Source organism: Macaca fascicularis, chromosome 11 (assembly GCF_037993035.2).
Source record: "Macaca fascicularis isolate 582-1 chromosome 11, T2T-MFA8v1.1".
In the NCBI taxonomy this organism is placed as follows: Eukaryota; Metazoa; Chordata; class Mammalia; order Primates; family Cercopithecidae; genus Macaca; species Macaca fascicularis.
Window position 1 is genome coordinate 76,586,598 of NC_088385.1, and position 121,896 is coordinate 76,708,493.

The 121,896-nt window shown below is 39.2% G+C and overlaps 1 protein-coding gene across 1 annotated transcript; it reads left to right on the forward strand.

Moving 5' to 3' along the window:
* The first annotated feature begins 8,176 nt into the window (after nt 1-8,176).
* On the forward strand, nt 8,177-118,735 carry MYRFL (myelin regulatory factor like). Its single transcript, XM_074007699.1, has 25 exons — nt 8,177-8,291; nt 26,109-26,199; nt 45,423-45,490; nt 45,592-45,850; nt 46,600-46,691; nt 53,515-53,665; nt 57,684-57,879; nt 60,490-60,566; nt 62,106-62,216; nt 63,885-63,975; nt 70,353-70,553; nt 76,708-76,816; nt 77,549-77,658; nt 92,977-93,140; nt 94,077-94,140; nt 98,877-98,962; nt 102,445-102,519; nt 102,627-102,667; nt 102,785-102,964; nt 112,117-112,179; nt 112,803-112,890; nt 115,394-115,468; nt 117,862-117,982; nt 118,260-118,334; nt 118,454-118,735. Exons 1-25 carry the CDS (start codon nt 8,177-8,179, stop codon nt 118,538-118,540), a joined length of 2,790 nt encoding a protein of 929 aa, XP_073863800.1. The 3' UTR covers nt 118,541-118,735.
* The last annotated feature ends 3,161 nt before the right edge of the window (nt 118,736-121,896 follow it).

Genomic DNA, 121,896 nt, shown 5'->3' on the forward strand with positions numbered 1-121,896 from the left:
TAAAATGCTTAAACTTTGGTTATTGCCCCAGCCAACACATTCAGCCACAGAGATCTCTCTAAGTTAAATGGGATTGTATCATGCCTCACACCCACCCAGATAGAAACTGGCAATAAATACACTTAGAATGAATATGCATGGAATCAAATTACATTCAGAATCTACCACTATAGGTGATGAATACAACGGAGGATAGCAGAGGCTGGGAAGGGTAATGGGGGTTGCGGGATGGGAGGATAAAGAGGGGTTGGATAATGGGTGCAAAAATATATAGAAGGAATATGGTCCAGGGTTTGGTAGCACAACACAGTAAATACAGTTAACAATAATTTATTATATATTTCACAATAAAGGAGTGGGTTTGGAATCTTCCCAACACAAATGATAAATGTTTGAGGTGATGGGTACCCCAATTACCCTGATTTGATCATTACACATTGTATGTTTGTATCAAAATATATGTACCCCATAAATATGTACAACTATTATGTATCCATAAAAATTAGAAATAAACTACCACCATTCTTCTTCAGCCTGTTTTCCAATCTCCTCTCGCACCATACTAGGCATACAATCTCTGTACCTGTGCTCTCTGTCTTCCCAGCCATTGCTCATGTTTTAAGAAACATACCTATTGTTTTATATATCCTGTACCACTGTAGGATGACTGTAGTTAACAATAATGTGTAGTTTCAAATAGCTGGAAGGAGGATGTTGAATGCTTCCAACATAAAGAAATGATAAATGTTTGAGATGATGGATATGCTAATTACCCTGATCTGATCACTACATGTTATATGTATGGAAGTATCATTGTGTACCCCATGAATATGGGCAATTATTATTTGTTAATTAAAAAAAATAAAATTAAAAAAAAACCTACCCACTATTTAAGTGTATTCACATCCTAGCTCTTTGTGGCACCTTTCCAGATCCTCCCAGATTCAATTACTCTCCTTTCTCTGTTCTCTTGAGACATCTTCCCAGCTATCAGTCTGCCCTGAGTTACAGTCACTTGTGTTTTTCTCATGCCCTAGATTTCAGTTTATGGAGGGCAGGAACTATTATTTATTCATCTTTTTATTTCCTGCACCCAGCAGACAGCTTCATACAATTGTTGAAAATTCATTTCTTTAAACAACTTGATGATTTTACTTACAGATCTGAGGGCCAGTGTGACCGTCAAAAGAAGCTCCTAAACCTTTTCTTTTCTAAGCTAAACTTAGTTTGCTCATTTTTCAAGTAACAGTATATGTGTGTAAAATTTTAAAATATATATTTGGAATTATGTCATTTACTAATTCTAATAATGAAACAATAGACAAATTTGGAAAATGGCTTATTCTACAAGGCAATGAGCCTGGACTATAGAAAAAAGTCAAAATCATGAAGAGCACAAATCAAAATGACAAGGGGACTGTTCTATATTTTAAAAGACATAACCAAAGGCAGTGCATGGACATCCACTGGATCCTTAATCAGAAATCAAACACCATAAAAAATATTTTGGAGACTGGAAGAAATTATATATGAGATGATAATATTACATTTCTTTGGTATAATAATGATATTGTGATTGTGTGGGAAAATGTCCTTATTGTTGGGACACATATACTGAGTTATTTAAGGGTACATAAATATGTACAACTATTATGTATGTATAAAAATTAGAAATAAACTACCACCATTCTTCTTCAGCCTGTTTTCGAATCTCCTCTTGCACCATACTAGGCATACAAAAATTATATATGAGATGATAATATTACATTTCTTTGGTATAATAATGATATTGTGATTGTGTGGGAAAATGTCCTTATTGTTGGGACACATACTGGGTTATTTAAGGGTGACATGTCAAGATGTCACCAACTTATTTTCAAGTGGTTCAGCCAAGGGAAGGATATGGAGATATATATCTCTCTCTCCATATCAATATCAAATCTGGTCTACCTTCTATTTTTTGAAATATATATATAATTATATATATATAAAATAGATATTTATATATAAAAAATATAATTATATATAAATATGTTTTTTATTAAAATAAATATATAATTACATATATATTTATATATAATTACATATATATTTATAGATATATAATTATAAATATATAATTATATATTTATTTATTTATATATATATCACACATCCATATCCACACACATATCCATATCCACTGCTACCACTCTGTCTCATATATATATATACACATATATGAGAAAGAGAGAGTCAGTAATTGGTAAGTGTAGGTGAAGAGTATATAGATATTTTATGGTACTATTCTATTTTTTTTCCAAATAGAAAGTTGGGAAAAAGAGAAAAGGAAGGGGCTGAAAGGATAATTTAATTTCCTAATTGTATTTTCTTAGGCTATTATTAAATGAATCAAAGCTAAGCAGTGAAAACAAAACATTTATTTGAGTATGGTTTTATATTTAGGAGTGAATCCAGCTACTAGTGACTCAGCTATAAGAATTATTAAATTGGTAATGCAATTTTTGTTGCTTGTTAGAGAGACTTCTCATACTTTATGGTTTATACTTTGGAAGCAAATAAGCTCTAGAGGAAATGGAGCAGGTATGTATTAAGGAATTTAAGTTTTTGCTGTAAGTTTGGAAATACTTAAGAAATTCTAACTTTCTTAGCACAAGACTTTTAAAATTACCTATAGGTATCGAAAGTAATTATATTGATTTATCCCTTTTTTCTAGGTTAAAAAAATAAGTGTCTTTTATTGGTGGTAGCTAAATGGATCTAGTTGATGAAGGTGGAGATATAAATATATTGGTGTAAAAGGACAAATAAGAGATAAGACTATGTATTTATTGCCCATTTATGTAATTACATGTGTCACTAAGGACAAAGGTCCTTAAAGACGAAAAGCAGAGTAGAAACAGTTGCCTATATTAAGAGAGATGAATTTGCTACCTCTTCCCTCTTCATGAATTTTTTTAAAAAATGCATGGTTGCATATCCTTCCAGTTTTATAATCACATTTGAAAACTCAACCGTCTTTCTGGGCACAATTTGATGGCCGAAGATATGCTTCGCTCCAATAAAAAGAAAATGATTTTTCAAGAGCATTCGTAGGCTTCGAATCAAAAGGACAGTACTTACTTCCTGAGGTCTGATAACCATTGTTTTACGAGGAACTACTAGGACCACAGCACCATGGATGTGGTAGGCGAAAATGAGGCCCTGCAGCAGTTCTTTGAAGGTAAGAGGCCAATTTCCAGCATGAATTTGCTGCTTCTGAGAAATGCTCACTATCCCTGTTTCACCTTTTCCGTATTCCCTTAAACTTTGTTTTGAAAGAAATGCTATCATACTTAGATAACTCTCCTAATTATCGAAAGTGGGGGTTTATGTGCTGCATTGGAAGCAAAAAATCGATGGTATGGATAGAGATTTTAAGCAAAACAGGATTTCCATTTTATAGTTTGGTTGTTAGAATCAAGGAGTCAGCATATTTATATTATTATTACTTGTCCCTGTCCTGTGCTAGATTTTATTTTTTCCCATACCCTATGTTTAAAAAAAAAACGACATAGCCATGCTCAGATTCTATGTGAAGGGAAACGTGACTATCCTTTTTACATAGTAAGGTATTTTGCATGAGGGAGAATGAGAAGAAGTGAGGGAAGACCTGTTCATTTACAGAATCTAGGGATCAGTCAGCAGCACAAGTGCTTTTGGTATTTCTTGTGCTTTGTAAAGTGCCTGACAAATAATATATATTTAAAAGTTGAATGGAATGGACTGAATAGTAAACAGTGCTGAACACTAAAGAGTGACGAGGCATACCAAAGAAATAGTGAGATTCTGTGTCACTATTGGGAGGAATCAACACCATGGGGTAGTTTCTGTGACTTGGATTTTTCCAGAAATGGCAAGAAGGAATATAACACCAAGAGAATTATCACGTTATCTCAGTCCTACCATCCATCCCATTGAGTGTTCTGTCTCTGACAGTGGCCAAGTTGGTATTGTCTACCTGAGTCATGGTTGGCACATGGTAGGCACACTAATGTTGCCAGATTGTTATTGCCTGATTTTACATCATATGTACTTTTCATTTGAGCAGTAAGTAGCAAGCTTCAATCTACCATTGCATCTATTTTAGAGAAACCAGCAATTTATTGTATACATGCAAAAATCTACTCCATTTCCTTCTAGAGCTAGGGAAGACCTGAATATCAAATCTGGTCTACCTTCTGTTTTTTGAAAGAGGTTTTATTTCTATAGGATCGCTATACTGTCCTTGTTTGTACTATTTTTGGAGGTTTCTATGGATATAGTTTCTACAAGTCCCCTCTGCAGCTTGTTGCAATTATCTGATCATTATTATAAAATTATTTTTCTTAGTCCAAACCAAACTCTGTGGCTCCAAGTGAAGCCTTTTTGATGGGGAAAGTCCATTCTCTATCGAAAGAGAATAAAATGGTCAGTGTTTTTCTTACATTATGTTTGAATAGTTGGAAAAGGTGGTAGACGTCACAAATTAAAATGAAGGCACTAGCTTAAGTGATTCCCATCCCCCTGAAAATCACACAGCTAATTGTCAGTTTTTTCTTATCTCTACTATTCAGCAAATACTGAGCACCTACTCTGAGTCAAGTTCAACAACCACTTCCTTTAAATAGTAGCTTGTAGGGCTTTGGATACCTTCTCTTACATTTTAATAATTTCCTTTCTCTTGACCCTTTTCAAATCTTTAAAATGAAGACAGCTGAACTGAAGCTGATATTCTTGATCTGCAGTCTAGTGCTCTCCCTCTGAGCTATACCCTCTCCTTGAATCTGATATTCTCATGAGAAGAGCCAGTTGTTTCATGTCATGCTACTAATGATATGTTACTGTTTCTAATCAAATAAAATTCAAGGTTTGAAAATCAAGAAAAAAATTTGACAATTTGTTACCCACCTGAAAGCTATTTTCTCCATTTCCTCAGGCTCTTCATTCTAAGAAACTAAGCCCTAAATAATGTACTTTTTCCCTTATAGACATGTTTGTATTAGAACTTATCTCGGATTAAATGGCCTTGACTGTCAAAGCTCATGATGATCTTAGTTTTTATTTTAAACTTCCAAACGTGACTAAATCTTCATGGTGTCTCAGGAAAGTGACAAGGGTGGTGGTTCTGGGTAGCTGAGAATTCCGGTTCTAATTCAAATCCCCGTCTGCCACTGATGCAATAGGTAGGCTTGTGAGCTAAAGCAGAAGAGGCGCCATCAGGCACTCTAGAGATTGCAACATCCTCTGGAAACTCGGACATTGAGTTTCATTGTAATTCTCTTTTACATGTAATTACATGTAATTCACTGTGTTTGTGAGATGTTTGGCTTTTTCAGCAAAACAGTACCACTTCAAGAAAAAGGTTGTCAGAAGACAGGTGCATTGTTTTATTTATAATAACTAAAAATTGGTTACAACCTAAATTTCTAATAGTGGTGGATTTATTAATTATGGTTCTAACATATAATGGAATATTTTGTAGCTATTAAAAATGATGATGTTTATGATCTTAAGGAAAAAAGTGAATTACAATGTGGAATATGTAAACCCAATTAGATATATATAGATAACTTTCTATAACAAAGTTTATTAAAACTGGGTTGCAAACAGTTAATATATTTCCATTCATGCACACACAAATACATAGAAAAAACCGGATGAATATACTTTAAGCATTAACAGTAACTACCTCAGAGTGATAGGATTATGAAGATTTTTATTTTCTTTATACTTTATTATCTAAGTGCTTTATAATTTGAATATATAATGTTATAATCAGGGAAGAGTGTATCTTAAAGAAGAATAGGTTTAATTCAGTAAAACGCTTCTGTTTAAGATCCATGTGTCAAGAAAAATTGTAAAAGATTTTGACATGGATTAAAAGGATTACTGGGTGTCTTCCATAGAAAACTATGCCTAAATCACATCATTCTGGGCTATGGGATTCTATGGTATTTGTGCCTTTCGGTGTAGTAGAGCTATTTTAAAACTCTGTAAATTGCAGGAAACTGATATCGATGCAAATGATTTTTATGTATGGATATGCAAATGAAATATGTTCTTAGGGGGATCAATAGTTTCAGTAAAAGCCATTTTTGCGTTTATTTATAAATTCATTCTATACAGTGTATGTGTGTATCTGATGTTTGAATTCTCCTTTGAAACAGTTGTAACATCTTCTTGGTCCCTTCATTAAGTAAGTAGTTAAATACAATCTCTAACATGCATTCATATTATATTTCTATGAGAGTCGTGGTTATATCTTTAGAAATCTATATGCTTTAACATTTGCAAAGTTTCAAGTTAACTTGAAACTTTAACGTTTGCCAAGTTTTAAGCTAACTTGAAAACATTGTCAATTTCACTTCAAATTTGAACCAGATTAATAACATCTGTTGAGCATTTACCACGTGCCAACCATTGTGCTATTTACTTTACATCATATCATTTTATTCTTACAACAATCTTCTGGATAAAAAGGAATTAAAAAATAAAGTACAGTAAATCCCATTCCTCACTTTACTTCACTTATCTTTGATAGCTCTAATCTCAGACTCCTAATTTGTACTATCTTAATATCAGAGGACTCATTATTTGTTTCCAAGCTCTTAAAAATAGTTTATTAAAAGTGATTTGAAAACAGTATTGTTGATTATATTTAATCTCTAAAGAACACATTTTTGAGAAGCTATTTATCCTCTTCATCCTGAAGTAGGTGCTCAAATGCTTTGCTAGCTTAGCATTGAAAGCAAAGAGGAGATTCTGGCCCAGATTGAGCAGAGTGGGAAAAAGTATGCTGTGGGAAAAACTACATACTAAGAGTTGATGACAAGTAAAAGCTCACGAAGGAAACTGGCAGAAACTCCAGCTCACTTGTTGAGGTTTGTGGGAGTAGCTGCTAGAACCTGTGGAAGGACAGTAACCATCAGGCAGTTCTTGAGATCTACGAGGAAGAATAGTCTGTTCAGGAAGCTGCCATCAAAAAAGCTTTGAACATTTTCTGCCCATCTCTCTGCTTAAGATTTAAATTCTCCAGGTAGCTATTATCAAAAGAGGGCAGTGGGGATGCAGGGAAGGCAGAAACATCTGCTGTCCATAGGCTGTATGGGAATACCATGGAAGTGCCCCATGTTCAGGAAAATGGGGGAAATGCTGAAGGCTTTGGAGCAGACAAGCAGTGACTGAAGTGCTCAACCCAGATGGGATTAATCTAGAAGGGCTTCAGGGAGGTTAAGCAGAATTGCCGTGTAGAGGAGAGCCGTTGCTTGGAAAAAGTGCCTATATGATACTGGCATTTAGTAGGCACTGATATTTATGGAGTGAATGAATGAAAGAACAGTGTAAAACACTAGTCCATTCAACAAGCAGATACTGAATTCTGACTAGAGCTGGGGCACCTAGCAAGTTCAACTGTATGAAGAGGGAAAACTTGCCCAGTAGCAGAATGGTCCAGTGAATAGAACAAACAGAGGGAGTTGAGACAAAGTGTTGCCAGTTGATAGAATGCCTCAGATTCCATTATTAGCAGAGATAAAATGATCAATGTCTTAAGTGGTTTCTGTATATTATTTCTCCAAAATGTGAAAACAACTTTGATTGGCTGGTTTCTGAATTTCTGACAGAAGAATCAGAAGCTCTGAAAGCCGAATGCAGTGTAGAGGACAGAGGCTGCCCAGTGCTGGCACTGGGCAAGTCTGTCTTATGGGTAAAGAGTATCTCCGGCCTTAGGCCAGTCTCTCAATTCTCTGTCTTTGGGGCCACCACTTTCCCACTCTCTTAGACAACAAGTTTCCTATGTCCTATTCCTTCTGTCCTAATAAAACCTAAGCTTGCACAGAGGAGCAAATGGCAAATGATCTAACACCACCTTACACCTCTGTAGAGTCTTGTATTCAAAGTGCTTTCATAAAACATTGAAGCTGTCTTGATCAAAAGCAGCAGAAAGATTACTTCCTCCAGGGGCAGGTCTGGTTAATCTCTAACGGTGGAATTTTAGGTATTATGTTGTACCCAGCATCTCTGAAATTATCCCACATAGTTATATATACATACCTATATAGATAATATCTCTATATAGATATATATAGATAAAATATATAGAGATATATCTATACGGATATATATGGATATCTATATATATGAGATAATTTCAGAGATGCGGGAGTTCATTCTTTACCTGTGCAGGCAGCCTCTGATTCTGTGTGGAAACGGCATGGGCTTCCCAGGAGACTGGGAACAAGAATATGCCAAGGACAGGAAGAACCAGCCAGGTCATGCAAGGAATTTAGGATTATCTGAACATTTCTATGAAATTATCTGAACATTCCTAAGAAATACCTTTCTTCTTTCATGTGGGGATCTCCAAAATGAAGGTGATTTAATTAGAATTTGAAGTGTGCTGTAAGGAGATTAGAGCTGACCTTTTATCACCTGCCCATGCTACCTTTGAGACCTCAGATTTATCACCATCTTTGGGGAGTCCTGGAACAAAATCACCCAAACAAACCCTTCTGAGTGGAGGATCCCCCACCTTTTTTGGTGTTACTGATATTGTCATCTTTCAACTTTGAAGTTAGAACCTGGTTTCTGGAAGACTCCACAATGTCTTGGAAGCTAAACATTCAATACATGGACAATTGTGGATAATATAGGTAACCCAAAAGAAGAAGATAATTATTAGTAGTAATTTTACTATTTAGTGCTAACTATGTTCAGTTTTGTGTCTATCTTGTGTGCTTTTTAAAACAAAAATGGGATTATATAATTTGTGCTTTTTAGTAAACATGCAGTAAGCATCTCTTAATGTTAGTTATTCATCATCAACAGAGGTCAGTAAATTATGGACCACAGGCCAAATCTGGCCTGCCGCCTGTTTTTGCAAATAAGGTTTTACTGGAACATGCTCTTTTACATATTGCCTGTGGCCTGCTTTGATGCTGTGATGGACAAGGTGAATGGTTGCAACAGAGATCAAAACACTATCTGGCTCTTTACAGAAAAAGTTGACCAACCCCTGATCTACAACCTAATTAATCATAATAACTGTTTTCAAGCACTTACTATGTGCTGAGTGCAGAATCATCCTTAGGAATATAGGTTCTGAGTTAGTTGTCCTGGTTGTGAATCCTAGCTCTACCATTGACTACTTCTGGGACTAGGGATAGGTTCATAAGGCTCTGCAGGCCTTAGTTTCCTTGCTTGTAAAATGGGGATAACCCTATCATCTCAAAACCTGGTTGTGAAGCACTATGCCTGGCACAGAGAGACAATAATTTTTAGTTACTATTATTCTCATTGTTTCTTAATTATTATTTTCTCCATTTAGCGTCAAGGCAGCCCTAGGGGATTTCTATCCTTGTATGAGAAACATGAGGCTGACAGAGGTTAGGTAACTTGCTTGAGGGTTATCCAGATAGTAAGTGGCTGCAAGGTCATTTATTCCTTACCTTGTTTATTCAGTCATTGTCAAAGTCAAAATAAAAATGTAGAGATGAATCTCTAAATTTAATGTTTTATTTGGGAAGAAATAATCGCAATTTGGAGCATACAGGCAGACTAGGTGGTCTTTGGTATGCCTGAAGAACAAAGAGGAGACTGGAGGTTTTATAGAAAGGAGAAATGTTATGTATTGTTCTTTGAGAGAATTAATTTGCACTATGAAAGTTTAGGGAGCTGGCAAGTTTTGGTTGGTAAGTGACAGCGGTGGATAAAACTAGTTTTAAGAGTTGTAGCAGGTTGTTTCAGCAATGATTATATATAAAACTGGTCTAAGGTTATATAGCAAGCAGTTTCAGCATCCAGGCTTGTAGAGAATTACATTTTTTGAGCAGTGTTATATGCCCTGAGTGCTTTTTCCCCCTGGCCTCATGACTTTGTTTTAGTTGGCTGTGACAAGAATGACCTAATTTGTATGATCAACTTTCACACAATCAAAAAATACTTGACTGTCTCTCATGAGCCTGCTGCTCTCCTAAGAACCAGGGACTGTGATGAATAAGCAGAGTCCTTGCCTTATAGTGGCTTCTTCTCTAGACAAAGGGAGAAGACAATAGGAGATAAATAAAACAATGATTTCAAAATGTCATTAATTATGAAGAAAATAAAACCAGATGGTGGTGCAGAGAGTCTGATGAAGACAGAGTTACTTGAGCTAAGACAATCAGGAATGGTTTCTGAGGGGTGACATTCAAGCTGAGACCTGAAGAACGACCAGAAGCAAGTCATGCATCTGTTTGGGAGAAGAATGTTTTAGGTAAAAAGAGCAACTGTGCAGTCACTGAGCTTGAGGTGGTTGGGAGAGGGGTAGGAAAGGAACAGTGAGGTGGAAGCACTTGAAGTATGAGTGACAATGGGGAGGGTGGTAGAAAATGACATGAGAGTTTGGTTTTTATTCTCAGTGTGGAGAGTTTTAAGCAGGAGAACAGGCAGGGGCAGATGGATGGGATGTGGCGGTGAGGAAGACAGAGGAATCTGTTTAGGATGATGCCTAAGTGTTGGTGTCAACAATTCGTGGATGGTAGTACAATGTTCTTAGATGTGGAAGACTGAAGAACAGGCATGTGTGTGTGTGTGTGTGTGTGTGTGTAATTAAGAATTCATTTGAGACATTTTACATTTGAGATCTCTTTTAGACAACCAAGTGGAAGCGATGAGGCAGTTGGATTATTGAATTTGAAACCCAAGGAAAGATTAGAGCTGCTGATGTCAATTAGAGAGTAATCAGCTTATAAGTAGTATTTAAAGCCCCTGAGACTAAGTGAGATCACCAAGAAGAGTACAGATAGAGAAAAGGGTCCCAGATCACATTTTGGGATCCAAGTGAGAGTAGCAAAGGAATGTTTGTGAGGTAGGAGGGAAACCAGGACAGTGTGGTTGTTAAACTAGGAAATAAAGTGTTTCAAGAAGAATATGGTCAAACATTTCAAATGTTTCTGAAATACAAGACAATTGCCTATAGAATCTGGGAAAAAGAGGGTTGTGTGTAACCTTGAAAAGAGGTTTCCATGCAGTGGAGAAGGATGTCCAGTTGGTGGGTTGAAGAGAGCAGCCTGTGATAAATAAGAAAACCACTATCATTTAATGAAGGAAAACCACTGCCATTGAATGAATGCTTTACTTTATGTTAGACATTGTACTAAGATTTTAGCTATATTAATTCTTAATTTGCACAACACAATGAATGATAATGTTGTCAGTATTTTAGAGATGAGGAAACAGATTCAGAGAAGTTCTGTACCTTGTCCAAGGTAACACAGCTCTTATGTATGTGAAGTGCTTAGATTTGGACAGAAGTCTGTCTGCTCTGAAGGCTTGTGTCCCTATCCACTGTGCACATTGTCTTCTAAACAGGTCACAGGGAACATCTATAGAGATAGTTGTAGAACTCATGTCTCCTGTTAAGATAACCAGGGCTGGCTGGCTTGCTTTCTCTCTCTCTCTCTTTCTTTCTTTCTTTTCTTTCTTTCTTTCTTTCTTTCTTTCTTTCTTTCTTTCTTTCTTTCTTTCTTTCTTTCTTTCTTTCTTTCTTTCTCTCTCTTTCTTTCTTTCTTTCTGTCTCTCTCTCTCTTTCTTTCTTTCTTTCCTTCTTTCTTTCCTTCTTTCTTTCTATAATTTGCATGTAAAATTATTCTGGACTGCTAGCAGTTGGCACTTTACTGCCATCTGCCATTATTCCTTTGAAAATCCCAGCTCTAGCACAAATAAGATGAGGTGTTAGTGGTAAAAAGGTAATGGCTTATGTTCATTGAGCAGGCAGCTCCAGAAACTCACAATGTAAGTCCACTAATAAGAGTACAAAGATATCAGAACACCATCACTGTTCTTTAGTACTGCTCTGTGCATAACAAAAATATACAGAGGGAAGTTAGGCAGAAGGCTATGCCCAGAAGGGCAGTATAAATATTAACTCTTAATCTTGTAATTTTAGGTAACCTGACTCAGGCAAAAAGTCCAGCAAGATGGGACCCCAATGGTTGATACCCTGGTGTTAACAATGTAAGAAACAAATGTCATATATGGCAATAAGAAATAATGTGTTCTGAAGAGAGCATCATGTGACTTGATGCTGAGAATTAGTGTCATTCTCATAGGGTTAAAGCTACCAATAGCTCAACTATTAAGAGCTGAGAAATATGCTTCCTAGGAATCTCTGTGGTATGCAGGCGAATGGCGTATGCCTTGTTTCAGGCAGACTTGGCTTTGAATCCTGGTTTATTTGCATCTTAGTTGTGTGACCTTTTAAAGTTTCAATGTTCTCCATCTGTCAAATGGGGATAATCACACCTACCCTCTTATGGTTGTGAATATGAATGATAAAATGTTAAAATGATAGAATAAATGGTAGTGGTTTTATTATAATATTTGCAAATATGAAGGAACCAAATTGCTTGCTTTATTTATTGTGAAACAAGAATGAGTACAGCTACATACGTAGATCCAGACATTTCTTTTTCAAAGAAACACTCCTGTCTCCAGGGAATTATTACAAGTTTTACATGTTCACATTAATTCCAGTGAATTTATAATCATAAAATCCATTTATAGCCCTTAGTTGCCAAGCAACAAAGGACAAAGTACTGAGTATTTCCTTTTATTGCAAAAGGTTCAGCTTTTTCATGTTGGTCTTGAAATCAACATTTTTCAGAAAACACATAACAGTGAAACTTAATGTATTTCCAAGGTTTAGTTGGCATTCTTTGGGGATAGACTCAAAGCTGAAAGAAATACATTGTTATTATTGTCCTGTTCTTAGATCGTCTAAAGCATTTGTTCTAATTTTATAGTAAACTGTAAGAAGTTCTAAAGTTGAGAGACTGCAAATTCATTTTAAGGAGATAACTTTTTTCAGTTTACCTATGTTCTGTGATGCTCTCACTTTAAAAGAACCGGTTCTTTTATCTGTCAACTGTCTTTCAGGAAAGGCTGGGGCGGTACAAAATTCATACAGAAAAATGTTATCTGCTGACCTTGTTAATCACTGATCTCAAGTAGGTCATTTAGCCATGCCTTGGCAAGGTTTGGGGAAGCTGGCTCAGAACTGAACTAAATTCTCTACTTCCTTAAAAGGGATAGAAGTTTTTAACTACTTCTGCTGTTTTTGTTCATGAAAAATAGAATTAAAGGTTTGAAAGTCCATATAATCCAGAAGGATATATTACTATTTAACATCCTGTAAAGAACTCCAGTACAACTCATGTATTTAACCGCTCATAAAAGCATACATGGGAAACAGTTTTTAAATTTGCATAGCTATTTTTTTTAATTCATCTGTATTAAAACAGTGCAAAAGCAGATTAGACTTCTTTGGAATTTTACTGCCTTTGTTCCTATATGTGTTCTGTATATGTAGTGGATTCCATAGATGGAAAGAGTAGAGACAATGATCCCCTTTTTTTCTTCCATTGTTGGATTAGGGAAGCTTGTTGCTTTGAAACAAATCTATCGATAAGTCTCATGAAAGTTCCTGAAATGGAAAAGGTTCCCTTGTCCCCCTCACAGGGCATGTGACGGGGCAGTGGCTCGCTTTTTCAGTGCACCGCTACTCAAACCTCTAGGGGAGCATACAGACTGGCAGGCTGTGGGGCTCCAACACCACGGCAGTGTCTAGAGGTGAATGCTTACAGCTCCTAAAGCCCCAGTGGATGTGTGTTACCGTGTGCTCTTTTAGTTTTGCCATCTGTAGGCTTGTGTTAACCAGCTCAACTAGACCCTCTGCCTTGTCACAAGGACCGAGGGCTTTCTGTATCCCAGGTTCTTGCCTTGGTGTACCGAAAGAATCGGATCATTACGTGGGCTTGGAGAATGAGTGCAAGGTTTTATTGAGTGGAAGTAGCTCTCAGCAGATGGGGGAACCAGAAGGGAGACGGTTTTCCCACTCAGTGGCCCGGACTGCCCTGGCCAAATTCCATGTGCCCCTGCCGGTCAGTGGCTAGCCGGCATGCCAGTGTGGGTCCATTCCTCTTGACATCCAGCCGCCTGTGTGTTCCTCCACCAATGTGCTTCTCTTGCCCTCCAGCTGCTTCTGTGTCTGGGTCTCGGGTTTTTATAGGCACAGGATGGGGGACGTGGCAGGCCAGGCTGGTCTTGGGAAATGCAACAGAAATGCCTGTCCTCACCTAGGTCCATGGAGGTGGAGCCCTAACTAGGGAACACGCCCTGCTCTACCCAGCACTCCTGCATCAGTCCTATGTGCAGGAAGAGGCAGAAAGGACACAGATGATTATAATTCCACAAGATAACGCTAGTCAAAGCTCTTCTGCTAAGAGTAAATATTCCTTGGAACAATTTTTCTGTGTGAATATAAGAGTAAGATCTAGCTGTTAGCATGAGCAGGCTAATTCCAGTCAATCAGAAGAAGGACACTTTAAAATCTATTATCCATCCATCTCAAGTGTTGTTCCTTCAGAAGCATTTGAAGAACTGCCATTAGCTCCTTTTATCTGCATAAGGATAAGACAAACAAAAATTTGCTTCCTTCCCCTGAGAGAGGCAGGTTTCTGTGTGAGAATCTGAAGTAACCTTTACTGGTGGTAAGGAGGTGAGGTCTGTGAAACAGTGCTCAGGACCTGTCCTCCCCTTTGCTGGCTTTTTGTGAAAACGTTAGAAAAAACAAAAATCTATAGATAGCCACCAATATTAACATGTGTTTATTTTGCCAGTTCATTCTTAACCCAACTTCAAAGTTTCTTTCTCACTCTGCCATTTGTGTTATGCTTGCTTATAGAGTTTGAGATTTTACAAACTCTTGGATTTCCATCAACTTGTTTGTCCTTCACACATTTAAAAAAAAAAAATTGAGCCTTAACAAATTGACAGATGTGTCTAAAATCAGACTGATAAATTTCAGGCAAGACCCTGTCTTTTCATTCCAAGTTCAGCGCTCTTTTTATCTGCACACTACTCCGCCTACCTAGAGGGAAAGAGCAGGGAAAGACATGTATTGGCCCATTAGCTTCCGTATTCTAGAGCGAGATGCCAATAAATATAATCAGTATTTGGGAAAATCGCCTCCCTTCTATCCTCCCCTCACTTACCGCTAGCCATTGTATAATTGCTCACAAACTGGCCGCTGGCTACCCAACCCCACTACCTCTTCAGGACAGAGTCAAAGTTTCTATCTTTTCGGACTTTTCCTAACCTTCTGCTAGGATGTAACTGATGTGTCATGAGTTCAACAATCGGTTCATTGTTCTGAGCCCTGTCTCCGGGGGAGTGGAGGCAGAGAGCAGGGGAGGAATTAGAAAGGGATGCACATTTACTGTGTGCCATGCACCAGTAGTAGATTCATATATGTTATCACGTTTCATCTGCAAGCAACTCTCTAAGGGTGGTAAAACCCATCTCCTTTATCCAGATGAGGAAGTAGGCCCAGAGAAGTTAAGTAAAAGTAGAATTTAACCCAGGTCTGCCTGACTTGCAGTTTTCCAAGTCTCATGCTCGTCTTACCTCTGGGTCACATGGGGCTCCCTCTTTCTGGAGCACACTTCCCTGCCTTGTTTACTTGGTTAACTTGGTTCACTCCAGGTTCTGACTTTGGCATCATTCCCCCAGGGGCTCCCAGTGTGTTTCCACAGTACTTTGCACTTCACCTTTCAAAGTATGTAATGAATGCCTTTTTTCTGTGTCTCTCTCCTATGGACACCTGGAAGGAGGGAACTATGCCTCCTTCATTCCTGTTTCCTCAGCACCTAGGGACTGGTACATAGCAGTCACTCAAATGTATGTGTTGAGTCAATAAATAAAAAACTCAAATCCTTTTTCCAGGATTCCAAGTCTTCTGGATTTCCTTCTTTATCCTGCAACTGGCTGAAGACTAGGCCCTCAGACAGTGCTCTATTGGACTGTCCTTTCCCTTTCTGCCTGACTTGGGAGGACAGAAAGGCATTGCTGGGGCAGGACAGGCACCCCTGAAAGCCATAGGTGAGCAGTTTTCTTGTCACATCTTGCTGAACTTGTGCCATGCAGTGTCAGCCCAGGGGACATTGATTTAATATTTAACACTGTACATTCCAGGTGAGCCAACTCACCTGCAGAGCCTGTGGGTGGTGTCTCCTCTTTAGCTGTCCTTCCTTTTGAAAGGCTTTGTCCCTTGCTCCCCTGCCTCCTCCTCTTCTCCCCTCTGTTTTCCTTCTTCATCTGCCTCCTCCTTTTTTGGCCTTGGGCAAAATTAGACTTTCTAATAGGCCAAACCAGAACAATAATTCTTCCAAACCTTGGTTATAAACTCAATGAGATTACTCATTTCTATGAGACAGGTTCCTGTCATTTAAAAGAAATTGTCAGCTTCTCTTTCCCAAATTTATCTTCTATGGCTAAAGTTAATATTGCTTAACATGTAGTCAATTGTGTTTTATTTCTTTTTGGTAGTTTTATTTATTCTTCTGTATATTAACATTAATGTGTATTGTTGAAGAAAAAATGGATGTAACATAAAAGTTTAATCCTCACATTGTAGGACTGGGAAAAGGCTTAGCTGTATGGTTTCTCAAACTGCTGAAAAAATTGATTCCCAGACTTCCAGAAAGGCCAGAGGATCATGCTTAATTTATATTTCAAATCACTAATTTAAAAGGAGAAGTGTGAACAGGATAATGTACTAGTAAAGACCCTGAAATACTTTTACCATGATAGAGGTTACATGATGCAATGAGCTAGTCACTTTCCCTTCTTAGTTTGAATCCCATTACAATTTTCAGATTATTCACGAGAAGCTGTGCAAAGCCACAAGGGCAGCTCTCTAAAGACATTGAGCCAACCAGCAATCATTTATTCTTTACCCTGAGTGATTCCTAAGTTTGTGAAAAAGCAGTGAAGGATGGATTCATGTGGCATTTCAGTAACTGTAATGTTAAAGGAACGTAGATCCATAGCATGTTAAAGTTACATATGGCTGAGTTACATATACTAAAGTTACATATACTGTGCCTACATCAGCAGGCACACCCACCTTCTTTCCTGCAAACAGAAGCCAAATCTTTTCAGATAGAGGAGGAGAGTCCTTGAACCTAGAAAGAGCAGGTTCTGACCCAGCTCTGTCAGATGGATTGTAACTGATTTAAACTAGTTATCATCATCTCAGTTTCCCCCTCTCTTTCCCTTTGGTCTTCATAATTCAGCACTGCAACTCTTCTTTGCAACCCCTTCTAATATTTCTAAATAAAGGTTAAATGCCAATATTTACTGAAGTACTTAGCAATATTAATAATAATTTAGCATGTCTTAAATTTTTATTAGATATGTCATTGTTTTTATTAACTTTTAGTGTTTTTATTCAACTCTACATTCTTCTACTATTTTTTGCAGTTCTACAGAAAGCAAGGTTGTTCAGGAACACGTACATTATGTTATGGTAGAAAACACCTGAGCCCCTGCAGTGACACTTGTGTTATTGCAACTTGAGCAATAGTTAAGCTCACTAAGACAGCTTCTCTGAAAAATAGGGATAATCATAGTACCTATCTCATAGAATAAAACTGTTTTGAGGATTAAATGAGAAAGTAAATGTAAAATTCTTAGCATAGTATTGGTACATAATAAGTGTTCACTAAACTTACCAAGTATTATCAATCTTCTCCATTGATTGTCTCTCAAATAGCTTAGCTTGTGATTCTTTTGCTCCTTGCTGGATCTCCTCTGGATCCTCTACTATTTGTTAGCATTCCTTTTAAAACCTGGGTCCCACATCCTCAAGATCCGACCTGTGCATAGAGAAGCAGGAATTGCACTATCCTAGTTCTGTACTCAATATTTTATTATAATTCTACATTAGTTTCCTTGTCTTTTCAAAACCTATGACAAAACTAAAAGACTCGTGTCTTTGTCATCTATTCATTCATAAACCAAATTTGCCCATATTATATTTACATAACTAGAAAAACCAATGCAAACCTGTATGCTTAAGCTACTAAATCTCATCCTGCCAAAGTCAGTCATGAATGCAATCAGTCAAGATTAGAGTCTGACGTTTTCTACTATATTGTTCCTTGCCCACTTCCTTCAGGCTGTCTGAATGTGTGTCCAGTTTGCCTTCTCTATATTTTTCTGAATTACAAGTAACATTGTTGAGAAGGATGAGAGCAAATAATTTTATGCTGAATTTTAGGATTTTCTTCAGTTTAACTCTCTGGGGGGACAGTTATTCTCCCAGGTACAAATTCACCTGATTCTAGCATAATTTCCTCTACATTTCTCCATCTTAGCTACAAATGCAACCATTTTTGACTTCTCCTCTCTACTCCCGAGTTGTATCAAAAGCTCCTTCTAAATGTCTGCTTGGGTCTGACATCCCACTGCAGTGTTCCTGCCTGTTGACTTCCCTGTGCTCCCCTCTCCTGCCTTAGTGCTGCTCACTGTTGTATCCTTGACGCCTTGCACACTGCTCTTCATTACATATGCAATGAATTTTGGATGAGTAAGTTCATTTAGTGTCTAGTTGAAATAAAGATATACATTTCCTTTGAGAGTCTCCTAATCTGCCAGTCAGGCAGCTGAACAGGAAAGGCAATGAAGTCCTTTTGCACGGCTAGTTCTTGGTAGACACATGTAGGTTCCTGGATGTTTTCTGCTGTTCTTAGAGTCCAGCAGCCAAGTTTTTGACAATCTTTGCCAGATTTTTGCATCTGTAACAGTTTTAGAAAACCCATGTGGGGGTTGCCATCCTGTTACACAATGTGCTTGAACTATTTATTTACTCAAGTTGAATAAAGGTTAATTTTGATTTTATCTCTCAATTATCAGGCACATAATAAATTCCAGGTGATTCATGTCATGTTAAAGTCCAGCCAGAGATAGTCTTCTAATTCAGTTATTATTTCCAACAATGGGTCATGTTACTTCTGTTTGAAATAACTGATTAGATTCTTCTCGGGTCAATGTAAGACTATCTGTACTAGGAGACTGGGAGATTCCCAGGATTCCAGGTTGTTAGGTGGAGTTTTTCTTGGGGGCAGTGCCCTGCTGCTCACTTCTGTCTCCAAGAGTACAAAAGAGTACATGGCCCCATGCAGATAAACTCATGCTCCTTCCCCGGCTCCTCATCCAATTCTCTCATATTTCCTATTTCAGGTCACCAGCATGACCATCAAGACAGGGACTGGGAGTCACCTAGATTTCTTACAGTCAATCACAAAATTCAATGGCTTATCCTCCCAAATACTAGTCACATACAGTGATGTGGTAAATGTGTAATAACCAACTCCCTAGGTTTGGGGAAAGGGAAAGTCGGGAAGCAGCCCTGATTTGTAGCGTTTGCTCATTTCCATGGTGTAAATGATCTCACTATGGCCGATTTCAAGCTACTCACATCACGTTAAATATGAAGTTGGAAGAGATGTGCACAAGCTTGTACAACCTGGCTCCAGCACATCGCTGCACATTCTTCCACTTTCCTGACCACACCGCACCAGGTCAGACTTTCACAGCATTCAAGGCCCTAAGACCTATTTCTGTTGATAGTTGTAGCCTTGTTCACCCCTGCTCTTAGAAGCTTTTCCTGGCACCTTTTTGCTCCTGTTGAGTCATTAAAGTGCCCCACAAGGCCCTGTGTGCATCTCTGTTGTCACATTATCTTGCTATGATATGTTTTTATGTCAGTTTTTCTTACTGGTCTATAAACTCCTTGAGCACAGAAACTAATGGTAATGACCAGGGGTAGCATTTATTGAGCTGGGACCTATGCTAAGCACTTTGCATGTATTATCTCATTTAATTCCCACAACAACTCTATGAGGTAGATGCTTGTAGTGTATTAACCTCATTTTGAAAATGAGGAAAGTAAATAAAGAAAGACACTGAGAGGCTAGTTAACTTGTCCTGGGTTACACAGCTAAGTCTCAGCAAGGATGTAAGCCCTAGCCTGACTATAGAACCAGAGTCCTTAACTACTATTGCTCCTTTGTGTTTGGTCCCTAACCCTTAGCACTGTGCCTGGCCCATATCACATGTCCACTGTGTTAAGAAATGCAATATGGGAAGTTTAATGTTGGCAATGTCCTTGACTAGTCTCTTTAAACTAGTCTTGCCCAGCTTCAGTCCAGTCTCCCAACTGCAGGCTAAATGATCTTTCAGAATTATAAACCTAATCACATCACTCTCCTGCTTAAAGTTTTTCAATGACTCTATCATTTTCAAGATAAAGTTCTTATCATAATACACTTTCCACCATTCATAATTACATCTACTCATTCAAAGCTTTATTTACTCACCTAACAAGGTCAACAGTTATTGAATAGCTATAATGTTTTAAGTCCTGTTCTAGATGCTTAGGATCTGTACAATAAAAAAAAGTTTTTGCCCTAGAAAGGCTTAGAATTGAGCAGAGAGAAAGAGATGCACGATACATAATTGCTATAGTGGTTGAAATGAAAGCACATACAGCTGGCAGTGGGGTCCAGGAATGGTGTGGCTCTCAGTCTCTACCATCTTCTTCACCTGCCTCCTGGCTGTGGTCAGACTATGGGCACGTTTCCACAGAGTCCTGCTGTTGATTATTTGAATTTATTTGCCCGTGCCTTTTGTGTTCCTAGGATGTTTATCATCTTTCACCTAGTGAATCCGTACTTAACCTTAAAAAGCCCTCTCAGGTGTCACTGATAGGAAGTCCTTGGCTCACCCAAGGCCAGCCTAATTAAAAGACTCCCATAGTATCCAAGCACACGTTTATCATTACTTAACACCTTGCATTGCTATAGCTGATTTTCTTGTCCCTCACTGGACCGTGAGCTTATTTCTTATTTTATTTCAGGACACAGAGTGAACACTAAGTAAATGTGTAAGTAAAAGAATAAAGCAATTAGTCAATTAATGATTGGTAATATCTCTAAGAAAATGTCATCCTTACTTCTCTAACTCTGGACTGGTTGTGTCTCTACACACCAACATTAGATTTTAGATCCAGTACTACATTTAATGGATTTTTCAAGGCCAAAGTATTCTAAGCAAATGAGAGAAGGGGAGTATTTTATTTCTCTTCATCTCCTCCATCTTCTTTTCTTCCTCTCCTCTTTCTTCTTCTTTGAAATATCTATTAACATTTCCACTCCAGTTTTTCATGAACACTGGCATGTCAGAGGGAAACTATCTTTATGTTTAAATCCAGAAAGCAACTGTTTGGGAGACCCTCATTATTATTTTTAAAATCATTTAAACAGCTAGAGTTGTTGGAACAAATTTTGTCATCTTGCCAGTTGTCTGAATACTCTGGGCGTCACTGTGTGGCACCAAGTGTGAAAGAATAAATCAAGAAGAGGGCCTTATCAGTGTTGGGGAAAGCGATGAAGAAAGCTGTTGGATGGAAATAAAAGATATTTATATAGGACTGGCAGGTGGTGAATGGAGAAGGCAGGGAGTCCTGAAAGCAAGGTCTTTGCTGTGTCTTCCCTGCTCACGCCCTTGGAGAAGCCCCATAGGCATATGTAGATTTTTTAGTAGGTCCTGTGGATGCAACTTGAGTGTGTTTGTAGTACTCCCTGATGGACTCATCTTCATAACCAAGTGCATTTTTATTGTCTGCCAAAGGCCAAGAGCAGCAGGACATCTTACTGTCTTACAGCTCTTGCTGCCCCTGGAAAGGGATGCAGAGAATTAGGGTAAGGAAGGGCTTTGCTTTACAAAAGCAGTACGGGGACAGTTTCTCTGACACACCCAGGAGGCCTAGGCAGCTTTTCCCTTTGTAAGCAAAACTGTGGCAGCCCCTCCTAGCTACAGAAGTAAAGAGTGGAACCTGATTTCAAACTGAGCCTCCCTGATGGGGGATAGGATGCTTACGGGTGCCCTCTTGGCAGGCTTGGGTGTTATAAACAAGTGTTAAAAACATTTAGAGCAAAACGTTTATTTTTAAAAGCATGAGATTTATTTTAGGAGCCATTTGAGAGTTGTTCTCTGTGTGTAAAACCTCCTGAAAACAATTTTATGTGACACTGTGGATTTATCTTTTTGAGTAATTTCCTTTGGATTTGGAAAACACAGATAGGATTTTGGAGTCCAAGAGGAAGCCAGCTACTGCAGGGATCATCTCTCCTGATTCGTTAAGGTGCTTGGGCAAAAGCCACATCAGCCAGGTCCTAGAGCTGTGGCCCATCTCCTATTTCTACCTGAGGGAGTGGGTGGGGGCCGGTGGGTGATATCAAGCAAGTGACACAGAAGTCAGATCTTAGAATCTATGGGCCACCTCCTATTTCTACCTGAGGAATTGTGTGGGGTGTGTGGAGGGGAGAGTGAAGGGTGCTATATAAAGCAGATGGGACACCAGCAGGGGCTTCAGGGGAAAACTAAACAGATTCCTCCCTCCATCTGCTTCTGTTAGCAGTCGGTTTGCCCAAAGCCCAGTGAAGCAGTAGAAGCAAGTCAGTCCTTCCTCAGTTGGCGGGCATTGCTGGGGAGGCGGCGGAGCACGAGGTGGTGGAGCATAAGGCAGTGGTGAGAGCAGGCTCAGTAGCCTGGGTTGGCTTCCCTGTGTGCCACTTACATGCTGTGTGATTTGGACAAGCTGGGTAACCTGTGTAATCACTTGGCCTTTTCTGTAAACTGGGAGTAGTATTGATGGCCACCTTCTAGGGCTGTTAGGAAGATTAAATAAGATCACATAAGCAAAGTGCTTATTGTTTTGCTTGGCCCAGAGTGAGAAATTCCAACTCCGAGTGTCCCTGGATAACTGCAGAAGTATTCAAATTGATCTCCCTTCTCTTCTTGTACCCTTATAATCTTCCCACAAGCCACCAGAATGACCTTCGAAAACATAAAGTATATGATGTCACTCTCCAAAAGCTTCCTATTGCTCTGCCCTCCTGTCCTGTGCCCATGCTCCCATGCTCTAACCCATTGGATGATTTGTTTCTTGCCACTGCCATTTTTCTCCACCTGGCACGCTCTGCCCTTGGTCTCTGCATGGCTCCCTCCTGAGAGAGGAGTCCGCATAGAAAAGCGCTTGCTCCATCACAGTCTATTATACCAGCCTGTTTTGTTTTCCTCATTCTCTGAAAATACCTTGTATTTGTTATTTTTTATATGTCATGTGTGTCCTACCCTACCCCCAATGTCGCCTCCTTTCCCTCCCTTAGAATGCAAGCCCTCTAAGGGGTTCTTGTCTTCTTTTCCACAGCTGTGTCCCCAGAACCTTGTGCAATGCTTGGCACATGGTAGGTCCTTAGTAAATTGTGGTTGAATCAATGAAAGGATGAAGATGTCTTGTCCATCCCAGCCTTTCTTCAAAGTCCAGCTCAAGACTTAACTCCACTATGAGGTCATTTCTGACCATCTAAATCTCCAGGAATCTCTCCTGTGAATCCAGGAGGCATGTAGGATGTATGCCACTCATTTTCGTCTTAGCTCATGTCAACAAATTGAGTTGATGTCTCCTCCACAATTTTCACAATTCTAGAATGTGGAGAAAGAAGAAAAGCCTGCAAATTCTTATGAAGCCAGCATAAAACTTGAGGGGCATTGGGGTGGGGGATAGAAAGCAGAACTATTATGTATTTAAACTGTACCTGGAAAAAACCCACAAAATTTATTAAGACCTCATTCAATTTCATCATTCAATATCATCTATTTCAGATTTTAATAAGATGAAAGAAAAACTTTATCACTTTCCACTGTTGGGAAAGGCGAAAAAAAAATTTCAGGTTCTACAGATGTGAGTACTATAATCCTCTAGCAAAGCAAAGCACGGAACAAAGTGTACCTCACAGAATGGCGATTGGGAATTGCCAAAGATAATACCTGCATCATGCGGTGCTCTTGACACTCTTCTAAATGATGGGATTGAGTGCATTTGTTTATCCGTGGCAGCTTAGAGAGCAGTTGACTCCAGCAAAACTGGCTCTCCTCTGCATTCAGCACAAATAAACTCCTCGCCTTAGCTTAACCCTTGGATGCTGGCTTTTAGATATTGTCTATTGACTATCAACTAGTGGCAGTCAGGAGCTACAATTCTTTGGTGATTCTCTGGTGGGGTGGGAGGTTCTTGTGCCACTCAAACTGCTGCGGTAAGACAAAGGCTTAGTCAGAGGACTCTGAAGGAAACTCACATTTCAAGGCCCTTTTGTTGTTGGGTGCTAATGTATTCTTCTGCTCAGAAACTGCAGAAAGGATGGGGGAAGGAGAGCATACAGAACAGAGAGTGTATGCCCCAGTTATGTCACCTCTTTACTAAGGATCATCAATCCAGTCCCTGCTAGTGAAGATATTCATTCATTCATTCAGCAACTATTGTTTTTTTCAAAGAAAAAGATCATTTTATTCTTACTCTGAGATGAATTTCTTATATAACTTGATGATTACAAAAGTAATACATTTAAAGAATAAAACAGATGTATAAAGAAAACAAAACAAAGCACTATCACTGAAGATAATCACCATTAACATTTTGGATTCCATCTCTGTGGCTTTTCTATCCATTTGTTATCCAGACACATATACTTCCTCATTAGCTGACTCGAGTTCTAGAAAATATTTACCTCATTCTTCCAATGACTTCTCTCCCTTTCTCTTTAAAAAAAGAAAAGAAAAAAGCTTTAGTATTATGAGGTTACAGTGACGAATAAGACAACTATGATTTTTGCCCTCATGAACCTTTTCTAGTGAGTAAGATACAGGCAATCATTAAGAAGCTTTGATTTGGGAATTATTAGTTCAAAACCTTAGAAGCAGCATTTGCTTTCAACCTTGCTTTTCATGTATTCTGAAAAATTCAATTTTTATGTAGTCAAATTTATAGACCTTTTTTTCTGTATATTTTTTGGTATTCCTATCATGGTTTAGGAGTCGTCTTCTCCTTCCAAAATATACACAAATATGTACCTGTTTTCTTCTAGTAATATTATGGTTTATCTAAATCTTCCGTACATTTAGGAATTCATTTTGGTGTAGAAGTGAGATTCTAGTATAGAACGTAGCTTTTTTTCATAGACATAAAATGATACATTTATCACAAACTAAATTCTCATAAATATCTTTGGGTTTATTTCTGGACTTCATTATGCTCAAAATATTGGTCTGTTTATTGTTGCAACAAAATATTTATGTTACTTTTGTACATCTTGTTGGTAAATATCCCTTTTTTACTCACATGTTTTTTATTCACTGGGTACAAGATTTTGCAACCCACTTTCTTCTCTTGAGACTTTGTAAAATTTATTAAATGGCTGCATAATATTTCATTGAATGGACCTTACTTAAGTAATATTCTTGTCAAACATATACAATTTGAATTTAACCGTAAGATAATAGGCAAACTAAAACTGAGGGACATTTTATAAACAACTAGCCTGTACTCTTTGATATGACATGATAACCCAATGCATTATGCTATTCTGGATTAGATTCAGGACTGGAAAAAAATGACTATAAATGCTTACTACCTGGATGATGGGATCCATACTTTCAATCTCAGCATCATGCAATATACCTATGGAATAAACTTGCACATGAACCCTTTATTTCTAAAATCAAAGTTGAAAAAAAATTTTTTTGCTGAATACCGAGGCTTAAACCAAAACAGAAAATATTTCACTTTGTTTTTCATTTTTTTGTATTAAAATACTTATGGTCATCAAAAGACGCTAAAACTATTGGGTAAAAATTTGATGAGAAACAGTATGTATGTAGAATCTCAAAGTATCTCCCCACAAATTACAAAAGGAAAGCTTTTACAGTGAGGAGAGCTGGCAGACAGTACTTTAACCAAGGAATCAACATTAACATCAGTCATAACAGGACATTATTATCCTCCTGATGTAAGGCACTGAGAAGTCAGTAAGAAACTAGTACATTTATTTTCATTTTGTAAACCAAGGAAAAGGACAGAACTATTTTGTTACCTGTTGGCAGGTCTAAAAAAATGTGAAACAAGATATTGAACTTCTTGTTGAACTTAACTGGAAATAATTTGGCCAACCAACAAAACTGCCATCCATCCTTCCATCCATCCACCCGTTGAATAAATGTTTACTTTGGACCTCTTCCATTCTATTGATCCTTGTGTATACAGTAAGAAAGACACAGTCCCTGACCTTAGAGATTTGTCAATGTTTTTAACTATTGGCCATACTGAAATCTTCATGGTTCTCAAGATTTTCAATTTGCCTTTGCAGCTCAGGGAGCCAATGGTACTCTGGAGAACCTAGCCCTGGACACAAGTCTGTTGGAGGAATTCTTGGGCAATGACTTTGATTTGGGGGCCTTGTAAGTAATGGGAGCACTGCTCTCTAGTTGATGTTTAAAATATTATGAAATGATTAAATGAGCTAAGAAGTGTTCCCTCCTCTTCTGTTTTCCAAAAGAACTTGGGTAGAGTTGATGTTATTATGTCTATGGATCTTTGACAAATATCACCAGTGCAGAATTTTCTTTATGAGAAATTCCACTCATTCCTCACCTCCACCTGCAAATTCAGTATATTTAATAGATGTGGAACTATTCGGGTTATCTATTGATAGTAATCAGCTTAGGCAGTTTGTGTCTTTCAATGAATTTGTCCATTTCAACTAAGTTGTCAAATTCATCAGCATAAAATTCTTCATATTCCCTCATACTTTTAATGTCTGTAGGATCTATAGTGATGATTCATTTGTTGTTCTTGATGCCAGCAACTTGTGTCTTTTTTTTTCTTGGTTAATCTGGCATGACGTTTATCAGTTTTCTTAATCTCTCAAAGTACTAGCTTTTGGTTAAAGTTAAATTCTTATTTTTTTGTTTTCTATTTCATTGATTTCTGCTCTTATTTTCTGGTGTTAACATAGGCACTCTAGCCTTTCTTATTTTTAATTTACATCTACTAAAGTTCAAATTTTTGTATAAATTTCTGAGTTTTGATAGGTTCATAGTAATATAACCACTTTATCATAACACACAACACTGAAAAATTTCCCTATGCTGTCCATTTGTGGTCAGACTCACCATCTACCCTGATCCCTGGTAACCACTGGTCTGTTTTTTGTTCCTATGGTTTTGATTTATTTCAGAATGTGACATAAAGGAAATCATACAGTATATAACACTTTGAGTCTGCCTTCTTTCATTTAGCATAATGTCTTTGATCAATATTTTATTCCTTTTTTTTATTACAGAGAAAGATATCTTTAAGTGGTTACAACAGTTTGTTTAGCCATTTATCTGTTCAAGGACATTTTAATTATTTCCAGTTTTGGCAATTATAAATCATGCTTCTATAAATATTTATGTATGTGTTTTTGTGTGCTCAGTCGTTTAAATTTCTCTATGATAAGTACTTAGGATAAGAACTGCTATATCATGTTGTAAGTGTAAGCTTAACTGTAGAAATATCCACATTTTGTAGAATGGTGGTACCACTTTGTGTAGCAATGCATGAGATATCCAATTGCTTCTCTTTATTGCCAGTTCTTGGGTATTATGAGTTTAAAATTGTTTTTATTGTAGCATTCTAATTGGTTTGTAGTGATGTATCGTGTATTGATGTGCATTTTTCTAATAACTAATGATGTTGAACATCATTTCATGTACTGGTTCACCATTTATACATTTTATTTGGTGAAGCGTTAATTCACATCTTTTGTTCATTTTTAAAAATTGGGGTTGTTTTCTTTAAGTTTAGAAAAATTTTTAGATATTCTGGATATAAAAACTTTGTTAGGTGTGTTATTCATGAATATTTTCTCCAAGTTTGTCACTTATGTTTTTATAATCTTAACAGTGTTTTTCTCAGAGCAAAAGTTTTAATTTTGATGATGTCCAATTTATTGAATTTTTCTTATATGACTTATGGTTTATAGCTAAGAAATATAGACTTTACCTAATCCAAATTCCCAAAGATTTTCTTTTAAAAGTTTTAGAGTTTTGCATTTAGGTCTGTGATCCATTTTGAATTTTTTTTTTTTTTTTTTGTATAAGGCTTGAGATATAGATTGATATTAGTTTCTTTGTGTATGGATGTCCAATTATCCCAGAATATTTGTTGAATAACTTTCTTTCGTTAAATTGCCTTTGCACAGTTGTAAAAAAATCAATTGACAAAAAATATGTGGGTCTATTTCTAGACTCTTTATTCCTTTACATGATCTATGTGCCTATCATTTTGCCAACACAACATTATCTTGATTACTATATATGATCTTTATTACTGTACACAGGCAATTTATCATAAGCCTTAAAATCATATAGTGTAAGTCCTCTGAATTTTTCTTCTGTTTCAATATTGTCTTGGCTATTCTAGTTTCTTTGACTTCCCACATAAATACTAGAATTAGCTTGTCAATATTTAAACAATTCGTCTGTGATTTTGATTAAATTTTTATCAAACCTAGTGATCTATCCAAGAAGACTTGACATTCTAATAAAATTGAGCCTTCCAATCTATGAACATGGTATATCTCTCTATTTATTGAGGGCTTCTTTGATTTCTTTCATCAGTGTTGTATAGTTTTCAACATAAAAATACTGCACATATTTTCCTAAATATTTCATGTTCTTCTTTGAACATCATGTTTTTTTCAATTTTTAGTTCCAATTATTCATCATTAGTATATAGAAATATTGATTTTCATATATTGGGCTTACAGTCTTAAGTCATGTATTAGTTCTAATAACTTTTTAAAATATATATTTCTTGGGATTTTCTGTGTTGACAGTCATGTTATCTGCAAATTGAGACAGTTGTATGTCTTTCTTTTCAAACTGTATATCTTTTGACACTTTCTTGCCTTACTGAACTAGGTAAGACCCAGCTATAGTATTGAATAAAGAAGTAGTGAGACTAGACATATTTGCCTTGTCCCTGACCTTGGAGAGGAAGCATTTAGGTTTTATCATTAAGTGTAATGTTAGTGATACATTTTTTTAACCATGTCCTTTATTTGCTTAAGGAGCTTCTCTTCCACTGTTAGTTTGCTGATAATTTTTATTATAAATGGATGTTTAATTTTGTCAATTTTTTGTGTATTTATTAATTATATGTTTTTTTCTTCCCATCTGTTAATATAATGGATTACTTCACTTAGTTTTTGACTAATGAACTGCCCTGTATTCCTGAAATAAACCTCATTTAATTGTGGTATGTTATCTTTTGATATAATGCTGGATTCAATTTGGTAAAATTTTGTTGAGCATTTTGCATCTATGTTTATAAGAATATTGATCTGCAGTTTTGTTTTTTTATATATTATTTTTTCTGGGTTTAGTATCACAGCAACTATACCCTTTTAAAATTCCTTTGGAAATGTTTCCCTCACTTAAATTCTCTGGATGAGGTAGTATAGAATTGGCTTTATTTCTTGCTTAAATGTTTGGTGGAATTAATCAGCAAAATAATCTGTTCCTTTGCTTTGTTGGAGGGTCTTAAATATAAATTTAATTTATTTAGTAGATTCAGGGCTATTTATGGTATCTCATTCTACTTAAGTGAGTTAGTTTGTTTTACTTTTTTCTCAAGGAATTGATCAATGTTATCTGAGTTGTTAAATTTATGGCCATAGAGTTATTTATAGTATTTTTTATTAACCTTTTAATCTCTGAAGAGTCTGTAGTGATATTCCCTCTTTTGTTCTTCATATTGGTAGTTTGTTTCTTTTTTCTTTTATCCTTAATCAATCTGGACATTTATCAGTTTTGTTGATTCATTCAAATAAGTAGCTTTTGATGTCATTGATTTTCTCTATTGTGTTAGTTTTCAATTTCACTGACTTCTACTCTTATCTTTATTATTTTGTTCCTTACGCTTAATTTGGGTTTAGTTTGCTCTTATTTTTCTAGGTCTTTAGCGTGGAAATGGAGTTTGTGATTTGAGGTTATTCTTTGTTTTCTGATTTAAGCATTCAATGCTATACATTTCCCTCTCTATGTGGCTTTAGCTGCCTCACTCAGTTTTTGATATACTATATATATATATATTTTTCCAGTTCAAAATACTTTCAAAATTTCTTTTGAGAAATTTTATTTGACTTTCTTTGACTCATGGGTTGCTGGAACTACATTTCCAAATGTTTGGAAATTTTCCATATGTTTTTCTGTGACTGGTTTCTAGTTTAATACCATTATGAACAGAGAACATCCTTTGTATGATTTCAAATTTTGTTAAGGTTTGCTTTATGATCAAGAATATGATCTATCTTGGTGAATGTTACATATACACTTGAAAGAATACTCACTGTGCTGTTGTTGGATAGTATTCTATAAATATCAGTTAGGTCAAGTTGGTTGACATTCTTGTTCAGGTCCTCTATATCCTTGCTGATTGCTTTCTACTTACTTTATCTATGACAATGACAGAAATGTTGACGTCTTCAAGTGTGATTGTGGATGTTTCTACTTCTCCTTCAGTTCTATTGGATTTTGTGAAAGCAAAATTGTATTGAATTGAAAAGTTATGTGATTAAATGTGAACACATTTAGTATTGTTTTGTCTTTCTGGTAAACGTAATCTTTTAGCAGAGTGATGTTCCTTTTTATCTCCTTTTTCTTATTCTGAAGTCTATTTGGTCTGATATTAATCCAGCCACTCCAGTTCTCTTTTTTTTTCTTTTATTCAACTTTTATTTTAAGTTCAGGGGTACATACGTAGGATGAGCAGGCTTGTTACATAGGCAAACGTGGGCCTAGGTGGTTTGCTGCAAGGATCATCCCATCACCTAGGTATTCAGCCCAGCATCCATTAGCTATTCTTCCCGATGATCTCCATCTGCCCCCCACACCTGGGGCCCCCAACAGGCTCCAGTGTATGTTGTTCCCCCTTGTGTTCATGTCTTCTCATAATTCAGCTCCCACTTATAAGTGAGAACATGTGGTGTTTGGTTTTCCATTTCTGCATTAGTTGGCTGTGGATAATGACTTCCAACTCCATCTGTGTCCCTGCAAAGGACATGATCTCATTCCTTTTATGGCTGTATAGTATTCCATGGTGTATCTTACCACACTTTCTTTATCCATTCTATCATTGATGGACATTTAGGTTAATTCCATGTTTTTGCTATTGTGAATAGTTTCGGCTCTCTTTTGGTTAGTATTTGTGTTATATATTTTTGCCATCCTTTAATTTTAACCTATATATAGCATAAAATTTAAATTAGTTTTGTTTTATTCAGCATATCATTGGGTATTTTTCCCTATCTAATTGGACAATTTCTGTTTCAACTTAGACAATTTATATTTAAATTAATTATTGATATGTTTGGATTTGAGTCTCTCTTTTTCTTTTTAAAAATGTCCATCCCCTCTGCTTTGTGTACTTCTTTTCCCCCTTTTCTGCCCTCTTTTAAATTGTGTGAAGATTTTTAGTATTCTGTCTTAATATATTAATTGCCTTTTAGACTCTTTATATGGATTTATTTTCAGAGGTAACTCGAGGGAAAACAATCTACATACCTAACCTCTTGCAGTCAGTTTAAAGATATTTTACCACTTCATATGAAAACTAGAATGCTTATAGCCATAAAAGTCCCCTTTCTCTTTTATATTGTAGCTATCATGTGTATTGCATCTATATATATTCAAAACTCTATGAGACAATGCTATAATCTTTGGTTTCAACGTTCATATATATGTTGAGGAACTTAAGAAGAGAAAAAATAGGCTATTATATTGACACAAGCATTTACCATTTCTGTTGGTCTCCTTCATTTGGAAAGTTCCACAATTCTTTCTGGTATCGTTCTTCTTCAACCTTAGGAAATCCCTTTAGAATTTCATTTAGAGCAGATTTGTTGGTGATAGATTTTCTTAGTTTTCCTCCACTGAATTTCAACTTCCTTTTTAAAAGACATTTTTTTGCTGAATATAAAATACTTGGTCATTAGGGTTTTTTCCTTCCACAGCATTTAAAAAATGTTGACCCACTGCCTTCTAGCCTCCATGGTTTCTGATGAAAAATAAAAAGCTATTTGAATCATTGTTCCCTTGTATGTAATATATCATTCTTCTCCATCTGCAAGATATTTTCTTTATCTTTGATATTCAGCAGTTTGATTATATGTTTCTAGGTATGAGCATTTTTTTGTATTATACTGTTTGGGATTTGATCAAATTTGAATCTGTAAGTGTATAGTTTTTACCACATCTGCGAAATTTGTAGCCTTTTTTTTTTTTTTTTTTTTTTTGAGGCAGAGTCTCGCTCTGTCACCCAGGCTGGAGTGCAGTGGCACGCTCTCAGCTCACTGCAAGCTCCGCCTCCCAGGTTCACACCATTCTCCTGCCTCAGTTTCCTGAGTAGCTGGGACTAGAGGCACCCGCCACCATGCCTGGCTAATTTTTTGTATTTTTAGTAGAGATGGGGTTTCACCATGTTAGCCAGGATGGTTTCAATCTCCTGACCTGGTGATCCGCCTGCCTCGGCCTCCCAAAGTGCTGGGATTGCAGGCATGAGCCACCTCACCCAACCTGCCATTTTTTTTTTAACATTTATTTTTCTTTACCAATGTCTTTCTTTTTCCCTTTTAGAACTCCAAAAATGCAAATGTTAGCCCTTTGATAGTTTGCACAGGTCACTGAGGCTCAGTTCATTTTTTTTCAATATTTTTTCTCTCTGTTGCTTATATTGGATAAGTTCTATTGATTTGACTCCAAGTTCACTGGCCCTCCACTGTCACTGTCATCTCCATTCTGTTATTGAGCCCACGTCAGCATACCTGCAAATGCCCCTGCCCTCCTAAGACAGAGAGTGAAACCAGGCCTGAATCTTCAATAGTAATGGAGAAACCTGTATGCGTATACTTCTGGTACCTGGCTCTTATTATTCTCTGCCAACAGAAACTTCCTTGGCAACAAATTGTGGGAAGAAGTTGAATTCAACATTTTTGAAGGAAGTGACACACACACACACACACACACACACACACACACACACAGCTAGTAGGTTGCGAAATGTCTGAGCCCACACTCTGAGCTGGCTGTTCTGTTCTAGGCACTGCATGGGCTGAACTCAGATACTAATTGCCCCTGTGCCTGCCCTCACATTCCTTTCACTACATCGCAGTAACTTGTATGAATTGTGGACCATGGATATATCCTTTTCTCTGACCTGGAAGCAACCTGCCAAAAGTTGTATAGTCTCTCTCCTCTAAGTATCTTCTCCTTAAGTGAAGGTTCCACTGATTCTACCTGGGTTCTGTGTAATCATCTAGACTACTTTTTATAACTAATAGAAAGACCTTTAGCTGTTTAGAGGGAAAAGTGAACAAAGGTCTTCATCGAAGAGCTGTCTTTTATAGGGATGGAAATGTATGATACCATTCCTTGTCCACCATAATGGTCACAACCAATGCTCCTATAACAAAAGACAGGCTAACAAGAGAAAAGCATAAAAAATTTACTTAATTAAAGTTGTATGAGATGCAGGAGTGTTCAGAAATGAAATGCAGAGACTCAGGGAAAACTATTTTTATTTTTATGCTTGGGTTCAATGAGGAATGAACAGCTGTGTAGAAATGTAAGTGGACAAAAGGGTGTGATCTAATGGTAACAGACTGAGGGAGGAAACCCAGCAGGGTCTGTTCAGATTTTTCTTGGCTTCTCTGTGTAGCATTGCTTCTTCCAAGCTGTGGGGTAGGGTCTCTTTGGAATGAGAGTCCCTTTGGAATGAGATAGAAGGGAGACAGTGACTTTTCTGGGTTTTATGGCTCGCTTTACGGGGAGGAGTTCTAGTATCTATGAACCATCTTGGGGAAGAATAATTATGGTTTCTGTGATTTGCTTTGAGGGAGAAAAGGGCATGAGAGGCAGGAGGACAGGGGAAGGTCAGAGATACCTTGCTTCTGAGGTCCTTCCAGTCTCCTTCATTTCAAAGTACTTAGCATGCCAAGGCACCGTACTTTGGGGTATTGTGTTCTGAGCTACCTGGGAGGTCCAAAATCTGCCTTATATTTTAGTCTCCTTGAAAATGATGGTCTTTCCTACCAGACCAGAAATATTTGCCTATAGGCTTCCCCCTTGCTATTGAGATTCAGGACTGGTTTGCCCAGGAGGCTTCACTCTCTACCTTTGAGGCAGGTGACAGGGCTTGCAGATGAGGTAGAAGAGGAAGTTACTATTGTTGAGCATTTACTAAGTGTTGGGCATTCTTTGCCCTTCATATATTCACTTATTTAATTATATATTTGATGTAATACATCTCGTTCTCTAAGCTCTTCCAAATAGGTATATTATCTATGTTTTACAGATGAAGAGGATAAGGTGCAGAGAGGTTGAGTAACTCTCCATAGGTCAAGACACTGCAAAGCTGAGATAAAAATCTGCCTGGCTCTAGAAACACGCCTTTTCTTCCACATGAAGCTTTTAGATTAATTGATATTTTAAAGGAATGTGAATCTCAGGGAAATACATGAAATGTGTCTAAAATTATCTACCAAATGGTGTGACTCAGAGTAGATCTGAGCCATAGTTCATAAAGATTGTCAGAGTTCATGTTCATTAAAGGAGAGCCCTATGATCAGATAACCTGTCATTACTTGATTAAAAAAATGCTCAGATGCATGCAGTTAAGTGAACTGCAATAAAATCTGAGTGAGAACAAGCAGAAACACGGCTATTCCATGACCACAGGGACATTGGGCTAGTTCAATGATCATTAGAACTGTACAACCTGTTCAAATACTCCAAGTTTTAAGTATTTCTAAATACCAGGGTCTTTATGCAGGTTAGTTTCATTTCATAGTTTCATATCACAACAGCACTGGTATGTAGGGTTTTTTGTTTTTTTATTTTTGCCTGGATACTAGAGGTGGGATTCAGACCTGGGTTTACTACCAATCATGTTACTTCCCCTCTACCATGTTGCCTACAGTGTGTGTCTTCTAAAGATATCAGTGGCAACCCTTTATCTCAAAAATCTAAGAGACCATTGGGCTGCAAATTTCTGAGAGCTAGTTTAAATCTCATAGGCAGATTTTCAGATCTTAAATATATTAAAACATTGAATTATTGGCCTTGTGAAAAAGGAACAAATGCTCTATGAAAATCTTGTCCTATTAGATGCTGTGAGGGAAAAAAGTTCCATGGTCAATAAATTAGCTTGTGACTCACTGGCTTAAACTAAATTACATAAGTGTTTTTACTGCAGGACTTCTCAGTGCCTTCGATGTGCTAATGTGCAACTAGGGAAGAGCAATGGAATGAAGGGTTCCTCAAACTTATTTGGCCATGGGCCCCATTTGGGATGTATTATTCATGTATGAGCATGTATAAGGCATGTATGCAGAGCTGAGGCCAGTCCTGTCAACATGTGAAGGTTTCTGTAAATTGCCCTTAACTCTTTATTTCCTTACGGTAGAGTCTGGGATAGCTGTCTGCTTAGGAGGAGCAGGCTAAGGTCCTCTCTGATTTCCTGGGTTAGCCAGCCAGTTACCCACTTGGTACACAGTTGAGCTACGGTGGTGAGACATACTAGGAAATGTCCAGGTATGCAATGCTGCTTTGAGAGAGGGAGATTGGAGAGACTTAGGGGAAGCATAAAACCCTGAAATTGCAATGAAAAAGGAAAACAAGCATTATATGTATATGTGTGTAGAGAAGGCAAGGCTCTAGAAAAGAGACTAGTAAATCTTCAAGACAGACTAAATTAATGCAGTTTGGTTTGAGTCAGTGTGCTTAGTAGGGGTAGATATAATGAACTTTAGGCTTTGAGATCTGGTATAGGGGTAGGAGGGAACTAGCTGAGGACACCGGTGTTTGAATAGGGGACGTTACAGGAGGGGAAACAGACGTGTTAGATCTGTGAAGGAATCAACTGCAGGTTTCATTTTGTTTCATTCTAATGTTAGAGCTTAAGCATCTAATATTATGGGTTTAACTTAGGACTTGGCTTATTGGGTTTGGATGGCAAATGAATTAGGAGTCAGTTACCAGCTGCATGTCTTGGTTCTACCATCACTCTCGTGGGGCTGATAGGCTGTACTGTGATGCTGCGAAAGGGAGTGAGAGAGTACGTGCAGTTCTGTGAGAAGAGCTTGTTAAAAACTGTTTGAGTTCGGTGACTGGTTTGACTTCTGAGTTCAAACTGATAGAATAAGAGAAAGCCTGAAGAAGAAGACTGGGCTAAAACGTTATCTGATACTCCTTGATTCTAAGGATATCTGTGCAAGATGAAATGACTCATAATAATAAGTAATTTGATTAGAATGGTCTGTATTTAAAATACCCTGTTATTTAGAGGATAACCTCTGGTGGTAGACCATCTGACTCCAGCTTGACTAACTGTCAGATGAATAATCACGAGTGAATTATTTAACCTCATCAAGCCTCGGTTTCTTTTTTCTTTTTTTTTTTTTTTTGAGACGGAGTCTCGCTCTGTCGCCCAGTCTGGAGTGCAGTGGCACAATCTCGGCTCACTGCAACCTCCACCTGCCAGGTTCAAGCAATTCTCCTGCCTCAGCCTCTCAAGTAGCTGGGATTACAGGTGTGTGTCACCATGTCCGGCTAAATTTTTGTATTTTTTTTAGGAGAGACGGGGTTTCACCATGCCGGCCAGGCTGATCTCAAACTCCTGACCTTGTGATCCACCTGCCTCGGCCTCCCAAAGTGCTGGGATTACAGGCGTGAGCCACCGTGCCCGGCCAAGCCTCGGTTTTATTGCCTGAGGATTAAGGACAATGATGGTGCGTTTTCATATGAGAGTCGTGGAGGTTAAATGAGACACACATGCAAAGGGTTAGCATGGTGCCTGGCTCAGGGTAGGTTCTCAAAAAAGTATCTCTATATCTAAAGCAACAGAGGAGGGGTGTGAAAGGGTCAGATCATTGCAGTCTGCCAGCACAGAGCTGGAGGGGAGGAGTGGCATCTTATTTGCCTTGTTTTTGACTGCCCTATCATGAAATGATTTTCTTGGGCAACTATACTCATTGACAACATTTCTTCCAAAACTCTTTCCTGTATCAACTTCTAGATGGTGGCTACAAACCCTAACTGACCTTGATCAAGTATTTATTGAGTGCCTGTCACAATCTCCCCACTGGAGCACTATGGAGTGCACATGCACACACACATGCACAGGATGCACACATGTGCACACACATGCACTCACACACTTGCACAGTACACAGTACACATGCAAATATGTGCACTCACGCACGTGCACACACATGCACTCACACACACACACAGTTGCATAGTGCACACACATGCACACATGTGCACTCACACACGTGCACACACATGCACTCACACATGTACTCACACGTGCACACACACGTGTACTCACATGTACACACAGATATGCACTCACACATGCCCACACATGCACTCACACATGCACACACACACAGAGTAGGAAGACATATTATTAATGTGAAAGTTCATATGAAAAGATAAATCATATACATGAAAAATTGGAGGAAATACTTTAAATTAAACAGCCATTTTTATAGTTGGAGCATGGGGTAAAACAGTGAATAAAACAGATGTAATCCCTGCCAGACCAAGGGCACTGTGGGGGGAACAGTCTGCCCTGGCAGGGCACCCAGGCATTTTTCTTAGAATTGGTGATGCATGGTGATAATAAAAAGCAGACTGACTTTTTGTAGGCTTAGTACTATTTTCAAATTGTCTACAGACAATGCATTTCCTTATTGCCTGCACCTGGGGTGAGCAATTCCCATTCCCTCATCCGTGGCACACCATTGTTGTCATGCCACTCCGGTGGGAAGAAAAAGACAATGGCTGGTCGTCTAAAGTCACTCAGTAAGATGAAGACAAATAAGAATAAGGCAAGGAGGAGAGGCTACCATTTTAGATTGGGTGGTCAGGAAGGCTCTCTCGATATATGGATTTATATATACAGCATATTCATGGTCATATGTAGTTTAACACAATCTCTCGTATTTGTTAAGCACCAACTCTGTATTGGGCACTGTGCTGAGCTGAGCTCAGTGTGAGGTGCAATAGAGTGTTAGAGAAGGGGCGATTGGTGTTGTGTGACGGCACCGAGGAATTCATTGGAGAAAACTAGGATTGGATGACTCAATTGTGAGTATCCCACCTAGATAGTCACATGAAGACACACCATGTATGTGTCTTGCCTAGTGCCTGGTAGAGTCATGAGCACAGTAGGCACTCAGTAAAGACTTGAGCAAGCCTGGTTGCAATATGAAAGAAATACTGGCTTTACTGAGGGCAGCATGTTTGCCATGGATGTACGTATCACCTCAACTAACTGGAGGGCAAAGTCTATTTTGTACACCCTCTTTTGGTTCATGTAGATTCAACCCCTGGGAGACTGTTTCTCCATTCATCCTCCAAAAGACAAAAACAAGTTGTATGTCTGAGAGGAAGGGGTTTAGAAGGCAAATTATTCTATTTTTTATTAGCTGCTAAGAATCTCTTGATTTTCCTTTTTTTTTTTTTTGGTGACAGACTCTTGCTCTGTCGCCCAGGCTGGAGGGCATTGTCGAGATCTTGGCTCACTGCAACCTCTGCCTCCTGGGTTCAAGGAGCACATCTGGCTAATTTTTTTTTTTTTTTTAATCTTTAGTAGAGACAGGGTTTTGCCATGTTGACCAGGCTGGTCTCAAACTCCTGACCTCAGGTGATCCACCCGCCTTGGCCTCCTGAATCTCTTGATTTTTACAACTCTTTCCTGCTGAAGCTAGAGACAGAGTTGGCCACTCAAGGTGTGACCCATAGTGTCTGTTGCTCTCTGGTGTTTCTCTGCTTTATGGAAATCCTTTTAGTATAATAGACAAGTTTGGAGCACAAAGACTGAAACACAGTCTGATGTGCATTTCTGGGATTCTTGACATGATGACTGTGAGTAGGAGGGGCTAAGAAGTGAAGAAAAAATTACCAAACAAGTGTTTTACTAGGAGCTAATCATTGCTCTTGTTTGAACAATTTGGTCAGTTTGAAGGTAGCTATCATTAATTCTCCCTTCAAATTCTCTGAAAAGAAGTGCAAAATTTCTCTAACTGTATTAAAATGCATTGAGCATGGAAGCATGTAAAATACAATGAGATAAATGAGTAGCTATGGTGAATTTTGGAAGGGGAAGGCACTGTAAAGACAGCATTTAATATTTTTAAATCTTCATCTTAAAACCACCAACACATATTACTGTCACTCAACACAGGGACTTTTGGTTTTCCTTAAGGGACTGCTGGATGGAGACTGCATTCCTGTTTATAATATGCCAAGCCGTATTTTTTTGAGTAGATTGATCATTTACTTGTGATTTTCAGTTTTTATTTATGTTATTGAATTCAGTGATGCCTGTAGTGTAAGGGTAACTAAACAAAGGCCTAGAGCCTTAAATGTGGAATTATGAGATCACAGAGTCAGTTACAAAATTTAATTTATAGACTTAGAGTGATACATGTTAAGAATTTAAGAAGTCAAATGATACTGTATATAGCATATAATGGGAGATTACCAGCAATCCCCCTGCTCTACCCCTGTCTTTAAATTCGCTCCCCCAGAGGCAGCCATTTTCCAACTTTTTGGATATTTCTATTGCCCTATATCTAAATAATGTTTTTTATATTGCTTTCTTGCTGTATACACTTGAAGAACATAATATAATCTTCTGGGAAGATTTAATTTTCTTATATCACATCCTACATTCACTTCTACACTCAACTTCCCAATATCATAAAGTTGTCTAAAATTTTAAGTTATCTCAATATCCAGGGCTTACATTACCATAATGTGTCACATATAATTTTCTTTCTTTTTTTTTTTTTTTTTGCTTTGTTTGAATCATTGCCTTCTTTTTACAATTTGTTTGGCTTTGATTCCCTCAAGTTCTCTAAAAACAGCTGAAAATTTTTCTCAATGTTAAAAATAATCAGTTATTTTCCTCTTAAATAAATTCCTCAATCTATGTATGTCTTTAGTGACTTTTTGGTTCTAACAACTTGTTCTCCCCATTTTGTTCTATCATCAATGAAAGAGGAATGTTAAAATGTTTAGCTATGTGATTGTACAATTGTCTACATCTTTTAGTTTCACTAATTTTTGCTTTGTATATTTTGAAGCTCTGTTATTAAGTACATAAACAATCGTGATTCCTATGCCTTCCTAAAGAATGACTCTTTTATTATTGTGAAATGAGTCTCTTTGTCTGTGGTGGTACTCTTTATTTTGAAGTCAGTTTTAGCTATTATTCTTGAAACTGCTTCACCCTTCTTGTACACATTTTTCTCTTGCTTAACTTTTGACTTATCTGTGCCTTTATATTTAAAGTGATTTTGCAGGCAACAGAGAGTTGCTTTTTAAAAATCTGTTCTGATAATTTCTGCCCTTTTTCCCCCTTAGGGACAGGGTCTCACTTTGTCACCTAGGCTGAAGTGCAGTGGCATGATCACAGCTCATCGTAACCTCAAACTTCTGGGCTCAAGTGATCCTCCTGTCTCACCCTCCTGAATAGCTGGGACCATAGGTGTGCACCACCACACCTGGCTAATTTTTAAATTTTTTTTTTTTTTTTTTTTGAGATGGAGTCTCGCTCTGTTGCTTAGGCTGAAGTGCAATGGCACAATCTTGGCTCACTGCAACCTTCACCTGCTGAGGTCACACGATTCTCCTGCCTCAGCCTCCTGAGTAGCTGAGATTACAGGTGTGTACCACCATGCCGAGCTAATTTTTGTATTTTTAGTAGAGATGGGTTTCACCATGTTGGCCTGGCTGATCTCAAACTCTTGATCTTGTGATCTACCCTCCTCCGCCTCCCAAAGTGCTGGGATTACAGGCGTGAGCCACTGTGCCTGGCCTTTACATTTTTTTCAGAGACAGGGTCTCACTATGTTGCTGAAGCTGGTCTTGAATTCCTAACCTCAAGCAATCCTCCTGCCTCAGCTTCCCAAATTATTGGGAATTATAGTGGAATTCCCAAATTCCCACTGGAATTATAGGTGTGAGCTACCGTGCCTGGCCTAATTTCTGCCTTTTAATTGGAGTGTTTAATCTTTTAACATCTAATATAATTATTAGTATTGTACAATAGACCCCCTTATTCATGGAGGATAAGTTGCAATACCTCTACTGGATGCCTGAAACTGAGGATAGTACCGAACCCTATATATGCTATGCACAAATTTCTTTTTCTTTCTTTACAATTTCATGAATAGAAGATTAATTCTTACAGTAGATCAGGGGTGTCCAATCTTTTGGCTTCCCTGGGCCACTTTGGAAGAAGAAGAATTGTCTTTGGCCACATGTAAAATACACTAAGATTAATGATAGATGATGACTAAACAAACAAACAAATCACTAAAAAACTCATAACGTTTTTTAAAAGTTTACAAATTTGTGTTGGGCTGCATCCATCCTGGGTTACATGTGGCCCATGGGTGGCGGATTAGACAAGCTTGCAGTAGATTCTAGCGATAAATTTTCAAATGTTCACTTAAAGGAAGCACTTTGTGGCTTCTCTTGGGCATATCCAAATTGCCAACTTTACATGTCTTGTGTTTGGAACTATTATTAAAGTAAAATAAAGGTTACTTGAACACAAGCAATGAGATATCGTGGCAGGCAATCTGTCTGTCTTAGGCTACTAAGACAATGGGTGGGTAGCGGATACAGTGTGGATATACTGGAAAGAGGGATGATTCATGGTGTGTGGTTTCATCATATTACTCAGAATGGTGTCCAATTTAAAACTTATACATTATTTTTTTCTGAAATTTTCCACTTAATATTTTTGGACCAAGGTTGATTGTGGGTAACTGAAACCTTAGAAAGTGAAACCACGAATAAGGGATGACTATATCTGTAGTTAAGTCTGACATTTAATTATTTGTCTCTCTTTTTTTTTTTTTGTCCTCTTCTGTTTCTTATTCTTCTGTAACTCCCTTCTTGGTTTATTTTGTATTATTTGAATAATTTTAGAATTTCGTTTTTTCTGTTGACTTTAGTTCTACTTCTTTGCGTTATTTAACTTTTTACAGTTTACTTAGATTTAATGAGTTAATACTGTACCACTTTACATAAAATGTAGAACCATCAACAACATAGTTCCATTCATCTCCAACTCCCATCCCCTATGCTATAGTTGTCCTAAGTATTATACCTATGTGCATTATAAACTTCACAAAATTTGCTTAAATGCTCAAATGTATTTTATTTGGTTATTTTATTTTATTAATATTTTTGAACTAGGGTCTCAGCCTGTTGCTCAGGCTGGGGAGCAGTGGCAACTCATGGCTCACTCAAGCCTTAAACTCCTGGGCTCAAGTGATCCTTCACTCTCAGCCTCCTGAGTAGCTGGGAACACAGGTGCATGCCACCACGCCCGACTAATTTTAGTATTTTTTGTAGAAACAGGGTCTTGCCATGTTGTCCAGGCTAGTCTTAAACTCCTGGTCTTAAGCAGTTCTCCTCCTTCAACCTCCCAAAGTGCTGGGATTATAGGCATGAGCCACTGTGTCCACCTTCAGATGTATTTTTAAAAATTAAGATAAAAAATAATTTACATTCAAACATATATCATTTTTATTCTCTTCATCCCTTTTCATAGTTTCAAATTTCCATCTAGAACCATTTAGAACCATCTAGAACCATTTCCCTTTAGCCAGAATAAGTGTCTTTAACATTTCTCATTGTACATGTCTATTCTCGAATTCACTTAGTTTTCTTTTATCTCAAAGTATCTTTATTTTGCTTTCATTCTTGAAGACTATTTTCATTGGATGTCAAATTTGGGCTTACCAGTTTTGTTTTTCTGTAGCACTTTAAAGATGTTTTTGTATTGTCTTCTGGCCTCTGGAGATTTTGATAAGTCAGTGATTATTTGAATCACTATGACCTTGCACATAATGTACTGTTTTTCTTTGGCTACTTTTAAGACTTTCTCTTTATTTTGGTTTACAGTTACTTTACTCTGATGTGGTAGATGTATTTACTTTGCCGAGCTTCTTAAAGATATAAATGTATATATATAAAGTAAATACATGTACATAATGTATATATCTTTATATACATTTATATCTTTTCCTAAATTTGGAAGATTTTGGCTGTTACATCTTAATTTTTTTTCTATTTCATCCTCTCTGCAGGTTCATAAATCTCTTTTTCTCTCTCTTTTTTAAAGTTTTAAAAAAGACATTTTTTTCCTCTCGTTTAGATGGGCTGATGTCTATTGATGTATCTTTGAGTTCTGTTTTAAGCCCATCTAATAATTTTTTAAGACTTTCATTTCTGGAATTTTTCTAAGCTTAGAATTTCGATTTAGTTTTTTTATTTGTAGTTTTGATTTCTTTGCTGAGATTTTATTTATTTCACAAGCATGTGCTTGTCTGTTCCATTTAACTTCTTATAGTAGCTGCTTTGAAGATCCTTGTCTGGTAATCCAGTACCTGGATCATTTCTGGGTTAGTGTTCACTGATTGTTCTATCCCTCCAAGCTAGGCCGCATTTTTCTGATTCTTTGTGGAGCAGTTTTTCCAACCCCTGGCGGCGGACTGCTACGGGTCCATGGCCTGTTAGAAACCGGGATGCACGCGCATTCCCGCCTGGGCTTAGCCTCCTGTCAGATCAGCAGCGGCATTAGATTCCCTTAGGAGCGGGAACCCTGTTGTGAACTGCATGTGCGAGGGGGATCTAGATTGCATGCGCCTTATGAAAATCTAACTAACGCCTGATGATCTGAGGTGGAGCAGTTTCATCCCGAAACCATCCCCCGCCCCCACTACCTCCATGTCTTCCAAGAAATCAGTTTCTAGTGCCAAAAAGGTTGGGGATTGCTGTTGTAGAGGTAGCTTTACAGAGTGGGGAAGCTGATGTAAGGGTCCAGTTGTTTTTGTTCAAATGTTCAAGCAATCCTTTTGTTTTCAGCTCCACCCTTAGCCCTGAATGTAGAAACTCATGATGACTTCTGCGTCCTGGGCTTTTTGAGTTCTGTTTGATTGGAAAACTTCTTGGCTCCCTCTGTTACCTCCACCATTTCCAGGCAGTCTTGGTTGCGTTTTTTCCATTCTACTAGTTCAGTTACCATCTGGTCTATTTCTGTCTGCTGCCATGTTATTAAAATTTGGTCTGCTGGGGTCTCTGCTCATATTCTCTATATGCTTTGGTATATATGTCTCTTTATTCCTTTACGTTTATTTGAGTGGGATTTTTGGAAGTGGGTAGATGTGTGTTCTCTCTTCCCTTATTAATAGGAAGTGAATAAATTATAAAGAACTAATTTGAGGAGAAAACAACTTTTCTGGTAAACGATAAAAGCAAGCTTTTCATCATATTATGTTGGACTTTTAAACAACATACTAAACTTGAAGCTTCCTCTCCAAGCAAGAGAATCAAGTAGAGGTTGGGGGTGCTTATGTATGATGCAGCATCACAGAGATGCTGAGCTATAAGCAACTCGTAGGTCTTTTGGAACAGAGATTTTCACACTTTTTTAAAAAATAAAATTTTACTGGCTGGGTGCCGTGGCTCACGCCTGTAATCCCTACACTTTGGGAGGCTGAGATGGGCAGATCACCTAAGGTCAGGAGTTCAAGACCAGCCTGGCCAACATGGTGAAACCCTGTCTCTACTAACAATACAAAAATTAACCAGGTGTAGTGGCAAGCGCCTGTAATGCCAGCTGCTTGGGAGGCTGAGTCAGGAGAACCGCTTAAACCTGGGAGGCGGAGATTGCAGTGAGCCAAGATCATGCCACTGCACTCCAGCCTGGGTAACAGAGCAAGACTCCATCTCAAAAAAAAAAAAAAAAAAAAAAAAAAAAAAAAAAAAAAAAATTTGCTTGCACTTCAATATATAAAACAGAAAAAAGTTATTTTCTCCCCAGCAATTTAAAATGTTCTTGTTATAAACCCCTTGAGCTCCTTTCAAGAGCTTTGGGATTCCCTGGAGCCCAGATAGAAAATCATTGCTGTGGGGACAGCAATTTACATTTCCTTGGCCCAAACAGTATGTACAACCATTTTTTTTTTCTGGTATAGAAGTATTAAGAAGTAATTATTTAAAAAATTTTATTGATACATAATAGATGTGTATATATATATTTAGGGGTAAATGTGATAATTTAATACATTCATGTAATTTGTAAAGATTCAATGAGTGCCATTGGGATATCTGTCAGTTTAAATATTTGTCCTTTACAAGAAGCAATAATATTAAACTTTATTGGGCACTCACTATGTTTGGGACATTATGTTATGGGCTTTTTGTACATGATCTCATTTAATTCTCACAACAATGCTGTGAGGTAGATGTAATGATTATTTCCATTACCTAGATGAGGAAATGGAGGCCTGGACAGGTTACATAGTTGTTCATGGATACACAGCTAGGAAGTGGAAGACCTGGGACCCAAAGTCCACTCACTTAACCAGGAAACAACCCTGGGCATGGTCTGCTGGGCCCTCACTTCCCAACCCCCTCACCCCCCATGCCCAGCACCAGGAACCATCACTGTGAGGCCTGTATACTGAGGGTAGTCTCCTATTTCTGACAAAAAATACAATGGATTAGAGTGAAACAAAAATGCAATGCATGTCTCTAATCTTCAGGCAATGCCAGCTCCCAGACACCCCGCCCTATTCTGCATCCGACTCATGCTGTCCTCCGCAGGTCAAAGGTGAGTGCAGTCCGCCTTCAGCACATAACATCTTGCACTGTTGCCCTTCTTCGACTCTGGGCGGTGAGAAAGGGGCACTTCTTGCTTGTGTCTCTCCTCAGGTGCGTGCTACCGAACCCTAAGGCCCACAGCTGGGAGAACTCCAGCTCCTTTTCTCCACCCCACAGCTGCTCCTACGATGCCGCCCATGCACCCGCTGCAGAGCACCTCTGGAATGAGCGACTCCAGCCAAGTCCACGGAGACTTTCACAGCTGCCACTCAAACGCCAGTCATCTTGCCACCCCCCTAGACCAATCCGTGTCCTCCCATCTGGGGATAGGTTGTTCTTACCACCAGCAGCCTCTGTGCCACAACCCTGGGTAAAGAAAAAGATATTTAGTTATCAAAGACCTCTGCAGAAAGCCTCGGTGCTGCCTGCCTCTGGCAAGGACCTAGAGAGAATGCACAGTGGAGTCCTGTCCAGGAGATGGCAGTGTTGAGACACATATAGGACGTCGCGAGGTCCCAGTGTTCTTGGCTTAGACAATCTTTTAATTAAAAACCCTCTAAATCCAAGGTCCTTCTTCAACCAAAAGTTAAAATGTCAGGAATATACAGTGAGGTTCTGGATGATGGAGGAAACATTGTTAGCTTATGCAGCCTCAGCTCGACTACCCAAGGGGATTGTGAATGAGCTCTCCGAGAAATATCTGCTAATTAAGCCTTAACTAATGTTCTTTTCTTCTGTCTTCTCCCCTTTTCTTTCTTTTATTTCCTCTTCTGGATCTAGAGGGTGACAAAAAGAGTAAAGGCCATCAAAAATTGCGGTAAAACTCCAGCTGAAAAAAATGGTCGGGTGTAAAATGTAAACCTATATTTTATGTCTGTATCTTCCCTGTCTCCGTGAGTCCTCTGCCATTATAAACATTGTCAGCTTATCTTTCAGGTTGGTGAATCTCAGATCCACTTGATCAAGGGAAACTGAGTTTCAGCCTAGTAGGGCTCAAGGAACCTTAACTAATTGGAATTAGACTTAGGAAAGCAGAGAGCCTGGGAGATTTAATTTTATTTGATATAACATGGAGCAGAAGGAAGAATCCTAACCTTCATTTTGGTGTCTTGATTTTAGAGCCTCATTGCCTCCAACCAAGAAGAGAAAGTGCACGCAGGCACTCGAGGACTCCAGGGACTGCCAAGTGTGGGCCTGCCACTGCAGACCAAGTGAGCAAACCGGGGCGGGGACAAGGACAATGCCATCAAAGCCTTGGGCATTAAATCAAGGCTTTTTACCAACCTTTGAGCAGCCCTACAGAAGTTTCCCTCTCACAGAAGAGCAATGAGAGGCTCTGGTAGTTTGGTTCTTCCCTCTGGCGTACCTTTCATTCAGGCGGGGTCACACAGGTCCTCCCAGGAAGAGATGCTGTGCTCTCTCTCAGGTGCAGGTGAAATGCCAGTCTTTCAATTTCAGGGACAATGTGTCTTAGAGGATCCAGATTCCAGGCCTGTGGAAGCTGTGCAATATGGCAGTGCCTTCAAGAGCCTGCTGGTGTGCCCATTGCATTGCTGCAATCCTTCTCAACCTTACTGTGCAAGAAATAGCGTGAGGATCTTGGTAAAATGCAGACTCTGATTCAGTCTCTAGGGTCTGAGGTCTGCATTTCTAACAAGCGTCCAGGTGATGGTGATGCTGCTGGCTCATGGAAGGCACTCTGAGAAGCAAAACTTGCCGGGTTTTTCCACTAGAACAGGGAGGTAAAAAGCCGAACTTTTCTTCAAACTCACTTCAAACTGGCAAGTTCCCAGTGGATGTTAGAAATTTTGTAAAATCATTTTGGAAGTCTTTCATCCGAGTCATCTAATGTCCAAGCGGTCAGTCTTCCGGTTTTTTTTTTTTCCTTGTTTTATATAACGTGTAACGCATCATGTTTTGAGCCAAGAGACCTGATTAACAAAGTAGCTTTTTGAAGTCTAAAGACTTGAACTTCAAAATTTTCAGAGTAAATGCTATGGCACATACTAGCAGAAAAGGATAACATTCTAGGCCAGTTTCTGTTTGTTTGTTTGCTTATTTGTTTTTGTAAAGATGGGTTTCACTAAGTTGCCCAGGCTGGTCTCGAATTCCTGGCTTCAGGTGATTCCCCCACCTCAGCCTCCCAAAGTCTTTGGATTGCAGGCATGAGCCACCATATCTGGCCTCAACCCAGTTCTATTAGCAACTGTGAACACTCAAATGTGGCCAGTGTGAACAAATTCAGTGTACCAAGTCCCATTTCTTCTATCCCGGTTGGTCAGCTCGGCAAGAGGTTGAAGATTTCCTTCTTGGGTCCCCCCGTCCCACCACTGTCCCCCAATTCTAGAGGTTTACACTGTCCAGAAAAGAGATGTGCGTGGCTTCACCTGAGTGGGAAAAAAACACAGTCTTTCTTGCTGGGGCTGCTGCCTTTGCCTTTGACAGCCCCATGGTAAGAGCTGATTCTCTAAGGGACCTCTGGCGTCAGCTCCAGCGTGGGCTGTGGAGGCCTTCTGTGGATGATGACTTCACCCTGTCAGTCAAGTCCCACCCATCTCCTGGGAGTGCGGTCTCAGAATTGCACTGGGCATCCATCCCTCATATCAACTAAACCTCAAACTGCCTGCTTTCTTTTTATATGCATCCAACATGGTCAGCAGTTGCTCACCATTTTTTTTCCAACCTTAGAAACACAAAATGCTACTTAAAGCCCCATTTGTGGATAAGTTGGAGCTCTCCATCCACCTTCCTATGCAATGCTACCCTAATTTCTTCAGGGATCCCCACATCTAGCCTGTAGCTTTTTTTTAAATGATTCTCAGACATAAAAGGCTGAGTAAATTCGTAGCCAGACGGGGGAACCATCTGTTCATTCTCCTGCAGATGCACTAGCTCACTGAGGGATACAGGACAAGTCACTCAAGCCTTCCAAGAATTTCTTCATCAAACCAGATTGCTGCTCAAATTGTCCTGGCCATCCCAGAGTTAGGCTCCATCCTGTCATGGTTTTCTGCTGCCTGTCCCAGAAAGGTCATTGATTCTTCACCATCTTCAGAGAACAACCATGGAAGAGTGATGGAAATGGCTAGGATTTCCAGCAGATAGGAAATCCTATATCCCTTGTTTAAATCCCATTCACAGGTCACTGAAAAGCAGACTAAAGATAACTGAATCCAGACAACAGTTTCAGAATGAAAATGAGCAGGTTCCAAAGGCCAAAAAAAGAAAAAAGAAAAAAAAAGATACAAAACAAAGCATTTAGTTAATCTGAATGCCACATTCTTATTACAGTTTGTATTTTTAGCAAAAGTTTTCTAGTCAATAATTCCTATTTGATGTTGCAGGGGCCAAGGTTTCTACAAAGGTCCTGGGGAAACAGCACATTGCTAGAGGAAGGAGGCTGTTATGCCATTCTTACAGGCAGAAGGATCACCAATTTTTGATCAGAGATGTCCTGAACCAATCAATAAAGCTTTTCTAGTGACCTCCTCCCAAGTAGTACACTTTGGCTAAGGGTTCCAAGATCCTCATTTATAGGGCTGAAAATGTAGAATTACTGGGTTGGTGTGGGCAAATGTAAAAGTTTGCTTAGAGAGGAAGTTCTGGTAGGCAGGCTCCTACCAGCTGGTTCCTGGCCCTACTTGGTCTGAACCCCAAATAAAAAAAGGGTTCATGGCCTCCCTGAGAGACTTCAACCCTCTGTTATTTTGAACCTCAAATACAAAAGGGTTTTCCAGCCCTAGAGTCATGGCCGGTGGCCCACAGTCAGAGGTGCACTGGCTGAATTTACACTGTAGCGTCAGAAAATGTACTTATCTTGTCTCTCCAGGAATCTGGGATTCCCAGAGCCTTATTTTTCTTGATTATGAAATGGGAATAATAATTTTGACTTTACCCATCTCTAAGACTTTTTAAAATAAGTTAAACAAACATATTTTGAAAGGCATTCAAATGCAAGCTATCAGTTTTCTCCAAAAGGTCTGGACTTAGGCAGTTTGCTGCTTTTACATTCTCACTTCTGTTAGATTTTTCTCAAGAGAACCTTAATCTAGCATGAAGTGAAGAGGAAGATTTGAATCTCACCTCTTCCACTTAACAGCTGTGACACTGGGCAAGTTATTTCAGGTCTTTGAAAGTCAGTTTCCACATTTGTTAAATGAGATTAAGAATCCTTACCTCATAACCACTTTAGAAATACTTTTGGCAGTATCTACTAAAGCATGTCCTACAACCCGGTGATTCCATCCCTAGAAGTATAACTAGCAGGAATGTGTACATATGCCCACCAAAAGACATGCAAAAGAATGTCTAGAGCAGCATTACTTATAACAACCACAAACCAAAAAGATACCAAATGGCCATCAATGGCAAGATAAATTGTGGTATATTTATACAACGGAGTACAATATGGCAATGAGAATGAGCAAAGGACTGCCATTTGCAACACTAATGAATGAATCCCATAAATATACTGTTGGGCAAAAGAGGCCAGTGAGGCCAGGCATGGTGGCTTATGCCTGTAATCTCAGCGCTTTGGGAGGCTGAGGTGGGTGGATTGCTTGAGCCCAGAAGTTTGAGAACAGCCTGGGAAACAAAGTAAGATCCTGTCTCTACAGAAAAAAAAAAAAAAAAAAAAAAGCCAATGTGGTGGCACGCACCTGTGGTCCCAACTCAGGAGGCTGAGGTGGGAGGATAGCTTCAGCCCAGGAAGTTGAAGCTACAGTGAGCTATGATTGTGCCATTGCACTCCAGCCTGGGTGACAGAGCAAGACCCTTAAAAAAAAAAAAAAAAAAAGGCCAGCTCCGCATACAAGAGTATATATTACATCATAGTATTCCATTCCTATAAACTCTGCTATGGTGTTAGATTTTAGGATAGTGGTCAGTCTTGGCAAGGAGAGACTAATTATTGATGGGGGCATGTAGGTATCTCCTGGAGGGCTCAAAATGTCCTATACCGCTAGATCATTTTGTAAAGTATAAAATTGTGTACTCGTGATCTGTATACTCTTCTTGATGTACAGGGTCCTTCAAAAAAGAAAGTTTATGAAACAAAAGGATTCTTACCTGGGAGATAGTTTAAGGAGCTGATGGAATACTATGTAAAGTGTCTGGGATGGCACCTGTGGTGCAGAAAGCACTCAAAGTAGGAGACCATCACTAGTAGTATTAATATGAATAAGTTCTAGCACTAGGCTCAGGTGTGTGCCTTGGGTTTCAGTGTGGGCCTGTAATCCCAGCTTCTGGTCCCTAGGCTTTTCCCATCTGATAGCCATCTCCCAGGGAAGCCACAACTGTGTCACCCCTATTGGAGCGGCTGCTCTGATACCCCTACTGTTTAGATGACAAAGGGCAGGAAATGCTGTTGTCTTTGACAATCCTCCCTGCCCCTGTCCACTCTCCCCATCAGTGTCTGCAGGAGTCGAGCTGGCTTTTGGATGCATGCCTGGGAACACTGACCTCGCTGCCACGCTTGAGTGGGAAAGGGCATGATTTAGCCGGTATTCAGTCAGGCACATGGGTTAGTCGTTTCACATTAGATAGAGCTACCATGGAGGCCAACAACAGAAGTATTTCCCAAGGCTTCTTAGGAAATTCTGAGCCACCTAAGTTGAAACAAGTACAGCGATAATGACAGCGCCACTAGTGAAGGCACCATTGTTTAAACTCTTACCAGTGGCAGACACTGTGCTCTGCGTTTTGCAGTCATGGCCTCATTGAACCCCTTCAACAACTCGGGAGGTAACATACTTACTCCCATTTTGCAGATGGAAAAACTGAAGCTCAGAGAGCTTAAATCATTTTTGTAAGATTGTTCAGCCCTTAAGTGTAGAATTGTGATTCAAACCCAGATCTGCCTTGATTCGAAACTCCAAGCTCTCAACCCTTTCTTCATTGTAGGGGAGAGGAAGACAAAAAAGAAAGAATTACGTTCGCTCTTTCTCTCAATTTGGTGTAAGCAGGATAACCATAGAAGGGTTTCTTTCTTTTTTTTGAAAATAGACCAGGTGGCTTTTGGAGGAGTGAGAGCCTGAAGAGCTCCTTGCATTGTCCACTTCCTGTGTTTGTAGCTGGGAAAAAAGTTTTTCAGGGTTTTGAGAAATCTTTCTAAAATAGGTGTTTTATAAAAACAAAAAATGCATATTTTGCTTAAGTGACATTTAATAGCAATACCCCAAGAGAAATACTTTTTTTGTTTGTTTGTTTGTTTTTTACATTTGGGATGAAAAGCAACTTGAAGCAGCTCTATTTATTTATTTTAGGAAGTCCTCAATGGAAGTATAAAGAAAGGAAAAGTTTGAAGATTAAAAAACAACCCAGCTCCTTTCTCTTGCATTCTCCAAGCTGTGGGCTTGGAGAATTCTCCAAGGTGGACGCATTCAATAGGAGCTAATGTCCTATTTGTACATTGTTACTGAGAGCCTGAACCTGGTCTCACAAACACCCACTATTTCCCATTCCCTCCTGATGTTGGGCATGAATGATGGTAAAAGAGTTAAAAGAAAAGGGGACAGCAGGCCAGGTGCAGTGGCTCACACCTGTAATCCCAGCACTTTGGGAGGCCAAGGCAGGCGGATCACCAGGTCAGGAGATTGAGACCACCCTGGCTAACACGGTGAAACCACATCTCTACTAAAAATATAAAAAACAAGCTGGGCGTGGTGGCTGGCGCCTGTGGTCCCAGCTACTCGGGAGGCTGAGGCAGGAGAATGGCGTGAACCAGGGAGGCGGAGCTGGCAGTGAGCTGAGATCGCACCACTGCACTCCAGCCTGGGCGACAGAGTGAGACTCCATCTCAAAAAAAAAAAGAAAAGAAAGAAAAGGGAACAGCAACCATACCAATACCATTTTACATAAAAATTATCTGAGGTTGAATCCATGTGGTTTAGGAGGCATACTCAAATTAAGACAAGTTGCAAGGATTATGCAAAATAGGCGGTTGCACATATGAAATTGCTGTTATTTGACCATTTTTGACATAGAAAAGTGGCAGTTTTCTACAGTTGATATTGCACACTAACAAGATTTTCTCTGTTACTTTATCTTGGTTCTAGCTTCTGAAAGTGCTTTCACTTCCATTATGTCATTCTCTCTGCTTGTGTAATGCTGTGATGTGTAAAGATGGCAGGATACATGTTTTTAATTTCTGTTTTGCAGTTGAGGGAAGTAAGACTCCAAGTGAATAAATAACTGGTCTAAGTTCAAAAAACTAGTTGGACCACAGAATCTTGGAGCCACAAAAGACCTGCCAAAATTAAAATATATTGGTTGCAGTGAACAAAAACAAACCAAAATTGAAAAAAAAGACAGCAAACCCTCAAACTGTCTTGTGCAAAAAAAGCAAAATAAAACAACAACAACAAAACCAAGCAAAAAACAGAATCAGGGGAACCATTGGCTCCTGTAACCCGAGGTTTAGAATTGGGTCCCAGAACTCATATGACACTGTGAGGACTGGGTGCCCTTCATTTTTAACTCTGCCTTCTGCTGTGCTGGCATCATTCCCACATGGGCTTTTTCCTCATGTCCCAAAATGGTGCCAGCAGCTGCTGGCGATGTATCTTGCAGGTTCAAACTTCATGGAGAAAAGTGAGCATCCCTGAAGTGCTGAGATCTACTCTGCTTGAATTGGGATAGGCCACATGTCCACCGCTGATGCAATTACTGATGCAAGGACTGAATGCTGTACTTTGATTGATTGAGCTGGGTCACCTACCCTCCTGGCTCTGGGAGTGGACTTCACTGCAACCACACAGACTGAAAGTGAGGAGAAGCTATGCAGGATGTAGGGTAGATAGATATTAGGAACAAAGTTTCCAACAAGTCCCCCCACCCGTTGACATTGCTGACTCCAGGCTGCTTCTTTTACAGATGAGAAAATGAGGTCAGCAGCACACCCCCTACCCCCAGCACATGACACTTCCCTGGTCACTTTGCCTTACACATGGCCCACTCATCAGCTTCATGCTGCTAGCTGTGAGTCTAGGAAAAACAGCCTGGAAGGAAGGCTCTGACCCACCTGTTTCTTTGCAGTGACAAGTAGGAGTCACAGCTGTGAAGTCCAGGACCCTGACAGTGAGGGACAGCACGGAATGCCTCCAGACCAGTGCTCCCCTGCTCTGAAGTGGCAGCCATACCATAGTGTTCCTTGGCACAGCTTACTAAACAGTCATTATGAAAAACTGTAAGTGGCCTTGGGTGGGCTGGAGAGTGAGGGGAGAAAGGCAGTGCCAAATCTCAGTAGTGAGTTCAAGCACTGGAGCTTTGAGGTCACCTCTGGTCAAGTGGGGCAAGTCAATGAGAAAGTGTCTGTCTTACTCCTCATTTTTTGCATCCTAACAAAGAAATAGTTGGGACATGGGTTTCTGGCCTTCAGAAAGCCAGACTTATAGTTCTATCTGATTATAATTTAACCACTAAATGATGGAGAAAGAAGGAATCTTTCTGGGATCACAGGCCCAGTTTAAACTAAAAACTGGAATATAGACATTCCCCAACTCACTAACATTTAATCCTGCAGTTAATTTATAATGCCATAAAATAATTTTCTGGGGGCCACATTAAATTGTGAGCCAATGACCACCCCCAGCATATATGCTGTGAATGAATATTACCAAGTTCATTGACAATATATCCTGCAGCAATCATGGTAGGTGGTTTCTTTATGGTAAGGAGTCTGAAGCCAAATAATACAAAACATCCTAAAAAAGTGGAAAACCTTCACCCAATTTTTATGACATAATATAGTTTCAAGAAATAAATGTGGACTCCTATATTGTTATTCTTAAACATCCTTTAAACTTCTTTATTTCTTAGCATGTAATTTACCTACCTAAATTTTCTAGAATTTTCACTGGGCTATAACTTGAGTGCCTTTTAACATTTTCCAAATTCAAATACAGTAAAACTATCACTAGAGCTTTTATGGTGGATGTACTAGAGGGAAGAAATATTTTCCTTAAAACAAAATCTAGGGAGTTGAACAGACTTTGGGAGTTGGTATGTTTAATAAGCTAAAGGAAGCTCATTGCTCATTGTATCATTGAAATGTCATGACTTTTTGTCTTTTCTACCGTGTGCAATTAGAAAAAGAAATGAGGGGTCCATGGGTTTTGGCTTTGAGGCTTGGCCTTCATTAGATTATCTCTTGGGGAATACTCCATGTTCTATATGAAATATGAGCACCGAGGTATGAAACTGTCACATGCAGGCTCAATGTTTTAATTAAAACTTAACTGCTTCCAAGGCTCTATGCATCAAGTTGATCAAGTTTTCAAGGTAAGTGTTATCTCTCTTCTTATTTGAAAACATTTTAAAGTTTTTTTGAACAGCCTATCTTGGCTCCAATAATCTAGAAGAAAATGAAGAACACAGAGGATATGGAAAGAAAGGAGAACACAGATAGTATCAACTCAAAAGTATTGAGGCAGATTTATGTTGAGTATTTAGTCATAATTCACTTTTCCTAAGCAAAAAAGGAAGGCAATATTTACCCAGATTAGAATTCAGGCCCTCCTAATTTCACTACTTATATCAATGAGACAGAAAAACACCCATCTTTTCTTATATGGTTAGGTCTAATTTGTTACAAAAATATCATTTTCTTAAGTTACCTAAAAACAGTACAGTTAGGGTATTAAAATTTTATCAATTTTTTTTCAGAATAATGTTTCAATGCTATCAAAGAACTTTTAAAAAACCAGTTTAATTGACTTTATGCTTAACTTTTGATATCAAAAGCAGAATTGCCATTCTTAGGTAAGCAGATTTCTATAATCAGAGGTTGGTGTTTAAGGTTCAGAATAATCGTCAACAGTATAATTCTTGTTGATTGATTCCATTTCTGATTACTGCTGCCCTAAATTTCAGCCTAATGCTCATATTTTAGCTGTACTTTTTTTCAGAGTTTTTGACAGTGAAGCATAAAACATCACCAAAAATCTCCTTTTATTCTCAACCAAGACAGTTCTTACTACCCTCGGTAGTAAAATCTATATTGTTCTATCCATCTAGCCTTTAGATGAACAAATTAGCAGAAACCTGAGTCAATAAGAAGTTTCCAGATGGCATAAGACGTGTAGTCTTTATGAAATTCTTCATTCAATGGATTTTCTTTTTGCTGCTGGCAGGCACTGTGATTGTGAAGCCTTTGACTGATTGGCTTCTTCAGGGTAATCAATGACTCAATAACTTGATCAATTGGGGAGGTGCAAAGAACATGAACACTCTTCTCCCAAGAGACCCATTAATTTTTTCTGTTTCTGGAATTAGAGGAAAATTTAGAAACTCTGTGTTATTCATCATAATAGCAGCCATCCAAACTGAGATCCCAGGATGCATAGAGCTGTACAGTAGTACAGCAGTGAGTACTGCCCTCCTCTGCTTGTGGAGAGCTTCTTTCTTGAGAAGAAACCCGCATTTAGGAAGCTTGATGAATTAAAAATCCTGCTGCATATTTTCATCATGCATGGGAAAAATTCACCAAAGAAGTTTTCAACTTTTATATTCTCTATTTGATAATGTTATGCATTTAATATGTTTTCTTTTTATGAACATTTTAGAATTATTTTATTAAACCTATTACAGTTTGAGTATTCCTTATCTGAAATGTTGGAGATCAGAAGTATTTCTGATTTGGGAACTCTTTTGGATTTTGGAAGATTGTGTTATACTTACCCTAATCCAAAAATCTGAAATCTGAAATGCTCCAGTGAGCATTTCTTTTGAGCATCATATTGGTGTTCAAAAAGTTTTGGATCGGCTGGGCGCAGTGGCTCACGCCTGTAATCCCAGCACTCTGGGAGGCCGAGGCGGGCAGATCACCTGAGGTCAGGAGTTCAAGACCAGTCTGGCCAACATGGCGAAACCCCATCTCTACTAAAAAAATACAAAAATTGGTCGGGCATGGTGGCTGGAGCCTGTGATCCCAGCTACTCAGGAGACTGAGGCAGGGAGAATTGTTGAACCCAGGAGGCGGAGGTTGCAGTGAGCTGAGATCATGCCACTGCACTCCAGCCCGGGAGACAGAGCAAGACTCTGTCTCAAAAAAAAAAAAAAAAAAAAAAAAAAAAAGTTAGGATCTTGGAGCACTTCAGATTTGGGATTTTCAGATTTGGAATGCTCAATTTATATACACAAAGCATTGCTATTGGAAATAGCAATGTTAAAACCAATAAAGCAAAAATTTGATTAGCCACCCTGCCACTATCCCATTTCTTTCTGCAGAAGTAACCACCATGGTAGGTTTTCGGTGCTTTTACCAAGTTGGGAGAATAAAAAGGAAATGACCATACTCTAGTGAAAACAGGTTTCCAATCGATTGTGTAACTGGCTCTGGTTGATTTGATTTCAGAGCTATTCCTAGTCTAAGCTATTCCTAAGCTAAGTCTGCTTTTTCATATGATCATCAATAGGCTGAATATTCTTTCATCCAAGTGACTTTTTAGATATTGTGTTACTGGTGAAATTTTGAGACTTTTTTTTTTTTCCCTAAAGGAGAAAAGAGATTAATTCTACCCCAGATATTTCACAAGTCTAAGTAATGTGTTGACTTCTCAACATCTAGCCTACATTTTTCTATTGTATTGTGGAGTCAAATTAAAAGTCTAGAAAGCACAAAGGGGAAAGGCAATCTGAAAAAATAATGCTTCCATTTGGCAAGAATTATACTTCTGACTGGGTGCAGTGGCTCACGCCTGTAATCCTAGCACTTTGGGGTGCCGAGGCGGGTGGGATTGCTTGAGGTCAGGAGTTTGAAACCCAGCCTGGCCAACATGGCAAAACCCTGTCTCTACTAAAAATACAAAAGTTAGCTGGGCGTGGTGGTGTACACCTGTAGTGCCAGCGACTCAGGAGGCTGAGGCAGGAGAATTGCTTGAACCCGGGATGCTGAGGTTGCAGTGAGCCAAGATGGTGCTACTGCACTCCAGCTTAGGGGACAGAGCAAGACTCCATCTCAAAAAAAAAAAAAAAAAGATTGTACGTTTTTGTGAGAAAATAAAAAGCTGGGAAATAGCCAGCTGTGTTTTGAAATGTTATTTTTATTTCCTCATTAAAAATTTAAGAAATCAATTGATTAAATATAGCAAAAGGCACTTTTCACAGTACATTTCCTTGAAATGTTTATATAACTAGTATTGTTAATGAAAATAAATATGTAGAAAACATTTGTAAAACTGGTTTCTTGGTTTCTCTTTTCATAGACCTGATGTGGGCTATCGAGTTGTAACAGACAAAGGATTTAATTTTTCACCAGCAGATGAAGCTTTTGTTTGCCAAAAGAAGAATCATTTTCAGATAACCATTCATGTCCAAGTTTGGGGAAGTCCAAAATTTGTTGAAACCGAGATGGGCCTAAAGCCAATAGAAATGTTTTACTTGAAAGCTTTTGGCATTAAGGTGTGTCTTTTATTTAGTTCAGTTTACATCAGTGAACATTTATTTTGTTTCAGTTGTCTATTACTGCATGACAAACTATCCCAAAATGACTTAAAAGAATAACAGTCCTTTATTTTGGTCACAAATCTGCAACTGGGTCAGGGTGTGACTATGACAACTCATCTTTGTTCAGAAGTCATCAACTGGGGCAGCTTAACTGGGCCATTTTCAAGAAGCACTCAGATGCCTGTTGAGTTTGGGCTGGCCATCAGCTGGAGCTCAAATGGGGCTCTAACTGACAGGGCTTAGCTCTTCTCCATGTGAACTGCTCTATGGGATAGCTTGTGTTTCTTCACAGCATGGTGGCTGGGTTCTAAGAATAAACATTGCAAGACAAGTGAAGTGAAAGATGTCCCTTTTTCTCTCTCTCTTTCTTTCTTTCTTTCTTTCTTTCTTTCTTTCTTTCTTTCTTTCTTTCTTTCTTTCTTTCTTTCTTTCTTTCATCTCTCTCTCTCTCTCTCTCTCTCTCTCTCTCTCTCTCTCTCTCTCTCCTCTCTCTCTCTCTCTCTTTCTCTCTTTCTTTTTTCTTTGAGACATGGTCTTGCTCTGTCACCCGGGCTGGAGCACGGCAGCATGATTATGGCTCATTGCAGCCTTGACCTCCCGGGCTCAAGTGGGAGCCTCCCAAATAGCTGAGACCACAGGTGTGTGTCACCATGTCTGGCTGTTTCTGTGGAGATGAGGTTTCACTATGTTGCCTAGGCTGATCTTGAATTCCTGGGCTCAAGTGGCCCTCCTGCCCCGGCCTCCCAAAGTGCTGGGATAACAGGCATGAGCCACCATATCCAGCCAAGATGCCAATTTCATAAGCCTGGGCTCAGAAAATGGCACAGCATCACTTCAAATTGTAGTTTTATAGTTTTCAGTGAATACTCTTGCAATTCTTTTACTAAATGTATTTTTTATTATTTTTATTGATGTTGATGCATTTCCATATTAAGTAGATCCATTATTTTCATCAGATTATCAAAGAGATCTGTGACCTAAAAAAACGCCAAGGAGCCACTAATTTAGTCAATATCCCTCCTCTACAGTTTAACAGAGGGGAGATTGAGGACCAATAAGGTTATACAATTCATCCAAAGTAGTAAATGATAGAGCTGGGTTCAGAATGTAGGTAATATGACTTCTGAGTGATCAAAAAGTATTTCTTAAATTGTAACTTTATATCCAGTTCCTAAGAGGGAGAAGCATTCATTATCTGCATATTTTGTTGTTTTTGTTGATGTTTTGTTTTCTTTAAGACAGGGTCTTACTCTGTCACCTAGGCTGGAGTGCAGTGGCTCTATCACAGCTCACTACAGCCTCAACTTCCTGGGCTCAAGCAATCCTCCTGCTTCTGCCCCCTAAAGTGTTGGAATTACAGGCATGAGCCATTGTGCCTGGCCGACATATTTTATTCTGATAGCTAACCTGGGCTTAGGCACTAAGGCTTGGCTACTGCACGCATAACTGTTCTTGTACCAAACTGAGCTCTTAAAAACAAAACAAAAACAAAAATACATAAAAACATCAAACAAACAACAAAAAGACATTCATTTTATGAATATGAATGTAATATTAGTTCATTGTGAAAATTTTGGAACATAATAGAAAAGTATGAAAAAGAGATAAAATTCATTTGTATTTGGGATCCACCATTTGGTAGCCTATTTTTTTCTCATTTTTTCTGTTATTGAAATTAATCTCATATTGCTAGTGCTATATTGTGAACATCACATTGTATGATATTATTAAGGACCCCATAAAAATATTGTTCACAAAGATGATATAGTTTTCCATTGTATGGATGCATCGTGTTAATTATTATTATTAGTTTTGTTTATTTTCCATTTTTTATTGTTAATAAAACTTCAGTGAACATCCATGTAAACCCACCTTTGCATAAGAATACATTCCAGTGGGGAATTTACACATGAAAGATACAAATATTATTAAAACTCTTGATATAGACCACCAATTGCTTTCTAGAAAGATTTGTTACAATGTGAATACCCATCAGTTGTATATTATAGGGCTGGTCTCATAAGTCCTTTTCAATATCACAGAACAAGAAGAGTTGGTAGCAGATGCTGAATAAATGCTAATTCCTATGTTTTATTTATTATATTGTATATCATTGTTTTTTCATAGTAGAATGTAACCTCCCCAAGGACAGGAAATTTTGTTAATTGTGTTCAGTTCTTATCTCTAATGCCTAAAGCAGTTCCTGGTACATAGTGGGTGTTCCATAAGTACTTCTAGAATGAATGAATGAATAAGAAGCTGCCTTACCCCTGATGTTTAGTCATCTTCTAGCCTCCTCTGTATTCACTGCGTACCTGAAATACTCTGCTGTCTTGTGTTCTCGTTGTTTAATTTCACAGGTATTTATTTCTTTCCTCATCAACAGAACACTGCGTTAAGGTAAGGACTCCTGTCTTATGTGTCTTTTCATGACTTGTTGCTCCTGCCCAGTGCCTAGGATGATGCCTTGAAAAGCTTTTTAAGTACTCGAACATTCTTTGCTAATTAACATTTTTATAAATAAATAAATAAATAAATAAATTTACTTTTTGTTGTTTCATATAGGTAGAAGCCACCAATCAAATAATTGCTATTGAACAGTCCCAAGCAGATAGGAGCAAAAAGATTTTCAATCCTGTTAAGTAAGAATTTATTTTCTGAATTCCTATGTGAATATTTTGTGAATAAACATCTAATTTATTTGTTTATATATATATATAATTTTATTTATTATCTAATTTATTTTGCTTACTTAAAATGAAACCTACCACAGCATCCAAATTAATAATGTTAATGTAGGTTTTTTTTTTTGTTTTTTGGAGAAAGAATTTTGCTCTTGTTGCCCAGGCTGGAGTGCAGTGGCACACTCTGGGCTCACTGCAACCTCCACCTCCTGGGTTCAAGTGATTCTCCTGCCTCAGCCTCTGGAGTAGCTGGGATTACAGGCATGAGCCACCACGCCCGGCTAATTTTTTGCATCTTTAGTAGAGATGGGGTTTCACCACGTTGGCCAGGTTGGTCTCGAATTCCTGAACTCAGGTGATCCGCCTGGCTCAGCCTACCAAAGTGCTGGGATTACAGGTGTGAGCCACAGCGCCCCTACCATTAATGTAATATTAATGTTAACATTATGCATATATGTTTATCAACAAAAATAGAGTTGTACTATGCATTGAAACTGTTGTAAAAATTCTTTATAAAACGATCAATTTTTAAACCACTGTTATTTTTATGTTGTTTATTGCTAAAAACTTTGCTAACAACCTTACTAACAACTTTAGTTCCTTGAGATAAATCATGGCTAGATCTTTCTTTTAATTTTTCATTTAAATCAGCATGATGTTGATTGAATTAATTTCAAGATTGTATATCCATGCTGTACTTAGAAGTCATTTTTTCTTATTCTTTAAAGCCATGTTAATAGTTTGCGGAATGGATTCCAATATAGAAAGCATATATAGCTGGTAGTATGCAAAGCAATATGGCAGTCCAAGCTAGAGTCCTCTCTGTAGGATGACTTAGAGTGAGTGGGATTTGCTTTTTGACTGGTTTGGCTGGGATACAGTGGAGACATCTCAGGGTTTTGACCCTGAGTCAACCCCCTTTGGGCTGAGAAGAAGATGGTTTCATGGCCCGGACAGTCCAGAAGCCACTTGTACAAACACAGCACTAAATGTGTGTGATGCGTCTGGTTCTCCCTTGCCTGGGCAGGGTGTATGTGGCCTTCCTTTGGAGGAAGCTGCCTCCCACTGCTAGGCTAGGAGAGGCAAATACGTGAAGGGCGTGCAAAGGCATTCATGCGAGACCTAAGCTGCTTCAGTCAAGAGGTGAATGCTGTCACAACAGTGGCAGTGGCACAAATGAAAGATTTTCTTTCCCCATTGTGGAGGTAAAAGGAACCATGCCGGGTATATGGAGCATACGGCCCTTCTGAGTTGGAAACTCCAGGCTTGAGCTTTTGCTGACTGAGCATTTCTTACCCTTCAAGATATTCCATGGCCTTCCTGGCAGCTATTCCTGACCATGCTGTGGATAGCAGTTAATAATCAGTGACTAGAATAAACTGTTCTCCCAGTGTGGTGACAACTGGGAACCAAGCATAGTTGAGAGTCTGAAAGTGGATTAGATATAATCAGAGATTTGGTGTTCTCTTATAGTCTGTTGGTTTTTTGCTGTTTTAGAATTGACCTACTGGCTGACCAGGTCACCAAAGTAACGCTGGGACGATTACACTTCAGTGAAACCACAGCAAATAATATGAGAAAAAAGGGAAAACCAAATCCAGACCAGAGGTACTGAGGTCACTGTGTGCATGGCAGTGTGGCTGGGTACTTTATCTGTCCAAAAAGTGCCCTCCTGGGGCCCCTCTGATCCTCCTGGTGCTACCAGCCAGCACACAGGGCCTCTAAGCCACTTTCCTCCCTTCTCTGACTCTCAGTTTATTAACATTTCTCCTTTACCTGTGGACATCTTTCTTCTCCCACACCCATACCCTGCAATGCCCACCTTCCTGCCCTGCCCTATCTCTGCCTGGCTCGATTCCCTCCATGGTTTTCTAGAGTGACCACGTTTATGTTTCATTGCCATCCAAAGATTGAGGACTGACTGCATTTCTCAACCAGTGTGCTGGTCTCTAGTCCTGAAGTTCTGCTATGGCCTTTTTGATTAAAAAAGAAAATAAATAACTTGTTTTCATGATTTAAACCTGTGGTTTTCAAAGTGTGATTCCAGGACTAGCAGAGATGGACACTTGTTAAAAATGCGAGTTCTCGGGCCTTACTGAAGAATCAAAAACTCTGAATCAAAAACTCTGGGGATGGAGCTCAGCAATTTGTATTTTAACAAACCCTCCAGGTGACACTGATAATGCTCAAGTTTGAGAACTGCTGGGTTTAGAACATAGGTTTTGGAGTTGGATAGAATTGAATTTGACTATTTTATACTGGCATTTACTAGGTGAGTGACCTTGGGCATATAACTTAACCTCTCTGAGACTCATATTTCTGTCCTGTAAAATACAATAAAGTATTGGAGTAAAATATTGTTATTGTCTCTATTGGGGAACTAAATAGACTAATGTAGGTAAACTGCTTAGCCTGGTACATGACACACTGAGCTCTTGATAGTAGCTAATACTAATAATGATAACGGTTACTACTCTTACTGATTTACTTTAGATGTAGAGGGAAACTTGTTCTCTAGGAGAACAGGAGTCTTACAGAAGAAGCTGGTGACGCTTTTTCATGCAGTTCTTAGGGCAAAAGCTTCTTTGAAGAAGGCAGTTTTAATTTTGACTTTTAAGAAGTGGTCTAGTCTTAAAACTGTCTCATCAGTGGTACATATGAAGAGGTAATTGAAATAACAGTGATGAAAATTGCCTTGGAAGCAACTGAAAGGGAGGTCTCAGTCTTTGGCTAAAGTCAAGCCCTGAGGTTGTCGAAGACATAGGATACATGGCCAAGAGCAGGCTGAACTGGGAAGCATCCAGTGTGGTGGGGCAGACCCTAGGAGTCAGCCTCCATTAAGGCCCAGGCCTTAATGTGGCTTCTGTGGCTCTGAACAAAGGGACTTTTAAGGTGGCTTCCTGTTGTATTTGTGAGCCATGCTGTGCTGAGGGCCCAGGACTGCAGCGTGGAGAGGCCTGTGCTGAATCAGCACCCCAGACCCCTCCTGGGACATCTCCCCAGGGTGGCTTGCTTTCCTGCTCTTTGGGGGCCTGTAAAACAGCTCACAAATACCACCAACTGGGCAAAGAGCTGACCCAGAACAATAGCAAGGGAATCAACTACTCTCTTGTTTCACTGCAGGGACAACTTAGAACGGAAGGGAAAAGGTAGTCTTTAAATAGGCAAACTCTTCTCGATAAGTTCACTGTTGATCAACTGTTGGGTGGTATTTGATTGTACGAATTGTGTCTCCATTCCTGATGTGTTGGCATTGGTCTGCTGTCTCTGAATTAGATACTTCATGTTGGTGGTTGGACTGTATGCTGCTAACCAAGACCAGTTCTATCTGTTGTCTGCCCACGTCTCCGAAAGGATCATTGTAAGGGTAAGCTCAGTTCTCTGACTTTTCTGGATCCCACATGCTTTCCTCCCATGTAGGCGGAATTTGAATTTTCAGTGGTGTGCTCGAATATACTATTTCGATGATAATGATAGTAATAGCAGAAACTATTATTTTAGTTTTCACATGGTTGTTCACAACCAGGGGCAGTTTTGTTCTCCAAGGGTCACTTGGCAATGTCTGGAGACATTTTTGGTTGTCACAGCTGGCATCTAGTGGGTAGTGACCAAGGATTCTGCTCAGTACCTTACAATGCACGGGACAACCTCCACAACAAAAAATTATACGTCCCAAAATGTCAGTGGTGTTGAGGTTGAGAAACTCTGGTTTTTACTCTACGTTCTAGGCACTGAGCTAAACAATTTCCATATGACATCATTTTACATTGTTATGCTTTCACATTACATTATTTATACCCAGAGCAACTGACGCTTAAGAGGCTAAGTAACTAATCCATGATCTCACGAATTGTAAATAATGGAGCCTGGATCTCTCTGACCTTAAAGCCCACAGGGCGGGGAAAGTGGTAGGAAAGCATTCCAGGCCAAAAGTGATTGGTGGTACAGGGCATCTGGGCCACTGTCTAGCACATAGGAGTGGCTGGCTCAGCACATTTTGCTGAATGAATGATTGGTCACAGCTCTGCAGGGGAGTCTTGGCAGCCACAAAACATAAAGCTGTTGGCAGCTGCAGCTGCAGCTGTGTGAGTTCAGGCTGGCCACCACTGAAAATACCAGAGGCATGAAGTAACAGGTAGCCACAGGCCTGGCAGCCCTGGGAGGGGCTGCGTTGTTATGGATCTTTGAAGTGGTACAGGGAGGTCATGCAAACTCCACTAGAGAACAGTGTTCACTATGGGCCTGCCCATGTATGTGGCTTTAACCTGAGGCCCTGAGGAAGAGAAGAAGATCTGCCCGTTTGGGGAAATGGCATCTCTCCTTGCCCGTGTCAAACTGTTCTGAAACAAAGGGCCTCTGTAATTCCTTTTGTCAATTAAAATTAATAAGCCTTCTATTAGTGGAAATCCTTTAACTATGTCTCAACGTTGTAATGGAGATGAAGTAATGATAGAAATGAGGTAAAACACTTATGTGTTCAGCAATCCCAGGGTTAGGGAAGGACATGCACACCCCAGGCTGCATTTTTGTGGGGTCTGACGTAACCTGCAGCAAATGAGGATCCTCTGGGGCAGAGGCAGGTGGGGCCCTCTCCTTACATCATAAGCTAATCACAGAGGTGGCTGTCCATCCCTCTGCAGGGGCCAGGGCCATCTTTGACATCTTATTTGATGTAATCTGGAATTGCCTTGCTGTGCTAACAAATCTGATTTAAAGTAAAGTCTGGAAACCTAGGTTGCATATTGTTTCTCTTAGGAAGGAATAGAGACAGATAATGCCATTCTTTTCAGAGTCAGCATAGATTAGATATCATGACAGTACTCTCTGGAGCTGTATAACACTTGCTTGAGACAGATAGTCTGCTAGTTACCTGCATACTTGGAATAATTTACCTAGTGACAAGGTTTCTCCATTTGCTGTTGACAGCTCCTGCAAAGTTATACGCAGCTGCCGTGCAACTCCATACAACAGCAACATGAGAGGGAGGGAGCTCCACTCTCTAGCATTCTGTTTACCAAAAACTCTCTGTTACTTGGCACCTCCTCAAATCCAAAGCACAATGATAATGAGATCATAATGATGACTTTGAGAAGTTGAAAGTTCTATAATTCATATTTGGTATGAATACCAAAAATATTAAATTTACTCAGCACAATTTGGATGTCATGCTATCCACTAAATTTCTATTTTAAAAAATGATTGTATTCCAAATCTGATAGTTTTCTCCCAGACACAATTTTGGTTAAAGAGAATACCCTATTCTACAAGCATGCTGGATAACACAAAAGTTACCTTAACAGCAATGAGAAGTAAAGGATTACTAAGATCAACCGTTCATCCCCTGACTAGAAATATCTTATTGATAGTATTTCATTCAAACTGTAAAACACAGAAGTGAAAATGAATGCAGACTTTTTGGTTTATCTAATTGTTTAAGAAATGGCATTATTGTTTGAATTAGTGAGTTTTAGAAATGTCCACAGAATACATTTTCTGCCACCTGAGATTTTAGAGGGGCCTATACAGGTGCATACAAATGGGTCGGGCAAAGGGCAGACAAGCCAACATTCTACAAAAGAGCTTTTGTAGCTCTGGTTCTGTTAGTTTGAGCTCCAGCATGAAGAAAGGGAAGAAAATTTGACAAAGACACTATAAGCTCTGACCACATTAAATGGAGAAATGAAAACTGCATTTAAGCAAATCCAGACTTGTTCTGTGGCCTAAGAACCACTCGTCCTAATGGCAGAGATTGACATTTTACTATTTGGTAAGGGTGATTGTATAAGGGTTAGATCTAGACGAGTTCCAGGCCTCCAGGAAGGATCCAGGAGACCAAGCTTGTCAGAATTCTACTTGGAGAGAGAATGGTGGGCAGGACCCAGTAATTGTTCATCTGGGTTGTCAATCAAAACAGCTTTAGCAGTATATTATGGTCCTGTAGTATAAATTGACCAATTTAATGAAAATTAAGGCTTACTCCAAAGAACAGATTTATTTGCTGAGTCTTTGTTTCTGGGAGCATTCCCCAGAGGAGTTCCTTCAGATTCCCCTTGTTAATGACTGGGCTCTTCTCTCTCAGCCTCACTTTCCTTCTAAAATACTTAATTAAACTTGGTTTGGAGTGCAGTGTTGCAAGCAGGAGGGATGATTACTTTTGTCTGCCTTTCAAAGACACTCTAGGGTTTCCTCATTTTGAAAACCAATACATTATTCCAGTTTCTTTTCCAGAAGAATAGAAATGGGCATGTCCCCAAGAATTCTTCCTCTACTGCTCTGCAAATCGCAGTGCGTGACGTGGGAAACCAAACCTAGGATTGGAAAAGATGATCTAATAATGCATATGTGCACACATGCACACACACACACACAAATGCAGGCACACACATTCCTCTTTTGGAGTTCAGATGAATTTTTATTTACTCAAAGAAAACAGTTTATGGAGTAACGCCTGTTTTGAACTCAACAGATCTTTCTGTCAACTACGGAAGGGGAACTTACGACCAGGAGTACATGGTATAAAGAAGTAGTTCTCAAGCTTGTATTATGAATAAGAATCCCCAGAGAGCTTGTAAGAACACAGATACCTGTGTTTTTGATTCAGGAGGTCAGGGATGCCAGAGAATATGCATTTCTAACAGGCTTCCAGGAGATGCTGACATTGCTAGCCTGCAGACCATGCTTCGAGTAGCACCAGCAGAGTATTTCTAGGTCCTTTTTCTGTAACTCTTTCAAAAGGCGCAAAAATGGGCTTCCTAAGAGCTACCTTCCTCAGGTCAAGCTCTTCTATTCGTTCTTTGGCTGCTGCTTTCGAATCCCAAATGATGATAAAACAAATTCCAGCTTTTCATTTCCAGCTCAGCACAGGCCTCAAATTGCAGCTGATGCTGTTTTCTATTCGAATAACCTGCAGGGGGCGCCATTTACATTGTATTTTTTTAATGAAAGGCGTCCCCCGGAATTGTGCAACTCTGCAGGTGCGTTGCTGAGGAGAGCAGATGAAGCGATTATAGGTTAAATAGCTGCTGCTGTGCCCAGGAGAGTGTGTCGAGAATAACTTTGAGGCGTTTCATCCTCATTTTTGCAAACCGTTCATGCACACATGATTTCACTTAATCCCACAATAATCCTATGAGGTGGGTAAAGGAGACATGATTCTTTATTCATCCGAGGAGGACACAGTACAGAAGGATTAAGTGACTGCCCCAAGGTCACACAGCTAGTTTGTGTTATAACATAGACTAGGATGCTTGGGTCTCTTCCCTAAATAAGATAATATGAGACAAACAATAAAAGTATTTTAGAAATTTTAATGAATTTGTTTTGGTGTTTGATATCCATCAGCCACTATTGGGTCACATGTGAATACAAACTCATAATTCCAGAAAGAGGTAGTATACTGTGCTTGCTTTAACACATGAGGGTTGTGGATTCTAGAATAGGGAAATAAGTTCACAAATCTTATGAGAACATATCCCGTTACTGATGAGGAATTCTCCCTAGGGCTATATATTTAGAATGTTGTGAATCTGTGGCCCTTTCCAAAATAATGTGAACATATTTTAGGGATTTGAGTTTTCATCTGATGAAAGCTAAGTGAGAATATTGCAACTGTTCCAAAAAATTAAATCTACTTATATCTGCTGTTCCAGTATCAAGTTACCAACAAGATAATAACTATCTCAAAGCTCATTACAAAAAAATTCATCACTGTCTTATTTTGTTTCTTTGAAGTGGCTCATTATGTTCAAAATAGAGAAAAATACACCACCGTCTTATGTGGCATACCTTTGGATTTAGTTGATTGGTTGCTATAAAAGGATTTGAGTCAAAGCCAATTTGCCATTCACAACCAAGGGGCTCTAGGGACCTTGCAGAAAAGCTCTTTGTTCAAGTAAATTTACACAAATAATGTTCAAAGTTTTTACTTTATATTCTTCCCCCACTCCCCACTACCCCCTCCCACCCCATTACTTTACATTACATTGTTTCACTGCTTTTTCTTTTTTTCTTTTTGAGACAGAGTCTCCCTTTGTCCCCTAGGCTGGAGTGCAGTGGCGTGATCTCAGCTCACTGCAACCCCCGCCTCCCGAGTTAAAGTGATTCTCCTGACTCAGCCTCCCAAGTAGCCGGGACTACAGGAATATGCCACCACACATTGCTAATTTTTGTATTTTTAATAGAGATGGGGCTTCACCATGTTGGCCAGGCTGGTCTTGAACTCCTGACCTCAAGTGATCCACACACCTCAGCCTCCCAAAGTGCTGGGATTACAGGAGTGAGCCACCACACACCTGGCCTCTTTCACTGCTTTTGTCTATCAAGTATCAATGATTGAGTCTTCCAAGCAGCTCAGGGTTCAGACATTTAGGATTGAATTAGGAAATTGAAGACATCAAAAAGTTCTTTAAACCCAAACTAAGAAATAAACTTTGTGGTTTCTTTTGATTATTTTAAAAATTGTAACAAATGCATATGGCAAAACACTCAAATAATACCAAGAGAGTATATAGTGAAAGGTGAATCTTCCTCCTGCCACTGTTTCTCCATCTCCCAGGCTCCATCCTTGAGGAAACCATTGTTATTGGTTTCCTGAGTAGTCTTCAGAGAAAATCTATGCATATTCAGGTGCTGAGCTTGCAATGTATCATATACCACCAGAAAGGTAAAAAGTCAAGTATTAGTACTGACTTTTTAGATAATCAGGATCGCAACTGTTTGTGTAAAGTTGTGACAACCTGCCTCAATCATAAAAACACATCATAATTTTAAAGAGAATTTAATTTTGTTGTGAGGATTTTGAGGGATTTAGAGATGCCTACATTAAAATATTTGGGAATAAATTCAGTGGCTACAGGGAAGCAGGGAGGAAGGAATGCAGTGCAGTGGAGCATTCTTTGACAAATAATTTTATTTAAGAGTAAAATCTGCAGAACTTTATCTAGTCCAATGGTTTCACTTGGATTTTCTTTGAAGATTGCCAGGACTACTTCTAAGCAATGCCATGAAATAGGCAAATCATTATTTAATAATCAGAGGACTTGTAGTTCCAGCTCCAGAACTTATTAGCTTTGTGGCTTTGGGCAATTTATTTATCTTTTCAGAGTGTCAGTGTCAATAAAATGAGTACAATAGTACATATCTCATATAATTGCACTGTGAATTATCGCACAACAAATGTAGCTGTTATTATTCTTCCTTAGTATCGTCTGTGCTTAGGGAATAGTTGATGTATATTAAATATATTTGTATTATCATTTGCTTGTCACTTGTGTATGAAATCATAAATACAAAAGCATTCTGAAACTATAATAGGGCTAGCTAAATGCAAGGTATTTTTATTTATCTGATTTAGTACATCTGTAATATTTTCTGATGTAATGTTCTGATTTTAAATCATAATGATGATGATGACTATTCCTGAAAAGATAGCCATTTTAAATTTTCTTCTTTATCATCCACCTAGTATAACTGATCACATTCTTAATTCCAGATAGACGCAATAGAGATTGGATGTTTCAAATCAGGGTATACAGAGCTCCTGCCAGTGGGGAGGCAGAGTGGTTAGGGAAACCTCCCTGGCTCTTCTGGGCCCCAGAGTTAGTCGGATATGTCAGAATGTCCCACTCAATACAGGATTCTCTTGTGAAAGACTTAGATAATATTCACTTTGCCTTTGCTCTGAACACTAACATGATCATCTAGCTACTGTAACTTTAATTGTAATATATTTATGTATTTTTCCAGGCCTCTAACCCTGGGCAATTTGAAAATGACAGTGATGCATTGTGGCAGCGAGGACAAGTTCCAGAATCTGTTGTCTGTCACGGTCGAGTGGGAATCAACACAGATGCGCCGGACGAAGCCCTGGTTGTCTGTGGCAACATGAAAGTGATGGGGACCATCATGCATCCCTCTGACAGCCGGGCAAAGCAGAATATCCAGGAGGTGAGCACAAAGTCAGGTCCCGGGCCCCTCCTCTGACACCCCAGTCAGGTGTGCTGGGTGCTCCTGGCCTCTGACACACCTTGTACCACACATCTTTACATGTCACCCACTGGTGTGAGATGAACATAATGCTTAAAAATGATGACCGAGCTGCTGGGCATCTCTGCTGAAATTGTAAAGCAGTTCCTCCCTGAGAGAATGAATTTACCTGACAGGAGCAGTGGGCAAGGACAGCATGTCATTGGCTTCACAGGCAGCAATTCTCAGTTATTTTCCACAGGCCATTGACCTTCCTCCCACACTTTGTCAGCTTCCGCTTCCAGAGTTTGCCTTTCCTTTTCGTCTCTCCGCTCATCTTCCAAGCACTGTCTCAGTCCAGTTGTTCCTATTTCTCTTGGATGTCTCCAGCCTCTTCCTTCTAGAGTCCCTGGCACCAACCCTACTGGCCATTATCTTCCCCAGTTCCTTTCTCTAGGAACTCTTGAGAAGCTCCTCCTCCCCATCCCTTACTTGGTCAGTTCATCGCCAAGAGTTCTGGGTGAAGACCTTTTCCCTCTGTGGAGAGGCAGTTACCCAGAGGTAACTGGAAGTCAGGCCTAGACATCAGGAGATGGCTCCTCCGCTTTGGGCTCTCCCCAGCTATGTGACCTTGGATAAAATGCTTAATCTCCCTGTACTCAGTGTCTTCAGCTGTAAGATGAAAATGGTGCCTGCCTGCCTGACACCCTTGGCTCTTTTTTATTTTTTAACCAGTTGAACTGGATCATCTTGGAAAGCTACAACTGCTATGTAGACCATAAGGATAAGGATTAAGGTTCCAATCCATTAGCCAGCTACTAACAAAGCTTCCAATCCGTTAGCCAGCTACTAACACCTCATTGCAACTTTTCTGCCATTTAATTATTTCCCATTCATTGCTTCTACCACTTCCCCATCATCTCACTCATACTACTTCTCTTGACAGCATTTGCGAAGCTGTGTTTTAAAAGTTCCTTTTCTCTCCTTTCCTTATTCCTTTTTAGCTAGTAGAAGTCCTAATCTGTTCACCATTAGCCCCTCTTCCAGACTGCATTCCTTTCTCAGTGCAAATCTGCACTGGTTTTCCTAAACCAGCCAAGGAATGTCCTCCTTTGCTTAGAGGATTCCAAAGAATGGATGTAATTGTAGACTTTTATACTGATTGTGTAGCTGCGGTTCATATTAGAAGAGCTGTGACCTACTAGCCAGATGGGAATGCAGAGCTAGAGAGTTCTTACATACATTTCCAGATATCGGTCCTAGACATTGCACCTTTGAACTTTAGAGAGATAATCTGTCTGCATTTCAGGTCACACCAACTCAAATTTATCCTTGCAATTGGCTATACAATTCACTACCAAGTCTTATTAAAATGTAAATTGAATATAACAAGTGAGAAAAGTCCTGTACAACCCTTCCTGCTACCACCAGGCTTAACACAGAACTTCGTTTACCAAAAGTCTTCAAATATTGCTTCTTGGTTTGAAGAAAATATATTGTCTTAAAATAACAAGCTTCCGGAGAACTTCTCACATCCCTTCTAAAAAGCCTCCTCCATATAAATAAAATGTCACTTCAATCCAGGCTCTTAAGTGTGAAATTTCTGTATCCCCTTCCTGCTCATGGCAGCATGATAGAATAAAGAAAATCCTGGTCCGTGGTTAGAAGACTAAGAGTTTAGTCCTGACTCTGGCAACCACCAGCCCAGGAACTTTGGCCCAGAGGCAATCTGTGGCTCTGTTTTGTTGTCCGTGAACAGGAAATGCTCATATTCATTTTACCTAGGTTAAGAGATTTCTCTAAACTCATATATGTAAGGTATTTTTTAGCTAGACAAGTCTAAGCAAATAGAAATTATTTTCTATTTATACAAAATAAAAATTACATGTGATTTATTTATTAAATGATTTCATATTAGTAGATTTGTTTTAATAGATCTATGCACATTTTTGAGATATATATTCTTAGAAATCTTGCCTGTCCCAATTCACTATTTATTACAGAGATGAGGGAGATGATGGTAATGTTGGTGATGCTGATGACAGGTGTGTGAATTTCATCTTCACCTCTTCCTGACTTAGTTTTTGCAACAAAGAGAGCCTTTCTTTCAAATACTCTGGGGATCTGACACTTGGTCAATTTGATGGCATGCATAGGACTGGAAGCAATTTCTTATTCTTTAATGGTGCATTCTAACCACAGCTGGCTTCTGAATGGATGAGCTGCTACAAAATGTAGTGGTCAAATATGTTGCCTAATACTACAATTGGGGAAAATGGATATAGGCTGCTGCTTTGCCCTATGTGTTTCCTCACTCAGGAAACACAGATTGCTTTGTGGATATGAAGCACATGATTATCTACAAAGTCCTGGTTGGGGAGATCTCTGATGCTCACAGGACACAGATCCAAGACATGGAGAAGATGACGCAGATACGACTGAAACCTCTGCAACTGAGGTCCTGGGCAGAGCAGCAGCTTAACTTGCCCAGCCAATGGCATCATGTCTACTGATGCGACTGCAGACTGTGGAAGGACATGCAGCTCTGACAGTAGAAACTGAGCAGAACTAGGAGTGAAAGGACATGCTGAACACTAAAGTCACGTGAGGAACCTCAATGTCAATGCCCAAAAACATGAGGAAGTTGAGAGTTGAATGCATCAGTCAAATTCTGTGGTGAAGGCTGAAAAAAGGTAGCAAGATATTTAAAAATTCAAGCCAGAAAAGGAATTCATTAAGATGAAATGCTCAAAGGCTGTTTTGATTTTCTCCTAACCACACCACCCGTGTGCTAGTGGAAGACAGAAGTAGACATGAAAAAAGCTCAAGAAAGTCAAACATGCAAAGTCTCCCTCAGGGCCAGGAGCCAAATGCAGAAGTTCCTCTGCTCTGGGTGAGCAGGTGTCATTTAAGCTGCTCCTAGTTCAGACTGCAGCTGGGCTGTGGGCCATCACCGATGACAGATAGCCTTCCCTGAACAAACTGAGTCCCATGGACTGGAAGATGTTCTCTGTGATACAATTCTTGAACTAATGATATATTATAGAAACCTTGGGTGTGAGGCAGCATGATGCTGATGGCTATTTGCATTCATGGTCAAAACTTTCCAAAACTTCTGTGGGCAAGGTCAAAGCAGAGGCCCAAATTCAGTTTTCAGTTTCTTACTCAACAGGCATTGAAGAGCAAGGCACAGCAGTAAGTGCTGGCCTGGGTAGGGTTCCTGGGGAGGATTCAAAGAAGGCACACCCTTTGCCTCAAGCGTTTTCCCTAGGCCAAGTGTACACAGAGGGATCATGCAATACAGGCTGCTGTTTATATTTGGCTTTGGGAAATCTACAAGTCCAGAAATTAGAAGAGCATTTTGTTTGAGGAACATTGTCATATAAAATGTTTAGATCTCCAAGTAACCCTCAAAATTTTTCTTGGTTGAAAATCTGTCTAGAGGATGGTAGTAGTACCAGAGAACCTAACGCTATGTCTAGCAGTATGTCTTAGGGAAAATGCATTCAAGGATCCAGTTTAGAAACCAGGGACCATTTCCCTCTCTGTAGCCTGGACAGCCTACATGAGGGCACTTTCTCCTCTGCTTTTCATCTGTAGCAAAGGAGCGAACACTGCCTCTGCTTCCTTCTTTACTGGGGGCCCTGCGGGTGGGGCAGGAACAAAGGGGAAAATAGGAAGTGGGCATAGGACTCCCAGGGGCCTATGGCTGAGGAACTGGGTAGAGCCTAGGCAGTGCAAGGCCAGTCCAGGCTGGCTCCTGATTGACCCTGTCTCTTCAATTCTCTTCATGTCAGGGATTGTCTTGCCACTTCAATACTTTCATTCTTTTATTCTTTTTTTTTCTATCAAAAATTTTAGGTGCCTATTACATGTCAGACACTTTGCTCGGTACTGTGCAGGTCCTGAGATAAATAAAACTCAGGAATGAAACTTTTACTAAAATTTAAGCTCCAAATAAGAAACACTCATTGAATCTCCGGTGCTTAGGAGAGCATCTGGCACATAGTATCTACTCAATAAATATTTGTTGACTGAGTGAAGGCGCTCACAGTGATAGATACATGCACAGGGCTGTATGGGATTGGGACTGTTCCTTCCAAGTATGACCTGCAATGCCCCCCCTGCTCTGGCCTTAACCATTCCAGTCCAGTAATGCCAAATTCTGCCTTGGTTGTGCAGATGTCATTCAGGGTATTTGCTGTCTCGTGCCTTGGTTCATGGTGTTCCCTCTGGCTAGCATTCCTATCTTAGTCTCATTCTTCCCCCTCCCTTCCTACCTTACATCTTTCCCTAACGCTTAAGGTTATTAATGTATTTTACAATTATTAGTTGAGCACCTACAACATGCAAGGAATTGTACTAGAAACTGGTGATATGGTGATGAACCATGACCTTAAATATGTCCTCACCCTCATGGGGTATATGTGATGTAGGAGAAGACAAAGAATGAGGTTGACACAATTAGTTGTCTTGTAATTGTGACTCCTGCTATGAAGGAGAACTGGTGCTATGAGCACATAAAGCAGAGGAACTTTGCCTGGACTTGGAGGTCAAGAGATCCTTCTCTGAGGAACAATGCTTACTTTGGTGAAGAAGAAGGTAGGGGAATGGGAAGGAAGAGCTTTTGAGTCTGGGAAAACAGTATGAACAAAGGCTGGGAAGTGAAAGGAGCAGAGTTTGTCTGAGGAACTGGAATAAGCCAAGATATCGGTTGGGCTTCATCATCTCTAGGGAGCCTTCCTTTATACTTCCCCGAGAAGATTTTCAACACCTCCTCAGAGCTGAAACGATTCTCTGTGCATAATTCCATCCTTGTACTGTGTTTCTCAGATTGTAATATAATCACATATGATTATGTATGTATATATCAGGTGGGTCTTCCTGTCTAGACCACAAACTTTTAAAAGGCATTTTTTTTAACCTTTTATTTTAAGTTCAGGGGTACAAGTGCAGGTTTGTTACATAGGTAAACTTGTGTCATGGGGGTCTGTTGTACAGATTGTTTCATCACCCAGGTATTAAGCCTAGTACCCATCAGTTGTTTTTCCTGATCCTCTCCCTCCTCCCACCCTCCACCTTCAAAAGGCTCCAGTGTGTGTTGCTCCCCTCTATGTGTCCAGGTGTTCTCATCATTTAGCTCTCAGTTAGAAGTGAGAACATGCAGTATTTGGTGTTCTGTTCCTGTGTTGGTTTGCTAAGGATAATGGCCTTCAGCTCAAGGCAATTACTTTTTAAGTCCCAACACTTAGTAGTGCATGATATGTTGAAGGTGATTGGTAAATATTAGTCGAATAAAACAAAGAATGAATGATGGCAGTAAGCTCAGATTTATACTCTGGAATAACTTCCTAAAGTAAAGCTAATCCGTTTAGCCAATTAAGCACCAAGTCACCATCTTTCACAACCAGCCCAACTAGTGAAGGGCCTGAGAATCCTAAACGATGGTGGAAGGGCTCTGCTGCCACCTCAGGGAGTGTGTCAAGGGAGGAGCTGAGGCCCATGACAGTGGTTTTCTTAAAACAACAACAACAAAAAGCATTTTTGGTTCCTCTATCACATGGATGAATGCCCAGGCAGTTTATTTTTAATTGCCAAGACACCACAGGTTTCACAATTCTATTATGTTCCAAAAGAAAATTTAGGGTACTCACAAAGGGCTGCCAACTTTTTACTTGTCAGATAAAGACATTAAAAAAAAAAAACAAAAAAAACAAAACCAGATTCTGCTATTACTATCAATTCATTTACAAAATCTCTCAATTTAGAGAGGTATCCTTTGGATCAAACACATTTAGCTTTAGGGAAAGTTCACTGTACTGTCTTGATTGTTCTCATTTTGCTGGGACCCCGTAGTGACAGTTGGGACAGCCTTTAATGATGTGAGAGCAGTGATTGCAGGTAGAGGATGCCCTGCTGGCCGGGGTGGTGTGGGGGAGGGGTGTTCCGGGGAAGGTGGGTGGCTGGGTCCTGAAGGGCCAGCAGTTGGGTAATCCTGACTTGCAATCCACTTGAAGAAATTATCTCCAGCAAAATGTCCAAAAGCAATTCAGTAATGTCTCTGGGTCACTCTGGGCATTAATTTGAATAGCAAATATCTATGTGAGTAAAATCTGCTCTTCTTTAATTAAATTAGGTTGACACAAATGAACAGCTGAAAAGAATAGCCCAAATGAGAATTGTTGAATATGACTACAAACCTGAATTTGCATCTGCAATGGGAATAAACACTGCCCATCAAACAGGTACACACACAAATTCTCCTTTTAATTTTGTATTGCCAACTGTTAAAATTTTAATTTCCTCTTTATTTTGAGGTTATGTGCTATGGCATTTGACAACACTATGTTGATCTAACTTGTTCTCTGGGAAACTCATAGTCACTAGAACAGGAAAGCTTAAAGAATTTCTGTGTCATTTTTATTCAACACCCCCACTCCTCCACCCCAAGGTACTGGTGGAGTAGGTTGACTATATAGTTTCTTTGCACTGAAGTCCTCTTGCTCATGGGCTGAGGGTTCAGGGACAGATAGCAGCTCAACCTATGTGAGGAATGGCATTTGGCAGTCAGGAGATGGAGGGAGAAGGTGGCAGGGTAAGCGGATGTAGATAAGAGAAGGGGTAAGCAAAGCGATGTTTATACTCCAATCCTAAAGAAGGAAGGAATATTTTAGGGGCAAAGGCTTCCTTTAGGAAAAGAAAGGAAATCAAGCTAACACCCCACCTTTACTTCTATGGACAGGAATTTTAAGGCACTTACCTCCCCCTTTCCAATGTTTGGCCCAGAGTCTCAAAAAACAAACAAACAAACCAACAAAAACACTCCCACTTTTAATCCTATAGTGGTTCTTGGCTCAAAATTTCTTCTTTGCCGAAAATCCATTGTAGATCAAAGCAAAAGCTTAGTGAGTTAGTGAGGATTTTCTCCAGAAAAGTCTTTCTTTGAAGATTAAACCTGTGGAGTGTTTTGTATATAGGAATGATTGCCCAGGAGGTGCAAGAAATCCTGCCCAGAGCAGTGAGAGAAGTTGGTGATGTCACCTGCGAAAACGGAGAGACCTTGGAGAACTTCCTCATGGTGGATAAGGTAATCATTGAAAAGGTATCAGCTGCTATAAGCTATCAGTCTAGGGATAAACCCCCTTCTGTGATAGAACAATGGGCTGAAACATCCAACCAGGAAGTGGGACATTAAAATAATTCTTCACTGAGCTGTGGAGTGAGTAGGTATCGACTATCTTATAACTGATATTCAATTTGATCATAATCACCAAAAAGAAGTTCCATATGACAAAAAGAAAAATGCATGTGCAATAGTAAGAATTCCAGTTTAGCAGGTCTTATTGTTGGAGAAAAACTGGCACTAGGAAAGTCCACTTAGCATGAATGCACTTTAAACAAGGGCCAAACATCACAATAAATACTGACAAAAAGTTTTAATTAGCTTCACATTTTAAAATGGTAATAAACTTATGAAAAATGCATCATATTTTATGTAATGCAACTTAAATTATAATTACACAATGTGTTTCTTCTTAGAATGACTAAAGATTAAGTGAAGTGTTGAATTTTTGGGGCATAGTTTATTTTAATAAAACTGTGTTTGACTTTTACAGTATAATCATAAAGTGGGCCATTTTTACAAAGATATTCATGGGCCTGATCATTTTTTCCCAAGGGCATCTCTTAATTCTTTGATATTCAAATCATTCTCTTTTGAAGGAATGCCATCATGCCTGTAGATTAGCTCCTCTTCATTTGGTAATGGGTCTAAATCTGCCAGTTCCTTGCTTGTGGATGCTGTGTGTATGATTTGAGGAGTTCCCTAATACCACGTCTATTGATTCTGTGAAATCCTGCATTTTTGCAAGGTTTGCAAATGCACTCTGTTGCTGGTTTGTTTTATATTGCATTATTACATTTGCTGCTGAGAGGAAAGACCAATGGATGTAAGGGTTTTGTAGTCATGGGGAGAGATGCTTGAGTGGAGACTAATTTATAATTTGTCAGTTAATGGAGGTAATGCTCCCTGAACTCCAAAGTGCACATGCATCACTGGGAATCTTATTAAAATGTAGATTCTGATTCTGCAAGAATGGGGTGAGGCCAGAGATCCTGCAGTCCCAACCAGCCTCCAGGTGCTGCCAATCTTGCCAACCTTGCTGGTCAGAAGCCACATTTGGAGCAGCAAAGCAGAGGATGCCTTTTCATGTTAGGCACTGCCACCATCTTCCACCTACCAGCCCCTGTACCACAAACACTTAGATGACATGGTCTGGGAGGCCTGTTCAGCCTAGGGCTTCATGAGCAGAGTGGCAGAAGTTGACTTACTGCCTCCTGCTTCCCAAGAACATATCTTTGCTAGAAGCGATTCTTCAGTCTCTCTCCCACACCTAGGCTATCATTTCACTTGAGAGGTATATCATGAAACATTTATTTACATATTTATTTCCCAGGTTTTTTTATTGTGGTGAAATACACAAAATATAACATGTATTATCTTAACCATATTTAAGTATACAGGTCATTGATGTTTGATACGTTCATCATGTTGTACAACCATCACCACCATCCATCTCCAGAACTCTTTTTCATTTTGTAAAACAAAAACTCTGTACCTGTAAAACAATAACTCCCCATTATTCACTTTCCCTAGCCCCTGGCAACCACAATCCTATTGTTTGTTTCTATGATTCTGACTACATATAAGCAGAATCATAGAGCATTTCTTTCTTTTTTTGTGGCTGGCTTATTTCACTCAACTTAATGTCCTTGAGGTTCATCTATGTTGCCGAGTGTATCAAAATTTCCTTTCTTTTTAAGGCTGAATAATTTTCAGCTTTGTTCACATTTTGCGTATCCATTCATACATTGATGAACTCTTGGATTGCTTCCATGTTTTAGGTATTGTGAATAATGCTGCTATGATTGTGAGTATTCAAATGTCTCTTCAAGATTCTGTTTTCAGTTTGGGGGGAATATTTACTCAGAAGTGGAACTGCTGGATCATATGGCAATTCTATTTTTAATTTTTTGAGGAACCACCATACTGTTTCCCACATGACAATATCATTTTACATTCCCACCAACAGTTCCCAAAGATTCCAATTTGACCAAGTCCTCACCAATGCTTGTAATTTTCTGTTTTTTCTTTTTTCAAACAGTTGCCATCCAAATGGGTGTGAGGTGATACCTCATTCTAGTTTTGATTTACATTTCCCTAATGATGAGTGATATTGAGCATCTTTTCATGTGCTTATTTTTCATGTGTGTATTTTCTTTGGGAAAATGTCTATTCAAGTCCTTTGCCCATTTTTGAATTGGATTATTTACTGTCGTTAGGTTTTAGGAATTCTCTATATATTCTGGATGTTAATCCCTTATGAGATATATAATTTGCAAATATTTTCTCCCATTTTGTGGGTTGTCTTTTCACTTTCTTGATAGTGTCTTTATGTATGAAAGTTTTAAATTTTAATGATATCCAATTTACCTATTTTCCCTTTTGTTGCCTATGCCAATGGTGTTCTATCCAGGAAATCATTGCCAAATCCAATATTGTAAAGATTGTGCCCTTTGTTTTCTTTTAAGAGTTTTATAATTTTAGGTTTTACATTCATGTTTTTTATCCATTTGGGGTTAATATTTGTGTTAGGTAAGAGGCTAGCTTCATCTTTTTGTATATGGTTGTCCAGTTTTCCCGGCACCATTTATGGAAAAAGCTGTCCTTTTCACATTGAATGGTCTTGGCATCCTTGTCGAAAATCATTTAACCATATATGTGAGGGTTTATTTCTGTGCTGTTTATTATATTCCATTGGTCTGTATGTCTGTCTTTATGCCAGTACCACACTGTTTTGATTACTCTAACTCTGTAGTAAGTTTTGAAATCAGGAAGTGTGAATCATACAGCTTTGTTCTTATTTTTTGGGATTTCCTTGTCTATTTTCAGGCTCTCTTAAGATGTCATGTGAATTTTAGAATGGGTCCTTATATTTCTGCAAAAGACAATTTTGGGATTTTGATAGGGATTGCATTAAATTTGTAGATCACTTTGGGTAGTGTTAACATTGTAACAATATTAAGTCTTCTAATCCCTGAACATGGGATGTATTTCTATTTATTTATGCTTTCTTTAATTTCTTTCAGCAATGTTTTGTAGTTTTTATTGTACAAATCTTTTACCATGTTGGTTAGTTAATTCACAAGAGTCTTATTCTTTTCTATGTGATTGTAAATGGAATTTTTCCCTAGTTTTCTTTTCAGATTGCTCATTGTTATTGTATAGAAATGCAGCTAATTTTTGTGTGTTGACTTTGTATCCTGCTACTTTGCTGAGAAATTTATTTTTAATAATAAAATACTGAAGTCTTCCAATAAATTGCTTAAAAAATAAAATAGGGCCAATTTAGAGGTCCTTTTTTTGAAGTAAATTATTAGAAAACCTTAGTATTTTATTATTAAAATAAAATTAACGCTTGTTTTCATAAGCTTTCTGCCATGAAAGGAAAGGAGTATAAGCACAGCTATTAGTCCCAGGGTACCGCCTTGGGATCATGTCACCAGGCTGCCAAGGTGGGGGCTTATGGGGTTACTCTCTGGAAGCAGCTATATAACTTCTGGATGTGGTCCTCCACTAGAACACTCAAAAAGAAGTATTCCTGAGTGGCAATGTGTAGGTAATGTCTTCCTGTGGCAGCCAAATAATTAGTTCTCTCCTTTGTTTCCAGTATTTTCCCATTCCCTAGTTGAGTTGATTGGGAATAGTTGAGACAGAATTTTCTCTTTCTATCAGGAGTTCCAAGGTCCATTCTCCTTCTTCTAGGAGAGTCTACAACCTAAGCTCATTCCTAGGAAGGCAAACTCAGAGGTCTGGAGCGGTACAGGGTAGCATTCCTGTTCCAGGAAGTCAGGCTCATTCATATGTCACCTGAGGAGAAAACCATGCCAAGGCAGCACTCCGTTTATAAATTGGTAAAACACAGAGGAGTCCAGGATGGAAATGTTGTGATTCTCTTAAAAACAGGACCCTGGAGTGATGCAATCTGTGGAGACGTCACTAAGGCCACACTCACTTACAGAATCTGTAACACCACAAGCAAGTGAACATCTCCCCACTCTGATGATGCAGGAGAAGCCCCGCAGTGTGCTTTGCCTCACTTCTGAGGATAGACTTTGCTAGTTTAACACTCAACACGGTGGGCTATCCCTCCCTACCTTATAAAAGCCTCACAGAACATCTCCTTTTTCTTTCTTATTAAGAATATAGGTAAAGTGGCTCCTCTTGTCCCATGTTCTTTGTTAATTGTAAAACAAGCAGGATGTACAGTGAGCTTCTTGCTTTCCTGGACTTCTACCTATTTATGTGGGCAGTGTGGCTTTGGTTGCCACCTCCAGGGCTGCTTGTTTTAAGGAATTCTGCCAGAACATCCTGGGCTTCATGTGCTGTACTAAGTGCAGGAGGTCAGGTAAAGGTGCAGCCTGTCCATTCTTCACTCCATTTCTGTCCCACCACCTGATCTTTTTTTGTAAAGAAATTTTCACTGAAGTTCAAATGCAAATTAGAAACATTTATGAAAATGTTGAAATATTGCTCTCCACGATTGCAATGTCACTTCTGCAGGTACCTCACAACTTGATGCCAAAACAGGAAAAAGAATGGCTGGATCTTTATAGACTGTCTATGCAAGCAACCAAAGTGGGTGATCTTTGTCAAAGTTGGTACAAGCAGCTTTTCTTTCTCCCTTCCCAGGAGAGATGACCTTACAAGACAAACTACTTATCTGGGGTAATTTTCCTGTTCTCATAAATTCCCCATAGTGTCCCTGTGCCCCAGTGAAGGCCCAGTGGCAGGAGGTGGAGTGAGAGGGATTGGGAGTGACACTGAAAGCAGGGGGACTTGTAGGCTGTAGACACCTGGTCTAACCCTGTGTTAGACTGGTGGCAGCTTGGCCTTTTTTGCTTGTTCATCTATCTCTTTATTTGGCAACTTTATTTGTTTCTGTGATTCTTTAGGGGCAGGTGATCACATTTTTTGAGCATTATTATTAGATGTGCTTGGTGTAAGAGAAACATACCCAGTAAATGTAAGTACTGCCTTAAAGTCATTCACAACTGAACCTGTTTAAAGGTGAGGTGTGTCTTATCAATAATTATTCCTTGGACAATTCATGTTTTTTGTTTTTTTTTTTAAGTTTAAGATTGCATGCTGTATACCACCCTACTGTGGCTTAGTATGTGGGTACTTTTTACTCATTGATTCCATTTTTTTTAATCATAATGTAGCAGGAATTGTCTATTTGAATGATGCAATGATAAGTAGCCCTTAGTTCCTGTCTCCAAGTAGCTTATTGTCTAAGAGGGGGATGATAAGACAGGTACACAAGTAATAAAGCTCTAAGTTATAATGTGAGAAATACTAGGGGATGCATAAATAAAGCACTACATCAGCTCAGAGGAAGGAAAGAAGAAAGCTGGAGACAGGGCAGAGGTTCACAGATGGAAAAGAAGGGGGAAGCCTTGAGAGGCAAGCAAAGGAAGACATGATGGACCTTGGGGACTGAAAGTGTGGCCAAAGGAGGACAGATGGCCTCTCAAACCTTTCTTTTTCTTGTCCAAGATATGCAGTTACACACTCAGTCCTATTTTTCTTCCTTTGGCAATATCTTCGTATATGAGTTCTCTTCTTTATTTTCTTTATTCTTTCCATTTTTCTCCCACACTATTATAATGATCTCCTAACTGACCTGCTAGCCACCAGTAGAATTATCTTCCTTAAAAACAAAGCAAAACAAATCTCTGATCATACAATCTCCCTTTCCCACTGGCCCTTTATTGGCTACAGACTGTCATAACCCCTCCACAATCTGGATGGAGTCTTCTCTTTCTAACTCGTTTCTTAATGCTCCCATAACCCCTTAATCCCATGATGCCTTCAGTGCAGCCAGACTAAATGACCTTCTCACCTTTTCTCAAATAAGCTGGGCCCTTTCAGAATATGATATGTTTGTGTCCTTACCTTGGAAGACTTTGCTACTGCTCAACACTTTGCACTGAAAACTCCTACATATTCCTTCAAAGCCTGGCATTTCCCTGTACTGCCTAGCTTTCATCTCTCTCCAGTAACTTCCACTGCTCCCCTTTCCTGGACGCAGGTACCTTTTGTTTGCCAGCCCCTCCCTCTCTCTGTTCCTCAAACCTGCTAAGTATGTTTCTGCCTCAGATGTGTTCTTTTGAGTGCTTCTCAGCCCTAAAGACTCTTCAGATGATCTCATCATTTGGACCTCAATGCCGAGGTCTTCCTTAACCACCCCATCTAAAATAGTCCCTGCATCACTTGGTTTCATTTTGTTTCTAAGAGTCAGGGCCACTGTGAGAAAGTGTAGTGCCTTTGCTCTAATTTTAAAAGGTGCCTCCTCTGGCTCCTGCCGACCGTATCCATCCCGTTGGTTGGGCCTCTGGGCTGTAAACAAACTGTGAACTTGTACAGGGCAGCCTGGAGGGTATTTGCCCCTAACTGAAATCATCTTGTTTATTCACAAACTTTTTTTTTTTTGGCCAGTCTCTCCTATTAGTTGTATGAGAGCAGAAATTTATGCTTTTTAAAACTATCCAACACTTTATTGTGGCTTTTACCCCAGAACTTCAAGTGCTGTAGGAATTCAACAAATATTGGTAACATGAATTAATGAATTCTGTGATGCCATGGTTGATCCTGTTTCTGTAGTGCCATAGGCCTCTGCATATACATCTTCTAGAGTATTTATCACATTGTACTGCCATTCTCATTCCATTATCTTTCTCCTTCACTAGACTGTGAGACTCCTGAAGTCAGAGAATCTGCCTCATCAATGCTGTGTTGATTAATACAGTATCTGATACATTGTGGATACCCCTGATAAAAATTCGCGTATATTAATGCCTGAGTTTTTAAATCTCCATGAAAGGAAGATAAGTGATTTTATTAACTTAAGGAAATCTGAAGGAGAAGTGATTTTCTGAGGAAAAGATAAGGTCAATTTTGGCTTTGAGATGTCAACTGGACATTCAGATGAAAAAAAAAATTCCGGAAGGAGACCGTGAGTGTAGAACTTGGGGGGGCAGTTAGGGTAGAGAGGAAGCTGCAGCCACGGATGAAGATATTAAATAAGAAGGGAAAGCTTATGGGTATAGGTCACAGGTTGCAAGCCTGTGGCCAAGTCTGGGTTGCAGACATTTTTCCCCCATAGTGTTTTAAAACATTTCAGATTTGTTCCCTACTTTTAAAAATTAGGAGATCTTCATAAAAATATCAGATTTATGGCTTCTTTGAAATATCAGAAGGGCTGGGCACTTGGGCTAGGAAGTGGCTCCTCCAGTGAGGCTTCATGTGCCTTCACATCATGGCTACCTGTTACCTTCTTGGCCCTATGGGCTTTCGAGTTTATATGGAATAAGAAACAGAAAGAACCAAAGAACTGAAAGCAACACCTTGAGGAACACACCCAGTTAGGGCCTGTAAAGGAAGAAGAGAACCTGTGAGGGCTTAGAGGATTGGATGAAAGTAGGAGGAAAACATGGGGCAAGCACAGTGTCAAGTCAAGTGAATGAATAGGATCAATAAGGAAATGGGGAGGAGAGAGATGAGATGTGAGGCGCTCTCTGGAACAAATACAAGGAGTGGGGTGCAGGATACACACAGACTTAATTTTATAAAATACTGCCTCCTGTTGCTCAGTTCTCATTAACAACAGCAATGCATGAGGCTTACTGTTTCTCTGTATCCTCAACACCTAACATTATCAGACTTTCTAAAATTTGCAATTCTGATTGAGTTAAAGGGGCATCATATTGTTTTAATTTACCTTTCTCTGATTAGTAATAAAGTTTTGCATCTCTTTCTTTTGTTAGCTATTAGGTTTTTCCTTCTGTGAATGGTTTGACTCAGTGTTTTATTGGGTTAACTTGTCTTTTTCAGGACGAGAATATAACTTTTCACTTGACTCTATTATTTTATTTTTTCCTGGTACTTTCAAAAATAAAATTAATATACCAAGTCTATAGTAACAGCTTAAGAGACTGACAATTATTTTCTATTTCAATGCCTTGTTAGCTTCTTCCTAGTGCTAATTACACCTTTGAACTGTATTGTTTATTTGTGGTTTACTTGTTATTGGTCAATCTCTCCCACTAGAAAATATTCTCTATGAGGACAGAGATCCTGTCTACTTTATCTAATTGTTTTATCCCTGCACTCACATGAGTGTCTAGCATATCGTAGGTGCTTAATAAAGAACTACTGATTGGGGTCATCAATTGAATATTGAGGTGCATGTGTCAGGTCCTGAGTTGGTCCTGAGGAGTCACAAGACAAAGTCACTGCTTTCAAAAGGAGCTTGTTAATCATCTTGGTAAGACAAGAAATCAAAGAATTATAACAAACTCTGATATTTGCTAGTTCAACTGGAAACTTGTCTCAGTCAAACACTCAAGCCCTTTCCACAGAAAATTGCACTTATCTAAAAATAATAAAAATTAAATGAGGCTTCTAAGGCAAACAAAGGGCAACAATACTGCACACAATTTTAAACACTTTTATGAATCTCGTGCTCTTTCCATGTAAAGCGGAAGAAAAATGAGTCCAAGATATGTCCTCTTTGCAAGAGAAATATGCTTGCTAGAGAAGCCCGTCCTCCAGAGACCTGTTGAAAAGCCACCTGGAAGTCTGAGCTTCCACACCATCCCAGCAGCCTGCTTTTCTGATTTAAGGATTCTGTTTTTTTAAATCCATGTCAGGGCCCAGCACGCTCTCCACAAAATCAACTCCTGGACAAAAATCTAAAGCTGAGTTTATTCAAAGCCCAAACAATTGCCAGACACACCCATTGGCTAAAGACAGTTTTTCTCCCTTTGGCAATCATTTTTACAATGCTCAATTACAGGCTATTTTATTCCCATGGTTTTATTATACAACATCAGTCCATGCAACACCAGATGCATCATTTACCATAAGGAGAGATTTTCAAGTCTGCAATGCTGTCTTATGAGGAAAGAAATAAGGGCCTATTTCAACTTCTTGAAGCTTGCTTTGCCATCAGGCTAAGTTACCCTCGCTCAGTGTCGCTAAATAAAGGGTGAATTGTAGCTTCCAAAGAGAGAAGAAATCAGCTCCTCTGCCTGGCTGTGCCCCAATGTCTTGGGTACATTATCTTTAGACCTGCAATGGACCCAGGAACTTCCAGGCTGTGTTCTGCCGAGTCCAGGGGTTTCCTGGAGGGGGTGGGGTGAGAGGGAACTCAAGGGCTTTCAACTGTTTCCTGAGCTAATCTTGTCGCAAAGAGGACAGGACCTAATCTGGGTAGAAGCTGGTTTGTTAGATATCATCGAATCACCAGCCCATTGCCCTAGATGATAAACACTAGTGTTTGTTTAATTCGCTCACATTTCCATGGGCATTTCCCAACATGAAAACGGAATTTGGACCTTAGGTGTTTTCTTTGTTTTTTGTTTTTGTTCTGTTTTGTTTTGTTTTTTGCTTCTCTGAGAGAAACTTCAGATAAAAGAATAAACTAGAAGCTGGTACTGTCTTGATTTCTCTAGAGAGCAACACTATGACCTCTCAGTGCCTCATGCCATGAGCCACCTGTAAGAATATTCATTTAATCATCAGATGTGTACTGAGTTATTAGTTTGTGCTGGTGTGCCAACTATGGATGAGATGTGAGCCCTGTCCAGGTGAGCCCACTCTCCAGGTAAATCTAACACCAAGTTTAAGGAAGATGGGAGAAGGGGAGGACAGGTGATTCAGGTAGAGGAAGCAGCATGTGCTGGATCCAGAGGCTAGAGGAATCCTGCCGTGTTCAGTGAATGGCAAATGGTTCAATATGGTGAGAGCATAGAGCGTGAAGGAGGCTGTAGTGAAAGATGAATTTTAGATAAGGGATACCTGCTCTGAGCTCGCTAACAGCTCTGGTTTCACGAATGCTTTCCTGTTGTTTTCATGTGCAATACACTTGCTGGTGTGCCTGTAGTGCCCATTTAGAAAACATGCTCATTCTGTCCATAGGTACCCTAACTCCATAGCAAGTCTCAGTGAGTAAAAGATTCTTAGGTGAATTGAAGCAGTTGCCACCTTTTGCTTCACAATCTCATTAGCAAATTTTGGTAGCAAGCTGATTTAACCATTTTTACATCACAACTGTAAAGTTGTGTTTCAGCTGAGGTAGTGAACCCCATTTAAAACCGTTAATAGCTGGACAAAGTACAATAATTAATTGGGTTCAATTACAAAATGGTTAGTTGTCAAGGATGAGCATCAAATGGGGAGACTTTTCAAAATGCCCCTCAGCCCTAATGGATCCAAACTTCTTTAAAACTTTTTTTTTTTTTTTTTGTAGAGATGGGGTCTCACTCTGTTGCCAAGGCTGGTCTCGAACTCCTGGCCTCAAGCAGTCCTCCCACCTTGGCCTCCCAAAGTGCTGGGATTACAAGTGTGAGCTAATGTGTCTTGCCCATGAATCCAAGATTCTACATGGGGTTCAGACATGTGTATTTAGAAAAAAGTTCCTCAGGCGTCTGTGATATGGGTTCTTGGTTCAAATCTGCTCATATAGACCTAATCACTTGCATAGAAAAGAACATTTTCAGAAAAACTCTGGATTATAGTTTTGAACATATTTATACTGGCTTCACTCTGACAATGGGGGACAGAAGTCAGAACTCCAAATATTTCAGTAAGTGTCAACCCCTATAATATGTATTGGAAATTTACTTTTCAGTAATTTACTATTGGATAGATCCATAAAGTCAGAGCCAGCCATAATTATAATCAGGAAAGTGGTAGTAAATTTCCTCTCCACTTTTATTTCCTCTTGAATAGGAAAACATATGAATTATCTCCTTGCCTATTGGATCCACCTGTAAGATATATGGTACTGGCAAATTTGAGTTGGAGAAATTAAAGCTGACCTTTTATCATTATTGACAAGTAACCAGGCAATTGCAGCCATTGCTTATAGCCTATGAGGCAGTATTGAAAGTCCTGTTGAGGAAAACACTGCAGAAAGAACTTAACTGCGGTTTAGAGGTGACTTTATTATCATTCTCCATAGTCTGCTTTGGCTTGAGTGAAATCACAAATTAATGTATTAAGCAATTTTTTTTTTAAAGAAGAAGAAGCCGGTTACCAAGGGAAGAAAAAGAATATCAGTAGTGTCAGTGAGGATGGAGAGAAGTGGTGGCTTTGGGAGATTTAGGATGTGGAACTGACAGTCCTGCATGGTAGATTGCCTGCCAGTGAGCAGGGTGCCGGGAGGGGTCAGAGAGGACGGCTGCAAATCTGTTTTGGGCTGCTGGTGGACATCAGCTGACCGTGTGATCTACTGTAAATAATACAGCTGTATTTACAGTGTAAGGCTCTCTACAGGGTAAACATAGTAAATAATGATTTAACATTTGTTATGATTTGGAATCGTAGAATGCTGTTTCTATCTTCATAATTTCTGCCTTATTTTTATTACAACAAATTTGAGAGTAAAGGAAAACCAGTACCAGGATTAGAAAATTTAAAAGGGCTTTTGTCAGGAGATTTTTGTTTTTGTTTTGTGATTTAAAAAAAAAACAAACAAACCACTTTTAATGAAAAATTTCAAATGTATAAAAATCCAGAGAGAATAGTAATGAAACCCCATGTATGCCTCACTTAAATTCCCCAGTTATTCATATCAATTCTTGTCCAATCTTATTTTATTTAAATCACTCACCAATTACCCTCTCCCACCAACTGGATTATTTAAAGCAACCTCCAACATCATACTATTTTATTATAGATTTTCAATTTTTTTTCTAAAAGAAAAATGGCCTCTTAAAACCAGAACCACTATAACATTATCACACCGAAAAATGTACAGTAATTTCTTAATAGTATCAAATCCAGTTGGTGTTGAAATTTCCCCAATTGTTTTTACATATGTATATATAAAACAAAGAAACAAATACCTGCAATAGTTTTAGTACACATTGAGGATTATTGCCTAGATTTATTGTTCCATTTGGGGTTGTAAAACAGTGATATTCTATCATTTCTTCTTTATTTATTCTCTGGAATTTATTATCTGGAATTCTTCTTAAATGAACTTTCAAATATATAGATTTTATATAGGACAGGCAGGATAAAATTTTATTATTTTATTTACAAGATTTTAAAAAAATGAGTTAAGCCCTTAATGTCTCCCAAAGGTAAATAATAAACTATTTTTAAAAATTGAATAGGATTTTGGATGCTTTTAAAGCACATTTGATTCTTTGTTCTCTCATGGTTATTAGTCCTTCGATGTTCTATCTTTGGCCAATGAGAACTTCTTCAGTTAGCTCCTGAGTCATTTTGACCCAACCACAGTACTCTATGATAGCTTCCTTATTTTCTCATATTGGAAGATATTCCAGGTTCACTTCAGACTTATCCTACCCCAAATCTGGAAGAGTTCCAGGTTCACCTCAGACATATCCTACCCCAAATCTGGAAAAGTATCCAAAATCTGGGTCCTTTCACTGGGAATGGTATTTAGAGATTACAATGAGGAGTCTTCATTGTTAGTAGTTGGGAAGTTTTTTTTCCAGTCCTTTTACTTAACATAGCTAGAAAATATCTTTTTCTTTTAAGAAATGAAATATATCAGGAATTCATACTAATATTTCTAACTTAAATTTAGATTTGCTAGGCTTTTACTAAGTGTTTTAATTTTATGTTTATATCTCGTTTCTTAAATGCTAAAAATCTTGGTTTATAGCATTATTAACTATGTATTTGTTTTATCCAAATGTGTGCTGTCTATGCATGTATACTCCATCACTATTATTACTAACAGTATGATTATTGAAATTAAGATTCCCTTGCTGGTTGACTTTTTTTTTTTAATTTTAATTTTTTTGTCTTTAGGGTCTCTCTCTCTGGGAATGGGCAGTCAAATTACTATGTTTTGAAGTCACTTAATATCAATCTTCTCTGTAAGGTTAAACCAGAAACTCAATACCCAATTAGGCTTATTTGTTTTATTTTGCCTTCTATTTCTAGGGGATGTTTTTAAAATTTTTGTTTAGTTTTTATATGTATTTAAAATACCCGCATATTCTAAAGGTAAATTCATAAAACAAGGTACATTCAGAGAATCTGGGTTCTATCCATTTCACCCATCTTGTTTATTCCTTTCCATTATGTGTAACAATTTTAAGTTAGTTTTTGGTTTATTCTTCATTTTATTAACATAGATATGTTTTGTATTCTTCTTATACTACAGACTTTGCTCCATAACAGCATATAGAGATATTCTTCCTTTCTTTTTACAGTTGCATAGTATACTGCTATGCAAATGTACCACAGTTTATTATCAATTCCCCTATTAATGGACATTTGGTTTGATTGTGGTCTCTTTTATATCTTACTTTTCTCCAGGAGATCTATGGAATAAACTCCTAGAAGTGGGTTTACTGGCTCAAAAATAAAAATATATGTAATTTTGCTAGATATTGCCAAATTCTACTCCAGAGTGGTTTTATCAATTTGTTATTTGGATGGATTTTGAAGGATGTATGGTAAGACTTCAGAAAAAATGTAGGGTTTTCTGATGACATTTGAGAAGCCAAAACAAGTCTGATTTTTTTGTTGTTGGATTTTTTTGTGTTTTTTTGGTAAGTTTTCTTAAAGCAAACATAGTCCTCAGAAATCAAGCTTTTGGTCACTTTGCATCCCATGTGCGAAGGTTTTCTGCTTCCATAAGCTGCTAACTCATAGCCCTTTTCAATTCACTTGTGTCCATTCTTACTGAGCATTTCCTGTGGGCAAAGGCGTGTGCTAAATGCTGGTGAGATATGCAAATCAATCAACATAATTCTGCCCTCCACAAACTCACGATCCAGGTGGGGGACAGACACATAACATCTGATACAAGGCAAATGGCCAGCTGATAGAATTGAACATGCTTTGAGGACGTTGTAGAGTGACGGGTGCTCTCTGACTAGTGGTCTCTGGGAGATACTGGGTATGGTGGGATTTGGACTGGCCTTGAGGAAAGGCATTTTTATCATAGGTAATTATGGGAGTGAGGTCTCAAACACTGGAGAGTACGGGGTGTTCAGGGGCCTTATCAGATCTGTGTGGCTGCTCTGGGAGTTTCAGAGAGTTCTCCAGTGTATCATGAGATGCATCTGTTTTTGAACTTCATACGCTAAGCCTTGAATCTGGAATGTTCAGCTTTTGATTCTTTCTGAGTGATTGCTCTACAGTGTTTGAAACCTCAAAGCTTCAATTTGGATGATAAGAATCTCAAAGGCACGGAGCCCTGAGTTTGACCCTCAACCACAATACAGTCTCTATTGCCCTTGAACCCAGTCTTGGACCAGCCTCTCTGCAATTCAGAAAGTGCTGTGGGATTTTGAACTTGCAAACAGAGAGAGAGATAGGAGGAGGGGTCATGGGGTTGGGATATGAGTTGATAAGAGCTTTCCAGCTTTTTATTATGGCTGAGAGATGGTCACATGTGTTCATATGACAACTGAAGTGTGTGGCTGCTGAAGAGGATGGCCTGGACTCTCTGGGTTTGGTTGGTCTCCCCTTTCTTTTTCTGATGTGTCATTACATTTTATGAACAGGAAGAAATATGTGCTTTCTTTAAAAAAATTGCTTCAAAGTTAGGCTACAATATAAGCGGTATACAATAGTTCATTGGATGTTGAAGCAGATATTGACACCTCAAGAATTATCTTCTCATTTATAGATGAAGAAATGGAAGCCCAGAGAAGTTATTGCATTTTGTCTGGAGTCTCACATCTAGTAGGTGGCAGAACTCAGAGAAAAGCCCAGGTCTTTGTTCCTTCTTCCCTCATATGAGCAATTTGATGCACATTTTACAAGGGAGAACTGGAGTCATTTTCTAGGAATTTTGGTGATTAACAGAAAATTTAACATTCAGAAGCCTGTTCTGACTTTCTTTTTTCTTTTTCTTTTTTTTTTTTTGAGATGGAGTTTCACTCTTGTTGCCCAGGTTGGATTGCAATGGCGCAATCTTAGCTCACTGCAACCTCCACCTCCCAGGTTCGAGTGATTCTCCTGCCTCAGAATTTTAAATATGGAATAATGGCCATTGAAAATAAATCTTTTGCCAATGTCCTTCAGCTCCTTTTTTGAGTTACAAGGTCATATTTTCATTTTATTGGAAATTGAACAGAAGCAGTTTACTACACAGCCAGCAGTTTAGCAAGACTGCGTTAGGTTTCAAACCTCTGCAGATTTATCTTGAATGAACTTGAAGATGTGGGTGTCTGTAACCATTTTCAACGGTATATTCCAACTGTCTTTGAATGGACTGTGGACAGCTTTGTAGTCGATCTCAAATTGTTAATTTATGCACTCTGTTTGATTTTTCCCTTTTAGGACCAGATCTTTATGGAAAATGTAGGTGCAGTGAAGCAACTGTGCAAACTAACTAACAACCTTGAGGAGAGAATAGAAGAGTTAGAAATATGGAACAGAAAGCTGGCCCAGCTAAAGCGGCTCAGTAGTTGGAAGTCATCAGCCAGTGAAGCAAGCACAATCAGGTACATTCAGCCAGGATTGCCATAGAAATTTGGGGAAAGGAGAGAGTGAGCTCTTTCCAGAATAAGATCAATCTAAATGGTCTTTTTGATCAAACAGCAACTGCTACTTTCTGATAATGAAGTCTGCATTTTTCTTTTAGAATATTTTGGAGCACAATTGTCTTATGTGATAACTTTCTTATTTTTTTTCTGTTGTTGGTTTTTTTTTTTTTTTTTTGAGCGTAAGTTTTGTTGTCATCCAGGCTGGAATGCAATGGCGCGATCTTGGCTCACTGCAACCTCCTTCTTCCAGGTTCATGTGATTCTCCTGCCTCAACCTCCTGAGTAGCTGGGATTATAGGTGCCCGCCACCACGCCCGGCTAATTTTTGTATTTTTAGTAGAGACAGGGTTTTACCATGTTGGCCAGGCTGGTCTTGAACTCCTGACCTCAGGTGTTCCACCCACCTCGGCCTCCCAAAGTGCTGGAATTACAGACGTGGGCCACCATGCCTGGCCCTGTTGCTGTTTTAAAAGTGGAAAAAAACCAGGAGACATCTGTTTAGTAGCAGTTGTTACAGGAAGTGCTAAATTTTCACATAAGGGTGGCTTCTCCTTTAATGAGGAGAAGTGGTCATTTCTAAATTTAGAAAACCATGTTTGGTCCTCAGGGGAAGACTTTTTGTTATTTTTTTCTTAATTGCTTAAGAAGGTAAATGCACATTTCCTGGAGTTTAGTTTTGAGAAAAAGAGAAATATAATGTTTAATTTATTCAGTTATACTTACTGAAGTTCCTTTTCGCAAAAGGAACTCTCAATTGCCATGACTTTTCCTTTTCAAAATGTCACTGTATTGCAAAAGAAAGTCATATTGCTGTGTTAGTGACAGGCTGGGCCTTTGTCATATATCTCCTGGAGAGGTATTTGAATAGTAACCAATTTTCTCTCTCTTTTAAAGCAAATCTAGCAGAGCCATTAGTGCATCTTCTCCAAGAAGGGCCGTTCATAAAAAAAACAACAAGGTAAATAGACAAATTTACAATGAAAGGAAATGATATTTTCTACTTAAAATGTCTTTAGAGAAATCAGTCAAGAATCTTTTTCTCATTTATTTGTTGAGAAAATCCGTAGTTTGCATCCTTATGTACTACATGTGTTTAAATATTAGCCCTCTAGTAGATATTAACTGGCTTTTTAAAGCAAAGTTTAGAGAAACAAGTACAAAATATATTAATCTCAGAATTATTATCTGCAAGTTTTTGTTTGTGTTGTCCCCTTCAGGCGAAAGTCAGCAGCCTCATCATACAGATGGCCTTGTGCTGCCAGATCTGTGTACATGCCTTGACCCCCACCCCCTTATCTTTGGCTTTAGGAGATCCCAAAGGGACTTTAGTTAATCCTCAAATCCCTCTTTTCCCTTTGATATTTAGTACTAAATATGCAAATGGAAGAATAGGTATTCACTTGCTGGCAAAGGTTAAAATGTGATGGTTTTATTAATGAATAAAGAAAGCATTTATTAAGTAGGATAGTATTTATAGTTAAAGTGAAGGTTAATCATTTATTAACTTGAAGGACACCCTCTCCATCACAGAGAAATATCAGTAAGGGAGAAGCTGCAATACACCCTTCCTAGCAGCACTTCATAAGTAGCTACAAAACTCAGCTTGCTCCCTCTGATCCAGCAGTGGCCCAAAGGTGGCCCTTCCCTGGGGAGGATATCCATGACCTTAACTGACACCCTATTAAAGGTTGACCTGATGCTTGTGTCACTGCCTCATTTTACTCTCTACTCCTCATGCTATACTGTGTTGATTATTCTAAAAGGATTCAGAAAGAGTTCAAAAATTCTTCTACTAAAAACAAGTAAACTATTATGCAGCTGACAAGCTCCTTAGTGTATTGACAAACACAAATACCCAGGTAAAAATATATGTAGAATTGCTCTGGGGCAAGTTACTCAACCACACTGGGAAATAGGGACAATTATAGTATTTACACAGATTGTTGATAGGATTTAAATGAGGATTAAGGAGCTACAGCTCTGCACAGCACTCAGCACTTAGTAGGTTACTCAATAAACACAAAACACGAAAAATATTGTGTAGGAAAGGTACCCTTTGGACTAAATAATTTTCAGTGGGACAGAGGGAATGGTATCCACATCCATGGCAGCCCTGATAGATGCAGTTTGGTCACCTGTAATCTCTGTAGCTCCCATCTTGCAAAATAAGAGATTCTCTTTATTTTGCAGTTATCTCAGAATATTAACTAGAATATATGGCCCATGAGAGCAGGCTCTGTGTCTGCCTTCCTCATTCTCATGTCACTAGGACTAGCACGAAGTAGGCACTCAAGAAATATTTGTCAGATGAATACCTGAGTGGAGAGCCCAGTATGAAAATATTCCCTGAAGTATGAAAACTTACATTAAAAAACATTAAGTGGTTCAGCGTCTTGGATATGTGGGTGGGGTATAGGCTGAGGTGTGGTCCCAGGGTCGGGGACTCATGTAGGCCTTAAAGAGCACCCATTCAACTCAGAGACCTCTTGCTGTCACTGTAGAGGGCCTGTGGGAGGCAGAAAGGGTGAGTCAGATCTCTTCTAAGGAACTGCATTGTAGCCAGGGAAGATTGGAAGAAAATACAAAGAACAGTTGTACGTGGATGTCATCAGTGCTGCAGAGGCTCAGAGTGTCAGGAGGTTTATGAGAGTTGAGCCTTAAAGGAGGAGTAAGCTTTGGCTAGACAGCGATGAAATTGAAGGAGAAGTTACAGATGGAATGGCATAAATGAAAGTCTGGTGGCTGGAAATGGCTTCCTTGAAGGATTAGGTGGGAGTTGTTTAGGGAAGATAGTGGAAGATAGGGCTGAAAATAAAGAAGCCATGAAGGCCTTTTGAATAACAGCAATATCTAAGTTGTATAGTTTCCTTTCTTTAAAAACAGACAGTAAAAAGGAGGCAGCATAGCATTGCGGTTAAGAGCATAGATTCTGGAGCCAAGTTTTGGGGGGTTCAAATTCCTGGCTGTGTGATTTATTAGCTGTGTGATCTTGAGAGAGAAACTTAGCCTTCCTGTGTCTCATTTTCCCTATTTTTAAAATGGGGTTGATAAAGGTACTTGCTTCATAGGGTTGTAGAGGATTATTGTGAGGATTAAATAAATTGATATATGTAAAGCATTTGCATAGCACATAGTAAGTGCTACATAATAGTTGTTATTAATGTGTTCAAACTCAATATTTTAGCGTATCTCATTTCAGGCTTGTCCAGGGAGCTCAATAAAATACAGATAACTAAAGTGCTTGTTCCCTCTGTGCTGACCTGCTAAGAGATCTGAGCTCTTCCTGTGAGGTTGACTTTTACTTCCATGCTACCACCCATCTCCTAGGTGTCCTCTGTTCCTTGGGGACTCTGTGGGTCATTGAAATGCTTGTGTGTGAGTGGGGAGTGGTATTCTGGAGTAGGGTGGGGGTCTTGTTAATGAGCAAATTGATGCTGTGGGCAGTTAGTGGGTCTTACCAGATGGTAAGAAGCCTGACTGGGCCCTGCCTTTACTTCCACACGGCTCCCAATGCTGGCCAAGATGGTGTTCATTCTGGAGGAAGATTGAAGTCTCTTGATGTAGCTCTCATTCAATCAGTAGGGTTCCTCTTTTTTCCTTCTCTTTCTCCACCTCCAAGAGGTAGGTGGGCCATTCTGGCTATACGTAGGACTCAGGATGAGATAGGAAGCTCCCCAGGATTCAAATAAGAATTCACTGACTATTTGGAGGAGGAGAGGGAAAAGGAAAGAATGAAGATGGCTGGGCATGGTGGCTCACGCTTGTAATCCTAACACTTTGGGAGGCCAGAGTGGGTGGATCACTTGAGCCCAGGAGTTCAAGACTAGCCTGGACAACACAGTGAGACCCCATCTCTACAAAAAATTAAAATATTAACTGGGTTTGATGGCTGTAGTTGCAGTTACTAGGGAGGCTGAGGTGGGAGGATCGCTTGAGCCCAGGTGGTAGAGGCTGCAGTGAGGCAAAATTATGCCATTGCACTCCAGCCTTGGTGACAGAGCAAGACCCTATCTAAGAAAAAAAAATGAACATGGGTAAATACTTTTTATTGTCCTACCTCTTACAGGTTCCCAGTCCCTACTCTCCCCCAAATAAAACCTATTGAATAAGAATTTTACATTTAGGGCATTTAGGGTTTTCTCAAGCACCGTAGTAATTCTATGCACACCTTAATTTGAGAGACATTACACTGTTTATTGGATATACCTAATAACTCTGAAAAGTAGGCAGGTATTATTTTATTATTCCTATTTTATTGATAAGGAAAATGAGGATCAATGACATTTAGATAACTTGAAGACTCAACTCTAAGTCTGACTCCAGGTCTTAGGCCATTTCTCTATATTAGGCCAAAGGATTTGGAGGAAAAGCATGGAGACTTAAAATAATTCAGTAGCTGTGAGGGTAGATTGAAGGGGAAAGCACTTACCCTGAAACTAGTCCTATTTAATTCCAGTCAATTCAACAAATTTCATTGAGTTTCTCCTCTGTGCAGTACACTATTAAGATGTCCTCAGAACAGTTTCTGTGAGACCTCAGAACAGTATAAGCCATTGACTCCTTGGTCATCACAACAGCTTCCAGCTATACTTACGGATGGCTCAGTTACAATAGCCCTAAGGGATAGTGTACTTGGTAAAAATGGTATAGTGAATCCTACACCCCTACCCTATACTACATGGAAGAACATTTGCTTTAGTCAGATAGCTAGCCCAATAAATTAAACCAAGAACGAATTTAAAATTATTATCACCTTATTGTACCCAATAAATTAAACCAAGAACCAATTAAAAACTATTACCACTTTATTCTAATACCCTAATAACCAAAAGCATGACTCTATCCTATATCCCCAGAAGGCAGCAGGCATAATACTCCTTATTGCATTTATAGGAAACTCATATTTAAGTAGCACCTCATTTAAGTGGGCAGAAAACTCCTATCTCTTCAGCCAGATTCCCCAGCAATTGCAGAGCTGTCATTCTGTAGCTCTTGGCTTCCCCATATGCAAGTTTGTATGCCAATATGTGTCAGTCCTAAAGTTTTGTCTCATTCACATACTGGAGACTATAATTTACTAATTTTCATGTCTCCTATAGTGTTGTACATAATGCTGCTCAATAAATATTGTAGAATTAATATGAGAATAAATAAGACACAGGCCCAGAGATATCTGTATATAGAGGTGAAAAATTGAATACTGGTGTTATAATTTTAAAAAGCGTTTAGTGGGATTTCATTCTATAAAAACCATTTTCATCATTTGTCATGATACCTGAAATCATTCCATTGGAATTCATCTCTTCATGTCTCGAAGATCTTTTGATTTTCAAAAGTATCCTACTCAAAGAGATGGACATCTGTGGTCTGACAACATCTCGCCTCAGGTCCCCCTTTCTCATAAAACTGCAAAGATAAGTGCCCAATGACTGGCAAAGATCATTGTCTGCAGGATGTCTGGGAAAAGGGAGATTGCTGTAGCTTGGAATTTCAAGGAAAGGGAGGTACTTGAGATAGACTTTGAAAGAATGTTGTTTTCAGAGAGGCAGGGAGGAGGAAAGATGTAAATTGAGGCAAGCACTCAAACTATCCCAAGACAGCAGCAAATACCCGTGCTGGGAGCAATTCTCCAGGCTCCCTTCTCACAGTTAGAGTTACTAATTTATCACTGCTCATTACTGAACCTTTTTATAGGTTTATCTTTCAGGAAAAAGACGGGCGTGTCCTAATTGGGTTTTCCAGACCTTGGTTATAACTCTGATTGCTGTGATGGCATTTTGGTAAGAAAAACTTCACTGTTATGCCATGTCAAGCTCTTTTGTTCCTTCCCATGTTTCTTTTATCACATATGAACTGGGGACTTGCCTGTTTACTTCGAAGACAAGAAGCCCTTTAAACTAGGCCCTGAACTTTGATAGCGGAGAAATGAGGGAACCTTTTTTGAAAACTCTTATTTTGAAGAAAAAAGCACAGGCTTTCTGCCTTAAATATGACATGATTTTTTTTCAATTAACTGCTATGTTTAGCAACAAACTGTGCCTTTCATGTGTGTGTGTGTGTGTGTGTGTGTGTGTATCTTTCTTAGCTTTGCAAATTCTGTTTTCTTTTCTGTTGACCTTGGAGAAAGAAGTAAATAGGAAATCAAGTATAATCCACTCTCCCTTGGTCACTCATATTTATGGTAACTCTCCTGGATTCTTCAGTGAAGACTTTTCACCAAAGGGACACCAAGATATACCATGTGATGGAATTGTAGCCAAATCTACTAAGCAGTTAAATCAAGCAAATACAGTGAGGACAGCAGTATTTGCTATGCAAATTGGGCAATTTTTGATGCCATCCCTCCTCTGCAGCCCGCAAAGGCAGGCCTTTGCTAGAATGCAGGGCCCTTTCTCAGGTCTCTAGGCTTCTGCTGCTGTGATTCCCCTCCCCCACCACACTGGGCCTTTGAGACCTGGTCATCTTGCTGTGTTCTCTTGCCTGTCTTCTCTGGGCCTTTGAGTGCACCTGGTTTTTTCTTAGTCGGACTATTCACATGGTGAAAGGATATTTATCTGTCACTCAAAAAATGCTTTGTTAGCCTGGGAAAGGACTGGCTTCTGGGGCCTGTCTTAGGGGAGACAATTATTCTCAAGGGCAAAGCAAGCTGTGGTCTCAAAGTGCTTCCAGTTGCTTGACCTAAAGCTGCATCCCAGCTATAGAAGATTGTGTAGTTTTATCAGTGCCCTTCTTGTTCCTTAGTGTTTTCGCTTGTGACTTGCTACTGCCCACTGTAGGGAGACACCCAAGTATTTGACACCACTACCTAGAATTCCCATTAGAAGCCTTCGCACTTTTCTTATTCTCCCAGGTGTGCTTGTCTTCTCCTGCTGGGATTCCCAACTCAGGAAGAGTGTGAACCTCTATCTTAGTGGACATACTTAGCATTCTCTGGAGACACAGATTCCCCAGTCCGGTAGAAAAGTTATAAGAAGTCTAATTGTAAGGTAAAGAGACTGCTTTTTAAACATACTTATTAGATCTTATTATTTCCAATATTGTTTACCACTAAGACTGCAGATGGTAGGTGTTAGGCTTACTATCTTGCTTCTGGCATGTGGTACACCTGAGTAGGATCAAAACCAGGGTTTGCCCCCAAAGAATGGAAAAGATGTCCAAAGATGTCCTAGAAGTTTTCTGGGCTTTGTGTTGAGGCAGATGCTGGACACAAATCATAAAGAGTATTTTAGAATTGGAATGGGGAGATGGAGCATGGGAAAGGTAGGAGAACAAAGAAGGGAAGACTGTGACACAGGATTTTTCTCAGCCTTTTTGCTGGACTCACAGCAGCAGTGCCCCATCTACTTGGCTCGCTGTGCTGCTGAGTGGGAGCACATGAGAGAGTGAGTGCAGGGTTTGGTCGGCCCCTCCAGGTGCTGATACAGCAGCAAGCTCCAAGCAAGGCTCGTGGCCAGTCCAGGCATGTCACCCCAAGGGGAATGTGGCAGTGCCCTGGTAAGAGTTCCTGGGACCCCGAAACCCCAGAGCGGGTGTTAGTGTGCTAATTAGTGCTTTTAGCTCTGCCATCTGCAGCCCAATGCACAGCAGAGTGTTAGCAGTTTAGTTGACCCCTGGCTTTGTCACATGGGGCAGCTGCCCACCACTGGTGAGGGCAAAGGGTCAATGATACAGCCTTTCTTGATACCCATGCTCGGTGAGTCCCAAGCTCTTGTCCAGCGTCTAAGAAGAATGAGGTCATGCTGATGATTGAAGGGTGATGAAAGCAGATAATTTTATTGAGCAAAGAAAACAGCTCTCAGCAAAGAGGGGAGCTGAAAAGGGGATGGAAAGTTCAGGTCATCTTCCCCAAAATCAAGTTGTCTCTTCCCTGAAGTCAGGTCATCTCTTCCCCAAAGTCAGGTTATCTCTGTCTCTACTGACTGAGTCTGGGGTTTTTATAGGCACAGGATAGGGGCAGGGCAGGCCATAGGTATTATTGGAAAAGGCAGCATTCGATTGGTTAAAAGGTATTATTCAGAAAGACCCACTTGGGAGAGAGTGGGAAAACAGGAATAGAAGTTCTCACTCTGGGCTGTGGGTTTCAGGCTGTTTTTGGCTTTAAGGTGGAGTTTCACTGGGGACCCAACCCTGTCTGCCTAGGATTTCTCTGCCTCCTGCCTCTATTAACTGGACCACAGCAAACAGTTGCCACGATGACACTATAAATTCTATCTGACAGCATCTTTGGGGTTCAGCAACACTTTTCCCAGGCAGAGCTGTGCCTGCTGGGCAGTAACCAGCTGCTGCTGAGAACACTTTGGGAATTTGTTCTTTATGAGCACATATGGCACAGTTTTCTTGTGTATCGTAATAATGGTAAATCCAGCACCTTTGATAGGAAGCAAAATAATGAGGAGTCAAGTTTGGAAAACTGGGTGTGAAGTCAAACTGGCAAGAAGTCAAGTCAGGTAACTCTTTCAAGCCTAGCACAAAATGGAGCTGTAAAGCCATCAGCAGACTTTCTGTGTGACTTGTGAGAGGGTTCTAAAGATGTCTCCCAAAGAGGAGAACACGAAGTATTTGGATGCGTGAGGATTGTTGGGAATAGCTTCCCAAGGCTCGGAACTCTTAAGAAAAGCTTCCATTTGTTTATATAAGTTCCGGTCATGGGGGAGAAGACATCCTCATTGTTTTGAAGTCTCACAGTGTGGAAACAAATACTTTCTTGCAGTTCTTTTCCTTCCTCTGACCTATTCAGTGTATTGTGCTCTGAAAAGACAGGCAGCCGGAAGGAAGATGTCAGAGAAGCAGCCAGAGGGTTTGGCCTCCACAGCTGACTAGACCTGTGCTGCCTTCCATCTCCCGATGCGACAGTGCCGATGCCCTCCACCAGTGGGATGCAAACTGGGCTCTGACTCTTTCCTGCAAGGAGCAGTTGCCTCCAGCCACTTACATGCTTCCTCTTGTAATCTTCCAGTAGTGACAGGCGCCTCTGAGACAGCTTGCCAGGGCTGGGGGGCTGCTCTGTGGAAAAAAATCCATCAGCATGGAGTGTCCCAGGAGCCTCTGCGCTCCAGGAAGCTGAGGGCTTTTTCTCTCCAGGGCAGAAAAGCATAACTGTGCTGGTTTCCATGGTGTTTCTGTCAGCCGAGGCCACCCCCTCCCCCCTGCTCCCATCTGTGTGGCCTGTGAGAGTACATCTCTGGCCAGCTGGATGTGTGAGATATATCTGGAAACAAATCTGCCACATAATGCTTTTTTTTTTTTTTTTTTTTTTTGACAGTGCTTTGACGATAGTCGCCCTTTATATACTTAGCTTAAAAGATCAAGACCGACGTGTCCCAAATCTCCCTCCAAGGTGAGAGTTCAGTTCAATTTTCTGGCCTAAAATTCCTTTGGAGAGAAGGATTTTTGCAGGCCTCATTCATTAATCATTTCATTCTTTTTCTCCGGCAATATCACAAGCTCTCAGGAGCCGGCTCTGCTGTCCACAGCCTCCTCCTCAGGTAAAGGCTTTACATTCCTCACCCTCAAACCTGGTTTCAAGTGAACTGTCAACAGAAGAAACCAGCGTTTCAGGTTAACCTTCTTGCTTCCCCTCCCCCCTGCCCAATGCCTTGCAGCACCTAATACATCCCTGGCAACCACACCGGCCTCCTTACAAGTACCTGAAATTACTTTTTGTGAAATCCTGCCATGTCAGGAGACTTATTGCTGCCCCATCTGGGGAATGAAAGAAGTCTTTTCAAGTCCTGTGCAAAGACAATCTGAAGACAAGGAATTCCATCAGAGGCAATGGTCAGGTAAATGATGTTCGAAGAGAAACAACTAGAGCTTTGAACTTGAGGTTGTTTTTCTTGTCACAATTTACTTAGATGGTCATTAATGGTTCCAGATAATGGTTCCATGCTTCTATTTGGGGTGGCAAAATCTTTAAAACACAAATACACAAACTGTCAATCATCTGTAATATTGAGTTCCTTGCCCAGGAATGAAATTTTGGTTGATTCAAGTACTTATAATTCTCACCAAGTGAAAGGTTCTCATTTGTCCATTGCCAACAAGGATAGTAATAGTAGCACAAGTGAAGTAATTACATGCACGTGGGTGGATTTTTTTTGGCTCATTTAGAATTTTTAAAATGATGTGGTATCTGGGCTCTCAGCCCAAACCAACTAGGGCAAAATGTAAGAGACTTTGGAAACTCTAATTTAGAGTTCAGGGTGAGATTTAAGGCAGTGAAAAACACCAGGTTGGCATTCCACTTTCAGAATAACTTTTTCCTCTTTCTCCTAGGGACACACACATACATACACACATACCAATGTTTTTCAAGTAACAGAATTTTCATGGTAAAAAAAAGTATAGAAACTTAATCAAGGACTGCAAGTGTAATCATATCCATAAGATTATATACAAGTCTTCCAAATGTATACTAATTTATTACTGTTTTTAAAAATTTATTCTATATACACGTATTAATAAAGAGTAATATTAATGATGATGCTAATAAGGATACATATTACTGTGGCTTATTGATTAGGATGCTGTCATAACAATAACTCTCAAATATCAGTGGATTCTTATGGCAAACATTTAATTCTGACTCACTCTATATATTAAATGTGAATCAAAAGAGGGTTCTTGGTCATCATGTCATTTAAAGTCTAGCTGATGAAGATTCCATCACAATAATTATTTCCACAGTCTCCATAGTAGTGGTAAAAGAACAAGGCAAATTATGTACTGGCTCTTAAAGCTTCCACCTAGGTATAACACATGTTACCTCTGCTTAAACTTTATTGGCCAAAGCAGGTCACGTCACATTGGTCATGTCTAATTTTAAAACGGATGGGGAAGAACAGACCTAACATGTATGGAGAAGATGAACCAGAATACTTATAAGTGGTGCTAATGACCTACGTAGAATATGGTCAGTGGTTGAAATGTTGGGGTGCAATGTCATTTCCTTTCCCTTTTGACATTATTGCATATCCTAGTCTTGGTTGAATAACTTACAAGTTGTCATCATCATCATCATGATTATCATGTTGTAATGAAGTATTACTCTACGCAAGGTTCTGTCATAAGTAGTTTACATGAGTAAATCATTTAATCTTCACAAGCCTACAAGAGAGGTGCCATTATGATCCCAATTTTTTTCTGGTGAGGAAGCTGAGACACAGAGTTCTTTCACTACAGCAATAGGAAGCATTGAGCTTTTCTCATGAAAACTATTTTTGATTGAACTTAGGAGCAGATGCATCACTATAGAGTAAAACTAAAGCTTCATTTTAAATAAAGGAATTCATTTCAGTCATCTTATTCTCAATATTTTTAAATATGAAAAAATCTAGAACTACCACAGAAATCCCCAAGGCTTTTATCCCTTGTGAAAGCACATGGAACCTTGTGGCTGGTAAACACTTTTCTTACTTTGGGAGCCCATGCTGGAGACACTTGAAGTTCTTTTCTGAAAGCGGTCCTTGGAAGAGACCATCTCACCTATGAGAGATGTACTAATAACAGATACTGAATAGGAAGAGGTTGTAGACTGGTCCACTCTTCATTTTCAAGGGTTTCTTGACCGCTGAACAAGTTCATTCCTGAAGTAACCAGCTGTTCACATCAAGGGAATATAGTCATGTGCCACATGTTTCAGTCAACAATGGACCATATGTATACTAGAGGCCCCATAAGATAATAATTGAGCTGAAAAATTCTTATTGCCTGGTGACATCTTGATGATCCTGACCCTGTATAGGCCAGGCTAATGTGTGTATTTTGTACTTTAGTTTCTAATGAAAAAGTTTAAAAGTAAAAAAAAAATTTAATAGAAAAAGCTTATAAAATAAAATTATGAAGAAAGAAAATATCTTTGTACAACTGTACAATGCGTTTCCGTTTTAAGCTAAGTGTTATTGCAAGAGTCAAAAAGTTTCTTAAAATGTAGAAGTTTATAAAGTAAAAAAATTGCAGTAAGCTAAGGTTAATTATTTATTGAAGAAAGAAAATTTAAAAAATAAATTTAGTATAGCCTAAATGTATGGTGTTTATAAAGTCTACAGTAGTATCCCAGGCCTTCAGATTCACTCACCAGTCACTCACTAATTGACTCAGAGCAACTTCTAGCCCTGCAAGCTCCATTCATGGTAAATTCCCTGTACAGGTGGACTAGTTTTTGTCTTTTATACTTTATTTTTTACTGTACCCTTTCTACGTTTAGATATATTCAGATACACAAATACTTACCATTGTGTTACAATTGCCTACAGTATTTACAGTATAATGCTGTACAGGTTTGCAACCAAGAAGCAATATAGCCTAGGTGTGTAGTAGGCTGTACAGTCTAGGTTTGTAAAGTACACTTTGTGATGTTTGTACAACAATGAAATTGCCTAATGATGTATCTCACATATTCATGTAGTTAAGCAATGCATGACTGTATTGGGAGGAGCAGCCCTTTTTAAACCGATCAAGGCTTTTTGCTCTCTGTGACAATGCAGAATTTTCATGTTAAAAAAATTATAGGAACTCAATCAAGGGCTACAAGTGTAATCATGTCCATAAGATTATATATAATTCTTCCAAATGTATACTAATTTATTAATTGTTTTTAGAAATGTTCCCCTAAAAACAATAGCCTAGAAACAAGATGAGCAGACACTCATCTTGTTTCTACAACAATGAAATTGCCTAATGACATATTTCACAGGATCATGTAGTTAAGCAATGCATCACTGTATTGGGAGGAACAACCATTATTAAACCAGATCGAGGCTTGTTGCTCTCTGTGACAATACGGATTTTCATGTTAAAAAAATTACAGAAACTTGATCAAGGGCTACAAGTGTAATCATGTCCATAAGATTATATACAATTCTTCCAAATGTATACTCATTTATTATTGTTTTTAGAAATGTTCCCCTAAAAACAGTAGCCTAGAAACAAGATGAGTGTCTGCTCAACAAGATGAGTGTCTGCTCATCTTGTTTCTATAGCTATATAAATGAGAAAGAAGTGACTCCTAAGGAAAGAAAATTTGCTCCATGGTGCCAGGCTGTGTCCACCCAGACAGAACTAACAGCTTCTTTGACTACAAATGAAATTTATGTTCTGCTTTACTAGGCTCTGTGATACACTGGGAAAGTTGTTGCCTCTTGCTTTTGTCAACTGGAGAAAAATGGAAAGGATTCAAATGTTTGATTCACTTTTGTCTTCAGAAAACCCAAAAACTTTTGGAGATTTAGTCACAGAATCTCAGAGAACAGCTACGCAAGTGGCACCTGACCTTTTGGCCCTGAGAATCCACTATAAGCATACTTTTACAATGATGTGATTGAGAAAATACATGAAGGGCAAATGTAACTATAAATTCAGTTAAGCTTTTAACTGAATTGTTTTTATTACTCCAACAGTGGCATTTGAAAAATAGTACAAATCTACAGGAGAGATGTTGCTTTTCAAGTCTACAGATAGCACCACAGACCCCTTTATGCAATCACCCAAGGTTCCAAGGACCCCATGTCAGGAGAACTGCTGATTTATATCAAATTACCCATTTTGCAGCTGATGAAATGGAGGCACTGGACCTTGCTTAAGATTCCTCAGTTGAGTTTCTAGAAAAGTTGGAATTGAAATCTGGGTCCCCTGCTTCTCTGTCCTGGGTTCCTTCCCATTTGCCATCCTGCCTCCATTGATTTGGACATGGGATGTGCATGTACCTGAGATCAACTCTAGAAGGTACAGAAAGTATCCACTCTATGGCCCTTTCTGGCTCCTCCTGGTAAGTTTGCCTCTGTCCATTGCAATGTCCCTGATGTGGGATATTTTCGAGTCTGAGCAAAGCCTCTTCTCTTCTGCTGCTGGTTTACTCTTCCCCTCTGTTCAGGGTACTGTATAACAGCAGCCTTCTAAATACAAAAGAGCAGAAGTCTAGGAAACTATTCTTTTCAGCCAGATGTTTCTAAGGCATTAAAGACCAATTAAAAATTAAGGAATAAAAATAAAAAAGAAATTCAAGAGTAACAACAACAACAACAAACTTAGGAAAGCTCTCAGTGGGATGCAGAGTAATATCTAACAGTTTACTAAACCCCTAAACACATTTATGAGCCTCCTCCTGAGGAGTAAGACTATAATAAAATAAGCGAAGGGAAATCAGCATTTTTATGACATACTGAGCTCGTGTCATTATTCTTCTTTTGGGCCAAAGTTGATCTTATCTGTGTAAAGTGTCTTTTAGAAAGGTTATCTCTCCCACTCCGCCTCACTTAATAAAAAGTTTGGGTAAGACTAATCAGGAAGTGGAAAGTGAGTATTTTGGAATATTGAGCTTCTACTTTAAGAAACCATCTGAATGTGATGAATTAGATTTTAATCCATGGAACCAGTAAAGATTTAAGTAGACAAGAGAGTTAGATATTAAAAAGTAACGAGCCTGTGGAGAAAAGCATCTATGGAATTCTGTAGAATATATTAGAGTTGGTGAAGATTTAAAAAATATCTGGAATTCATGTTCATTTTGTTTTGGAGACCACGACTCTGAGAAAAGTGAATGGCCAGAAGAAAATGGCGCCCTGTGTTAAAGGACTCGGCCATTGACTAGTGGGGCTCATTGGCTTCTTCATAGCACATGAGTCTGGTTCAATGAAGGGAAGAGAAAGGTATCCAAGATGCTGTACTGGACTCAGCCGCCAATACAATCTTACAAGTAGTGCAATATACACCTTCTACCATGACAGGAGTATGCTTTTGTTGGGCACCATCCTAAATCTTTACTCTCCAGAAGTTTCTAATTTAGTTTATTGGGAGAGCTCATCCACCAATTGTGAAATATATCTCCAACTTTATAATGAAAACCTCAGGGAATGTACTATATGAAGCTTATAATGAATATCACTGGAAGGCATTTGTAAAATGAGATCAACCCTAGAAGGTACTGACAGTATGCCTTTATAACTTCCTGTATGACTACTGGAAGATTTATGGTTTTCCTATAACCAGCCTTTCAGAGTCAAATAATCTTGTTTCAGAGAAGTGTCAAATGGAAGGTGTTTTACGGGAGATTTAAATTTTATTTCTTGCATTTGAAAAATCATTTTTATAATTCTGATCTGCAAGATTATCTTTCCTTATTCCCACCTATGTATTGCTGTTTTTTTTTTTTTTTTTTTTTTTTTTTAAAGAAAACGTTACCCCACTGGGTACTCAATTGTATCCATAGGGTTTTATGTCTCCAGGACCTGAAAACACAGTTCTGTGGAATAAGGCAAATCTGTAGTTCTATTGCCAGAATTTATAATGAGCTATTTTTCTGCAAATTCAGCAGGCAAGTAGGACAAAAGGTAGGAGAAGAAAACACACAGGATAGAAAAGTCCTGGTTTCCACTTCTCTTTATGCCTCATTTGCCTTGTAAATTTATAACCTTCTGTGGAAGCCGTCTTAAGCAAAACTTATAGTAGAAACGTATTTGGAAATTATTACTGGAATAGCTAGAATCCAAGAAATCTGGAGGTCTTTTTGGCAGTGTATGTGTTCACATGTAAAGGAAAATAAATATTCAGTTTTCTAGAAACTCCTCATGTATCAGGACCCATTTCTTCTTAATGGAAAGCACCATGTTGGGCTCAGACACTCACCCTGCCTTCCAGTTCTGTCTTGCTTCCTATTGCTAATAGAGTAAAGGAGTCTAGCTTCCCATGTTCATTCTCAGCATCCCTCTGCACCGTTCCCCTGGGAAATTTCCCTGTGAATGTGTAAGAGGAAAGTTTTTTAGAGGTTAAATTGGCCTTCCCTCTTCTTTTCCGTCCTCTTTCCCTGGCTCTCTTCCTTCCATCCTTTCACCCATATTCATTGAGCACCACTGTGAGCCCAGCATTACCCTATCTGGGATACAACAGTGAACAGGATGTAGTCTTCAAGGAGCCCACAGTTAGGTGAATGGTTAAGTAAGCTAGTCCTTCCACCTAGTGAGAGGAGTTATAACCAGGATAGGGATGTTTAGGAGTGATTGTCCCCAAGTATTGTCTTTTGCTTTCTATCCTGAAATTGGATACTGAAACTTGAACATAGATCTAAATCTGCAAATTAAAAAAAAAAAAGACTGCCAAAACTTCATAAAGTTATTTTGTTAGGCATACTTAGCAACCCACTAAATGATTGCTTTCACTATCTACTTTAAAAAGATACATTAAAAAAACAGCCTTAACAACATTCATCTGAATGGTTACCTTTACAAAATTGCATTTAAAATGCCTTTTGGGTGATGACAGGAGCCTAGCCACTCCCTGGGCTCCCTCCCTACAAGCCTGCTCTGGCCCCACACCAGCAGCCTGATTCCTCCTTTCAGCTGGCTGCATCTCAGGCCTTACTTTAGACCAAGCTTGTCCAACCTGCGGCCCATGGGCCACGAGCGGCCGAGGACAGCTTTGAATGTGGCTCAACATAAATTTGTAAACTTTCTTAAAACATTATGAGATTTTTTTTTTTGTAATTTTTTAAAGCCTTTCAGCTATCATTAGTGTTAGTGTATTTTATGTGTGGCCCAAGACAATTATTCTTCTTCCAGTGTGGCCTAGGGAAGCCAGAAGATTGGACACCTCTGCCTTAGACTTTAAGCTCAAGTTTTTTCCTACATGGATCACATTTCACATATTCCTGGAATAGCAAAATTGTGGCCTCTGGAATCAGATGGTTTGAATGGGAAACTCCTCATTCCTGTCTACAAGCTGAGTCCTTAGTGCCTCACTTAGCTTATCTGTCAAGCAGGGATAACCTCCCTCTTGGACTTTTGTAAGGCATTCAGAACAATGCTCAGTGAAGAGTAGGCATCAATAAATAGTAGGTGTAATTATATCGCTATCCTTCAATGCAAAAATATAGGTCCCACAGAATTTCCTCTAACATTTCATATTCAAGTTATTAAGCAATTGGGAAGGCATGCTCAATTTTTTTTTATAAGTTTTGCTTATCTTTAGAGACCACAGACTCTATTTGTATGAAGAAGGTTAATGTTTCATTATTTTACTGTAGGGATAGTCTTGCTCCTATTTTTCTTCATTTTTACCCACTCTCTTGACTGCCCTTGAACCTATTCTCTATTTTAACAGGCTATATTAAGCAGCAGAGAGGTCACAGAAGTAGGCAGGGTTGAAAAACCAATAGGGACCAATATACATTTGATGCTAGGCCCTGGTGCTACCTGGACTCAACTCTAAAGGGATTATTCCATGAAACAGTCCATCTCCCATCTCCATGCTTTCTACTGGGATCTCCAGGAATAGTTCTTTCTCCTTACTAGTTTCCAAATGTTATATCTTTCATAGCCTTTGCTTTCACTCAGAAAAATAAATATGACTAATGAGTATGTCTCTACTCCTTTGCAACTTCATATGAGCTAGGCTTCAGTTGAGCAGAGAAGTTGACTTTAGGGCCTGTTATACTCACTCAAGAAGTAATATCAGGATCAAAAGAAGATCAACAGGAGGGCAGATGCTAGCTCAATAAAAGGGAAAACTGGTATTTAGCATTGCCCAGCAGAAGAATGGGCAGGGAGTCCCTTGTCACTGGAGGTGTTCAAACAGAGATTCCTTGGTTATTTATTTCTTTTTTTACATTAGTATGTGTAATCCTGAGATAGCAATATTAAGATGGATATAAAAGAGTCCAGATAATCTAAAGATAATAATTTCAATTAACAATGTTCATTCATAAGCTAGATAGGAAATAAAACTATCATTAGCTTGTCATTAATCAAAGAAAGATGGTTTCCATAGATTGAGCAAGACATTATGCCAGGGGTTACAGAGGATTCAAAGAATGTTAGTAGATGTTCCCTATTCTGGAATTGTCAGGAAAGGGCAAAAATACTTGAAAAGTTAAGTAATAATACAGAGGTAATATGCCCTTCAGTATGGTGACAGATATATCACTGGTTGATGATTGCATTGATGGTTCAGTAATAAATGCTATGGCATTGGAAAGGCAGAATCTGTGAGCTGCAGACCTAGTTAGGGATGGTTTCTTAGTCCACTTTGCCATCATAACAGAATACCACTGACTGGGTGACTTAAACAACAGATATTTATTTTCTCACAGTTCTGGTGGCTGGAAGTCCAAGACCAAGGTGTCAGCAGGTCTGATTTCTTCTGAGACTTCTCTCCTTGGTCTGCAGATGACTATCAACTTGCTGTGTCTTCACGTGATCTTTCCTCTGTGCACACATAGCCCTAGGGTCTCCCGGTGTGTCCTAATCTTCTGCTTTTTTTTTTTTTTTTTTTTTTTTGAGACAGAGTTTTACTCTTATTGTCCAGGCTGGAGTGCAATGGTGCGATCTTGGCTCACCACAACCTCCACCTCCCAGGTTCAAGTGATTCTCCTGCCTCAGCCTCCCGAGTAGCTGGGATTAGAGACATGTGTCACAATGCCTGGCTAATTTTATATTTTTTAGTAGAGACGGGGTTTCTCCATGTTGGTTAGGCTGGTCTTGAACTCCTGATCTCAAGTGATCTGCCCACCTTGGCCTCCCAGAGTGCTGGGATTACAGGTGTGAGCCACCGTGCCCGACTCCTAATCTTTTGCTCTTACACGGACACAGGTCAGATTGTATTAGAGCCCACCTTGACAGCCTATTTTAACTTAATCACTGCTTTAAAGACCCTATCAAAAAACAGTCACATTCTGAGGTACTGGGGGGATAAGGCTTCATCATATACATTTGAATTTGGTAGCTGGGAAGGGGGACCCAATTTAGTCCATAACAGATGACTTCTTGCAGAAGGGGGAGAATAAACTAGATCTGTAAGAAATAGGATAGAGATTAGATGGGTTGAAGGATGGGAGACAGAAAGGGTGGGGAGCACTCAACTCACAGAGATGAACTAGGTCACACATGGGGTTTCTTCTCTTCTCCTGAACAAGTCTTCAAGATTGACAGACTTGTTTTCTTTTCAGAAGACAAAAGCAAATCGTTCTTGGCAAGAAATGCTCTTAGCGGCCCTGACTGGAGGAGTGACTGTAAGTTGACATTTAAGTGACAGTATTCTTTGGCTTTGTGGAGCCAGGCAGACTAACAAGTTGTAAAAGCATTGCTGGAGTGAGGAGCAGGGACAAAGGCTGCAGCCTGCCTGCCACGTATATCCATGGGACTGTGTGTTGTAATTGATGCCACCCTAACCACTAATGAGGCATTAGAAATGGTCACTCACTGTCAGACAAGTTGTGGTTGATCTCCATGGATGTTCATAATTTGTTCAAACTTCCTGCCCTCTTCTTCTATTCTGACTATAGTTTGTTTTCTGTGTTCTGAAACAGATTGCATTTCATGTTGCACCCTCCATTTTCAATAAATTTTGATTTAGTAGGACTTCCATGGTCCAGAAATTCTTTTGAATGTTATAGGGGATGTTTATTGGAGCCTGAGTTTTTATTAGTTTTTCTAAAATGTACTATAACCCCCAAAAAGGCCTTCTCCCCTTCCTTTTCCTCCTTTTTTTTTTTCCATTCGAATACAAATGGAATCTCTTTACCTGGGAAACTCTTACTTCCCATTGTGTAATTTGAGGACTGTGGCTGGAATACAATATTCTTTTCCCTTTCAGAAGAGTTTATTTTCTTTTATCTATTTCTTCTCAATTCAGGGATTGATACAACGATCAGTTCTATTCAGATTATGGAAATCCAGCAAATAATAGATCATCAGTATTGCAGTCGAAGCCTACAGTGCGGGTGGGTAAGCCTCCCCAGCATGCCCTGGTTGTTTCTGGAATTTACCCATGGCTCTGGGTTTTTAAGACTGCAGTGGAAGCTAAAGCTACATGATAAAATCAATGTGTGCTTACATTGCTCCTTAAGTGAAAACATCTTTATTACATGGTGGGAGAAAGAATCATAAAACGGTTGGTATTAGCAAATGTCAATAAGCCACAGCCCCAGTTATTCCAGTCTTCTGGTTTAATGGATAAGTCCAAAGCAGAAAGCCTAGGGAGCAGTTCTGTTCCTGACTCTCTGAGGGCACATATTAAGGGCACAGAGCTGCCAGTTAATTTTATAGACAAGAAAGACATTGTTGCTGATGGCTCCAAGTTACAAGTGAGCTGACTTTGTATATTTTAATAACAAGGGATATCATTATTTTAATTGCTGAAAAAATATAACTTAGCTTTTCAGATAGGAGGGAAAAATCAGATATAGCAAAAGTTATCAGCAACATCCATCTCCTTATGGATTACAGGTATGCCTTATTACCTGTATCAAGGTAATGATACATCTAGAAACAGACGGTGCAAGTTGCTTCAAAGAGTACAGTGTGCCAGTTGTAGGGATTAAGATTGGAGAGGGCTGGGCGTGATGGTTCACACCTATAATTTCAGCACTTTGGGAGACTGAGGCAGGAGGACTGCTTGAGCCCAGGAGTTCAAGGTCAAGACCAGCCTGGGCAACATGATGAGATCCTATCTCTACCAAAAAAAAAAAAAAAAAATTAGCTGGGCATGATGGTACACACCTGTGGTCCCAGCTAATTGGGAAGCTAAGGTGGGAGGATCTCTTGAGCCCAGGAGGTCAAGGCTGCAGTGAGCTGTGTGTTTGCACCACTGTACTCCAGCCTGGATGACAGAGTGCAACCCGGACACACACACACACACACACACACACACACGGAATGGGGGAGTTATTTTTCTTAGTTTGACAACTGTTTCTTAGGCACCTGCTAGATTAAAGGCAAGGCCTATAATTTGAACTAGTGTCATAAATCCTGTGGGTTTTCAGCCTCATTTCTTTTCCAACCTGATATAACTTGGGCTTTAAGTTGATGATGGCTGTGAGTTATAAAAGTAACATGTATGGTGCTTTATGATTTATTTATGACCTCTGTGTTCATGATCTCATTGAATTCTCACAAAATCCCTATGAGGTTGGTATAATTTATCCCTGTTTTGTAGTTAAATTTCAGTTATACTTGAAAAAGTTTGCCTAAGATCACCTGTAAGTGGCAGATACAGATATTAATTAATGTGGTAAGATGACATAGTGAAGAGTCAGATGATTCAAGTTCAAGTCCTAGAACTTTGACAAGATGTTTATTCTCCCCGAATACCCATTTCTCAGCTATAAGATGGGGATACTTTCAAAACGGAGTTGGGTTGCTGTGAAGCCTGCAGATAATGGGAGAGGTGTCTTAGGAAATGAATTCCGTTTATCTAAGCTTCCCCCAGTCAAACAAACTGCTCCTGATCCCAATGCAGATCTTTCTATTTTAAAAAATACGTTGATTCACTGAAATAACACTGTTCTCAATTTGGTGTGCAAGTTGCACTCTTGTTATTTTCAGCTGTATTGATGTATAATTGACAAGCAAAAATTGTTTATATTCAAGGTGTATAATGTTTCGTTTTGTTGTAATATACCTATCCAATGCAAAATGCAAGATCTTTCCATTTCCTTTACTTTTGCTTTTTACCTTTTTAGCAACTTAGTTTAGCATTACTTAAAAATATAATGACTGACTCTTTTTCCCATCAATCTGATTTTAGGTTGTTTTTCCATATAATTCAAGGGATGGTCAGGTCATAAGGAGAACTTGTTTTAGAGACCATATGTCTTTTTGCTGGAGTTTTTCATTACAATACGAATCAAAGGAATTTCCCTTTTATCCAAGTATCTCTCTGAAAGGTGTGGGGGGATCTATGTATAAGCACTTGTCTTGCAATCTTCTCCATTACTAAATGGTAATTAGAATTAGAACAATTTTAGCAGATTCAGATTCTAAAATACCTGATATTTCCTCCCAGTGTTGCTCAAAAGGGAGTGATTTAGGATAGAAAAAATGTATTTATTATTTCTAGGGGCATTGTTAGTTTGAGCCTTTGCTTCGTTTGTCTTCAGAAATCTGTGTCTCTTTAAAGGGGACTAAAGTCATTTCCTGTGTGAAAAAGGCATTTCCTGGTCTGGGATTAGACTTTCCATCATTTTTGTTTCTGTGTGTTCTAAAAAACTGTAACTTTTTATAGTACATTTTATATTAAGACCTGAAAGATATCACTCTGAAATTTGACAGGTATATCCTAAAAACAACAACAAAAAATGATACTAGGTTGAACTCAATTTTCTATATTTATTATTTACTATATAATATTTCACTGTTTTTATAGTTTATAATGAGTAGCAAAAAGCCCTTTGAAGACTTTCCTACATATTTTGATTTGTGGTTTTATTTTTTTTCCATAATTAGATCTGGAAATTATAATTACAATATTCCTGTTAATAAACACACACCCACCAATGTCAAGTTCTCTCTGGAAATAAAGTAAGTGCATGGCTGTAAAAATAATTTCATTTTTATCATTAGTTGAATAGCAAGTCTGGATTTACTTCACAATTTGGTCAGTACGTTAAGAGGCAGAAAGCTATCAGTTTGTGTTAACTGATGATGGTTTGAGAGGTGGGCCATTTGAGGGAAAGGTTTTCAAAATGAGGGCTGTGATCATCCGGGCTTTCTTCAGGCAATGGAAGGGCTCTAAACTCTATACCCATGCCTACAAAGTGGGAGTGATTTTGGTTTGATGCTCACAAGCTGTAGACTTCCCCTGACTCTCTCACTTGGAGAGAGAGAATTGGGATGGGAACAAGAGTAATAACATGCCCCCTATGGGAAGATACACAGCTCCCGGTAGCAATGTTAATGTAGATACCACTCCTATTTTCCAAAAGACAGAAAAAAAAAAAAGGAACCAGAGTTTGGAATTGGACAGACCAGGGTCCAAGGATTCTGTCACTTACTAATTCTGTGATCTTGTACAAGCCACTTATCTTCTTTGAGCTACTGTTTCTTTATCTGTAATGTAAGTATTACATTACACCATAGCACATAGAGCTGCTGTGAGAATTATTAATAATGGTGAAATTAGTAACTGCCATTTGCTGAGCACAGACTATATGCTACACTTTAATACTGGGTCATAAAATCCTCACAGCAACCCTCCCAGTTGTTTTTTTTCCCCCTAGTTTATATTTTTGAGATGGAGACACTTGGGTTTAGAGTTTCAGAACATGTAAAACACACACACACACACACACACACACACACACACACACACGTTCTGAAAATCACAGGTAGTAAGTGATGGAGCTGGGCTTCAAATTCAGTCCATCCTCTCAGCCATCACTGTCCTGTCCTGCCTACCCAGTGAGATGAGATATGTAAGGACACTGCCCTTTCCTGACACACCATAAGCACACAGTAAATGGTAGCTTTTATTAGGACTACCTTTCCTCCTAAATCACAAAACTCTAACTTAACCTATTCTTATCAGATATTTTAAATGATTATGGCACTTAAAGACCTTCCACTAAAAAATTATGCAATGAGCTACTTTCCATGAAGATAAATGGTTTTTTGTGCCTCCTGATTTTAGTCTCTCCTTTCCATCCCCCTCCACATTTCCTTTCTTCTTCCCTTCCTTTTCTATCACTCTTTCCCTTCCCTCTGTCCTCCCCTCTCTCCCTCTGCTTGCCCAGCTCTGTTTTCCTCCTCCGTCCTTCACCGCATGCCTTCTGCCTCTTCCTCTGTCTCACTCAGGCTTCATACTCTTTTTCTCATCCACTTTGCCTCTGTGAGGAACGAATGTCACTCAACCTAACTGCTAGCCTTGGAAAGGTTTCTTTTAAGCAGCTAATATTTTGTGACTCAGAACCTACCATATTTCAAGGCAGAGCAAAAGCTAAATGTACTATTGTTATAAACTGAAAATACTATTATCTAGCATTCCTTGAGTAACCAGAATAACATTTTCTTACTCATTTCTGGCTTTTAGTGGAAGGAAACAAGGTTATATGCTATATCTCCTGAAGTGGTAGATCACCTTCAGCGGCTAAATCAGGACTTTTAGTTTACAAACCATTTTTTATAAAACGGATGACTTAAAAATAACACATACACTTAACTGAGATTGTAGGTTGCCCTAACTCGTGCAAAAGGATTGTTCCCAAAGACAAATAGATCGCATCCTCTTGATGATGATTAACGGGCCAACCTCCAGAGAAGAACCATACATTCTTGCAGACTTTCAACTCTGATAGCTTTAAAATCTAGTGATTTCTGATAGGACTCACTCCCAAACTCCTACCTGTATTTATTTGCCTTTTTATTTTAAACAGTATCTGCCTAGACCCGGAATTTGCAAAATCAAAAATCCTGAAAGCTTCAGATAAATGCAAACTCAGTGCCAGTGGAAAGAGAAGGAATATATCCAAAAATTATAAAAAACACATATGCAGATAAGTTTTGATGTAAGATTAGGTTTTAAAAACTATCATACACAGCCAGGCTAATGTCTGTAATCCCAGCACTTTGGGAGGCTGAGGCATTAGGGTTGCTTGAGCCCAGGTGTTTGAAACCAGCCTGGGCAACATAGCGAGACCTTGTCTCTGTGAAAAAATAAAATAAAAAGAAAAGAAAGAAAAAAAGACACCATCATATACTATTTCAGTAGCCATCTGAGATTGGGTTTCTTTTTGTAGTAATGAGATGTGAGCTGGCCTATTGGCATCAGTGAGCTTTGTGTAATACAATGCCTATTGTGAACTCTGAATGGATTTCCTAGTTATGTTCCCATTAGACCCTCTTCTTATCAAGGTGTATCCTAGCAGAAGCTGGTAACTGCTTTTTCATGTGCTCTTTCTTTTCTTTGTCTCTTGAAGCACAACAGAGCCATTGATAGTCTTCCAGTGCAAATTCACCCTTGGAAATATATGTTTCCATAGTAAAAGGGAAACCAAAGGGATGGAAAGCCACAGAGAAATCTCCCAGGAGATGACACAGGTAATGTTTTCTGCCTCCTCTGTTCCCCGCTGAGAGAGGGATACATTGAACCAATTGCCAGTGTTTTCCCTCCCTGGCCAACCCTAGTCACAGGGCTTGGCTCAGTCTCTTCCTTGTGTCCTTATGAATCTGCCGACTGTTCTAGCAACACCCATCAAAAGCTGTGATCCCGATACTTCTCCTACAGTCATTGAAGAAACGCTTTTTCAGCCTGTACTCTTTCCTACTGACTGTCAAATGCATGTATGAAATGGATCCTCTTTTATTAATTATTTAGGGATATCAGCACATTTGGAGCCTCCCTGTAGCCCTGTTTTCTGACAGCATGTTCCATTTCCGTGTAGCTGCACCGGTAAGCTTGCTTTTTCTTTTTATTTTCAGTGAGAAAGAAATTGAGCAATAAAAAAAAATCACTTTAACCACAGTTCATTTTTACATTAATCTTCCTCTTTTTTTCTCCTTTCCTGACAGGATTTAGCTGACTGTTCAACTGATCCTTATTTTGCTGGAATATTCTTCACCGATTACTTCTTTTACTTCTATCGACGCTGTGCCTAATTTGTTCAAGTTTGGGGACTTTACCAAAGAAAAATAGGAATACATTTAACAGAAACGGACATCCTCTTGCAACTTCTTTTTTCTTCTTTGTAAAACATTTACGTTTATTACTAAAGGACTTTTTCAGGCTTTAGCTTCCAACAGTTTTGAGACATTAATGAGGAGAATAAAATGTTTGCTGAAACTTGAAATAATGTGGTGTTTGATTTTGCCATGACTATGAAGAAAACATTTCCTGGAGGAAGCAGTTCTGTTGAATTTAAAAATACTATTTTTGGTATTAAGGAAGTTGTGAGCTCAAAATAAGCAGGTCTAGCCTCTACTTTGTTTTAATGTATTTTAAAGCTTTTGAAAAAAACCAAAAGGGCCATGTCCACTTTGGCCCACTAAACATAGACTCTTGAGAATGTGTGATATGGTATGTCAAGGAGTTGTGGGGGGTGGTATTTGATGCTGAGCTCGCATTTAGGCAAATTGTCCTCTGTGTGTGTGTGTGTGTGTGTGTGTGTGTGTGTGTGTGTGTGTTGTATAAACACATACACTAGGGTACAGAATGTAGTTTGTTAATAAAATGGATTCAAGAGAAATAATTGCAACTCTGCTTTGCAATGCTTGATGGACACTAAACTTTCTGTGTGGGTAGGATATGCCCCCTTGTAAAGATGGAAACTCCTGTACTCCAGAGCGCACTGAAATGAATCAAACTAGCCAGTCCTAAGCCTGCTTACTCTGCCTCACCTGTTCCTTCCCTCAGATTACCACAATAAAGGGTCATGTCTGCAGTTCCTCCTTCTCCGTCTGCCTCCCGACTGATCCCAGGGCTTCCCCGGGTGGCTCCCTCTGCCATGGTATGCCCCCTTGTCTTGGGGACTATGAGTAACAAACTCTCTTTTGGATGGCAGTTATCTCCTCATCTGCTGGTCTTATACCTCAAATTTTCTATTAATATGCTATTTTTTAGAGAATGGAGATCCAAGCCACCCTCACTGTAGTTCCAGGTAACAGGGATGCTGAATGGCTGGCCTTGCCTTATCTTACTGTTGGTCTCTGGGTCAATTAGAATAAGAAATTTGATTTTTTTAGTGTCACAGCAGTAATCAGCAGCAATAAAACATCCTCTTCCTTATTTTCAGCTATTATTAAATATGTGCCATATGGATGGAAATTAATTGTGAGACCCCAACAATTAAGAAAAGATATGGTTCTTTCCCTCACAGAAGGCATTTAAAAATAAACATATTAACACAAAAGTGGTTTACCCAGTTATTAAGAGCTGAGATTCTGAAACCAGATGGTCTTAGCTTAGTCTTGAGTTCAAATCATGATTGTATCTGTGTATCTTTAGGCAAGTTATCTAATTTCCATAAGTTGCAATTTCTTCACTTATGGAAGATAGTGAATATCTACCACAAACAGGATTAAATGAGATAATATATGTAGAGCACAGATAGGTTCTAAATAAATGTGAGCTGTTATTGTTATATCTCCACAGAACAGGTTCTAAATAAATGTGAGCTGTTATTGTTATATCTTCATAGAACAGAATAATTATAAAGATTACAGTGGGATTATAAAGGGATTAAGTAAATACACATACATCAAGGCATTTTCATCAACTATAAAAACTAAATTGTAGGCCGGGTGCGGTGGCTCACACCTGTAATCCCAGCACTTAGGGAGGCCAAGGCGGTGGATCACCTGAGGTCAGGAGTTCGAGACCAGCCTGGCCAAGACGGTGAAACCCCATCTCTACTAAAAGTACAAAAATTAGCCAGGCGTGGTGGTGCATGCCTGTAATCCCAGCTACTTGGGAGGCTGAGGCAGGAGAATCACTTGAACCCAAGAGGCAGAGGTTGCAGTGAGCTGAGATCACGCCATTGCACTCCAGCCTGGGCAACAAGAGCAAAACTCCATCTTAAAAAAACAAAACAAAACAAGAAAACCTAAATTGTAGACAGAACCATATATATATATATCACATAATGTTTACATTTTTTCTTTTAAATTTATTTTTATTTTTTTTTAAGAAACATGGCCTCACTCTGTTTTCCCGACTGGAGTATGGTGGAGTGATCATATCTCACTGCAGCCTTGAACTCTTGGGCTCAAGAAATCCTTTTACCTCAGCCTCCCAAGTAGCTAAGATGACAGATACATGCCACCAATGCCCAGCTAACTTTTTTTTTTTTTTTTTTTTTGATGGAGACAAGGTCTCACTATATTGCACAGTCTGGTCTCAAACTCCTGGCCTCAAGTGATTCCCTACTTCCCTGGCCTCCCAAAGTTTTGGGATTACAGGCCTGAACCACTGCACTTGGCCCCCTATATTTGGAAAATTATTTTCCCTTTTATTAATACTAATAGCTTAACTTTTGTAGAAAATGGAATAAGGTAGTTAAATTCTTGGGAGGAGCATTTCAGGATTCCTCTAGTTTCTTAGATTGAGATTCAAACTTTTTTCTCCTAAGCTGTAGTGTCAGCCTGTCCTAGCATGACTTAGGTCTAGATACTGCAGTTGTAACACATTTAAAAATGGGATCCCAAGTGGTTGATGTGGGAGAGATTCCGTTAATTTGACTCTTAGTAAAGGAATGTTTGTCAGCAGCAGAATTACAAATGATCTTTTTGGCACATAAATCCCATGTTCTTATTCATGCACTTAGGTTTGGGATAATATGGGGGGTTTCAGATATCTAATGTAGTTCAGAAATATTGCTTATAAAGGGATTTCTGTAAAATCAGTGCCATTTTCTCATTAAATTCCATTAAAAGACTGGAAGTATTTTCCTACAGAAAAACTTTTATAGGAGATTGTGTTGAAAGCCTTCAGAAAGGAAGGATTTAAGATAGTGAATAGATCTATGGCAACCTGTGACATGCTTGGATTAGTTAGGCCTATTGGGAGAATAGACTTTGCTGGAAGATTCTCTGTATTTGCAGCACTTTTCCAGTTGTGAGATATTCACTGTGGACCACACTGCTTCAGGCCACAAGGCTTTCCTTTTATGCCAGAGAACTTTCTACTCTTTGAGGAATATCCTCAAACTCAAGGAAATTACTTTGAGGAATATCCTCAAACTCAAGGAAATTAAAGTGTGTATAACAGTCTCTTCCCAGAAACTTATAACCCGAGGCTAATCGTGAGAAAAACACCAGACAAATTCCAACTGAGGGATATTCTACAAAATATCCGATGACCATTCTTCGCAAATGACATAAAGTGTCAATCAAAGTCATCAAAAACAAGGAAAGTTGGGCTGGCCACAGTGGCTCACGCTTGTAATCCCAGCACTTTGGGAGGCTGAGGCGGGCAGATCACCTGAGGTAAGGAGTTCCAGACCAGCCTGACTGACATG

Bases quoted from the DNA above. Each gene is read 5' to 3' on its own strand.
- MYRFL (XM_074007699.1), top strand. From the start codon at position 8,177: ATGCGGGAGTTCATTCTTTACCTGTGCAGGCAGCCTCTGATTCTGTGT. The intron at 98,963-102,444 runs GTAAGAAAAACT...TTTTTTTGACAG, and splicing joins ATTGCTGTGATGGCATTTTG to TGCTTTGACGATAGTCGCCC. The intron at 102,668-102,784 runs GTAAAGGCTTTA...AATGCCTTGCAG, and splicing joins GTCCACAGCCTCCTCCTCAG to CACCTAATACATCCCTGGCA.